The 121,896-nt window shown below is 37.8% G+C and overlaps 4 protein-coding genes and 2 long non-coding RNA genes across 15 annotated transcripts; 4 read left to right on the top strand and 2 right to left on the bottom strand.

Annotated features, from left to right (window-relative positions):
* Positions 1–48,297: 48,297 nt before the first annotated feature.
* LOC122042520 lies at positions 48,298–54,424 on the top strand. Its single transcript, XM_042602666.1, has 6 exons — positions 48,298–48,797; positions 49,422–49,514; positions 51,606–51,839; positions 51,963–52,065; positions 52,568–52,797; positions 53,907–54,424. The coding sequence occupies exons 1-6, from the start codon at positions 48,316–48,318 to the stop codon at positions 54,133–54,135; spliced, it is 1,371 nt and encodes a 456-aa protein (XP_042458600.1). The 5' UTR covers positions 48,298–48,315; the 3' UTR covers positions 54,136–54,424.
* Positions 54,425–55,013: 589 nt separating this feature from the next.
* LOC122042521 (protein FAR1-RELATED SEQUENCE 5-like) lies at positions 55,014–59,439 on the top strand. The gene is made up of 5 exons (XM_042602667.1): positions 55,014–55,266; positions 56,035–58,230; positions 58,330–58,394; positions 58,471–58,542; positions 59,402–59,439. The coding sequence occupies exons 2-4, from the start codon at positions 56,069–56,071 to the stop codon at positions 58,497–58,499; spliced, it is 2,256 nt and encodes a 751-aa protein (XP_042458601.1). The 5' UTR covers positions 55,014–55,266; positions 56,035–56,068; the 3' UTR covers positions 58,500–58,542; positions 59,402–59,439.
* A 2,359-nt stretch (positions 59,440–61,798) lies between these two features.
* On the bottom strand, positions 61,799–72,158 carry LOC122042522 (transcription factor TGA2.3-like). Of its 9 annotated transcripts, none has more exons than XM_042602670.1 (11): positions 71,587–72,158; positions 70,394–70,470; positions 67,899–67,972; positions 67,621–67,800; positions 65,146–65,223; positions 65,000–65,059; positions 64,593–64,670; positions 64,457–64,508; positions 63,262–63,533; positions 62,806–63,051; positions 61,799–62,260 (listed from the first exon to the last, which is right to left on the bottom strand). In XM_042602670.1, exons 1-11 carry the CDS (start codon positions 71,622–71,624, stop codon positions 62,114–62,116), a joined length of 1,302 nt encoding a protein of 433 aa, XP_042458604.1. In that variant the 5' UTR covers positions 71,625–72,158; the 3' UTR covers positions 61,799–62,113. The 9 variants fall into 9 exon arrangements, with proteins under 9 accessions (XP_042458604.1, XP_042458606.1, XP_042458603.1 ...); XM_042602672.1 differs by having other exon boundaries at positions 67,621–67,797; positions 67,941–67,972; positions 70,394–70,473; XM_042602669.1 differs by having other exon boundaries at positions 67,621–67,797; positions 70,394–70,473.
* A 4,754-nt stretch (positions 72,159–76,912) lies between these two features.
* LOC122040117 lies at positions 76,913–77,427 on the top strand. The gene is made up of 3 exons (XR_006128512.1): positions 76,913–77,015; positions 77,135–77,276; positions 77,355–77,427. It is a non-coding gene; the product is annotated as an uncharacterized LOC122040117 (long non-coding RNA).
* A 6,959-nt stretch (positions 77,428–84,386) lies between these two features.
* LOC122040118 lies at positions 84,387–85,278 on the top strand. Of its 2 annotated transcripts, none has more exons than XR_006128513.1 (4): positions 84,387–84,489; positions 84,609–84,750; positions 84,824–84,916; positions 85,185–85,278. It is a non-coding gene; the product is annotated as an uncharacterized LOC122040118 (long non-coding RNA). The 2 variants fall into 2 exon arrangements; XR_006128514.1 differs by having other exon boundaries at positions 84,408–84,540.
* A 32,043-nt stretch (positions 85,279–117,321) lies between these two features.
* Positions 117,322–121,502, bottom strand: LOC122042524 (RNA polymerase II transcriptional coactivator KIWI-like). The gene is made up of 4 exons (XM_042602678.1): positions 121,310–121,502; positions 121,102–121,207; positions 117,730–117,752; positions 117,322–117,623 (listed from the first exon to the last, which is right to left on the bottom strand). Exons 1-4 carry the CDS (start codon positions 121,439–121,441, stop codon positions 117,564–117,566), a joined length of 321 nt encoding a protein of 106 aa, XP_042458612.1. The 5' UTR covers positions 121,442–121,502; the 3' UTR covers positions 117,322–117,563.
* Between the last annotated feature and the right edge of the window lie 394 nt (positions 121,503–121,896).

A 121,896-nucleotide genomic window follows, 5' to 3' on the forward strand; every position in this document is an offset into this window, starting at 1 on the left:
AGGCAAGGCGTGAAAGATGGGGAGATATCCGAGGGGTGCAAGTCTGATGGAGGAGGCTAGAAGGCTAGTTCGAGGATGGTTGGGAGTAGCCAAATGCTAGGCGTGCAAACCCAATAGGTCACGATTGACCGAGAGTTGGGTTTGGGAAGCTGAACTTGAGTTTGAGTCAAGTCCAGGGTATTCAATCGATCGGGCGATCGATTGAACATGCTCCAATCGATCAGCCGCTCCAATCGATCAGCCGATCGATTGGAGTGTGCTATGATTGTTGGAAATCACGAGCACAGAAGCTCTCCCAATCGATCGGGCGATCAATTGGGAGCTGCTAATCGATCGGTCGATCGATTGGGCAGCAGAAGCTCTCGCGCGGACGCGAGAGCACAGAAAGGCTCTGAATCGATCGGCTGATCGATTCATGCAGTCTCAATCGATCGGTCGATCGATTGGGAAGTGACTGTTGCGCAGGTTGCAGGTGATGGACGGCTGGAATTGTCTGGATGTGATGTGGCAATCGATTGGGGATGAATTCGATTGATTGGAGCTACTGTATAAAGCCCAAGTGGAGCTTTTTCTCAACAGATCTCTTACGATCTTTTGCGTCGTTCTTCAGCGATTCACAGCGAGCTTCTCCGATCTACTCACGCCAGTTCTTGAAGGAACTTGGGGAGTTTCTCCAAAGTTCAAGAGGCGACGACAAGCACAAGTAAGCAAGAAGAAGGGTGTATTACATTGTATTTTTGTTTCTTCTTCTTGTGTTCGTGTTTGTGTTTGTGTGTGAGTACTGTACGAGGCTTCTCCGCCTCCGGCTGCGACCGAGAAGGAGGTTTTCATTAGTGGAGTGGGCATGTCGTGTGGATCCTTGGATTAGTCACCTCTTTTTGATGTGGATGCCAAGTAAATCCTTAGTGTTAGCGTTGTGTGTGTCTTGTGTTTATTTCCGTTGCATATTATCAAGACGAAGCAACGGACAAGCGCAACGAAACGCTATTCACCCCCCCCCCCTCTAGTGGACATATCGGTCCTAACAAGATTGTTGGAACCCCAAGGTTGTTTTTGGTGCGATCAACCAAGTTAGGTTAGGTCATGTTATGTTCTGATCCCTGTGTTCAAGTGTGCAGAAGCTTAGGAGCACAAGAAGTCGAACGGAAGACGCGGCTAACGAGAAGGACGATACAAGAGAGAGCCGACGGACTCGGTGCATCTGAGGGATGAGATGATGCGGAAGAATACACCGATGGACGATAAGGACGTGCGTAACGTTCGAGGGACGAGAAGCCGGAGCGGAAGCCTGCTCAAGGAGAAGGCCGAAATTAGGCTTAGGTGAGCCTTATTTCGGTTGGCCGAAATCATCCAGGCGACCGGAGCAGCGGAAGATCTAGAATGGAGCTATGGAGCTGCTAGAGACGCCTTCAACAAGAGTTGAAGACGCCTCCGCGACCTTCAGGCAAAAGGCGCCTTTAACAGATGAAGGCGCCTTTAACAGATGAAGGCGCCTTCAACAGATGAAAGCGCCTTCATCCAGCCATGGAAGGCGTCTTCGGCCAGGCAATCTAGCCGTTCGTGGAAAGGATAAAGTTTTATCCTTTGCAATGCTGGAGGCGCCTTCTAGCCCTATGGAAGCCGCCTTCTGCCTGAGGATAAGTTTTTCCATGGGCTATAAAGAGACCCCTGGACTTAGGAAAGACACTATAACTTTAGTATTCAGTTTACTAGTCTTTCTGAGCTATTAACGAGTGTAAAAAGTTTCTCCACCTTCAGTGAAGGAGATTCTTAGTGAGCGTTCATTGGCCTTGGATTAACGACCATCTAAGTTGTAATCAAGTAAACTCTGGTGCCTTTTACTGTTTTTCTTTAAGTTATTATTTCTGTTATAATTGCATTACTAATCCGAGTCGGAAGATCGAGAAGGTGTTTTATTTTTTTGTTTCAGGCAACTCGACCCTCTCCAGTCGGCCTGCCCGGACCAACAGTTTCCTCACACCCCCGGCCCCCTTGCCACTGCCATTGGCTTCGGTAATCGGTCGGCCGACGGTGAAAATATTAATGGAGGAGGACTAACATCGGCCGGCGGATTGAGTTCGGCGTTCGGCATGAGGCAGAGGCCCGCGTGAGTGGGGTGACGGCATCCAGAAGAGAAGTTCTTGGGTTTGATACTCTGATGGAGCGTTTTTAGAGGGAGCCTTAGGCTTCGCTCTCTTCCGGTATCCAACGGTCTAGATCATTTCAGATTTAGATGGAGGGTTGGATGGCTAGATTTGAGTGAAGAGTCTTGATTATTCCATTTTACATCAACGGAAATGCTAGATATGAGTGAATAGTTGTCATTCCAGATTAATAAATATCCTAATAGAGTATCTATAATTACATTTTAAAATAAGTATCATTAAAAAAATATATCATTAGGCCAATGAAAAATTAGAAAAATAATAATGACAGGATAAAAAACCTATCGTTGAATGTCTTGCAATAACGACGGAAGGAAATCCCTTCATTAAAAGGCGCCTTCAACCTAAAAATATGGTCGTTGATGATAAAATATCAATGAAGAAACAAAATATCATTGTTAATATGTATACATCAACGATGAACATTAAATTTCATTATTGTTGAACTACTAATAACAATAGTACCATTTATCATCGTTAATATTTATCGTTAAAAATAATTTCTCTAGTAGTGCTATTAACAAAAATAATCGATGGATGAATGGATTTCAAATTCATCCGTTGCCTTTTTCTTATCCTATGTTTTTTTTTTCTATTCGAAATTAGACGAATAAGTTTTCATCTTCCCTCCTCTTTGACTATAAAGAATTATCCCAAATAAAAACTAGTGGCAACAGGATTTCACCACGAGCGTAGGGGCCATCGCGAGAGGTGAGGCTGCAATCAACCTCTCAGTGTCGCGAAAGGTGAGGCTATGATTGGCCTCTCTGTGGCTGTCGTGAGAGGTGAGGTCATGAATGATCTCTTTGTCGTTATTCCGATTAAATTTCACCACGGCGATAGAAATCCTCCTAACAATAAATAGTGATAAACAATGGTGATGTCAAAATCTTCTCCTTACATTTTTCTTGTGACGTAGCTAAGGTCAATTCATATGGCGAATAACACGTGTTAGAGGACTCATCGGAAGTTACCTCGCCGAGATTTCTCTAATTCCTAAGTCATCGGGAGCCAGAACAATTATAATAGAAAAGAGAAAATGCTAAAGAATAGAATAAAAAATAAAACAAAAGATGAGATAGTAAGTATATAAGGTAATAGTTCGGATCCTCTGTCCCAAAATTTCTCTGTCCCCATGTCCCACTGCCGATCGGACGGTCCAGATCACATCTTAAGACATCATGGCATCTTTAAGATGTGTACAGTATCTTTGTGATGTGTCATGATGCCTTGAGATGTGATCTGGACCATCCGATCGGCAGTGGGATATGAGGACAGAGAGGTTTCGGGACAGAGGATCCGAACTGTATAAAGTAATCACCTCGTTAGAGCATCCCCTCCGCTCCCCTCCCCTTGCATTACATATGGAGAGAAGAGAAAGGGTTGCACATTTATATAGAAAAGTCCAAAGGATACACCCCCTTAAAGCGCAGCATTGTAATCACCATGTCCCTTCATATTGGTAGCTGCTGTGTACCTTCGCAAGTCAGGAGGTCGGGTAGTCGGTAACTCAAGAGGTCAGGAAATCGGCAATTCAAGATGTTGGATTGGCTTGACAAGTTTGATCTACTCGGCAAGTCGAATCGATCGACTCGGGCAGTTGGAGACCGATGATATTTGTGTTGACCAAATCATAGAGCATGCTCTTAGTAATGGAAACTTGCAAACTTAGGAATGCCCATGATACACACGTTATCCCCTTGCAATAAAAGAGATTACCATTATACTCCTAAAAGATACTGTTATAATGTGGCCAAGTCATTCATCATAAGGTGTCGTGTGAAAAAGAGGTAGAGAGATAAGAAGAATGTCCGAACGATTATATGATTTGATTCGTGTATTCATGAAAAAGCTTTTTGATTTTGTGATTGTTCTTCAGACAATAAAAAAAAAAAACATAAAATTTATTCTTCGTCTTTTAGAGACCGTTTTACTTCGGGAGATCATCATAAATTTTTACAATTTATAGATTTCAGTTTTATGATTTATGCATTAGAATTGCTATATTGAGTTTTAAAAGCATTAAACTCCGAAATATATTTCTACTGTGAAATTTGCGGTTCGATGGAGCTGGCTGTCATGTTTTCTGTCGCGCCATGCCAGGTGAGATAGTGGCAGTGTCTGCCACAGTCGTCAAGTGAAAACCCTACCTTGTTGTGATCCGTCACATTGCCAATGTGGTCGGGAACATTGGCGATCAGCAGCTGATGCCGGCCCCGAATTAGTCCTCCATTTTTATGGGTTCTGCCGAAGGAGGCGGCGGAGAAACGAAAACGGCGTTGGCTGAAAAAAAAAAGGAAAAAAAAAAGAGAGGCGAATTTCACGGGGTTCGTGGTTCAGCGAATAAAAAAAACTAGTATTTTTTTATTGGTAGGATAAGTGTTTTGATTTGCAAAAAATCAAAATTTTAAAAAAAAAACATGATGAGTTCACGTGTAAAAAAAAAAGATAATTTGCTCACGTGATGAAAAATAGAAAATAAAACAGGAATGAAAAAAACTAACAAAAAGTTTTTTTTCTTTCGTTTTCTTCTCTGAATGGGTCAGGTTCAAGCCAAATGGACTTGAACCAGATTAATTCAATCATATTTAAATTTAATTTCAAAAATTGATTGATTTAATTAAATTATTTTTGTTTAATTAGATTTCAGTTTGGTTTAAATCATAATTAGTTGATTTAACTAAATTGGTTTGATCTAAATCAAAGTCAATTTAGGTTAATTTGATTAAATGAGTTTAGACAAGAATAACATAGGTTAGACATCCTATCCAATTAGATTAGTTCTAATGAGACCAATGGACTAAGATCAAAATCAGGATTCTTAATCAATTGGTCCAGTATGTCAATCCACTGGAGCTTATAGATTATTCATATTTTATATACATATGTGTGAATTGAAATGAATCAGTTTTATTACTGGTTTGTCGATTTTATACTGACATTATTATTTTTCAATTTCAGATGCCACGAATGATATGCACGATAGCTCGTCATAATGTGCAATGGAATGAGCTATGAGAATAGATTCAGGAGATTATATTGAGTATGACTCATGTCATAGAGTCAAATGACATATTGAATGACTTGATTGATTGTTCTGAAAACTCGAAAAAGAAGAGTTTTCTATCCCCAATAATTACAAAATCTAGGCTTTGATTCGTTCATTGCGAGGGAATCCGAAGGTGGGTAGCACACCATATATGGGAGCACTCCGAAGGACGAATCTCATATGCACAATTGTGTGTGGAACTACTTCACCATGAGTTCCCATAGGAGGATCCAGAAAAAGATTCTGAAGGATCTGAAAAAAAAAATCCAGAGGAAAATCCTAAAGAATTTGAGAAGGATTCAAAGGAGGATCATGAAGAATCTGAGCATGATTTTGAAGAAGGCTTGATGATAGACCATGATGTCATCCAAAAGCTGAGTCAAATGGGGATATCGGCAACGATGGTGAGAGCGTTGACGAAGAGAGGGATTCGGGGCATGGGGGAGAGAATCATTACAATACCCACGACTCTAGAAGCACCACAAATCAATCATCCAGAAGCGTTAGAGAGAGAACTAGGGAAGAGGTCCCTAGCACCGGTCCTCTGACTCTCAACTCAGAAGAGAGGTCAAGCAAAAAAATATGAAGAATAGTAAATGTGTTTACGTAAGTATGACTACTGTCTAACGCATACCTAGCCAACAGAGAGGACCTCCATTTTTATACTACGTTTTGTAACCTCCGCAACCATAAATCATTAGAGAATCTCACATGGCAGGGGATGTCAGGTGAAAGAAGATGTACGACGGACTTCCATTGGATGGAGGAAAGTTCTGTGGTTTGTATGTGATCGAGTATTGAAATATTCTCTGACGAATATCTGTTATTCTCTGACAAGTTGTTGCGATTCCCTGACAGCATTGTCCCCTTGGAGAGTTCGACCAGTGAAGAGGCTAATCGGGAGTAAGATTGGGACGGTTCCCAGAAAAAGTGAGGCGACTGAGCCCTGGGGTCCAACCAACTAAGATACTGCTTGGAGGTAAGACTGGGCTAGTGCCCAAGAGAAGTGAGGGGACCAAGTACTAGGCGTCCGACCGGCTAAAATGCTAATCAAGGGTAAGATTGGGATGGTGTCTAGAAGAAGTGAGGAGACTGTGTCCTGAGAGTCCAACCGACGTAAAGCCAACCGGGATTAGAGAAGTAAACTGTTTGGACACGTAGTCTTTAACCATGACCACCACCTCCTCCTAACTTTTTACTGTCACGTTATCTTGACCATCGCTCCCGTCCTAGCAGTGGGATCATCCACTATTTTCCGTATCACAAACCTTCCCTTCAAATCTAGTCGAAGGAGGCTCATGTCCGATTGACTAGACTATAGTCTATTCACTATCTTGCTATTTAGCTAGGCGGGAGATGCTCGTATGTAGCTGGCCGGACTGGATAGATTGCAGACATCTTAAAAGCAAGAAAAGAACCTTATAATGGTGCACCTCTTCGCCTTTTGTTGTCACAATAATTATCACTCCTTTCCAATACCACCCCATACAATATAGTCAACATGCAACTTTCTAAAACAATCCTCCTACCCTTTGATCCAATGGTTTTGGGAGTTAGCTTTTCTCCCGATGAGATTATATGGTTTGTCTTATGATCATTCTTTGGAAAATGGACCCTTCTCCCCCAGCTCCTAACACCTACCTCTCCTCCTTGTCATGCTTCTTTCTTGTCTTTAGGCGACCTTGCTGTGCTTCTCTATTTTTCAGTGAACCCCTCAAGGTAATGGAGTCAGAATCTCATTTCGGGACCTTGATTGAAGAGATCCAACAGCTATAGCTAGAGATGCAACAATGAACTCAGCTACTTGCCAAGGAGGAATCCTTAGTGGAGGCATTGCAAGCCTTGAATCTTCAGCACTCGAACCAGAAGGAACTCAAGGCGCATCTGTTTGCTGCTTAGTCCAAAGTCCAAGCCGAACTTGCCATGAAGAAACAAAGCCTCTATGGATTTAGCATAAAGGACTATAGAATTATATGACCTAAAAATGACGCATTCCTCCACGATCTCTCACATGACTAGGGAGGCAAAGGCTAAGGATCCAATAATACTACAACAATAGTAGGACTTGGAACTGTGAGCAATCGAGTTGAGATCCCTATAAGCCAAATTAGATCGAACCAAATTTGAGCTAGCATCTTCCTTGCAAGTCTACAAGGGTGAGTCAAACAAACGTTTGAAGATGGGCCAAGCATCTTATTTCTACTTTGGCTGTAGTTTAGCTACTCGTTCATATCTAGGGTGGGAGGAGCAATCCGACACCCCCATGAGGAAGGATGCCTACTGACAAATCCACTCGATAAATGTTTTAGACCATGAAAGAATTGTAGGAGAGAGACCATAAACTACTTTTTCTATGTTTTATTTAATCAGACTATCTTTGTATTGTGTACTTGTTGATGACATATTGACCTCTATGTTGGCTTTCTTATCTTTTAATCGTTATTTGGTTTACTCTTTTCTTCTCTCATAGAAGAATGATTAACTCTTGTGCTCAAGCATTGATCAAATCATCAGGTTGCAGTTGCGGTGTTAAAGAGTTATAATATGCGTGTATTTGTCGAGTGTCACTATGATTATGTTAAGCATCGGACAGAGTGACTATTGAGATAAGAACCAGACAGAACGACTGTAGGGATAAGAGTCAGACATGTGATTATAGACATAAGAGTCGGGCAGGACAGCTGTAGAAATAAGAGACTGGCAGGGAGGCTATAGAGATAAGAGTCGAGCAAAGCGGCTGTAGAGATAAGGACAAAGCAGAGCGACTGTAGAGATTAAGGTCATCTAGGGTGGCTGTAGAGATAAGGGTTGGGCCGGGCAGCTGTAGAGATAAGAGCGAGAACATGGCGGCTATAGAGATAAGAGTTGGGCAAGACGGCTATAGAGATGAGAGCCGGACAAAGTGACTATAGAGATAAGAGTATAACAGAGCAACTATAAAGATAAGAGTCGGGCAGAGCAGTTGTAGAGATAAGGGCCAACAGGGATGCTATAAATATAAGAGTCGAGCAAGGTGACTATAGAGATAAGAGTCGGGCAAGATAGCTGTAAAGATAAGAACCAGGTAGAGCGGCTGTAGAGATAATGGTCGGGAAGGATGGCTGCAAAGATAAGAGCCAGGCAGAGTGACTGTAGAGATAAGGGTCAGATAGGGCGGCTGTAAAGATAAGAACCGAGCAGCTTGAGCTTCCTCTACATTAATGTATTTAGTTGCTTTTCCTAGGAAATCATCGAAGTCCTTTGTAAGTTTCCGGATGAGGGCTCGGAAGAAGTCTCCCTCTGACAAACCTTGAAAGAAGGTGCTTATTAATGTCTCAAAGGTGGTGGATGGGACATCTAGTACCATTTGATTGAAACGCTTAATGTACGTTGTTAAGGACTCTGTAGCCCCTTATTTGAGCACAAACAAACTATAGTTAGTCTTTTGATATCTCCGGCTACTAGCGAGATGGTGTATAAACGCATTTCTAAATTCCTTGAAACAAGTAATAGATCCGACTGGAAGCTTGTCGAACCATCTTTGTGCTAAGCCAAAGAGAGTGTTCAGAAATACCCAGCATTTTATTGTGTCACTATATTGATGTCATAGAGCAACATTTTGGAATTTTAGGAGATGATCCTCCGGATTATTATTACCTCCATACTCTCCGGTAGACAGGGGTTTCTAACCCCTAGGAAATTTCTCATCTAGCACTTCTTGGGAGAAAGGAACGGTGAGTTGTTCAGGCGTCTCCTGAATGAATGGGGTTTCCCCTCTTTGTGTCCCTTTAGGGCAAGTTCCCAGCCAAGGAGGCTTGAGATTGCTCTATTCTGTTGCCACCTTCTCCAGGGGCTTGATATAACACCCAGGGGAACTCGCATTGTTGCATCCTCTTGGACCTTTCGTCTAAGGCGGAGGGCCCATTCTTCGAGGCTATATGTGCGCGACACGGATGAGAATTCACTGTTTGTTTTTTTAGATATGTTGTTTCTTGGCATCCTTGAATAACTCATATTCCTCGGCATCATAGTGACATTGATTTTACCAGTGCCCTCCATTTCATGTTCCAGAGTAGGTTTTTCCACAGATGATGCCAAATTTGATCATATCCGGAAGATAAGTCAGATGGGAGTACCAATGATGATGGAGAGAACATTAACGAAGAGTGGATCCGGGCCCCGGGCCCGGGGAGAGGATCACTAACAATACTCATGACCATGCAAGCACTATAAACTAATCATCCGGAAGCGTTAGAGAGATAACCAAGAAAGAAGTTCCTGGCACAGGCCCTCTGACGCTCAAGTCAAAAGAGAGGCTGAGCATAAAAGGATGAAGAACAATAAATATTTAGGCGTAAGTAAGACTCCTGTATAGTACGTACCTGGCCAACAAAGAGGACCTCCCTTTTCATATTGCCTTTTGTAACCTCCGCAATCATAAGATTGCAGGGAATTTCGCCTGTCAAAGGGTGTTGGGTGAAAGAAGATGTACGACGAACTTCCATTGGGTGGAGGAAAGTTCGATGGTTTGTTTATGGCAGAGTATTAGAATATTCCCTGATGAATATTTGTTATTCTCTAACAAGTTATTGTGATTCCCTGACAGCATTGCCCCCTTAGGGGTTCGACCAGCGAAGAAGCCGGTCGAGAGTAAGACTAAGATGGTTCTCAAAAGAAGTGAGGAGACTGAGCCCTGGGGATCCAACCAGCTAAGAGGCCTGCCGGGAGTTAGACTGGGTTGGTACCCAGAAGAATTGAGGGGACTAAGCCCTGGGTCCGATCAGCTAAGAGGCCAGCTGGGGGTAAGGATGGGATGGTGCCTAGAAAAAGTGAGGAGACTGAGCCTGACCGACATAAAGTCGACCAGGATTAGATTAGGAGCTCTGCCCATGAGAAGTGAGGGAATTGAGCCCTAGGATCCGACCAACTAAGAGTCTGGCTGGGAGTAAGATTAGGATGGTACCAGGAGAAGTGAGGGTACTGAGCTCTGGGGGTCCGACTAGCATAAAGCTGGTCGAGATTAGATTGGGAACCCTGCCCATGAGAAGTGAGGGGGATGAGCCCTGAATGTCCGACTAACATAAAGCCAGCTGAGAGTAAGACTGGGATAGTACCCAAGAGAAGTGAGAGGACTGAGCCTTGATGGTCCAATCGGCGTAAAGCCGACCGGGATTAGAGAAGTGAATTGCCTGGACACGTAGTCTTTAACCATGACTGCCACCTCCTTCTGACTTTTGATTGCCACATTATCTTGACCATTGCCCTCGTTCTAGCAGTATGATCATCCACTATTTCCTGTATCAGACCAAATTGAAAATCTTGAAGTTGGTCTACCTGAAATTCCTTAAATGAGTCCAGGTTGAAAGTGATTGAGTTGACCACTGCATTGATGTTTATCCTTATGGGAGTGGTGTTGGCTTATCTAGTTTATTAGAGTTTTATTATTGTTACTGTCGTTATTGAGTTGACCACTACATTGGTGTTTACTCCCACTCCTTGTAGGAGTGGAAGTGACCAACAGACAAGAATGATGGTACAAGAATCGAGTTGATGGGCTTGGTACATCTGAGGGACTTAAAGCTACAAAAGAGTACACTGGTGGAACGAGAATGACTCACACAACACTTCTAAGGGACGAGACGCCATAGTAGAAGACTGCTCGAAGAAAAGGCTGGAGTTGGGTTTGGGTAAGCTCAACTCTGGAAGGCCAGAGGATCACCCAAGCAACCGAAGATAAACTTCTCCGTTGGATCGTCAACATGTGCCTGACTGATCTGAGCATCTGAACCAGCTAGTTCGAGCGCCCGGACCACAAAGATACTGAACATGCACCTCATCACAGAACCGTTGCTGTGGATCACTTTCGGGTCCACATCAGCACTCTGACATGAAAAAACTCTATCGTCCAATCTTTGCATGAAGATAGAGTTTGCCATACTAGAGGCACCCAGATCACCATCCAGGTGCAAGAGATAGACTTGACTAGAGCACTATAAATAGTGCTCTGGTTCACCTAGTTTTAAATACAACACGAGTTAATGAACTCTGAGCTTTCATTTATAATTATGTAGTTTTTTTCTATACTTCAACTTCTGTAAGAGGATTCTCCTCCTATATTGAAGGAGATTCTTAGTGAGTTTCCACTGCATTAGATTAGCAACCTCCCTAGTTACAAATCAAGTAAAACATTCTTGCCTCTTCTCTAATTCATGTTCATTTTATTTGTTAACTTGTGTTTGTCTTTGCTAAACTTGAAAGCAAAAGAAAGTCTAAATTTGATTGCAAGACTATGCACTCCACCCCCTCTAACCAGTCGCACCTAGACCAACAATTGGTATAAGAGTCATGACACTTCAAAAGGACTAACCATCAACCGAAGTACACAAGAAATGATCGAACCAAGTATCTGATGGTACAACGAGGCCGACAAGAGGGGGATGAATTACCTACAAGAAAAATAAACCCCTTTCTTGATCCTTTAATTAGTAGCACAATAACAATAATAAAAAAATAATAACTTAAAAAGAGTAGATAAAAGGTTAGAGTTTTACTTGGTTATAATCTAGGTGGTTGTTAATCCAAGACGTTGAAAAGCTTACTAAAAGATCTCCTTCGTTGAAGGTAGAGAAGCCTTTTACACACGTTGATAACTCAGAAATGACTAGGAAAGTTAATATTGAAGTTGTTCTATATTTCCTAAGTTCAGGGGTCTTTTTATAGCTCCTAAAAAATCTTATCCGAGGTTGGAAGGTGCCTCCAACAAGGTGGAAGGCGCCTCCAGTAAGGCAAGTGAAGATAAGGTTTTATCTTCGCCAATGGTTAATTTTGCCCAGTTTAAGGCACCTTCAAAGGGTTGAAGGCGCCTTCCCACAGAAAGACGCGGAAGTACCTCCAACCAAATTGAGGGTGCCTCCAGTAGCTTCGAAGCTCCCTGTTGGCTCTTCCGCTGCTCCCATCGCCTGGGTGATTTCGTCCATCTGAAATTGGACTCACCCGGACCCATTTTCTAGCCTTCTCCTCGATGAGGCTTGCTCCCCAGCTTCTCATCCCTCGAACGCCATGCACGTCCTTCTCATCCACTGGTGTACTTTTCTGTAGCACCTCATCCCTCGGATATATCGAGCCCGTCGGCTAATTTTTCGTGTCATCCTTCTCGCTAGCTGCGTCTTTCGCTCGACTTCTTGTGTTCCTAAGCTCCTACACACTTAGACATAAGGATCAAACACATACAGAAACTAACTGAACTTGGTTGACCACATCAAAACTACCCTCGGGATTCTTACAATCTCCTCCTTTTTGTTGTGCATCAACCCAAGTTCAAGTTAGGGTTAAAAATACAATAAAATAACTTATGTAAATAAGTTGCAATTAGAATCAAATATTGTAATGAATTAAGCAATAAGCAATAAAATTCTTACTCCCCTTAACTTGTACTTACTTCTCCCCTTTTGATCACAGAAAATGAAATTTGGGAAAAATAAAATAAACTGTTAGAAAATTTGAAATATTTTTCTAGGGGTACTTAGTATGCTAACATGTTTTAGATATAATTTTCAAAAATATTCTATCTTTTCTAATTAATCTTCTCTTTAAAAAAAATAATTTAGAAATTTGTTATCTATTTCAAAAAATTCTGAAAATTTTTGTCAGACTTATAGAATAAGTTTATGAAATATTTTTTTTAAAAAATACTATTTTTCAAAAAAAAAAAACCAACTCAATGGAAGAAAATTTTAAGAATATTTTCATTTTGTACAGATAAAATTTTGAGTAAAAAAAATTATCCAGAATAAAAATGATTGATTTTATAGACAAGAATAAATCAGGTAAATTAAATTTTTAGCATGCATTACTTTGTCTAATAAGATAAAGATAATTTAGGTATGTAGACAAAAATATATTTAATTATCTAAACAAGATTTAGAAATCCAAAATAAATTATGTCTTACTGGGCTAACCAAATATTTTCTAGGTAATGCATGGTCTTTTCATTTTTATAATTTGACCCTTATGATATCTAAACTATAGTTAAGCTTTTGATGATATTTGTAATTTCTTTCTGGAGCATATAAAAAAATTTAAGCATAAGTTGTCATTTTATAGTCATTCTATTTTATCTTTTAATTTATCATTTTCAAATTTTAATTTATTAGACTCTTCTAGATGGCATGCATTTATTAAAGTCAATTTCAACTTTGCATTCTCTTTTTCTATATCCATCATATTTTTAGAAAGTATTTTAATGAATTCAAATAATTCATTAGGAGGTCGGGAACGTACTTTACTTACCGTTACGATTTCATTGTCTGATGCTCCCTCTTCGTTGCTTCTTTCTTTCGAAGACTTTCCCCATTTATCGATTCTTATTTCGGATGGCTATAAATGCTATTTCAGCAATTTCCTCAGTCTCGGGTTCTTCGGACGATGACTCGGTGTCTATTGAGGAGTTAGATTCGACTTCTTTTGGTTCTTCATTGAGTTTTAAGAACTTTTCTCAAAGTTCTTTTGCACTCTTGTAGTTGCCAATTTTGTCAAGTTCCTTAACTGGTAGTACGCTCATAAGGTAGAATTCAACCTTACCGTTTGCCATAAACTCGTCGCGCTACTTTTTGGTCCAAAGGTGCTCTTCGAGTTCTTCTCTGTTCTTGTTCTTTGGTGCTTTAAAACCATATTTCATTATTAATAAAATACTAAAATCTATATTAAAGAATACCTCTACTCGTCACTTCCAAAATGTGAACTCCCCTTCAAACACTGGTGGGTGGATGCTAGGTCCGACCATCGTCTTTGTACTTCAGTTGGTAGTTAGTCCATCTGAAGTGGTTGGGCTCTTATACCAATTGATGGTGTAGCGGGGTCGGCAAAAGGGGAGGTGAATTGCCTATAAGAAAAATAAACCCCTTTCTCGATCCTTTGATTAGTAGCACAATAATAATAATAAAAGAAATAATAACTTAAAAAGAGTAGGTAAAATGCCAGAGTTTTACTTGGTTATAACCTAGGTAGTTATTAATTCAAGGCGTAGAAAAGGTTATTAAAAGATCTCCTTCGTTGAAGGTGGAGAAGCCTTTTACACACGTTGATAACTCAGAAATAACTAGGAAAGTTAATACTGAAGTTGTTATGTATTTCCTAGGTCCAGGGGTCTTCTTATAGCCTCTGGAAAATCTTATCTGAGATAGGAAGGCGCCTCCAACAAGGTGGAAGGCGCCTCCAATGAGGCAAGCGGAGATAAGGTTTTATCTTCGCTAACGGTTAATTTTGCCTAGTCTATGGCACCTTCAAAGGGTTGAAGGCACCTTCCCATAGAAAGGTGCGGAAACGCCTCCAACCAAATTGAGGGCACCTCCAGCAGCTCCGAAGCTCCCTGTTGGCTCTTTCGCTGCTCTGATCACTTAGATGATTTTGTCCATCCGGAATTGGGCTCATCCAGACCCATCTTCCGGCCTTCTCCTCAAGCAGGCTTCCTCCCCAACTTCTCATCCCTTGAATGTCGTGCACATCCTTCTCATCCACTAGTGTACTCTTCCACAGCACCACGTCTCTCAGATGCACTGAGCCCATCAACTCCTTTCTCATGTCATCCTTCTCGCTAGCTGTATTTTCTGCTTGACTTCTTATGTTCCTAAGCTCATTCACACTTAGACATAAGGATCAAACACACACAGGACCTAACTGAACTTGGTTGACCACATCAAAACTACCCCTGGGTACTTACATCATCTACCCGAGAGGGAGTTCATGACATAGAAAAAAAATAGAGGTATTTTTTAAAATAGATTTTGATTTATTATTAATAATGAAATATGATTTTATAGCATCTAAAGATTAGGAAGGAATCGATAAAGAAGAATACTTGTGGACAAAGAAGGACCAAGCTGACTTCGCGGCAAATGGCAAAGTAAAATTCTATCTATTAAGCATTTTACTACCACAAGAAGTCAACCAGATCAGAGCCTATGAGTCAGCCAAAGAGCTCTGGGAGAAGTTCCTACAGCTGCACGAAGAGACCTCGGAGGTGAAACTCACAAGACAGAATTTGTTCCCAAACCAACTCAGCAACCTTTGAATGGAAGAAGCTGAAACAATGGCACATCTACACTCAAGGATAAAGGAGCTGATCATTGAACTCATAAATCTTGAAGAAATGGTAATAAACTAAGATTCATTAAGGTATACTTTAAATGTATTTCCGAGAACACCTAAGTGGACATCCATTGTTTGACTCATTTTACATCTCTAAGGACCTCGAGGTGAATATATTAGAAAATATGTTTTCTACTTTTGAACTTCATGAATCGAGATATTTAGACTTAAGAAATAAAGAAGAAAAGGTAGCTCAAAATCTAGCACTAAAAGGTAACCAGAAAGGTGAACCATATTTAGACACATCACTCAACAAAGATAAAGCTACTTTATGATAAGAAAGTTTGGTATATTCCTTAAGTCTAACAAGTTTAACAAGTCTTAGGCTAAGAAACTTTCACGAAGCAAATGAAAGGTTCGGTGCTATAACTGCTAAGAAGCAAGGTACATTAAGGACAATTGTCCAAAACTGATGGAGAAGGATAAGAACAAATGACCAACTCGGATGAGACACAAGAACCTAAAGGCGATGTGGGATGAATCGTTGTCATCAGAGTCAGAAATTGAAGCCTACGCCGGACTTGTACTAATGGTAAGTCACCACGCAAATGACGTAGCAAGCTCATCCGAAATAAGCATTGAGAGCATCGACGAAAGGAGAGCTACTTCAGAGGGAAGCAGCAATGAAAGGGGAGTGTCAGACAACGAGATCGACAAGATAAGTGAGATACAATCTCTATCTCCCAATAAATTATACAAATTTATTAAAATACTTTCTAAAAGTTTTTATCAATTAGAAACAGAAAATGATAAATTAAAAAAGGAAGATGTAGAATTAAAAGTGACTTTAGGAAAATCTTGTCAATTAGAATATTTCAACAAATTAAAAATTTAAAATTAAAAGAACAAATATAACTATTGAAAAAGAATGATATATGCTTAAATTCAAGGTCTTTACAAAATTCTAATTTTAGAAATCATGGTAGGCTTAATTGATATTTTAGATATCATAAAGTTCAAATTATAAAAGTATCATAAAAATTTATTCCTAGAAAATATCTTATTAATCCAGTCAGTAGGAACCTATATTAGGTTTCAAAATTATGCCTAATCTAAATTCCATTTAAAATTTAATTGATTTACTAGATTGGAATTGCATTACTTAGAAAAATATATTTTGTAAACTTTCTTTTAGAATTTTTTTGTTCAAATTTTTTCAGTGATAAGATAGTAAATTCTCTATTAGAATACTTTTTTTTAGAAATTTTATGACTATTAATGGATTTTCTATAATTGTTTTATCAAAATAATAATTTTTAATCTTAAAAATTCTAAAAAAGTCAATCTTTGAAAATTTAATTTGTTTTTGTAGATATACTTTTTGTGTTACATACTTAAAAAAAATTGAAAAAAAATTCAAGCTTAAAATCATTTTAAAATATTTTCCTTACAAATACATCTTTCTACGCGAATAATTAATTTTTACTAATATTAATATTATTTTTTTTGTGAAAACTATATCTCGGCATGGGATAAGTATGTTTAATAGTGATAAAAAGTTTTAGAATTTTTCAAAGATTAAAAATAATTTTAAAATTATTTTTTTCAAAAACGAGTTTTTAAATCATAAAAATTTATATTTTCAATAAAAAAATTTCCATATTTTTTTAAATGTTAGTCACTGTTTATGTAACCCTTAGAATTTTTTCTTAAATTTATTTTCAATGTTTACCCCTATTTTTAATGTAATCAAATGGGAGAGAAAAAAATTAAGTCTAGAAGGAGAAATACTTTTTTCTTATTTATTAATTGCATTGCACTTAATTTTGCATATTTATTACTTTTACTATTTTTTTATTAAATCTAGCATAACTTGGGTTGATCACATCAAAAAGGGAGAGATTGTAAGTACTTTGTGTTAATTTGATGTGATCAACTAAGTCAAGTTAGGTCATGTATATTTGATTCTTGTGTCTAATTGTGCAAGAGCTTAGGAACACAAGAAGTCGAGCGGAAGATGCAGCAGATAAGAAGGATGACACGAAAATCTTGTCGACAGACTCAATGCATCAGAGGGATGAGAAATTGCGGAAGAGTATACTAGTGGAGCGAGAAGGACGCTCGCGGTACTTCCGAGGGATGAAAAGTCAGAGCGAAAGACTTTGAGGAGAAGGCCGGAGTTGGGTTCAGGTGAGTTCAATTCTGAAAGGCCGGAGGATCACCCAAGCAACTAAAGACGAACCCAACAACTAGAGAAAGTGTCGGACAGCCAGCATATGGCTGACTAATCTAGGCGCCTAGACCACCTAGTCCGGGCGCCTGGACCACCATGACGCCAAACAGGAACGTCGTCGTAGAACCATTGTTGTGGATCACCTTTAGGTCCACGTCAACAACGGTTTGGGCGCCCGGACATGATCCAAGCGCCCAGACATGAAAAAACTCTATCATCCAATCGTTACGTAGAAGTAGAGTTTGCCACACCAGAGGCACCCTGATCATCATCCATGCGCCTAGAGTCTGCCACGTTAGCAATAGATAGACTTGACCAAAGGACTATAAATAGAGCCCTGGTTCACCTAGTTTTAAACACAACACGAGTTAATGAACTTTGAGCTTTCATTTTTAATTTTGTAGTTTCTTTTCTATACTTCAACTTTTGTAAGAGACTTCTCCACCCACATCGAAGGAGATTCTTAGTTAGCTTTCACTATCTTGGATTAGTAACCTCTCTGATTGCAAATCAAGTAAAACATTCTTGTCTCTTCTCTAATTCATGTTTATTTTATTTGTTTACTTAACTTGTGTTTGTCTTTACTAAACTTGAAATCAAAAGAAAGTCTAAATTTGATTGCAAGGCTATTCACCCCCTCCCCCTCTAATCGGCCACACCGGGACCAACAGAAGGATCATAGCAAACAAAGCCCTTGTGATGAGTACTATATCCCATAAATACACATCTAACAGATGGAGCAGAAAGCTTGTAATGAGATAAATGAACGAAACAAAAACAACCAAATGTATGTAAATGCCTATATTGAGGATGTTGTTGATGAAGTCGAAAATAAGGAGATTCAAAGTGCAATGTTTGAGAAGGTAGTATATTGATGAGATAAATTGTGGTAGATAAAGCTTCTACCCAACACTTAGGTGGAATGGAAGATTCAAGTAACAAAGTACGAGAAACTTCTAGAAGTATGATTCTTTTGCTCTGCCACATCATTTTATTGACGTGTGTGCAGGCAAGAGTGTTGCAAGAGAATACCTTTTTCTTTTAAAAAGTTATGAAATTCAATAGACATGTATACTCTCCCCTAGAATCAGATCGACATGTATACTCTCCCCTAGAATCAGATCGAAGAACAATAATAGTAGAAAATTGAGTTTCAACATAAGCAACAAAAGTTTTAAAAATTGAAAAGACCTCAAATTTGGAACAAAAATAATAAATCCAAGTAAATTGATTGTAGTCATCAATAAATGTCACAAAATATTTATAATGTTCATCAGATATAACAAGTGTAATCTCCTATACATCGCTATGAATAATATCAAAACATTTATTCACATGACTACTAATAAAAGGAAAAGGAAGAATTTTACTTTTTAATTTCCTAATTTGCAAGTTGAGCAATTAAAGGAAGGACTTGAAAATTGATTTTTATTGCCCAATAAACTAGAATTCAATAAATGAGATAATACGACAGAATTTGACATTTATGTGACATCTCACTTTTATTCTCTATAGTAGAACAAGCTAAAGAAGCCTAACTAGGAATAGAAATATGCAAAGGAAACAAACGTCCAACTTTAGGACCCTTCATGATCACCATCCCTAAGACTTGATCTTGCACATGTCAACTAACATTAGAAAAATTCACATAGTAGTTATTTTTAACCAATTGACCAATTGACCAATTGAAAGAAGATTATCAGAAAGGCCAGTCGAGAAAAAGCATTGTTCAAAACTGGAGTAATATCATCAATAACAATAATGGGAAAATTATTTCCATGAGCAACCTTAATATATTCCGAACCATGACATGAGTGAATATTTTTTAGCAAATTAATTGAACTAATCATATGATTTGATGTCACAGAATCAACAAGCCAAAACTTAGATAAGGGATTACCAATACCTTGAAACCCAAAAGCCTAGAGCATTGAAACTATCATTTGTTGCACCATTTCAGGAGTAAGAATATTAGTTTGAGTATTTTTATTGACAGTTGACGTTGTCAAGGAACTAATTTGAGTTGTAGTAGAAGAGTTACCAACATTTTCTTGAAAAGCAATAACTTGTCTATTCTAAAGACCAATTGAACACTCTTTGTGTGCCCTTGCTTTTTGCAATAATTGCAAAAAATTTTAGTGCAATTTGCAGCAATATACCTATAATTCCTACCTCTAAAACATTGAAGTTTACTCATATTTCTGCTGTTGTCTTTTTCTTGAGCCAAAAATGCTCTATGTATTGTAGCCATCTCTTGCATGAGAAGGTGTTGTTTTTCATGGAGCAATTCACTAAAGCATACGTCCAAGGTAGAAGGAGGATGATGATTCATCAAATTAGAATGTGCATTTTCAAAATATGATCAAAGCTTCATCAAAAATTGATCACACTTGCTAATCTCATCTATAACCAATACATTAGTTATAGAATCTTTGGACACATTAGTACAAATTATATCAGAAATTTTAATCCATAAATTTTGAAAATCATAATAGTATTCCTAAATAGATAGATCCTCCTGTGTATAATTTGCAATCTCACATTCTAATTGAAATCTTCTAGCCGAATTAGTTTGATTGTAAAGTTTTATTAATTATTCCCACATTGTTTGAGTAATTTTGTAAGAGTTAAATTAAGAATAATCTGAGGATTACATGATCCAATAACCCAAGACATCACCTCACATCTTTAATCTTCCATTGGACTAATTGAGTAGCATATGTAGGAGTTAGATTAGTGTCATAAATATGTCCCCACGGTTTTTTCCAATAACAAACCCCCACTAAATTTAACACAAAACTCAAAATTGCTACCTGCCATTTTAGCAGACAAGAAGAACACCACAAGTAGAGAGACAAACAACCCAATACGACTTCAAAAAATTTTTTTTACCAGAATAGCAAGCTATCTCCTTTCAAAATATCACTCAACCTCAACCAAAATACTGAAGAAACCATACTAAACTTCTAATCTACGGTATCCTGAAACTCCAAAAGAGTAAAACTTAAAACTCTTGAGACAAGGGCTCTAATACCATGATAACTTTTCTGGATTGAATGGCTTAATATATATATATATCATCACAAATCAAAAATTAAAATATAATAACAAATTTATGTGAAATTTTTTAATTAAATAAAATTTATTTGTAAAATTTGTATCCATGTAAAGTCTGCTAATCCCCTGTTGCAGCAAAGTTCACATTGCTTAGTCAAAAGTAGTGAAGAGTCAAACAATCACATTAATAAATCCTGTTCTTTCTTTAAATTTTATATCTCAAGTTTGCAGTCTATTAATTTATATTCCTATTTTTCAAATATAATTTACAAAAATATTCTCAGCCTTTAATTTTTCCACACATTCTATTTCTATCACCCTCAAGCAGCGGTCTGCTCCTTTCGCTACCGCATCGCCTTTGCCACCTCGTTCATCGTGGCATTGGTACGCTCTTCCTTGGTGTCGCAACTCATGAATACCTCCGAGATGTCGGCGAGCGTCATCTCCAACTCCGCTAGTAGCACCTCCACCTCCAGCATTCGCGGGTGTGCCTCCCCTTCTTCTAGGTAGTTCCCTATCAGGATTCGGAACACCGCCATCCTGCAATACAAGAGGTGGATCTTTTGGTCCATCCACCCTACCTATAGCAGTGCCTCGTCAAACTGCTTCAGGTGGTTTATGGTGAAGATCATGAGTCATTCCCCAATGCATGACGACCAGAGCCCATCCACGAAGTTGAGCACACCGGAGAGACTTAGTAATTTAGCCTTACACACTAATTAGGAAAATACAAAATGAATATTTTCTATATAGGGAAACACTTGCTTCGGGTCTCTGGTAAGCATCCGGTCACTCTTGACTTACTTCGGGTCTCTCCACAAGCATCTAATCACTTTTGACCTACTCTGGACCTCCCCTCAACTTCATTCAAGGTCACCCCATATGACATTCAATCTGGATCATGACTTTGATATCACTTGTTATGACCAAAAGAATTCACATATCTCCGTAATAGTATGATCTTATCCACTTTAGAACTAACCCCTCATAGATTTATTTTTGGGCTCTACACAAAATGTTTCATACTAACAGAGATATATTTCATCTTGTAAAATCATAATCTTTTTCATATATTTTTAATATGGAACTTTAATTGTATTACCAACAGTAGTTATTATAACGTAAATGATAGATGAACAGGGTTGAATCCATCTTGTAGTAACTATGAAATAGTAACTACTACAATGTGAATATTTTTGAACATATTAAGTATGTGTTGTAGCAGTTACTAAACTGTAGTTGCTACAACATGTATAGTAGTTGTAAAACCATTGCTACTATAATGCACTCCATTGACTTAGGATTTAGATGGAAAATTTACATGAAGATAATAATACAAACAGGACTAAATAATATTGAAGGTAGTTGGATAATTTTATACGATTGAACAATAGGTGGGGTCAGTGGCGTAGCTAGGATTTTCACTTAGGAGGGGCAAAGGGATGGAGTCGGCGAACGATGACGGTGATGCTGGCAGCAAATAACGGTGTCGACTAAGCGAAAGAAATCAAGTAAATTTCACCTCAATTAAAAGGTGGTTTTTTATGGAGCATCGGCGAAGCGATAACGTTAGTCAAGTAAAGATAATGACCATGCAACAAATGATAGTGATGATGGTAGCAATTAGTGTCCGACGTTAGCGACTTGGGCTATAAAGATAGCGACATGTCGCGAAAGATTTTGTGGATAAAATTAGAGTTAGAGAAAAGAATATGAAAGAAATTATAGGAAGAAAAGAAAATGAAAAGAGGAAAATAAAAGTTCGGGATTAGAGGAGAAAGAAGAAAAATGGATAAAGAAAAAAATTGACTTAGGAAAAGAAGAAAATGGATTAGGTTGAAAAGATTTTAATTGGAATTTTTTTGCTAAACAGATGAGAAAGTTTTAAAATTTATGACTATACATTTTTTTTTATTTTTTTCTCACCGTATTAATATTTTCCTTGAATTCCAGGGGGTGCGACCGCACCCCCTGAGCCTTATATAGCTACGCCCTGGGTGGGGTACTTTTTGATAAAAAAAAATTAAAGTTTTATGATTTGAAAAAAAAACATTCACTTTTGCCTAATAAATTTTGAAGAATTTCCATATAATTTTATATAAATTTGAAGTCTCTCACTTTTCAACAAAACTTATTAGAGTAAAAGGTGATAATACTTATCTTAGATGGTCCAGTATCACCAAACCTCCAGTTAGATAAAGGAAGATAAATCACAAGAGATATTTTATCTTAGTATGGTGATCCTTTGTATGAGGAAGGTCCAACATCTAACAAAATATTTTTCATCTATTGAAAACAAATTTCAAGACCTATTAAAGTAATCATCATATGGTTATTGACTATGCCAACTTGTGGGGCATCAACAATGGGGCATCAACAAAGTAACTTAAGTTCATACCAACAAGTGCTTTTAAGAGTAATTGATTGCTATTAAAGACTAATATATAGAAAAATAAATATGACCATAGTTAATAATTCTAAGAATGTTATAATAATATTATTTTAAAAATGATGACTATATGAAGTAGTCAATTTATATATTTTTTTAATTGATGATGAATTAAGGAAATTTGAAGATTAAAAAGATTTTTTTAAAAAAAAAATTGTAAGATCGTTGGCGGCCGGTTAGAAGGGGATGAATAGCCTTGATAAATAAAAAGAACCTTTTTTGAATTTACGACTTAATTAATCTAACACTTGCATAAATAAAATAAATAGCTGAAAGAAAAGAGGCACGAATGGGTTACTTATTACAACCGAGGAGGTTGTTAATCCAAGGAAGTTAGAGCTAAGTAAACAATCTCCTTGAAGCATAGAAGCCTCTTACAGCAGTTGAAGTACTCAATTACAGAACAAAACAAAACAAGAATGAATCACAAGTTTTGCTCTGAACCTCTTGGACCAGGGTTGTATTTATAGCCCTGGTCGGGGCGCTTGGAAGGGTTCCAAGCACTTGGAATGGGATAGAATTCTATCCCCGATGTAACGGTTAAATGTCATGTTGATTTGGGTAAAATTTGAATTTCGGGCGCCTCGAACTGGTTCCTAGCGCCCCGACTAGGTCCGAGCGCCCGAACCAGGAAAGTCAACATAGTTGACTTTTTTCTTCCGAGTCTTCCGCTCCTGTTTCTCTCACCTCGGTCTGGGTCTTTGGCTCCTGCTATGTTCGCTTGAGAGATTTCGGCCATCCGAAATAGGGCTCACTCAAACCCAACTTCCGGCCTTCTCGAGCAACCTTCCGCTCCATCTTCTCGTCCCTCAGAAACGTCGCGCGCCTCTTTCTCGTCCGCCCTCGTACTCTTCCGCAACACCTCGTCCCTCAGATGCACCGAGCCTGTCAGCTCTCTCTCGTACCGTCCTTCTCACTAGCTATGTCTTTTGCTCAACTTCTTGTGCTCCTAAGTTTCTGCACACTTAAACACAAGGTTAAACCCAATAGGACCTAACCTAACTTGTTTTATCACATCAAAACTACCTTGGTGTTGGGATGTATACTATAAGCCTAACTTTTGTATGAACATCTGTTTTGAAATATTTTGAAATGAGAATCACTTTGGTCAAATGTTTCCATTTTATATTTATATATATGTCAATGCAGTTGTCTATTTAATTTATATTATAGATAGCATAGTGTGTGGTGCCACACAGAAGATCATATTATCAGTTCCTTAGAAATTATAAATAGTAGCTCACAACCAAGATGGTTTGGGATAAATCATTAGAACAGTTGTATTGTAATTTGGTATTAGTCTGTCTTGACTATAAAATTACACTAGTACACTATGTGTGTATTGAGCAGGACCGTTTAAGGTTGTTTGATTTGTACTGACTACATAAAAGAACAGAACCTCTGTTATTATGGATATACGTCCTCTTAATCCCTATATAATAACAAGCACGTATACTTAGTATTTTTTTTCTTTAACTTATCAATGGGTGAGATTTATTCGTTAAATCAATAGGCCCGATGAGTTAGGAAATAGTACTGCGTATATGGTGTGTTGTTGATTATAGAAGAAATCTGTGTCCTAATTATTTAGGCTGATGATGTCCCCTTGAGTAGCTCATAAGGATTATCATGTAAACCTTACAGGTGGACTTAGTCTGGCATGATAATAAAGTTGAGTGGTACTACTCTTGGAATCAGATGTTAATTAATTGGGTTGTCAGTAACTCAATTAATTAACAGACATACGATAACTTAAACAAAGGGAGATTAACGCACTCATGATAAGAAAGAACCCATATTTTAATATGAAATTAGTGCGGTAGTTCAATAATAACCCTTTAGTGGTATGAGTTATTATTGATGGACTTGAGTTGAGTGTTCGGGCCGAACACAGGAAGCCCAAGCCCATCAGGAGGCCTAAACCAATTCCTCCTCTAGGTCCCTATTGTAGCCTCTATATAAATCCTCGCATCCATCCATCCACAAGTAGTTGTTGTGATTTTTTGTTAGCCTCCTCCTTCCTAGGGCTGGCGCCACCTCCCTCCTTTCCTAGGGTCGGCGCCACCTCCCTCCTTTCCTAGGGCCGGCGCCACCTCCATCCCTTGCTAGGGTTGGCGCCACCTCCACCTTGCTAGGGCCAGCGGTTCCTCCACCTTGCTAAGGCTAACGGCTCCTCCTCCTTGCTAGGGCCGATGACTCTTGCTTTCCTTGGTGGGCGGCGGCTTGGAAAAGAAGAAGAAGAGGAGAAGGTGCCTTATCCTAGAGCTTTTCTCGGTGGTTGGCGTTTTGGAAACAACGAAGGGAAGGGTGTTTTTTATCTTGGTAGATCATCGCCCACACGACGTCCAAGAAGAGGAGAGGAATACAACAGAAGATCAAGAGGTCTTTAGTTATAAAGGAAAAGATACAACTAGTTTTTTGATACCGCTACGTAATTAGTTTAGTTTTCTTTGTATTGATTTTGAATACCAACACAAGAGGCCTGCGATCTTGTACTTCGATCAAGGTGTGCTTTGATCCATCAAGAACTTGCTTGATTGATCAAACACATGTTTGATCGAATATGCGGGTTGCTAGGAAAAGTTCTATACTTGTACAATTTTTATACAGGGAAATTGAAATAGAACGGAATTCCAGCGTCTTCAAGTGGTATCAAAGCGAGTTTTCTGACTCTGTGTGATTGGTTTTCGGTTAAATTATGCACTGTTCATATATAAATTTAGGCAAGATAATAGTAGGATGTGCAAGAAAGATTAACTCTGTAGTTGCAGACGTCCTAAGTCCAACTATTATGGCTTTGTGTGTTTGTGTATGATTTGAACCCTCGGGCATGTCGAGGTTGTTTTGTGTTGTGCATGATTGTAATAATTAAATACGGTCGGTTGTTGTATTATTTTTTTACATTCTGTTCGATCTAGATTACATGTAAATTCCTTTGTAGAATATAGGATCGATAAATGTAATTTTTTTTTTTTTTTTGCGGCTTATATCCTTGCTATGCATGGTGTTATTTTGAAGACCGGAGGTGCGGTGAAGAAGGAAGCGAGATAGACGCGACGGCTTGATCCATTGGCGGCATATTGGAGGATAGCGATGGATAAGGCCATAATAGTTGGAAATTTTATTTTCATATTTATTGTCTTTATATGCTGTTTTTATGTACTGTGATATTGTTTTTATGTGCTGTGATGTGTGTGCATGTTAAAATTCCTCGATTTAAATAACTAACTAGGAGAGAAATTATTTAAATAAATTCCACGGTCTTCATTACTGGTTTGTAAGTGATGCATTCAAACTTACGCGTTGACTTTAAGTGTCTTCCTCCATATTGGATGAGTTTATTTACGAATCACTTGATCAAACTTCCTCTATGGATGATTATAGGAAATTATTTAGGTATGTGTGATCTTCTCCATCTGAAGGGGCACAATCCTAATTAATGGACTAAGTATTAAGTAATGGTATATACTTAGGCACATTTAATAGTATCCTCCCCATCGGAGTCACTGCTATTATTTGTGTGGCCGAAGATGAACCAACAATTAATTTTATTTATCATAAAGTTAGGTTGACAAGATAATAAAATTAATTGGTAAAACCTTCTCTTACAAATATTTGAATTAGCATTCGTCGACACTATCATGACATACACAATTCACGGTGTTTTGAGGTGTTGCTGAATTTAAATTATATTGTTTGAGGAATCAATATTATTTTAAATTCTAAAGTTTTGACCAAATATTTTATTTTGTGATTCTCAGGATTTTAAAATAGTTTTCGATCCTCTTGCTATTATTTTAAAAGAAAATAAATTTACTGGTCCAAATTATATTGATTGGAAATGGTACTTAGACATTGTCTTAACTGTTGAAGAATACAAGTTCATACTTCTTGAGGTCTGTCCTAGCGTGCCTGATAACGTTTCTAGTGAAGAGGAGATAGAGAGACATAGGAAATGGGTCAAGGCAGATGAGATGGCGCGGTGTTACATTTTGACTTCTATGTCAAATGTGCTGCAACATCAGCATCAGGCCATACCCACTGCCTATGACATGATGCTCAATCTCAAGGAACTCTTCGGATACCAGAATCGGGTTGCCAGGCAGGAGACCATGAGAAACTTAATGACGACCACCATGGCTAAGGGGATACCCATGAGGGATCATATTCTCAAGATGATGGCTCATTTGAATGAGTTGGAAGTCCTTGGGGTTGAAATCGATGGGGAAACCTAGGTCGATATCATTCTCCAAACACTGCCCAAGAGTTTTGAGCAGTTCCACCTGAACTACAACATGAACAAAAGGGTTTATTCGTTGGCGGAACTTCTGACGGAACTCCAAGCGGCAGAAGGGCTATTTTGTCAAAGTTCTCAAGTTCACATTGCTGAAAACGTTTCTGCCTCTAAGCTAAAAGGCGGAAAGAAGAAGAAGTAAGTTGGTTCGACAAAGAAAGTGATTCGACCTCAAGGGACTGGGTCGCAGGCAGGTGTGAAGAAGCTGAAGGGCAACTGCTTCACATGCAAGCTGTCTGAACATTGGAAGGTGGGTTGTTTTCACAGAAAGGAGAACAATAAAGGTATATCTTATTCATTAGTTGTTGAAACATGTTTAGCGGTGTTATCTACTGGTACCTGGTGTATAGATACGGGAGCCACTGATCATGTCTGTAATTCATTGCAGGGGTTCCAGGAAACCAGACGACTACATGAAGGGGAGATCACCGTCTGCATAGGCAATGCTACGAGAGTGGTGACTGTTGCAGCGGGAGATGTTTACTTATCTTTTGATAGGAATAAAACTTTGATTTTGATAAATTATCTTTACATACCATGTTTTATAAAGAAATTGATTTCAGTTTCTAAATTATTTATGGTTGGATATTCTATTTCTTTTGATGATAAAGTAGTTGTCAAGAAAAATAGGGTGGTTATCTGTTCTGGTGTGTTGGTTGGTAATTTGTATACTCTTAATCCAATAACTCCCACAATGTAACAAATAGAAATTAATAATATATCTTCTAATTCTAATAAGAGAAAGCAACCTTCAAAAATAAACCAAACATATCTTTGGCATCTAAGGTTGGATCATATTAACATGAGTATGATTCAAAGGTTAATAGCTAATGGACCTTTGGGTTCATTGGTAGTGGAAAACTTTTCGACCTGCGAATCTTGTTTGGAAGGAAAAATGACCAAGAGACCTTTTAAGGCAAAGGGGTATAGATCCAAAGAAGTGTTGGAATTGATTCATTCTGATTTGTGTGGGCCTATGACTATCCAGGCAAGAGGTGGTTTCAAATATTTTGTCTCTTTTATAGACGACTATTCGAGATATGAGTACATTTACTTGATGCGCCGTAAGTCTGAGTGTTTTGATAAGTTCAAAGAGTACAAGCCTGATGTAGAGAAATGTCATGGTAAAAGTATCAAGACACTACTATCTGATCGTGGTGGAGAGTACCTCTTAGGAGAGTTTAGGAGTTACTTATCAGATGTCAGGATTCAATCCCAATTGTCTGCACCTGGTACACCCCAACAGAATGGTGTGGCGGAACGAAGGGATAGAACTCTTATGGAAATAGTTAGATCAATGATGAGTTATTAAGAATTACCAAATTCATTTTGGGGATATACTCTGGAAACAGTGGTGTACATTCTGAACTTGGTACCTTCTAAGTCAGTATCCTCTACTCCCACAAAATTGTGGAATGGGCGTAAGCCTAGTTTGAAACACATTCGGATTTGGGGTGGTCTAGCACATGTGCTGAAGGGAGACGCTGATAAGTTGGAATCACGTACAGAAGTTCACTTATTCGTGGGATATCCTAGAGGAACGAAAGGTGGTTTGTTTTATAGTCCTAAAGATCAGAAGGTCATTATTAGCACCAATGCCCGATTTTTAGAAGAGGACTATGTAACGAACCATAAGCCCATGAGTAAAATTGTTCTTGAGAAAATAAGAGAGGACACTTCTACTTTAGTACCAACTGTACAATATGAGATACCATAAGTAGCTGCAACACGTGTCACAAATAATGCACAATTATAGGTAGTGTCTCGTCATAGTGGGAGGGTTGTTAGACAACCTGAAAGATTCATGTTTTTGGGAGAGTCCTCAGACTTGATCCTTGGTGAACATGAAGTTGATCCCTGGACAAATGACGAAGCATTCCAAGATAACGATGCAGTTGATAGGATCGAGTAGCGCGATAGAGGGGGGGGGGGTGAATATCGCGTTCTTTTAAAACTAATCGTTTCTTTGAAATCAAAGTCATGCACAGCAGAAAGTAAATAGAGACAGTTTGTTTACTTTGTTCGGAGCCTAGCTCGACTCCTACTCGAAGGCCCGCGGTCCTTGACCGCACCGATGGACAAAACACTAAAACTCTTCTCTCCGAAGTCCTCGGAGAGAAGCAGATCGTACAGGTACAATAGAATAAGATAGTAACAAGCCTACTATCTTATTTGCAATTAAGTGAAAAACAAAATATATATACCGACAAATGAATCGAAGATTTAGTGTAGGCCGGTGCTTTCGAATGACACAGCTTACTGTACTGATGAAGATGAGTCGCTTGCAGAGCAGTAACTTGTGATCAGAAAAGTTATTCCTGGCCTCTGACCTCGAGCCTTAATTTATAGGTGCACTGAGGTTCGGTCGACCGATCCCTCTGTTCGGTCGACCGAACTAGCTCCAATCACCCACAGCTGGATTCTGACGCTGGCTCGTAAATTCTGCATTAACTGGCCTTCAATGGTTCGGTCGATTGAACAAGGTTTTTTCTTGTTTGCTGAAATATGCCAAGATCACCCTTTAATGCTGATTAAATGCTGATTGGATCGGTCGACCGATCCCCAGGTTCGGTCGATCGATCAGCTTCTATTTCCTTTGCTGCTGATCGGTGCTGATGATCTGTCCTGTGCTGAGTCACTATGGTTCGGTCGACCGATCTTCTGGTTCGGTCGACCGATCAAGCTTTTGACCGGACTGAACTCTGCTTTGCCTGATCTGATCTCTGGTCTGAGTCAAGCTGGTACGGTCGACCAATCCTCCTATTCGGTCGACCGATCAAGCCGAATATGCAAAACAGAGTTTAAACAATATTCCTGCAAAACAAGTGTTAGCACAGTAATATAATGCATGTGTAATATAGACAGTAGAGCTGTCTTGATCTCAACTTGGAAACCTTCCCGGTTTCTTCAGTTGGATCAGCGACCTAAGGTTGTTCCTTCTGGGAACCCGACCTCACTGTCGCTCCTCCAGTTTGCTTACCTCAACCTACCTGCCAAACTTTGATCCTCCAGATCCAGTTTGGACTTTTCACTCAGCCTTGATCGGCTCCCCAGGACTTTTCTCTTGATCTTCAGTCCTCCAGACTTCTCGATCATACCGCCAAGCATTGGGTCCCCTTGACCTGCTTGGACTTGCACCTAGGTTCCACGATCTGCTAAGACTTTTCTGCCGAGCCTCCAGGTAGGACTTTCCCGGTTGAGTAAACATCCTCCACACTCAGTCAACTTGTTAGATCATAACAAGATTTAACTTGAACCTTTGACAACATCAAAACTCAGGTTTGATTCTGGTGCAGTTTGCACCAACAATCTCCCCCTTTTTGATGTTTGACAACCAAGGTTCAAAGTTAAGTTTAAAAATATGCAACAGGTAAATAAATAAGCATAAAAATATGCAACAAGTAAAAAAGCAAGCAATTTAACTTTTAACTCGCCCTTTGAATTAACTAACTCTCCCCCTGAATTCACTATCTCTCCCCCTTTGACACACATCAAAAATAGGGGCAGAACCAAAAACCAAGTAAATTTAAAATAGACTAATCAAAGAATAGACTTATATTTTGAAAAACATTACGAAAAATATACTAAGTCAAGAAAAAATTCAAAAATTATATGTTGAAAAGTATTTTTAAGTAAAAAATTTAACAACCTTTTAAAAGAATATATTTTGAATTTTGAAAAATATTCTAACTCAAGAAATTTTTGAAAAATTCTAAAATTATATGTTGAAAAGAATGAATAAAAACATTTGAAATTTTATTTTATTTTTTAAAGAATAACAGTTTAACAACATTTTAAAAAGTTATATTTTGAATTTTGAAAAAAAAACTAAAGTAAGAAATATTTTGAAAAATTCTAAAATTATATGTTAAAAAAATGAAATATTAAGTAAATTAAAGCATTTGAAGTTTTATTTCTTTTGAAAATGAATAAAATAAATTTTTAGGAGAATGAATTTCTGAAAAATAATATTTTGAAAAAATTTGATCAAAATAGTATAAGCCTAAAAATCTTGTTTTGAGGCTCCCCCTAAAATTGACAAATTCCTAAAGTCCAAGCATGGATATAGAAAAACTAAGGAAAATTTGTCCTTATGATGAAATGTTCAACCCTTGTCTAAGACCAGCTATCATAAGATAGTAGCAATTTGACTCAGGTTGGTCAATTTGAGCATTGTATAACTAGCAAGGTTTTACTTACTAGTCAACTCAAATTGATCAATGTTTGTTATTTAAAGCCCAGATTTATAGCGATGCACTGACATAAGCATCTGAAATCTAGGGCTAGGACCTAAGCATCTCACTCATTCTAAGTTATCAAACAAGGGATCTTATTGTGCTTGTGAGATGTTGGCTCCTAGAACTATAGGATCATGCAATTCTAGGGTAAGACCTAGGCTATTCCATAAAATGAAAAATAGTTTCAAAGTATTTTTGAAAAAAATTTGAAATGGGAATTTTTACAAAAATAATTTTGAAAAATAAACTACGTAGTAATTTTCAAAAACAAAGAACCTATTCTACAAAATTTAACAAGGACTACTAAAGACTGAAAAACACTGAAGATTAAGCATAGTCATAACCCAAGTTAAGTAATAGATACAATAAGTCATAAAAGATAAATCCTGAAATCACTCATCCTCGTCCTCATCATCTCTCAGATAATCAAAAATCCTCTACTGCTCCTTCTGTAAGGCATCAGTACGATCCATCATGTCCTGTCGAAAGTCTGTAATCTGACCCTGAAGAGAGCTGTACTGATCATCCATTTTTGTTTCCAAGGAGTTAAAGCGATTAAAAATATCATCTCACAGAGGGGTAAAGAAGTCACTAGTTAGAGGAGGAGGAGGAGCATATGAACTACTTTGAGGAACATTAAAGAAGGGTGTCATGGCAAATCCAGGATCAATAAACACAGGAGGAGGTGCAATAACCAGAATCTGATCATCCTCATCAATAGGATTGTCGACAGCTGGTGGGATATAGTGTGGATGAGTTCGTTTGTACATAAGCCCGTCAGTGCTCGTCTTAATTCCAGCCAAGGATAATTGTCTAACCCCGACAAGATCAAAGTCAGACAACTCAATCAACTCGCCTCGATGAACCCCTACTCCGAGATTGGCAATATAAGCAGTGAGGACATGACACTGAATCATATGAACCTTAAATGAAGTGTTGTAGTCCCCAGGGCGTAGCACAGATGGGGAGTGCATGGTTCTGTGGCTGAAAGGTCCAGGGGTCGATCCCCGGGGTGTCACTGCCTGGGGTTAACGTCTCCGCTATGCACTTTCTACCTGTGTACCTGCATTTACCTCCCTCCATATCCGTGGGACCGGCTCTAGGGGGGCCGCTGATGTGGCGGTTCCACATTTTCTTAAATGAAGTGTTGTACCCTGAATAGTAAATGATAGATCTGAATACCCAGTAGCCTAAGTCAAAGTCTAGTCTATGTCGAAGAGCGTACATCAGAAAAAGATGAAATGGTCGCAAAACGCCCTGATCTTCAGATGATAAAGGATAAATGCAAGACACGATCATCTTATAAAAAGCATTGTCTCTTGGACTAAGGGGTACAGTTGATATCTTTTTAGGACGAGGTCCTTCAAAGAAGTCAGCATACATGAGATCTAGAGTCAGATGAGAGAAAGGAGCAGGTAACGGATCAGGAAAAGACTTACTAAAAAAGATACGGTTAACTGACGGTCGGATCCGTAGAAATCGAAGAAACATGTCACGATCAAACAACATGTCTCGAGTAGCAACTCTAGTCCTAAAATGATGGGGATCAAGTTCGCACAAGGTGTGGTAAAATTCAGAACAGAGAATAGGATTGTATGCATGTCTACAAAAGATGATGCTATCAAGTTGATAGTGTTGATTGATCTCTATGACCTCAGGACAAAAGGTTTGATAGAATTGGAGATCCAAATAACGAGTACCGATAACCTTAAATTTTTTATTAGGAAAAGATAGATGCAATTCTTCGGTAGAGAACCTAGGATCTTGGCTAGGATTAAGAGAGCTACCCTCTCTTTGTGCAATAGCTCTACTTTTCTCACTATAAAAAATAAATAAAATGCAATAAGTAACTTGTGCAAAAATATTAAAAGGAATAGAATAAAAGGAAGTTACCGAGGCATTTTCGGATGGGAAGAGGCTGGAATCGGCGAATAGTATAGGAGATAGTAGAAGAATGGATTTGGATGAGTTGTGACGGTTGCTCGCTTCTGCTTATATAGAAGTTGATCGGTCGACCGATCAAGGGTTCGGTCGACTGATCCCTTAAATCTCTCGTCCTTTTGACCGGTGAGCAGACGTTCGGTCGACCGGATCTTTAATTTTGGCGCGGATACAGGGAAGGTGAATGGTAGTTGAACAGATGAGAGTTATGTTTTCGGTCGACCGATAAAATGGTCCGGTCGACCGAATAATTGAACCAGTCGGCATGTGGCATAATAAAAGTGGCATATTAAAAGAGTTCAGTTCGGTCGACGGATCTTTAATTTTTTTTAAAATAAATTTAAAATAATTTTTAATAAGTTAAAATAATTTTTTAAAATAATTTTTAATAAGTTTAAAATAATTAGTTAAAATAGTTTTAATTAAGTTTAAAATTGTTTAATTAAGTTTAAAATAATTTTGATAAGTTTAAAATAATTTTAATTAAGTTTAAAATAATTTTAATTAATTTTAAAATAATTTTAATTAAGTTTAAAATAATTTTAATTAAGTTTAAAATAATTTTAATTAATTTTAAAATAATTTTGATTAAGTTTAAAATAATTTTAATTAAATAATTTTAATTAATTTTAAAATAATTTTGATTAAGTTTAATAAATTTTAATTAAATAATTTTAATTAATTTTAAAATAATTTTGATTAAGTTTAAAACTTGTTTAATTAAGTTTGGAGTAATTTTAATTAAGTTTAAAATGATTTTAACTAAGTTTAAAGTAATTTTAATTAAGTTTAAAATAATTTAATTAAGTTTCAATTAAGTTTAAAATAATAAAAATAATTTTGATTAAGTTTAAAACTTGTTTAATTAAGTTGGGAGTAATTTTAATTAAGTTTAAAATGATTTTAACTAAGTTTAAATTAATTTTAATTAAGTTTAAAAAAAATTAATTAAGTTTAGAATAATTTTAATAATTTTAATTAAGTTTAAAATAATTTTGATTAAGTTTAAAATAATTTTTAAAATAGTTTTTAATATAGTTAAATTAGTTTTTAATAATTTTAAAATAGTTTTTAATAAGTTTAAAATAATTTTTAATATTTTTAAAATAATTTTTAATAAGTTTAAAATAGTTTTTAATATTTTTAAAATAGTTTTTAATAAGTTTAAAATAATTTTTAATAAGTTTAAAATGGTTTTTTAATAATTTTAAAATAATTTTTAATAAGTTTAAAATAGTTTTTTAATATTTTTAAAATAATTTTTAATAATTTTAAAATATTTTTTAATAATTTTAAAATAATTTTTAATAGTTTTTAATAAGTTTAAAATAATTTTTAATAAGTTTAAGATAATTTTTTAATAATTTTAAAATGGTTTTTAAAATAATTTTAGTTTGAATTAAAATTAAATTTTGTTTGAATTAATTTAATTAGAATTAATTTTAGTTTGAATTAGAATTAAATTTTGTTTGAAAGAGGTTATTGAACCCATGCTAGATTCAAACTTAGCTTTGGGTTAATTAAGCAGACGTCCTAAGGATAAGTTTCAGTTCAGTGGCGAGGCATATGGCCTACTTAAATAAAATTAGACCACTTGCTGAAGACTTTCCAAACTGTTCCTGCCCAAAAAACTTAATACTAAATTTTGGTCTAACTAGCCCATGTTTGACTGGGGTAGCTTCGGTCAGATCCACTAAGTCTAGTGCACCAGGTAGAATTCCATATTCAACCTAGACATGCCTTCGACAGAGTTTCCTTGGCGTACTATCATCCCAATCCATTCCGGTGCTATGTTATAGGGTTTGGTAAATCTTTTTCATCTAACCGTTCTAATAATCCTAATCCTAAGTATTGAGTTTGGTTTAATTAAGTTGGTTGGATTATTTTTCTAGTTGCTCCCCCTGAGTCATAGCTTAGATAAGGTCTATCTAAGTAATGGATTTGACTCTTAGGGACCAAGTAGTGGTTTGGTTTGATTGGTTTGGTTAAGTGTTTTGTTTGAACCCATGCTTGGACTTGACTTCTAACATTTTGACTAATTAGAGACATGTATGATTTGTTTGTTTTGTTTGGTTTATAGCCAAGCCCCGATTTGTTGTACACGGCTCGTTGCGATCCAAGTACCATATTTAGACACTTGGATCCCATTTCGAACCTTTCAAAAGTTTTCTTGAGTCGCTCGACTTGACCTTTCAAATCGGAATATTCTTCCTCGAGTTTTTCAACTTGAGTCGAAGTTTCGACTTGAAATTGGTTAGTCGAGTCACTCAAGCTAACTTGTTGCTTAAGGTGGTCTATTTCCTTAAGTAACAAGTTATTTTGTTTTTCTGATTTTGCTAATTTTTTAAACAAGCATTTAACTACTTTAAGTAAATTTGACTTTGAATAAATCGTTACTATATTCGGATCTTCTGATCCGGTGCTTCTCTCGGAATCATACTCGTCCTCGGACTCGGAGTCAGAATCTTCATTTCTTGCCATAAATGCAAGATGGCTTGAGTGCTTTGTTTGTTCTGTGTCGGATTCGTCGGAAGAGGTTTCGTCCCAAGTCGCTTGAAGTGCCTTCTTCCGTCTTGTCGATTTGGGTCGTTCTTCTTTCCGATTTGGGCATTCGTTTTTGAAATGCCCCTTTTTGTTGCATCCATAACAAATCATTTCTGATTTGTTTTGGATCTGGTTCGGTGGAGTCTTTTTGATATTTCTTCTGAACTTTTTCTTAGTCAACAATCTTCAGACCATGTTGACTAGTTCTTCTTCGTTTGTTGAGTCTGAGTCTGACTCGCTTTCAGACTCGATCTTCGTTTTTGATTTTGTCTCTTTGCTTGAACCTGCATACAAAGCAACTCCTTTCTCGACATGGCTCATGTTAGATTGCTCGTGTAATTCCAACTTGCAAAACAATTCATCTAATTTAAGAATTGAAAGATCTTTGGAAACTTTGTACGCATCTACAATTGATGCCCACAAAGCATTCCTCGGAAAAGAGTTTAGAGCGTACCTTATCGTATCACGATTTTCGAGTTCGTGTCCGATCAGGTGAAGACGGTTGAGGATGTCCTTTAGTCGGGCATGTAGTTGCGAGGTCGTCTCTCCAGGAAACATTTTTATATTAAGTAAATTATTTAAAAGAAGATCTCGTTTGTTTACCTTCGAGTCGTTGGTTCCTTCGTGTAATTTGACTAGTGAGTCCCACAAGTCTTTGGCATTGTCGAGGGACCAACTCGGTTCAACTCCTCCATCGTAAGTTCGCACTGTATGGTGTTGATCGCCTTGTAGTTCAGTTGTGCCTTCTTGATCATTTGGGGAGTCCATTCTTCTGGTTCTATTGTTGTTCCATCCTTCGTTGGGGGAGTATATCCTTTCAAAATTGTGAACCAGAGCTCGATGTCGGACTTCAAGTAACACTCCATTCTATTCTTCCAGTAACTAAAATTCTCTCCCTTAAATAGTGGAGGTCGAACCGTGCTATAGCCTTCTTGATATGAGTTCGACATCCTTGCAAAATAGAGATCAAAAAGAAAAAGTATTTCCAAGACTTTTGTCTTGGGATTAGTAGTGCTTGAAAAAAAAATAAAAAATAATGAAAAGAAAAGATTTTAAAAGTTGCTTTGAAAATCGATAAGAAATTTCAGAGCTAACCCGCTCTGATACCAATTGATAGGATCGAGTAGCGCGATAGAGGGGGGGTGCATATCGCGTTCTTTTAAAACTAATCGTTTCTTTGAAATCAAAGTCATGCACAGCGGAAAGTAAATAGAGACAGTTTGTTTACTTCGTTCGGAGCCTAACTCAACTCCTACTCAAAGGCCCGCGGTCCTTGACCGCACTGATGGGCAAAACACTAAAACTCTTCTCTCCGAAGTCCTCGGAGAGAAGCAGATCGTACAGGTACAATAGAATAAGATAATAACAAGCCTACTATCTTATTTGCAATTAAGTGAAAACCCAAATATATATACCGACAAATGAATCGAAGATTTAGCGTAGGTCGGTGCTTTCGAATGACGCAACTTGCTGTACTGATGAAGATGAGTCGCTTGCAGAGCAGTAACTTGTGATCAGAAAAGTTATTCCTGGCCTCTGACCTCGAGCCTTAATTTATAGGTGCACTGAGGTTCGGTCGACCGATCCCTCTGTTCGGTCGACCGAACTAGCTCCAATCACCCACAGCTGAATTCTGACGCTGGCTCGTAAATTCTGCATTAACTGGCCTTCAATGGTTCGGTCGACCGAACCCTTTTATCAGTCGACCGAACAAGGTTTTTCCTTGTTCGCTGAAATCTGCCGAGATCACCCTTTAATGCTGATTAAATGCTGATTGGATCGGTCGACCGATCCCCAGGTTCGGTCGACCGATCAGCTTCTATTTCCTTTGCTGCTGATCGGTGCTGATGATCTGTCCTGTGCTGAGTCACTATGGTTCGATCGACCGATCTTCTGGTTCGGTCGACCGATCAAGCTTTTGACCGGACTAAACTCTGCTTTACCTGATCTGATCTCTGGTCTGAGTCAAGCTGGTTCGGTCGACCAATCCTCCTGTTCGGTCGACCGATCAAGCCGATTCTGCAAAACAGAGTTTAAATGATATTCCTGCAAAACAAGTGTTAGCACAGTAATATAATGCATGGGTAATATAGACAGTAGAGTTGTCTTGATCTCAACTTGGAAACCTTCCCGGTTTCTTCAGTTGGATCAGCGACCAAAGGTTGTTCCCTCAGGGAACCCGACCTCACTGTCGCTCCTCCAGTTTGCTTACCTCAACCTACCTGCCAAACTTTGATCCTCCAGATCCAGTTTGAACTTTTCACTCAGCCTTGATCAGCTCCCCAGGACTTTTCTCTTGATCTTCAGTCCTCCAGACTTCTCGATCATACCGCCAAGCATTGGGTCCCCTTGACCTGCTTGGACTTGCACCTAGGTTCCACGATCTGCTAAGACTTTTCTGTCTAGCCTCCAGCTAGGACTTTCCCGGTTGAGTAAACATCCTGCACACTCAGTCAACTTGTTAGATCATAACAAGACTTAACTTGAACCTTTGACAACATCAAAACTCAGGTTTGATTCTGGTGCAGTTTGCACCAATAGCAGTATCTTGGCAAAGCGCAATGAACGCTGAAATAGAATCTATGCATTCTAATCAGGTCTGGGAGCTTGTAGAACCACCAAATGATGTAAAAGTCATTGGATGTAAATAAGTCTGCAAAAGGAAAAGAGGAACAGACGGGAAGGTGGAAACCTTTAAAGCGAGGCTTGTTGCGAAGGGGTATACTCAGAAAAAGAGGAAATCGATTATGAGGAAACTTTTTCGTCGGAAGCCATGCTTAAGTCTATCCGGATTCTTTTATCTATTGTTGTTCATATGGATTATGAGGTTTGGCAAATGGATGTCAAGACAGTTTTCCTTAACGGAAGTCTTGAAGAAAACATCTACATGAAACAACCAGAGGGATTCATTGCGAAGGCCAAAGAGGATCTTGTATGTAAGTTTAATCGGTCCATTTATGGACTGAAGCAAGCTTCGAGATCTTGGAACATCCAGTTTGATGAAGTGATCCAGTCTCATAAATTCATTCAGTGTTCCGATGAGTCTTGTGTATATAAGAAAAGTGACGGAAACGTGGTGGTATTTCTTGTACTATACGTAGATGACATTCTGTTCATTGGCAATAATGTCAAAGTGTTGTCAGACGTAAGGGTATGATTGTCCAAGGAGTTTGATATGAAGGACTTGGGAGAATGTGAGCATATTCTTGGGATCAAAGTAATAAGGGATCACAAGAAAAAGATGTTGTGCTTATCCCAATCTTCGTACATCGATACTATCCTATCTCGTTTTAGCATGCAAAACTCCAAGAAAAGTTTTCTACCTTTTCGGTATGGAGTACCTTTTCGTGTTGATCTAAAGAGATGTCTCCTAAGACACTAAAAGAGATAGAGGAGATGAAGGCAGTTCCTTATGCTTCGGCTGTAGGAAGCCTAATGTATATGATGCTATGTACAAGACCGGATATCTGTTTTGCCATGGGCATGGTTAGCAGATATCAAAGTAACCCAGGATCGGGACATTGGACTGCCATAAAGCATATATTAAAGTACCTGAGAAGGACTAGAGATTATATGCTGGTTTACCAGGCAGATGATTTGCTCCTTGTGGGTTACACGAATTCAGACTTGCAATCAGATAGGGACAGTAGTAAGTCAACCTCAGGGTATGTGCTTACTTTAGGAGGTGGAGCCATAACATGGAGGAGTGTTAAGCAGAAATGTGTTTCGGACTCCACCATGGAAGCTGAGTATGTGGCAGCCTCTGAGGCAGCCAAAGAAGCTGTATGGCTCAGAAACTTCTTGATGGACTTAGATGTGATTTCTAGTTTGCCCAAAGTTATCACAATTTATTGTGACAATAGTGGTGCAGTAGCAAATTTGAAGGAACCACGAGCCCATAAGGCAAGTAAACACATTGAGCGCAAGTATCACCTGTTACGAGACATTGTAAAACGAGGGGAGGTTGTTATCGCCAAGATTACATTACCAGATAACCTGGTAGATCCTTTCACTAAGGCTCTTCCGACGAGAGCTTTTGATAGGCATGTTGAGGGGATGAAAATCATATGTATGACAGCATTTATTGCAGCATGGTCTTTTAGTATAAGTGGGAGATTGTTGGGATATATACTATAAGTCTAACTTTTGTATGAACATCTATTTTGAAATATTTTGAAATGAGAATCACTTTGGTCAAATGTTTGCATTTTATATTTATATATATGTCAATGCAGTTGTCCATTTAATTTATATTGTAGATAACATGGTGTGTGGTGCCACACATAAGATCATGTTATTAGTTTCTTATAAATTATAAATAGTAGCTCACAACCAAGATAGATTGGGGCAAACCATTGGAACGGTTGTAGTGTAATTTGGTATTAGTCTGTCTTGACTATAAAATTACACTAGTACACTATGTGTGTATTGAGCAGGACCGTTTAAGGTTGTTTGATTTGTACTGACTACATAAAAGAACAGAACCTCTGTTATTATGGATGTACGTCCTCTTAATCCCTATATAATAACAAGCACATATACTTAGTATCTATTTCTTTAACTTATCAATGAATGAAATTTATTCGTTAAATCAACAGGTCCGATGAGTTGAGAAATAGTATTGTGTATATGGTGTGTTGTTGATTATAGAAGAAATCTGTGTCCTAATTATTTAGGCTGATGATGTCCCCTTGAGGAGCTCATAAGGATTATCATGTAAACCCTGCAGGTGGACTTAGTCCAGCATGATAATAAAGTTGAGTGGTACTACTCTTGGAATCAGATGTTAATTAATTGGGTTGTCAGTAACTCAATTAATTAACGGACATACGATATCTTAAACAAAGGGAGATTAACGCACTCATGATAAGAAAGAGCTTATATTGTAATATGGGATTGATGCGGTAGTTCAATAATAACCCTTTAGTGGTATGAGTTGAGTTGAGTTGAGTGTTCGGGCCGAACACAGGAAGCCCAAGACCATCAGGAGGCCTAAACTAATTCCTCCTCTAGGTCCCTGTTGTTGCCTCTATATAAAGTCTCGCATACACCTATCCACAAGTAATTGTTGTGGTTTTTGGTTAGCCTCCTCCTTCCTAGGGCCTGCACCACCTCCCTCCTTTCCTAGGGTTGGCACCACCTCCCTCCTTTCCTAGGGTCGGCACCACCTCCATCCCTTGCTAGGGCCGACGCCACCTCCACCTTGCTAGGGCCAACGGTTCCTCCACCTTGCTAAGGCCGGCAGCTCCCCCTCCTTGCTAGGGCTAGCAGCTCTTGCTTTCCTTGGTGGGTGACAACTTGGGAAATTGAAGAAGAAGAGGAGAAGGTGCCTTATCCTAGAGCTTCTCTTGGTGGTCAACGGTTTGGAAACAAAGAAGGGAAGGGTGCTTGTTATCTTGGTAGATCGTCGCCCACACGACATTCAAGAAGAGGAAAGGAATACAACAGAAGATCAAGAGGTCTTTAGTTACAAAGGAAAAGGTACAACTAGTTTTTTGATTCCGCTGCGTAATTAGTTTAGTTTTCTTTGTATCGATTTTGAATACCAACACAAGAGGCCACCGATCTTGTACTTCGATCAAGGTGTGCTTTGATCCGTCAAGAACTTGCTTGATTGATCAAACACATGTCTGATCGAACATGCGGGTTGCTAGGAAAAGTTCTGTACTTGCACAATTTTTATATAGGGAAATTGAAATAGAACAGAATTCCAGCGCCTTCACTTGGGGTTCCGACAATCTCCCCCTTTTTGATGTGAGCAACCCAAGTTAAGTTAGGGTAAACCAACATAAGGTAAAAGTAATAAATTTGTTATTAAGTGCAAAAAGTAAAAGAAAAAAAAATTAAGCTACCTCCCCTAGACTTAATTTTTCTTTCTCCCCCTTTGATCACATAAAAAATCGAGTACCTCAAAAGTCTAAGGGGAAAAAAATTTGAGTTGATAAAGTTTAAAAACTTTGTGATAGATAACTTTTTAAAACTTTAAGTTTTGTAAAAAAAAATTCTACGTAAAAAAAATGCAAGAAAAGAATGTTAAGTAATTTTGACAACTATTTAAAGCATTATTAATTACAAGTAAATATTTTATCAGTTAGTCAATTAAACATTTTATTTTATTAATTAGCTTCCAAGTTGTGGTGAGGCACTAGGCATTTTTGGTTATTGGAGTAACAACCACTTTCTAGACAAAGTCTATTAAAGAAATCAAACATTTAGTCTACTATCTTAACGCCCTAAATTTAAATATCTAATTTAAATATGATTTTGGAACCCAATATAGGTTCCTTCCAACTGGTTAATCAAAAATTTCTTAAGTACATATTTTCTTGATAGTTTTCTGATTTGGCCCCTATGAAATCTAAGGTGCCAATTTAAATCATTATATTTTTTAATATGTGTGCATGTGCGATTTTTCAACTCTTCTATTTTTGTTTTCAATTTTTTATTTTCCAATTTCACTTTTTCAAAATCTTTTAATCGACAAGAATTAGCTAATGTTGATTTTAACTCCTTATTTTCAATTTCTAATTTATGAGATGTTTTAGTCAGAAACTTTATAAATTTAAATAGCTTATCAGGCGGTAAGGATCGTACCTGACTTACCTTGTCGATTTCATCATCTGAGACCCCTCCCTGTAGAGCTTCTCTCTTCTGATGTTGCTCCCCCTTCATCAATGCTCTCGATGCTCATTGTGGAAGAGCCTGCTTCGTCCTCTTTGTCTTGATGACTTGCCATTAGTGCGATTCTGGCGTAGGCCTCGATTTTTTATTCTGATAAGGTTTTGTCCCACATTGCTTTTAGGTTATTGTGCCTTTTCTGGGTTGGTCTCATGTTTGTGCTTGTGTCCTTATGCTTGTCCTTGCTTTTCAGTTTTAGGCAGTTGTCTTTTACATGCCCTTCTTCATTACAGTGGTAGCATTTTACCTTTCTTTTTCGTCTCTTACCCTGCACTTGATTAAACTTATTTGATTTAAATAATTTTTTAAATCTCCTTACCATTTAAGTTGTTTCATCATCGTCAAGTGATGTCTTGGAATCTGGTTTGTCTACTTTTGCTTTTAAAGCAACATTTTACCTTGATTCTTTCGTTATACCTGCACATCTTGACTCATGAATTTCAAAAGTTGAAAAGCATTCTTCTAAGGTGCTTACCTCTAAATCCTTAGAGATGAAATACGCATCTATTAAGGTTGATCATTCTGGAGTCCTAGAAAATGCGTTAAGCGCGTACCTTTGTGAATCTCGATTGGATACCTTTTCTCTGAGATTTGTGAGTTCGGTGATTAGCTCCTTGATTCTTGAGTGGAGGTGTGGCGGTTTCGCCTTCTTCTAACTGAAGGTTGCTGATCTGGTTTCAGAGCAGGTCTCTTTGTATAGTTCCAAGAATTTTTCCTAGAGCTCTTTGGTTGACTTGTAGGCTCCGATACAGTTGATTTCTTGAGGTGGTAAAACACTAAGTAGATGAAATTCTGCTTTGTCATTTGCCACGAAGTCGGCTTGCTCCTTCTTTATTCACTGATATTCTTCGTTGTCTTCCGGGGCTACGAAACCATATTTCATAATGATTAATAATTCAAAATCTGTTTTAAAAAAATACCTTCATCTTCTTTTTCCAGTTCGCGAATTCTCCTCGAACTTCGATGGATGGATGCTCGATCCAGCCATCTCGTGTGCTTCATTCGGCGGTTAGTTCTCCTGAAGCAAACTCGTTCTGATACCACTTGTAAGACTGTTGGCAGCCGGCTAGAGGGAGGTGAATAACCCTAACAAATAAAAAGAAACTTTCTCGAATTTACGGCTTAATAAATCTAACACTTGCATAAATAAAATAAATAACTAAAAGAAAAGAGACATGAAAGGGTTACTTGGTTACAACCGGGGAGGTTGTTAATCTAAGGAAGTTAGAGCTTAGTAAACAATCTCCTTCAGGCAGAGAAGCCTCTTACAGCAGTTGAAGTACTCAATTACAGAACAAAATAAAACAAGAATGAATCACAAGTGTTGTTCTGAATCTCTTGAACTAGGGCTATATTTATAGCCTTGGTTGGGGCGCCTAAAAGGGTTTTAAGTGTCTGGAATGAGATAGAATTTTATCCCCGACACAACGGTTAAACGTCACTTCGATTTGGGTGAAATTTGGATTCCGGGCGCCCCGACCAGGTCCAAGCGCCCGAACCAGGAAAGTCAACATAGTTAACTTTTTTCGTCCGGGTCTTCCGCTTCAATTCCGCTTGCCTCGGTCTGGGTCTTCCACTACGGCTCCGCTCGCTTGGGTGATTTCAGCCATCCGAAATAGGACTCACCCGAACCCAACTTCCGGCCTTCTCGAGTAACCTTCCGCTCCGGCTTCTTGTCCCTCGAAAACGCTGCACGCCTCCTTCTAGTTCGCTCGCGTACTCTTCTACAACACCTCGTCCCTCGGAAACGTCGCACGCCTTCTTCTCATTCGCTCACGTACTCTTCCGTAGCACCTCGTCTCTCAGACGCACCGAGCCCGTCGACTCTCTCCCGTGCCGTCCTTCTCACTAGTTGCGTCTTTTGCTCGACTTCTTGTGCTCCTAAGTTCCTGTACACTTAGACACAAGGTTAAACCCAACAGGACATAACCTAACTTGTTTGATTACATCAAAACTATCTTGGGGTTCCAACAAAAACTACTAACAAAATTATGTTCTTTCATATATATATATATATATATATATATATATATATATATATATATATATATATATATATATATATATATATATATATATATATAACGTATACAATCGTTCGATGCACATTCTTGAATAATCCTCATAGGTCTGGGTGCACTCGAGTGCCTGGACCTGTGAGGGTCACATAGGAGTGTGCACTGAACGGATATGCAAGGTATATATATTGCTATGCTACAAATGAAACACCACGAGCCTGTGCGGACCCAATGCGCTTGGATTCAAGCAGAAAGTTTTTGTTTTTGTTTTTGTTTTTGTTTTTGTTTTTGTTTTTATTTTTATTTTTTGGGGGTATATTATATGTATTTAGTGTTTAAAATTTTAGAACTTAGGAGTTGAGTTATCATCAGTTTAAGTCAATATGATTTTTCCTTTAGAGTTCAGGTTTCTTTCTTAGGTTATAGTATCCAAAATTAAAAATTTAAATGTTTACGAGATATATTATATGTATTTAGTGTTTAAGATTTTAGGATTTAGAAGTTAAGTTATACTAGATTTAAGTCAATAAAAATTTTTCTCTAGGGTTCAAGTTTTCCTTTTAAGTTATAATGTTCAAGATAAAAAAAAATTACAGGATATATAATAGTATTTTGAGGAGTAATATTATTTATATATATATATATATATATATATATATATATATATATATATATATATATATATATATATATATATATATATATATGATTAATTTCAAATTTTATTAGAGTAAATATTTATATTGTAGGTATTAACTATGTCAATTTGAGGGCATGAAACTTCTTCTTATTGAAATAAAAGATGAATTTGTCCATCTTAGCGATCCTGGTGATCTCACACTCTCTAAAATACGGAGAGAAAATCAAGATGAAATATATATATATATATATATGATTAATTTCAAACTTTATTAGAGTAAATATTTATATTGTAGGTATTAACTATGTCAATTTGAGGGCATGAAACTTCTTCTTATTGAAATAAAAGATGAATTTGTCCATCTTAGCGATCCTGGTGATCTCACACTCTCTAAAATACGGAGAGAAAATCAAGATGAAATATTTTATCCTCGAAAAAATTGGACCTGAAATAACTGTCCATGTAGATGTGTCAATCTAGGGCATGAAATTTATTATTATCTAGTAAAATTAAGATAAATATTTTTTTTTATGTGTTACTCACTATTTTAAAAATTAATAATCATCTTTTTATCATAATGAAATTTATTATTATTGTACCAAGAAACAAAGAGGGGAGCCAACGGTATTAGAATTTATTAGGAAGTCAAATTAAAGAGATACGCTTGGGGTCAGATCACGGTGTTTGGCCTTTGCCGTCATCTCACGTGGCAAAAGGTGAAATCGCTCGCCTCCAGCGTACCCGACTCAAGGCCATCATGAGGGAGGTAAATCATAACATCTTGAGTGAACATGTGGCAGGTGGAGTAAGTTACACAGGGACCAGGGATTTACACCCCGACTATCCCGAGTTTCGACCCCGCGACCTCATGTGACAAGCATCCCACCACATATCAACTCGGATGACGTATGGGGTCCTTTGCCGCCACCCCACGCTGCTTCATGCAACGAATTATTATTATTATTATTATTATTATAAAAATATTTCATATAACTTTTTATATAAGTAAAAATCAAAAGGTTAATATAACTAAAGAAAACTATTTTCTATTTTTTAATAAATATTTCATATAATATTTATACTTTCAATCATATTATAAATTACCTAATTAATCGATTGTTTGTTACTTCTATTTGCGTGATCTCCTCTAACTATAGTTTTCCGGGATGACTTTCATCTCATTTCAAGCGATTATTTTTATACTCTATAGGAGCATCTTCAAGCAAAATATTTGAAAAAATATTTCTTTAAATATCTTCCTTCTCATATATTCTTTATTACAGGAGATATATAAGGAATGATTGAAAATCATCGGACATAAATTTATGCCCATGATTTCCTTCTTGTGAGGTCCACCAAAATAATGGGTGTTATTGTTTTTGATTTTTTTTTTATTTTTTTAAAATTTAATTAAATCTTGTGGGTCATCAAAATGGTGGATACCATATTATTTTTATGTTTGTTTTTTAAATTTAATTAAATTGAAAAAATAAAAAATGATCACAAATACTTGGTCTATCTTTGTATTGCAATTTTAAATTTATAAAATATTTATATTTATATGAACTTAAATTTATATGTCTTCCATTATATTTTTTAAAAATTAAATGTAAATTAATTGGTCGTGGACCCTATAAATATTTAGTTGATGAGATATTTGATTATGAAATTAAGAATATTTGAGAGTGAATATTTAATGGATGAAACATATAAATATTTGATTGATGGAGTATTTCATTATGAAAATTGAGATATTTAAATAGTAGGATATTTTAAGAATGATATGAAAATAAAGGCCACCAATACTTGAAAAAAAAAATATCTCTAATTATTATGGATGTTTAATTAGATGTTCTAAATAAGTGAAATCAAATCTATGATAACTAACTCGGCTAATACTGTAATATTACATTTTGCCGATCAAATAAATTCAGAAAATATGATTCTGTTAACGTCCATGCACGCTAAAAAATCGATATTGCAAGTGCTCTGGTAAAGAATCGAATTCTCACTAGGAGAATTACCTCACCGCTTGCCAGCACGCCCCACCCTAGGGGAGACTTCTCCTTATCCTGTAAACCTTAGGCTTGGAGGTTTAGATTAAGTCGCCTTGCCATCGTTATATTTCTTACACTCTTCTATTAAACCCTAATCTTAGACTTATATGTCCAACACTAATTTTTTACCTTAAAGTAAAGTCATTGATAAATCCATCAATAGCTTTGTAAAAAACAAAAAACAAAAAAAAAGTCAATCACGGAGTTGGAAGTCTCGCGTTTACTCTGAGTATTTTAAATTGAGTGATTAAATTATAAGAATAAAAGTCTTAGGGGATGTTTGGTTAAATGATGAAATTTATTATGGATATAGGTTTTATAGTAAGGTAAAATAAGAATAAGAATGGAAATAGAACCCATCAAACTATATGAGTTTGGTTGATTCCCATAAATCTAGTAATAATTCCTAAAATGTCATTCCCAAACTCACAATCAAAACACTATCTTTTACTATCATTCCATTCCCTCATTCCCAAATCCATTAATCAAACACCCCATTAAAAAGAGTTTGTGGAAAATCTTTTTGATAACAAAAATAATTACATATTTTTAAAAAAGATAAAAGATTACTCTCTCATTTTTATCTGACTTTTACAAAAAAACAATTCATATTTTTGTTATTCAATCTAGATCAATCTTTCCCAATCATCCAATTTCGCAATTTAGTCAATTTCAATTTTTATTTTATTTTTAAAATCAGTTTAAACTAAAAACAAAATGCAAATGTTTTTCGAGACTGATATATGAAAAAAAATTGCACTAATTTCACATTAATAAAGTAATTTTTTACTGGTAATTCTCTGAATTTTTAGCTTCAGAAAACGAATAAGAATAATTATAAACGAATAAAATTAATTATTAACGCTAGTTTTTCAAAAATATTGGAGATGCGGGGTATCGATCCCCCGTACCTCTCGCATGCTAAGCGAGCGCTCTATCATCTGAGCTACATCCCCTTTGTTTATGATGGAAGGTTTATTAAAGATAACATAATCATAGATGGAACGAGATCCTTATTTTCCTCTCTTGAATCTAATGGATGGCCACTGCGCCCTCCCACCGCCATGGCGATCCTTCGGCTCCAAAGGAACAAGGAGAAGGCGAGATCCCTCGTCGTACAACTATTCCTCGCCTCTGCCGCTGCTCTCGTGCTGCTCTGGGTTGCCTTCTCCACTTCGATCCCGGCTTCCCTGCTCTCCTCGGCCTCCGCGTCGTCGAGGGCATCCGCCAAGGCGGCGACGGACATCAAGTATTTGTATTGGGGCAACCGCGTTGATTGCCCCGGAAAGCACTGCGATACTTGCGCCGGATTAGGCCACCAAGAGTCCAGCCTCCGATGCGCCCTCGACGAAGCCCTCTTCCTCGGAAGGTCCGTAGAATGCCTCATCGTTATTTGGTGGTATTGGAATTAGAAACATTAGGGGCTTCTGGGATTATGTATTTTTGGGCAATTGCTCTGGATGTTAATGTTCACTCCTTCCTGGTTTCCTCATGTTCTTGATGCGTATAAAATACTAATATTGCAATAATTTTCAACGGCGTCGTTTTCTTTTTTCCTTTTGAGATTTCTTGATAGATGTTCCTCTGATGATTATATTCTTGTGTAAATGAGCTCAACAGTTGTTTACTTTGTAGTTCAGCCATTGATATTCTTGTGGACAATCCTCCGGATTATGGGGAAGTTTCTTCTTCTGGTTCTTGCGTAGAACATGGAGGGTTCCTTCCGTCAAATTAATATCAATGGCTGAACTGTTACGAATTTATGAGAAGTTGGAAGGGTACATACAACACCTAGTATTACGATGAAGGGGGAAATCTGTTAGCATAGTTTAAGCAGAAAAGAAGTGTGGTAAAAATGGAACTTTATGGTAAAAGTCTGTGCATTGACCCTTCTCAAACCTCACGTTATTAGAAGACTTCTAGACTATGAAGTGGAATTTTATGGACTAATAATAATTTTTTTGTACTGACATTATTTTGGTTTATCTTGCAGAGTATTTGTGATGCCATCTGGAATGTGCATCAATCCAACACATAACAAAAAGGGGATCCTGCACCAAACCAGAAATCCAAATACAGATGAAATGTACCACTTTTTAGTTCCCTTTACATTTTTTTTGAAGTTAGTAGAAACTAATTTCTTCATGGTCTAAAGTTATAGTAGCTTTAGTCCTGAATGATTGAATCTTTAACACATTTTTACTGGTGCTCAGTTCCTTTACTTTATTTTGAAGTTAATAGAAACTAATTTCTTCATGCTCTGAAGTCATAGTAGTTGTAACCCTGAATTGTTGAATCTTAAACACATTTTTGCTAGTACTCATTCTCTTGGGGCCTCATTCTACATATATGCCATTGTTTGTTATGGATTATGTAAATTTTGATGTTCTTTGTGGATCCATGTTGATAAAGTTCATGGAGACAACCAGGGGCGGATCCAAGAATTAGAGATAGACTGAGCTATCCCAAAGTGAGTGAGTCCACCAAGAACACCATAGAAGAGGTCCGAGTTTACTTCGTGTGATCAAGTTACCATCTCGTTTTTTCCTATATTTCACTGAATTTTAAATTTTATTAAATGTTTTTTTTATTATTTATGAAATTGTTAAGTTAATTTACCGATAATAATATCTAATTCGTAGATATTGAAAATTTGGGGGTCATCATAGAAGGTTTGATCGCTAACGTTGGTGTTAGAGAGTGTGATGCCGACGATGAGGTAGAGGTAGTCTGTCCATGAGCGCAGTGCAAGACCATGCTCGAGCGTCTCACGTGGGGCCTCAATCTACATCTGCTTGTGTCCGATGTCGATATAAGGGTATGTTTGCCGACGTGGAGGACATGTCAATCCGATCATGGCAGCCGCGATTGAGAGTGATCATGTTGACGACTATGTCTGAGGAGGGAGGCGATATCGTCAAAGGAGGACAAACGAAGGACGACGACGGGAGGAGTGGGGCGAATGAGGCGAAGAATTGAATCGTGGTCTCGGAGTCAAAGATGAGGAGGGTAGAAACAAGGGCTACCATCCATGGCTGGAGTCGGCTAGTAGCTAAAGAAATAGCAAGCATGCATGTTGCAAGTTTATCTGAGAATGCAGAGATACAATAAATTTGTGAACCATGTATCCAACTTATGTGTAAATTAAAAAATTTGAATTTATAAAATAAATTGAAAAGAAAGTAACATATGCGTTTTTTCCCTTCTTTTGACTTGGTATTTACTTGATGGTTGTGAATTATTGTTTTTTTTTCCTGTTTACCTGATACAGGGACGGAGCCACTCAGCCCAGGATAGCCCCTGAGTGGCTTTGTCTCTGGAGACAACTCTTGCGATATTCAACTTCTTGAATGAAGCAGCACAAAATCCAAGAATCTTTTGAAGTAATTTAATTAAAATTATATTATACTGCACCACTCAATTGTTTGGCGACTTTTTTGACAAGTCGCACATTATTGGTTTTCTCTTCTGTAACTTTAATGAAACAACGTTTATATTTATTCCCCTTCTTTTTATTTAGTAAATAGTGGGCAAGCTTATGCTGATATACTCTTGTAATTGAATTTTTGTATCTTTTCTTTTTCAGTAACTAACCAGATCTGATAGGTTGAACAGTGGGTTCCACTCAACGTTGCTCTTTTTTTTGAAAAAAATATCTTTTTTGGCTTCAGCAATTAGATTGTCACCTTGATACTAAATCTACTCGTAAATTGAATGATGCACATTTCTCCTCTATATTGTTGTATGTAAATTAAATAGCAATTTTTCTTGTTTTTAGTTGACTGAGACTGGAAATAGTCAGTTCTTTTTTTGCAAGCTATTTTAACAATTTTAAGTGTACCATGAATTTATGAATGTTAGAAATGTCACTTCAATGACTTATATGGAATCTCGTATAGCTTTTTGTTTGAAGTATCTGTGGTGCATTTGTTTATCACACTCCTGTGGTGCATTTGTCACTTTGATGACTTAAATAGAATCTCGTATAGCTTCAAATGCACAATCCAGATTAATTATCATTTTTCTCCTTTTATCTTTCAATCAGTCTCTCGGGGAGAATTCTTTTCCTGATTGTCCTTTATGTATTTACTTGTCTTTAAATGTTTACATTTACATCAGTTCAATTAATGCAGTTGGTTTATCTCTAAGATCCTGTCATGGTAACTCGATTTTTTAGGTGGGCTACAAGGTCATGTCCTCTGGGTTCTTTATATGATCTGGATCTCATTTCAAGTAAGGTACCTGTGATTTTGGACAACTCAAAGGCGTGGTTACATATATTGTCAACAAGTTTGAAATTAGGAAGAAAAGGAGTGGTACATGTAAATGGAGTTAGCAGGAGTGATCTCAAGGAAAAGAATCAGTACTCAAATGTGCTACTGATTAACCGTACTGCAAGCCCTCTTGCATGGTAATAATCCACAGATGTAATTTTCTTTATTTCCCAAAATGCCATCATGGTTAAATGGTCAATTACTTTGCTAGGTGATCTTTGAATCTTCAAGCTCTAGTCTTGACCATGATGAACATCCAGGTTTATGGAGTGCAAGGACCGCACTGATCACAACTCTGTTTTGCTACCACATGATTTTCTTCCTATGATGGCTTCCAGAAGACTAAGAAATGTGGCAGATAAGGTATTGGTTCGCCAATGTGTTATTTGACTTGCAAACTAGATGACTCATAATTTGTATCTCATAATACAGGTACTCTTCAAATCAAATTCACTTTTTTTTTTTTTAAGCATGATGTTTTATGACATCCAATAAACAACTGGTGTTGGACTTGTGGTCTAGTTCCCTGAAAAGAGTTGTAAACATATGACCTGAGGATATGTGATGACTTTTTATGGCCAATAAAGAATGCATATCAATGTACTATTAGAGGATACAAAACATATGAAAAACTTTCCATGTTTGCTATTAGTATAGAAGCGATAAGATTTAGTTGATCCATAGACTGACAAATATGAAGTTGTTGGATCACACACTTTGTAGGTTGTTTGCCTAGCAGACTAATGATCTTGATGTTTCTATGGAGTCTTTTTTTGGAGGGTGGGGGTGGGGTGTGTATGCTTCTTGGTTTAATCCATAAAGTTTCTTAATTTTGATATCAGATTTGAATAAAATTGTTTTTCAGATCAAACATTTACTTGGTGATTATGATGCTATTCATGTGCGACGAGGGGATATATTAAAGACTAGAAAAGACCGATTTGGGATTGAGAGGAGTCTTCATCCTCATCTTGATAGAGACACACGACCTGAGTTCATCCAGCATAGAATTGTCAAGTGGATCCCACCCGGAAGAACACTGTTTATTGCTTCAAATGAAAGGTCACCTGGTTTTTTTTCACCACTCTCATCTAGGTATGCATGCAACCTTGGCTTGTTTTGGGGTTACTTATACTCTTCTTGATACATGTGCGAAAAATTAACTGTATATATGCAGTATAGACCTAGTTTCATAATCATAGTTGTTTCTATGCTGACAAATTTCATATAGACTTGCAAAACTTCAAAGGACAAAAAACTAAAGAAATCAATTCTTGAGAACTTAGTTTAGCTGCTCTATACTTCAACGAAGCTATCACTTACATGATAAGTTCCTGTTTGAATATGACATGGGGAGTCCATGATGTCACTGATCGCTGAACTTGTTTCTGGTTGTATTTGATGTAATGATATTGAGATTCTGAACTTCTGTTTGTTAATACTTCATTCTTTTGGAAAATATCCTATTCAAACTGTAGATAGTATATGAAGTATGAAGTTGCTATGTGCATGATGCTTGTACTCATGGATATGGGTCCTGCATGCGGGACTTAGCTTGAAATAGGGAATTTGATCGAAGTCAGAAAATAATGATTTAGCCAATCATGTCGCTTCGAAGATGATTCTTAATGATCCGTACTTGGCAAATGTTGATTGAAAAGAAATGCAGGTGTAGAAAAGAAGAATATGCAATCTGTAATTACACTCTTGCAATTGACAGAATTGCTATCCTAAAAACAGTATGCTAATTTTCTTTTGTATCAATCTCATTAAAAATGTAAATCCGCGAGTACCACATGGTATGCCACAAATGTTGGATTGGAGTGGGTATTTCTTACAATCCTGTTAGTTCTCGTGGTATGCATCTCCGGTTGACTGCCCCACTTTGCTTTGTTTTCATTGCTTGTTCCACTGTATTATTGTTTGACTGCTGGACGTGTGTTCTGGATTTGATTATAGCACTCCTACACCCGTCTACCGATCAATCTCCTAATCTGTTCTAACTGGGTTGTTTTAAGAGTTCTCTGACATCTATCCATAGCAGCCCTGCTGTTGTTTAAAATCATAGTCTGTAGACTTAACGAGTCTGTTGACACTCCTTTGCTTTATGTATTAATTTGGCAACCACTTCTACGTTGGCGAGTAACTATTCAATTGGATGTTGAATCTATTAATTCTTATATATGAATTGAAACTTGTAACAGGTACAAATTGGCATATTCGTCGAACTTTACCGACATATTGGACCCGGTGGTCGAGAACAACTATCAGCTTTTTATGGTAGAAAGATTGATTCTGGCAGGTGCAAGAACATATGTGAAAACATACAAAGAAGATGAGAACGATCTGAGTCTTACAGATGACCCAAAGAAGAACACCAAGAACTGGCAAATTCCTGTTTACACCATGGACAATGAGGGAACTGATCGATAGACTGAGATATCGATGAATTCTTACTTCTCGACCTGGCAAATATTCAGACTTGGGATATGTTGGAACTGTTTCAAACATCTAACAGATTGAATTTACGTGTCTTCCTTACTGATTTCACACTTAATAGAGATGTAATTTCTATTTGTGGATACAATGAGCTTAGAGATCATTACTAGTTATTTTCTTGAAATATTTGTTGTTTTTCTTCTTTCAAGTTGTAAAAAACCCAAACAATTGAGACAATATTCAACTATTCTCAGTAATTCAGTATAATTATTCATAAGGTCTATCATTGAATGCATATAATTGATAAATTTGCTTTTCCAAGTCAAACTTTAATTATATTTTATGTGATGTTATTTGTTTTTTTTATATGATGTTATCATACTGTATAATCCTAGTTGTCTATTATATATTATGGAACTGAAAATATTAAAATAATCATAACAATAATATACAAAAACAATGTAACAGTGAATAGTAATAATAACAATAATAATGATAATAAATATTACTTAATAATAAAAAATCTAATTTATATAAACTTGTCTCTTTTTTTTTTGAAAATAGAGACAATTTTAGAATATTACTTATTATATTATGTAACTTTCACCTTTTTCATATTTTAGAAATCTTATTTCAAAGAAATTATCTCAATAAACAAGTTTGTTTAAAAAAAAAACTTTTATTTTATTTTTAAGAGAAAGAAAAAATGAAATCGAGTAGATTTTGATTTTAAAGTCTAGGTTTTTTAAGGTGCTCACGGGATGTGACTTTTTTGTCGCACTCGAAATTGTTCAGTGGACCTTTTATTTATATAAACGACTGTGCGCACCTGCCACCGTGGCAGGTACCAAGTCAGGTTTTTTTTTTTTTTTTTTCTTTTTTATCTTCGTTCGTTGCTTTATTTTCCTCTCACGATCTAGTGCTTCTCCGAGATTAGGTTACCCCTCGAGAGACGCCGTCGCCGTCCCTCGCCGCGAGACGCTGTTCCTCGTCGCGCGCCGCCAGCCTCCGTCGTTCGCCACCATCCTGTGGGCACCGCCGCTGGACGCCGTACCTCGCCACCAGTCTGTGGGCACCGCCGCAAAACGCCGTCCGGTGATTGAACTGTGATCTGAGATCGGTCTGGTGAGTTTTCTCTTGAATGTATTTTGTTTTGCATCTTTTTAGTCATTTGGGATGTTTGTGCCTTATTTCAACCTAGAACCTAGGATGATTCAAGTCCATCCTTCCTACAATTATTTTTCTGTTAACATAATTTATTGGATCCCATCTTAATGGTGATGCTAAGTTGTTACTTTACAAGTGCAATATGAGAGTTCCCAAAGGCATTTTGAAATTCATTAGGATTACTGTTGTACCTTAGCGATCTGATATCTTGGAAGAGCATGGAGTAGACTGTAGTGGCTAGATTTAAGTGCAGAGGTAAACTACGGGATTGTGGCTCTACCCATAACTGAGTTCATTTGGCCTAGGTAAATAAGAGATGTTTCCATTATGCCCATTGTCTCCTACTCATTATTTCCCTAAATGAACAAGCATATAGACATCTGATTGTTAAATTGTTAGAGAAAGGATAAGGGACACAGAGAGCGAAAGCTGAAAGGGATTAGAGTTCGAGTGTTGGACGAAAGGGATCTTGTTTATAGATTGTGATTTAATAGTCTTTCTTTCTCGTCAATTATGAGAATTCAAAGCTCAAATATCATTTTAGTTCACTTTTATTTTTCTTGAGCCTGGGTTTGTGAAATTTGGATTTGAGCGTCTTTTACTTCAAAATATAATGCTTGTTTTCTTAGATGCATATGTGTCAATCTATGGTTTATACAAGATTGATTTATCTCTTTTATGTCTATTTGATTTAGAATGTTTTTGTGGTTATATGGTGATATGCAGAGCTTCGCTTCACTGAATCCGACATTCCCCAGCAATGGAAGAAAATGGCGGTGATGATCAGCTATACATTCCCCAAGTTACAGATAATCAAAAGCCAAAAATTGGGATGAAATTCTCATCACTAGAGGAGGCATATTCGTTCTATAACCAATATGCACGAGAAGCTGGATTTAGTGTAAGGATAAACAATAGCAAGAAAAATAAGATGACAAATGAAGTTGTTTGGAAAAAATTTGTATGCTTTAAAGAAGGACATACAGATCAAATGCGGTGGAATAAACATGCAAAAGGTGATCAACGAATAAGGGAAAGAGCACGTGGTGAAGTTAGAACTGGTTGTAAGTCAAATATTTCACTTGTCAAGGAACAAACTGGATCTATTTGGGTTGTCACTAACTTCATAGAAGACTATAATCATCCACTCTCGACTCCTTCAAAGGTGCATTTGCTACGCTCACATCGTAACATTTCGACGACAAAGAAAGAATTGATTCAACAGTTTTCAGAGGCTAATATGTCAACTTGTCAACCAATGCAATTATTGGAGATAGAGTATGACGGACCTGAGCGGGTAGGTTGCACAGAAAATGATATTGAAAACTTTGAGAAAGAACTAAGGGATGAACAAAAGGATATCGATGTTGAAACACTGATTGAGTTTTTTGCATCTGAGAAAGAGAAGAATTCAACTTTTTTCTTTGATTACGAGATGGATTCAGATAACAGATTTAGTAAATGTTTTTGGGCGGATCATGTGTCAAGGAGGGCGTATAGTGTATTTGGTGATGTAGTTGTATTTGATACAACATATAACACCAACAAATATGGATTGATTTTTGCACTATTTGTAGGAGTTAATCATCATCATCAAACAACTGTTTTTGGTTGTGGATTCTTAAGTGATGAGAAAACTGAGTCTTTTGTTTGGTTGTTTAAAAAGTTCATAGAAGCCTTGCCTAAAGGTCCACCAAACATGATCATCACTGATCACGATCCTGCTATGACGAAAGTCATTGCACAAGTTTTTCCTCAAACAGTGCATCGATATTATTTGTGGCATATATTGAACAAATTCTCAGATAAATTACACCCAATGACTTTTCAAAACTACTATCAAAGTATGATGAATGTCATTATAAATTCTACAACAGTTGATGAATTTGAGAAGTCATGGGAAGAGGTTATCAAGTGTGCTAACTTGGAAAAAAATGATTGGTTGTTGTTGATGTATGAATTGCGACACAAGTGGGTGCCAGTATATTTTGGACATGTATTTTGTGCTGGAATGTCAAGTAGTCAAAGATTTGAAAGCTCACATTCATTTTTCAAGAGGTATGTCTCAAATAAGAACTCATTAATAGATTTTATTACCCGTTTCAATAGGGCACTGAGGCACCAAAGACATAGTGAGTTAGTTGCTGATCATATTGATATGAATGAGCATCCTGAGATTAAGACAAACTGGCCAATGGAAACTCAAATGGTTAAGCTGTATACAAAAAAGAAATGGATGGAGTTTCAAAGTGAAATGAGTGAAAGTCATGGCTATTATGTACAACAAGCATCTATAGGAGTTGAGTTAATGGTTTATCATGTGATGAATTTTCAAAGTTGTTCTTCCTCCAAACCAAGAGTGCTCACTCATGACAAAGAGAAAGATTACATATCCTGTAGCTGTAAGAAATTTGAGTTCGAGGGTATTCCATGTAGGCATATGTTAGCTTATTTTCGTATCAATCAAGTATTTCATTTGCCTGATAAGTATATACTCAAACGATGGACACGAAATGCAAAGGCTGGAGCAATGTATGCTTTGTGGAAGCAAAATTTCATTGATGATCCAGAAAGGTTTTTGACGTCAAGACACTCGAAGTTATCTTATAAAGTTTCAGTATTAATTGATGATGCATCTTTGACTGATGAGGGAACAAACTTCTTGAATGAACAATTCGATTGTATCTACAACAAAATTCAAGAGATGAACATTAGTAGAACATGCGGCAATGGAAGTCAAAGGAAGAATTCCATGGATGAGGCTCCTAATATTATCGATCCTTCTTCAGTAAGAACAAAAGGATGTGGAAAAAGATTGAAATCATCAAAGGGGAAGTCAATCTCAAAGTCCAGGTTATGTCGTGGATGCGGACATCGAGGCATGTCACATGACAAGCGTAACTGTCCAATCTTGCAGCAAGGGTATGTGTTGATTTATTCTACATTTGTATAATAATTTTATTTGCAAATCAATGTGTATCTTTTTAAATTTTGTAAATATGATGATGTGTTGATTGCCAGATCAATTATAAATCATCATAACAGTGATGGCGACACATCTAAAGAAGATTTGGCATCTATAGCTGGTATTATCAAAGTTTCATTTTATTAAATTATAGTGGTTGATTGATTGAGAGTTAATAATTGTCTTTATTGATACAGGTTCTAACAACATGTGTGAGGATGAATGAAGGTTTAGCCAACAACCAAGATTAGTAAACAACAAATTACACGGTAAGAAATTTATCCTACAAGCCTAGTTGTTTTTTGTTAAACTGCTCGTGCTTCGGTTGATAAATAGAAAAAGACAAGTCCTCTGTGCCATTTGGTCGCTATGATATTTGTAGTTATTCTTGATTTTCATAAATCAAGTTGGGGTCAGGTCAGTGGAGTATTTGCACACTGTACCGGCAACTGTTTAATCTAACGACTTTTTGGTGTGGGATCTATTCTATTTGCATAATTAGCCTGCCATGGTTTTGTTTTGCTCATGGGAATTATTTATATTTAGTTATCCTTTGTATTGTGATTAAAAATGACCTTGGCAATCCCAATGGTATGAACAGAGTACACAGCTCCATGATGAAAGAAGATATATAGAAACACTCTTGATTGATAACATGCAGCTTGATGTCGAGGTAGTATTGTGAAGTAGGCAATTCTCATATAGTTCTTCTATTTGATGCAATGCGCTCTTTTTTGCTACAGAAAACGATTGGTTTATAGAATGTGGCACATGAACTCATGAATTATGTTGTTTTCTTCTTTCATTTCAGAGTGCTAGAAATATACTTGTAGTGGCTTTTTCGCAGTGTAGTTGCTGCTGAGGCATTTGACAATCTTTTGTAAACAAATGTCTCAGAGATACAACATCAAAAGTCAATGAAATTAAATTGTTTTCAGTTCAAAATGATACTTTATGATTCGTTTCATCCCTTTTATAACGATGTCCAATTTAGGGATGTTTTGTATCTTATGAATATTTTCCATCGTATTGCTTTTGAACTTGAATGAGATTGTCTCTCTCATTTTCTTATGGTTTCATCTAGTTTGGTGTACTTTACTTGCTAACACATTTATGCTATCTTTGCAGATCTCCAAATCAGATGACAAAAGTTTGACTCAAAAGATGAACAAGGATCGGAAGCTAGCTCATGTGCATTGCACCTTTGAACAAAGGCTGGGTCTGATGAGTAATAGATACTATAACAAGAAGCCACAGGCTCCAACCTAATTGGGAAGGTTTATTGTTTGCAATTTATGTAATTTGTACTGAGACTTTTTGCAGCTTGGTCTCTGCTTCCTCGATAGTTTGGTTCCTTTGGCCTTTTGTTATCTAAAGCTATCATGGAACAATTCTGGTAGTTTGTTTTTTTTTGCAGAATTATAATCACCTATATATATTTTTTTCAATTAATTTTCTTTATGTAATTCTGAATCATCACGAGCAACGACGTAAAGAAACTAAAGGTGAGCACATGCCATGGGTCAAATTATTATCCTGGGCTACTTGCGTGGGTGTTTCACTGCATGGGAAAGACTATTAAATCACAATCAATATTTACATTCTATTACTATTCATAAGTAAATAATTCATCTCATTTGGATACCATATCATGCATTTAACCAAACTTGATTAAACACCTAATTTTGTATGAACATTTTTTTTGTGTGGTTGTACTACCAGATTGGTCTATTGATTTGGAGAGAGTAAATGTATAATAATAGGATGGAGCAATGCGGTCTTAGGATTTTATCAGTTGACCAAGTATAAGTAATTTGGATTATTTGTTATTGTTTGCATGACAACTAGAGGTTTGCCCTGGTACCATCTAAGCCTCTAAAGTTAATCCAGGAGCCAAAAGGTTTGACTATATTGCTTATTTTGTTTTACAAAATTGTATGGGACATTTAATTTTATTTGTTACAACTTTCAAGATTTCTTTTGTGCCCATTACTGGTACTAGGTTTCATCCTATCTTTATTAGAATTTAAAATTTACATTCGAAGGAAGATGATCTCCTATAAAATTTTGACATCAGATAAAACCACTAAGTTCTCAATAAAATAATTAGTAATGAATTTATGATAAATTATCACCGACACACGGTTACTAAGTTAATATCAATTATTTAGAATAAGTATACTTATTTATATCAACCTAGCCCCTTCACACTACATTGAATATATTGTTACCATTTTACATTACAACCTCGTGTTTCGCATGTTTAGAGCTACGCCCTTCTCTATTTATAATTAGGTTCCTTACAAGTTAGTTCAAAATAATTGTAATACTCTAGCTTGTTACAAAGGTATTTAATTTTAGAACTTCTCAGAACTTAGTCGGCAAATTTGCTTGCTAGCTTGGCATTGCAGCTAACAAATGAAATTCTTATCTGCATGAATAACAATCAGATGTCTATATGCTTGTTCGTTTAGCGAAATAATGAGTAGGAGCCAATGGGCATGATGGAAGCATCTCTTATTTACCTAGGCCAAATGAACTCAGTTATGGGTAGAGAGCCACAATCCCATATTTCATCTCTGCACTTAAATCTAGCCACTACAGTCTACTTCATGTTCTTCCAAGATATCAGATTGCTAAAGGTACAACACTAATCCTAATATACTTCAATGTGCCTTCTGGAACTCTCATATTACACTTGTAAAGTATCAACTTACCATCACCGTTAAGATGGGTTCCAATAAATTGTGTTAACACAAAAATAATTGGAGAAAGGATGGACTTGAATCATCCTAGGTTGAAATAAGGTACAAACATCCCAAATGACAAAAGATGCAGAACAAAAATATTAAGGAGAAAGTTCACCAGACCCATCTCAGATCACAGTTCAATCACTTGACGACATTTCGTGATAGTGCCCACAGGCTGGCGGCAGTGCCCATAAGACTGGCGGCAAAGGACAGAGGCCGGCGGTGCAAGACAAAAAACGATATCTCGCGGTGAGGCGCGATGAGAACCCTTTGTGCAAAGGATGGTGTCACAATTAGGAATGACATCTCCACGAGAAATGTTGGCTCCCTACAAAGTACAATGTCTCTCAGCTCACGAGGGCGAGGGAAAACCTAATCTCGGACAAGCACAAGATCACTAGAGGAAGAGAAAGCAACAACAAAGATAAAAAAAATTACAAAAAAAACCTATTTTGGCACCTGCCACGGTGGCAATCGCACATCCAAAGATGAACGGCATATCAAAACTATATATATTTGGCTCAGAACTAACAAACACAACTAAAATTTGAGAGCTCATGATGCAAAAGGTGACAAAATTTGATAGCGCATGAACAGCCAAATCATGGTCAAAGAGAGTTGCATGGCTTTAGCAATTTCTCAGGTGAAAAAAAAAAATCAAAATATCCCCCAAGATCGAACCATCCGATATATTGGGAACATTAATTTACTGTAATATACAAAGAACACCTCAATAGCAACCCCAAATAGTCAGTAAGAAAGCAGCACCACAAGGTTAATCACATACACAAATAACGTGCATTTCTCACCTGAACATTACAAGATGAGTGAATGTATTATTGCAACCAATCGATTCTGAGCATCACAAGCATACAGAATAATTAAAACACTGGTAGGGTTTCTTACATGGAAATGGTACATCGTGCATGACTGACGTCGACTTTCTCGTCGCTAGTATACACTATCTTTGCCTCCGACAAGCTAATAAGCAACAACTAATCCAACCATGAGAGGACCAAGCTACTCTACTGATGAGACGGTTCAATTCTACAGTCATAAGTAATCAGAATGAGCAATCAAATTTAGCACCTCACTCGCGGGGCCGAGCAAGCCAAAGCGAGCTCAGTGCACGAAGGCGCGAGAGGTAGTCATGTATTGCAAGAAGAGCACGTGCCGACTGACGTGTAGTTAGAATCCGATGCATTTGTTGCAGGGTTTGCTGCCGTAGGTTGTCGGCCTGAAAAGTGAACATGATCAGCAACCTTTAGAACATAACAAAATGTCAATGAAAACAGTTCTCAAGATATTTTCTAAACCTTTTGCAGTTTAGCGGCGACAAGAACACATTGCATAATTAATTTTTTTCGATAAACTAGAAAAATATCTTGAACTTGAAAAGAGGAAGCCATCTAAACCAATAAGCATCATTCTCCACTAATATTTTTGAATAAAAACTAGAACTGCAACATTTGATGCTTTAATTTGGTTCGACCAGTAAGATCACTGTTAGCCAATGATAGTATCATAAAAATAAAAAAGCATATATGCAAATATACATAAATGTAGGGAATTACATTTGGAAAGTATTCTCGAACTCCATCTCATTTATCATCACGAAAAGCAAGTTTCTTGAAACATTTCATTTTAAAATATTATTTTCTGAAGGTGTTTTGCACTGAACAAATGGGCACAAAGCAAGAAGTAGACTCTTTGCTCAAATAGTTGACTAGTTTATAGAGGCATCCTTCATGGGAATAATAACTTTGAGAATGATTGATTTACCTGACGAAGAAAATTCTCAAGAGTCCCAAGTTTCCCCATTGCCATGGCCATCTGACCCATGTAGTTTGCAACATTCCCCGAAGATCCAGACGGGCCAAGAGACCCGGCTAATGTTTCGGCCAAAGATTGCTGCAATGCCTCCATCCCTTGAGAGAGAGCATCTTCAGCCTGCTGTGATGACTGCTGGAGGTTGCATATGCCCATTAGTTGCTGCTCTGTAAGAGGCTCCAGCTGATTTGCAAGTAGCTGCAAAGTTAAGCACACAGCGAGACAGAATTAGTGAATCAACAATATTAAGATTTAGAAAGGCTCCATTAATGTCTGATGTAGATATTTATAAACTCAAAAATCACAGGTCAGGATTATCACTAACATACAAAAAGGCAACACATTGGGCAAGTTTCCGGTAAGACGAAAATGAAAGCAATAGAGTTTTCAAACTATGAAGATCATCACCTTCAGAAGCTCAGATGAACGAAACCCCCCTAGCCATAGGAAACACCTTTCGGCTGGTGTCTTCCACATGCCTGATAGTATATGAAAGACATCTGCTTTGGCAGCAATGCCCTTTAGCCGAAATATCTCCTCATAATGTGACAAGACACCATCTACTATAGAACGAAGATCGTTTTCACTGGCATGAGCATTCACTGCAGCTCTTAATTCATTGACCTGCCGATTATGTTCTTCAAGCCATCGTGCATACTCTACATCAAAAGCTAAGGCCCCTGCAAGGACGATTAAAACAGTGAACAAGGAAGGGATGCAATTCATTAGATAGAAAATGAATTAGCATGAGGTAAAAGGTAAATATTATCCTTCGATGCAATTTTGTAGTTCTGTACTGAAAAGGAATTTAGTTGAAACCAGTCTTGAACATATTCGTTTGAGCACAAGTGAATCAGATAACACAGCAAATCCAGAATTGTTTACGATATCTATCCGACTTGAGAAGAAAGACCTTGTCAACTAGGATGGCTGCTTGAATATCCTAAGGCTAAAGACATGAGTCAGAAATATTTTACAAGTCAGGCTGTTGATTGATTAACACCATATGAAAAGTTAGTATAATAGAAAAAATTGAACCAAAAATAGTGGCATCTATAAGCTATCATATGTGACTCCAATTAATATTAAAATGTTAAATATTAAAAAGAGAACAGAAAGACGGCAATCACATGTTCAGAGAAGAAACAGACACAACTAGATGAAGAGATGTGAGGTAGAAAGAAACCAAAGTAAACACTGCTAGATTACATGTGATTGAATGACCTAGGTATTATCAAATACTTGATGATGTAAACTAACACAACACTTGGGATAAGATCCATGTAGCCAACCCAAATAATTGGAAGGCATTGCTGATATCCATTCAATATGACAACAAAGAAGAATGAACATGAAATATTATATGTTGCATTGACAGGACATGATGGGGTAAAAAACAAGTTGAGACTACATAGGCATAACTCAGAAGGTTAAACTCACATATATTTACTTGGCAAAACAAATGGTGTAACATAGCATGAAAGTTTTGAAATTAATGCTAACAACACATCAAAACTAAAACATGCCTTATTGTTATCTTTTGCAAACAAGACTATTTTGAAATACTTAATGTATGGATTATAAACCATAATGGGCAAATTACCATTTCCACCCACAGCATGTGATTGATCTGCTGAGCCAGAGATAAAAATCCCCTGCAGAAATAAATATTTCAACCTGATTACGCATTCCGCAATGCTATAGGATAGACTAATGTTAAAAAAAAAAAAAAAGCATACCTGTTGGCGTGCTCTTTGGAGCTCTTGCTCAAGCTGAGTAAGCTTCAATCTGCTACTCTCAAGTTGTTGTACATAGGCCTTATAATTTTGAAGACGTGTATATATAAGTAATTGAAATTAAATCTTACATCAGCAAATCATACTTTCATGAAAAGGAGAATAATAATAGAAATTCTATAATGCCTTCCTAGGATGTGCTACAACATAAGTATTTTCTCCATGCAGAAACAATTAACGACTGTTGCAATAAGCACTAGTTTAAGAATGTTTAAGAATAACTAGATGGAGACTTCATATTTGCATAAGTGACCTGATATTGATTAATTTCTACAAGAAATAAGGACATCTCATGCAAGCTTGAACAAGTTGAGCAGCACTAAACTTGTAATTGAAATCTAGATGGGTACCTTTTTCCTTAACCGACTTTTTCTGGCAGCTTCACGATTTTGAGCAAGTCGGCGAAGTGTCTGTACATACATAATATCCATACAAACCCACTGTTAAGTTTAAAATATAAATGAAAACACAGTGGAAAAAACAGTAAATGAATCACCTTTTGGTCCAATCTTTTATCCTTTGATCTGTCACTAGAATCAGATGCTCCAGTTACAGCAAGTTGTCCTTGCTCTAACTGCAAGAGAATATTGCAATTAAAGAAAAAAACATGCATTGAGAAAAGTTGCAATAAGTCAAGTCAATTGTTAAGATAAGGAGATATATACACAATATCGTCAGCAAACAAAATATTAGCATCGGCGAGTGATGACCACAAATCCTCCAAGCTATTAAATGCCATGGAAATATACACATGAGCTAAACCATTGATCATGGTCATTCCATGTTTGTTTTTATATAAGCATTTATTTAAACTTTTTGTTCCCTCTGTAAGATAATAGGTTTCTTTACAATTGGCTCAGGCTCAGCTTTCAATATAACAAATCAACAACACCCTGTTAGTCCCAGCAATTTGGAGACACAACTCTCAAATGTTCCCTTAAAATTCACGTTCAATTATCTCATTCAAGATACATCCCAATTCATATGATAAATTTATCCAATTTGTAACAACATTGAGCAAAGACAAACCAAGAAATTCCAGAGGAAAAGAATCCACCTTCTGTAGGCAAATTTAGATTTGGTTTATATTAATGCATGTTTGCACAAAGAAGGAATGGTTTAAGATATTCAATATATTATAGCAAATACCTCGAATTGGAGAGATGACTTATAAGTGAAGCTTTAGCTTATCATCTTAAGTGTCTTTTATCCAAAAGATAAAGAAGAAATTGATTTGATTTAACATAGCCAATTAGATTCATAGAGGTACCATAATAGGATAGTAGTCAAATTTTAAGAGTGTCTTGTGACTGCATCAACATAGCAAAAAGTTGCAAAAAATATGTCATCCCGAAACATCAATAAGACACATCTGGTGGGAAGTACAAGCAATGAGCTTAGTGGCAAATGTAAATAAGACAGCATACAAGCAAAAGAGTAAATTTGTTAATTATCGATGGATAGACGGGTCCACGGGATCTTTCTTAAAATTGAGTAATCTCCAACAGCTATATCAAGCACACACAAGCTGGTCAGATCAGAGATTGAGACAAATTTGCAAGTCAGTAACAGAGGTTGAGGTACATTTGTTAGTTAGAGATGGAGCAAACAGAAAAGAATAGAACTGCTCGAAAGCATCAGGAATCAACTATATCAAGCACACACAAGCTCATCAGATCAGAGGTCGAGGCAAATTTGCATGTCGGTGATAGACATTTAGGTACATTTGCTAGTTAGCGATGGAGCAAACGGATAAGAACTGCTTGAGAGCATCATTTTGAAATTTCAGATAGAATAATAGAGCGAGAGATGGGCAAGATGGAGATTGGTTGGATGGCTTACTTTTACTCTTGGGCTAAGTCCACCCAGACTGCGGCCTAACCATAATAATAATTAGTAATATGTTTTTTCCAAAATACTAAAATAGTTTTCAATATGGATGGGTTTTCCCCCTTGACAAGTGTATCAAAACCATGCAATGACTGTTGAAGACTAAAAGTTTTACAGAAACAAAGGCTTTCTACTCAGCAAGAACATGGTTTTCTGGTGGCCATGAAGGTGAGGTTTTGTTTATTTTCTCCATTAATATTGAGAGGGGTGTCCAAGGAGGATTGAGATAGCTTCTATATTATTGTGAGCAGCACCTTGTTAGTTTAGGTTTTTCTTACTTTCTCTGGAATATCATAAAGTCTTGAATTCTCTAATTAGAGTAAGCTTAGGTCATTGAACCATGTTTGGTCATTTCTTTGTGTGTTTTCAGTTGTTATCTACTTGTACAGGAGAAGCTTGTCCTCAATCGTATGGAAGCTGATCAGTGCAGTGCTTCTCCCATGATAGATGAAGACCCAATGGGATGGCCTTGCAGTGAGGGTGATTTACACATTCAAGAGTATCAATTTTGATTTGTCGAGGATGATTTCAGATAGCATATTCAAGCAACTGCCACATCAGACTTGATCCTACTAGTGGCTTCTTGATACTGGTCGACATTAAAATATTATTAAAATAGGATCATAAACATAAAGATAATAAAAGAGTTGAATAGATTCAAAACAATGGGATAAAAAATGCAAGCTGCTTAAGAGAATAAGATAAAAAAAAATGTGGTAAAAAAGATGGAAGAACAAGATAGAGGTATTTTGTTGTGAGGAGGGCGTTGTAGGGAATACTGGTAAACAGAGAGGGCCATAGGTACAAGGATAGGTGAAAATATTATAGGGCTATACAGATAGTGAATCAGATCAAGTTGTGCTCCATGGCCAGACCAAATTTAATCTTTGTAAATTGTAAGATGAAGAATATGCTTACAGAAGATGCAAAATAATAAAAGACGAAAAACATTGTCAAACAGATATACTTAGAAACAGGACAAGAGAGCAGTAAAATTATCTGATGTTTGAACGATGAAGAATATAACTAAATGGCTGTGATTATTTATAATTTTCAAAACAAACAGAGTAATCTGAATCACCATCTGATTCTTTTCATCAATGTCCAAGTCTGTGGAGGTATCTGTCCTAGGACTAGCATCTGCCATTGTCGAATCTCCCCAATTCTCAAATTGACTGCTCAAAAATAATAAGTGAGGTTGTTGTCCCAAAGATTCAACCTTAGAAGCTGAAGCTGTAACACCAACGGAAGCTAGAGGCTGCTGTGAGGAAATAGAAAAATACGAAATTTGCTCTATTAAACAGTACTTGTGACTGTATAAACTTGCAAAGAGATATGCAGCAATAAGAGAAATGATACTTGAGTGAAATGACCAAATTGAGAAGGATATGAAACAATTACTTGTCCGCTTTGTTTAGTTGTAGCTTCAAGATCTGCACAGAAAGTAATGCTATAGCAATTAGAAAGTATATATCTCATAAATGTAGCTAATCTCGGCCGGCCAGCAAATGAAAGATATTTTAGCATTCAACAAATCTTCTTTTAGACCAAATTTAAATATACTGAGCATGGATTCAACAGTCTCATAGTGCTTTGATCAAATAATGAATATTTTAAAATATGATATTAGTAACATCATGAACAAAAGAGACCTCAATTATTCCTATAAAGGAATTCAAATATTTAGCAAAATTGCAAAAGTAAGCTTGCTAATGATTCAGAATGCACATCATTGACTTTGTGCACACTAGGCTAATTCAATGTAAAACAGTACTAGATTGTATTGGAAGAGATAACGATTATATATGAGAACTCATTTGATAACTAATGTAGCTATGATGTTACAGAAGAAAGAAAGAAACCTACCTGGATGTAATGAAAGTATCAACTACACCCAATTTGGAGAAGGTGAAGCACGAATGCAATGCTTTAGTGTAACAATTGAAGGGTTTAGGAAGCACTATGTGATGTAATTCAGAATTTTAGAAGCTTTTTAAGAGTTTATTTTAGTAGCTCCTTTTGTTTGTGGGAATAAGTTGATTAAACAATTTTAGATTTAGCAGTTGTCTTGTTTAGATAATATGGGATTTCTCTCATCTACAATGCAGGGTTTCCCATCTTGGGATTTGTCCAAAAACAAACAAACCCAAGTTGTAAAAGAGAATATCTCTTGAGGTGGCACCAAAATTAGCACTCAAGAACGCAACATCTATGCCACTACTTCATCCAAAGAACCTTTTAAGTGAATCTCAAAACTTGATCCACCTAGGAAACCTCTTCATTTGCTCCTCAAGAGAGACTACAAGAAATAGTGGATACAAAAGGAGATTGAGAAAATAAAAAAGTGGACATCTATCCTAGAAAGAGAAAATGTTGCAAGAGAAAGATAAAGAGGGATGAAAGAGGATAAAGATACTTCAACAAGATGCAATGAGAGAGAGCCAAGACAACTTCAATGCATGAATGGACTGATACATGAATAACAGAAACCACTAAAAGCAACAAACATGATAACAACAGCACTGAGACGGGATCTTGCACGAGGGAGAAATGCCTTGCTGACCAATGAGCAGGGAGAAAGTGTGACATGGGAGATACATTTACCAGTCTTTCACTTTCTTTGTGAAGCCTACTTTTTCTCTTTATCATCATGATCCTTTTTATAATGAACATTTGCTAGTTTCTCTTGAGCATTGCCTTTCCACTCTCTCTCTCTCTCACTCTACATGAAACCTAGGTAATGTTTATTTGGTTTGGCTCTACTTGGGCCTATGCTATCTGCAATTAGGCTCAAGAATTAAGCAGCAAGCATGTCACTAGAATGTTGGGGTTGGCACATGTCTAGAATTGAGCAAGGGTCAACTTGATCGGAGCATTAAACATAGACAACTTGAGGGAGGGAGTGGTATTGGAGCAAAAGGATGGTGGCAAATGAAAGAAGATGACAACATTGCCAGGCTAGGGTTAATCCTATATTCCTATGATGCTTGAGGTGATTTCCATGCATAGTTGCCTAACTGGACTGTGTTGCATACAAGCATGAATGAACATAAAATATAAGTGCTCAGTTGCTTACTTGGAACTCTGGTGAAGAAAAGCGGATTTAAATTATGATATAAATTGACAAATGATGAAGGCCATGAGGGCTACAAAGAAGGTAGGAGCACTCTTCTTCACTCATAGGATCTGTAAGACATTGTATAAGAGGGTGGCTGTTATCAATGTGCTGAAAAGAGTTGAACTTTTGAAATTATGATGGTCAACTATAGTGAATGAAGAATTTCAGTGATGATGATTGATGATTGCTTGCAAAGTATGAAAAGGGAGATGGGGTAGAGAAGGTGAATCAAGAAAAGAAAGAATTTTGCTTAGGAGGTGTCGAGGGGAGAAGTCACACTAACTACATCAAAACTATGATATTCCTTAGCTTGCTTTGATACCGAGAACAATTACACTGCTGTAGTCATAGATTTAAGGATATAACATTATAACAGAGTTAAACAAGTCACATGGTCTTTAAACTATCTATTCAAGCGAAGCCCAAAATTTCCTCTACCAAACAAGCTAGTTCAGAAACTAAAAGACATTAATATGAAGCTATCCACTTCACTTATGAGATGTGGCAAATGTAGTAATTTTATTAGATAAAATTTGAAATTGAAAGAGATAAAATTCTGTATGTGACAAGAAAAACTTTCTGATAAGCCTGATGACTCGCAGTTAATAAAGTCATAAGAAGAAAGTGCCTTATATATACATATAAAACTCTGCAGAAATTGCTGGTAGTTGTGTTGCTTATATAACCAGTCAAAAAATAAGCGAGAAATCACTCCTGCTGAGGTCAGAAGCAGTACCGTTATGAACTGCAATAGACTGCTTGAGCAGCCCAAAGCATGATTCTCTGGATGGATTTGTTGTGTTTCCCTCTGTACTGCTGTGTGAGAAATTAGACATTAGATGAACAACAAAGAAATTTTAAATTGAGTGGATTTTAAAGGTTTAAATGTGAGGGGTGGATCTTCAAATAAAAAAGTGGCAATCTAAGAACCTTCAAAAGTTAAAGCAAATTGTGGCGTTTCTCAAAAGGGATACCCTTCTCTTCATCTACATAAATTGGTTGTGGTTCCTTCTGAGACATCTATGGTATTATGGTCTGTGGTATAGAATCTTATGATTAAGTAACCTTTCGGGGTTAAAATGCAACAAGTGGAAGACTTACTCATCTTCAAGGCCAACATAATAATTTTGTTGTGCAATGTGGAACATTTACTAATCTCCAAGAACATAAACAATAACATCGTATAGGATAGAACATTTTTTTAGAATTTGATATTTCAAGTCGAAACCAAATGTGTGACTAGTTGTCTTCATTTTTGAAATAAAAAATTAGCTTATTTTAAATCTGAACCCGCAGAAGGTAGTTGGAATTATCATAGTAATCTGTATAAGATAGTCTTTGCAATCAACAAAAACCATTAACTGTGATCGGAACAATCATCTACTTCAAACTAAAAGCAATAGATGAAACTCAAGTAGCATCTAGCAACATTGTACTTGAGAAAAATTGTTACCAACTCATAGATAGAAGTTGATAAGGGATACATGGATGATAGAGCTACCTTCTGGATATGTGTTTTACCAAAGAAGATTACCAACAACGATTCTGCAATCATCTTTATTTTCTATTCTTGAAATCAAACTGAACATGAGAGCAATACGAGAGAATGAAAGAACCTCTACTACATCCATGGCCTAGAGAAAGCTATATGGTACACGATTCCATGCACCTTTAGGCCAATGATACTTAATTCATTAATTTATATTCCATCACACAGAAGACACTTCAGAACAACGATAATCGAAGGTAAAACCACAGTTTCCAAGTTCAAACCCTAGAAAAAGTGGAGGCTGATATCAACAAAAACGAGAAGGGGTAGCGATCAAACTAGTCCAAGCAAATTAGAATAAGTAAAGTAATGGAAGAAAAAAAAAATACAAAATTTATCATCAAACAAAGTAGATATGATCGGGAGAGTTAAGCGCATACTTGTTCTGAATCCCCGCCGACGAAGCAAAGCTCGGCATCCGGGAACTCGGGAAGCACTAGCTCACCATCTCCTTCTCCAAACCCACCAATCCTACTCATCAATCGTCACCATCACAGAGAGTGTTCTTAAAAGACCGCCAAAAATGTCAACTTTCCAATCCCAGAATACAACTGGCTAATCCCGGAGGCAAAACAGGGAGAAACAACTTAACGCCCAACAAATCCAACCCAAAAAGGGAAATACCACGTTGCTACAGCCTCCAAAACCCTAGCTTTCGAGGGGCAAACATGCCCTCGCGGCTCGGAGGATGGCCCCTCCTTCCAACTACAACTTTGACTCAACTCTTCGATCTCTTGTGCGCTCGTCTGGTCACTTCCGTAGCTGATCGACCAAATAAAAGAAAACTGGAGAATATTTTGAATTTTGGAAGAGGGGAGAGAGAGAGATAAGATTGAATCGAACGAACGATCTTGAGGAAGGGGTCAGGCTGGACTGGAGGAGCGCGATCAAATCTCCTCGCGCTGTCGTTTTCTTGAAAGGACCTATTTTTTTCCCACTGTTTTTTTGTCATGTTACTCATTAGCTCTAAGGTTGGGAATCTATAACTCATCGCACGTATTTTTTCATTTATAGGATTAGATCGGTTGCCCAGGACTAATCAACAAAGTTATCTGGTCCCTTCCAATGAGTCTAATAGTTAGTACATGAGCTATTACTATAATAAGATCTGGAATTCAAATCTTGATAAAGCCGAGGTAAATATTTCCCTTATGTGCTAATCACTATTTCAAAGGCTAATAGCCGCTCATGATTTATCTCTTTCGTGTTGACCCTGAGACAGGTTGACGGGGGCACTGGAAATAAGCGTATTCGCCTTTCACAACAAAACTATCTGAGATTTTTAAAATGATAAAAATTGAGCATTTTGTTCAAAAATAATCAAGATTCGAAAATTTAAAATAACATACTTACTTTTAGATATATTATTTGATATTATTATTTCCTATCTTGTATATTAAATCATAAATCCTCCTAGTCTGAATATAATAATAATGATTTTATAATATTTTTTAAGTTATAATAATTATAATTTCATTAGTTGCTATAATATAAATATTATTGAATAAGATAAGTTTGATTGTATCAGTTACTTATGAAACTATAATTATTATAACTTTAATTGAACAAATGAATTATCAAAAACAACATGCTTCATATATTTTTTTAAATATTCATGGTTAAAAGTTTAATGTAGGATATTTTCCTTTAATAGGATAAAAAATATGAGACTTTAATTGTTGGACGGTAAGGACGGTGATAAAATAAAATATGATCATATAATTCATTTAGTTACTTGATCATTAATTTTAATGTTTGTCTTCCTCAAGTATTAAACCATATTTCCCTCAAAGAGATAGTAAACTAAATAAAAGAAATTATAAACTAAACGACAAATAACATGAAGAGAAAATGACATAAGAGAATTATTCTTTGAGTTTTTTAAAAGATATATAAATAAAGATGTATGTTTATTTTTATTTTTATTTTTGTTGCAATTTTACGTGGATAAATTATACAAGAACAACTTCCTAAATTTATCTAAATCAACATCAAACAATATATTATTTCACAACTTCTCCACTACACAACCCTAACTTTTTTTTATGAATTGAAAATAAAATTTATTCTTTATAAGTTCAAAAAAAATCAATTAAAAATAATAATAGTTATTATTTTTTTTTAAAAAAAAATATAGCTAGATTTAATTATTATCCAAGAAACTTGTAAAACAAGTTAAAAGGAAATGGTTTGAGGCTCAAGTCAAACCGCCAATCTTGACCACTAGTTTGACCAACACTCACACTTTAACATCTTCAAATTAGTAATTAATCTTATAATTTCTGAATTCATTTTGCAGATTACCAAGATTTTTTCTCCTTTTTTCTATTTGGCCCTCAGTTAATTGACATCACCCAACTTTAGGGAGTCAAATACAAAAGCAATATATATATGGAAACCTTCAAGGGGTAAAATGAAATGTCAGCTATGATATTGCATGTGGCTTAAAATGAAATTTATTTATTTATACTTAAAATATGGAGAAGAAATCAGATTGATTTGCTGGAATTTGCATTGACTAATGATGAAATTTACTAATCTGAAAAGAGTTTATATTTTATTTAAAAATTAAAATAAATAATTTTGGTATTATATTCTCTATTTTTATGTCCATCTGGATGACGTCAGTACGTGCGTCACCTCCCGGGGCTTTCTGCCCGAAGCCACCTGGCGCGATTGTCTGTCGTTTATTGGCTGCGTTCGATTGCTTCTGGATGCTATTTTTGTGCCACGTAGGGTTCCGATTGCCGTTTATATGGCCAGATAGGATTAATTGACATAAATTGAATATATAATGTCAATTAAAAAACATAGCGAAAGTAGCCTGGGCTTTCCTAAAGGACCCACGTTCTTCTCCGTTTCATTGAATCATTTTCAAGCTTATTTTCGAGGAAATTAACCAATAGTACGCTATAAATAAATGTTCATCATCATTCAACAAATTTACTTCATCCTCAATAGTAAATCTCCGCCGCCACGGCCGCTGCCGCCGTTGCCGAGCTGGGCTTCTGCAACTCTTAGCTATACCATGAAGGCCAAGACTATGAAGAACAGGAGAGGGATCAAAGTGGTGTACATCTCCAACCCCATGCGGGTCACCACCAGCGCCGCCAGTTTCCGCGCTCTCGTGCAGCAGCTCACCGGGCCCGACTCCACTGTCGCCGCCGACATGGCCAACTTATCCTCCTCCTTCGTCGACGACAACAGCGCCGTGCATGACCGCCTGCCGCCTCCGCTGCCGGAGTCGGAATCCCAGTCCGTCGTCGGGCAGCCGATGTTATTAAGCGATCAGCTGTGGAGCGGAACGGCGCCGAAGCCGGCGGTGGAGGAGGAGACTCCGTGGGAGGTGTCCTATGAGTCGCTGAGTAGGTGGATTTTAGATAATTAAATAAATAAATAAATTTTGTGAGAATTTATGGATAGGTAAGAGTATATATATCGTGTTGATATATGTGCGAATTTTCTAAGAGCAAATACGTTCTTTTAGAATCAATTATAATTTTTTGTAAGGTGATTGACTAAAAGGCTTATTGTACTGTAAAAATAAACAGTTGTATCGATACAAAATTTTCGTCCTAATTCTAATAATATAAGGGTTTAATGACAGAATTATAATAAAAAATATTTTATCAAAGATAATTCATAAGAAAATACTGTACCGAGAGAAAATAAACTCGATGTTTCCGACGAAATCATATATTCCATCGGTATATTTATAAAAGACATATCGACGAAACAACTTGTCCCGTCGGTATCATTAAGGGATTACCGATGGAATATAATATTCCGTCGGTAACCATCGACAAAATACTATATTTCGTCGATAATTCCCAGCGGTGTGCCAGCCGCCAGGGGCCCGCCGGCCGCGGTGTCGGCCGCCAACGACCCGTTGGCCGCTATGTCGGCCGCCAGCGGCCCAGTGACCGCTGTGTCGGCCGCCAACAACCCGCTAGCCGCTGTACCGATCGCCAGCAGCCCACTGGCCGTCGCCAACAACCTGCCACCAACGACCCATAGCCCGTTGTGCCGCCCGCCAGCGGTGTGCCGGCCGCTAGGGGCCCGTTGGTCGTTGGCCGCTGTGTCGGATGCTGGTGAGATATGTTATTTTTTTGTACTAGTTATTTTTTTGAAAAAAATTGTACTAAATTGTTTTTATTTTGTAAACATGTAGCATTTGCTGCTCTTCTCCGGTTGACCTATACATCTTCAGGTATAATTTAGTAAATTGTATTTTATATTATTTAGCATGGTTTAATTTAGATATATGTTATGTTCGTATATTAATCTGTAACATAATATAGTTCTTTTGTTTGTTTTGTGTTTGTACGTTAATATTTGTTGATTTCTAATTCTTAATTTATTAGTTTAAGGTGAAAATGTCTATGAACAAAACTTGGATATACAGTCGATTAGAAAATAGATTTATTAGAGATGATTTTATTGCTGAAGTTGAAGAATTTGTGAACTTTGCTAAGAGTCATCCAGAATGTATGAATGATGCTAAGTTACGGTGTCCGTGTAATCTTAAGAAATGTAGGAATAGAGCATTTCGTGATGAGAATACCGTGAAAGTACACATATGCAGAAATGGTTTTGTACCAAATTACTATAATTGGTATTGTCACAGAGAGCCTTATGTGTATGAATCAATTGGACCTTTTGGCGGGACGTCATCTGCCACAACTTTTACTGCTCCTGAAATATCAACTAATGATATTGCAATGTAATCAATGGTTCATGATACGATGAATACTGCAATTAATTATTCCAATATAGATGAAACACCAACACCTGAATATCAGCAACTATATAAAATGTTAAAGGCTAGTGAAAAAGAAGTGTGGGAAGACATTCCCTCTGGTCATTCTCAGTTATCAACTACTGTTAGGTTATTGAATATGAAAGCAGAACATCATTTTTCAGAAAGATGTTATGATGACATATGTTAATTGATGTCAGAATTGCTTCCTACTGATAACATAATGACAGATTGTTTTTTATAATACAAAGAAATTGGTCAGAGGTTTAGGTTTGTCTGTAGAGAAGATTGATTGTTGTATAAACAACTGCATGATATTTTGGAATGAAGATTGTAAAATACTAAAAAATAGCGAATAATTATAAGGGAATTTTTCGGAATTTTTGGAAATTTTTCGGGAATTTTTCGGAGCTCGTATGAACGAGTTAACGGGGACAAAAATGGGGTCCGGAAAAAAACCTGTTTAGGCGACCCTGTTTAAATGAGGAAAAGTTTTAATTTATATTTCCTTTTCCATTTTTCTTTTTTCTTTCTTTTTCTTTTTTCCCATATTCTTTTCCTCCTGCGTGCCGACCCTTGCCCAAAACCTTGCGGCGATTTCTCCCGAGCCCTAACCGGCGCCGAACTCCCTCTCCCTCTTCGCGTACAAAATCTCTCGGCCAAGGGCTTTCCCTTCTTTCGGTCTCCACCCTCTCGGCGCGAAGTTCCCGTGCCCTAGCCAGCCCCGGCCGACCGGCGACTTCCCCTCCTTTCCTTTGGTCCGACGAGACATCACCGGCACTGGAGCCCTAGGTTTTCCCTTCTCCTTCACCACCTCGCGGCGACTCCTTGCATTGCCTTGCCTCTTCGTTTGCAGTCGCCGAAGGTGTGCCCTTGCCGGATCCCTCTGCCGAAGTGTCGCCGCCGCACGTGACAGCGCTGGTAACACTCGAGCCAACACAACCGCTGACCCCTCTTCTAGCCTCTGCCCCGACTCCAGTGGTGCTATCCCTGTGCCTTAATTCATGACCGCCGCCCCTCTGCTGCAATTTGGCAGCACAACCACCACTGGTGAGCCTTGTTTGCCGACCTCAACAGCCCTTTCGGTGACTGCTGTTTGGGGTAAGATGTATATAAATATTGAATTAAATCCATTGTTTGTTTGGTTGCATTGGATTGATTTCGTTCAGGTGAGGTGTTAATGGTGGATGGAGGATAGATTCATCATGGGTTTGGTTTCGGACCGGAGAAAATAGTGCCAAATCCTTTATTGTGTTTCTGCTCGACAGTGCCGAAGACGACACAGAGCTATGCCGTAGTCGGATCTTGGAGGTAAGCTTCGGTTGTTGATTAGGATTTATGCTTGATTGGTTATCGATCTTGATTCTTCATATGATCCGGATAGTAAAGAATTTTCAGCAGCCAACGTCCCTTAATGGCAGCAAGTTCCAGCCAGCAACTCTTTGGTTTCAGTACAAACTAGTGGTTGTGAATTAAGGTAAGGAACATGATTATGATACATGTTGATTTAAGTAGGAATTGGTACATACATAATTGCTTATGTGTTTGAATTAGATGATTGATTATGTAGATGTGTAATCACGTGTAAATGGAATTAAGTTTAGATTCTTGATTTAATGGTGGATTGTGGATTAGGTTTATGTTATTAAGTTAATTAGGGTTTGCCCCTAATTTGGTGTAAGAGATTTTTATTTAGCTATTTATAGGAATTAGCTAAATAAAATGTATATGTATTGGTGAAACAGGACTTTGACACAAGACGAGCATCTCGATGTTGGATTTGATTGGATTGAACCTGCTTTTGGAGGCGGGTACCTCTTGACTTATCTTTTATGATATTGTCATTGGATATGTATAGTATTTTATAACTACATGCAATGAACATGTTTGCCTTTGGTATGTCACTGTTTGATATCCATAGCATGTTAGGTTGTCACCGTGATTATATCTCGTGATTTGTTGCCATGATTATCTTGTTACCATGAGTATCTTAGTTTCTAGAGTGACATACCATGCTTACTGAGGTTAGGACTAGGATTTGGATTGTTGTTTCTGGCCTGTGTATCTAGATTATCTGATACTTAGGTTTTTGTGCCATATCAGATTTGTGTACCTCTATTTGTATATCATATATGATTCGGGTGTTTAGACCCTGATTCTTTGATCTGTGTATATTGTTGGTACATATGCTATGGAAGAGGGATATGATTTGGGTCTAGGTTGTTATACCTTAGAGGACTTGTATACCCTAGATCCGTGGATTTGACTTACCGATACTGTGGTGCCCATATTATGTATATATGGATTTTCTATGCCGATCGTGATATTCCATACTTATTATGTTCGTGACATAGGGTTATTGATATTCTATCCGTGCGTACTCTAGATCTTGGTATGTGACCATCGCTTTTACAAGCACCCATTTTGTATGTATGGATATGGTTATGTTGATCGCTTTTGCCATGCTTAGTGTCATGCATCATGATTGCATGTTGTGCGACTCCATTGTCGCTGAGCACATCGCCACTACATGGATTCGCACACACCACCACTCATGGGTTAGTGGTCGATTCAGCAGAGTGTGTTGCAGCAGGGACTTTGTTTGGCAACGTTAGTCCGCTCATGGGTAGTGTGACACAACGTGTTAGCCGGCAGGATTCCTCCCCGTCATCGGTACCGGAGTTGAGAGCATCGAGCTCCCCTATTTATGATTTGGGGTCACAGGACATGAGTACTCCGACAGATCCCGTCCACTCGGTCACCATCGAGAGCGATGGTAGAGTGCACGGTTGTCACAGCTAACCCACTCGGTCTCGCCATTTGTGTGTGAGATGGCTGATCCGGGGTGACCAGGACGCATCATTGACATCATATGCATTGATGCATTTATTTCTTGTGATTGTGTTTGCTGCATTTATTTGTTGCATTTGGTTGGATGCATATGTTTGACATGCATACAGGATTTAGGGCACTTTCGGTTTGACGACCCTTTTGTTTGGATAGGAGTTCCTGGTGAGTACAGCTTCCTTAGTTACCTTTCAGTTTTGCATCTTTCCTAGATATATGATTAGGAAGCTGTATTCCATGTTTATTGCTGTTAGATATATCTTACTAGGCATGTCTATTGGTATTCGCTGAGTTGTTGAACTCACCCCCGTGGACTCTATATTTTTCAGGTACCAGGTTATTTATGGTGTCGCTTGGAGCATCCTGTCTGCTGGTCCCCACGTCACATCAGAGGACTTATCGGTTTCACGTATGTTTTGCTTGTTTTTATGTATCAGTTTGTTTAGCTCGGTACTCTGGTTTTATTTTTGGAGAGTTGATGTTGTTATGTGATGTTTTGTATTTGTTATTGGTTGTGTAAGCCTAGCCGGCTAGCAGTTTTGTGTTTTGGTTTTTGGTACAGCCGAGTGGGCTGCTTTATTATTAACTGCGTGGTGTTTGTTTTCTTTTATTGTATTATACCAGCCGCATGTGGCTGAGGTATATAGTGCTTGTAGAAAAGTTTTAGATTGTCCGCCGTACAGGGGAGATGCTGCCGAAATTTCTTCGGACAGAGACTCCTCCGGGGCGTGACAATTTAGTGGTATCAGAGCAGGTATACGATACTTGCTATGTGTTCTGGATTTTCGAGATTTTTCTGATATCAATTTATTTGGTATCAGAGATCGGCTTACGAGTTTTATTTCTCGTGTTTCGGATTTCATGTTTTAGTCTTCTCGATGTGACTTTTTGGATTTTGGGACTTGGCAGAAGTAGGACATCTCCAAGCTATAGGAGGTATGTTGGTATATGTTATCCTACCTTTTGATTAGTTTATGCCCTGTTCATTATTACAGTCTATGACATGTATTAGCACTCTTTACTAGTACCTGTCTGGTTGTTGTAGCATATATTATATGTGATGGGTTAGCCACTGATCTTAATTGACCTTAATAGAGATTAAGGATTATAGGCTTTGGTGATTTTACATATCATACCACTAGTAGTTTTTAGCTTATGTTATTACTAGTTGGTTAGCAGATTGAGGCACATACCAGCCTCTGCTTTTAATAGCTGGGTAGTGGATAGTATTTATATCTTTATGTTGACCAGCCAGTGGTATACCATGTTATCTTAGTTAATTTCATTAGTAGATAATTGATCTACTCTTGTGAGATCGGACAGTAGAAGTTTGATTTACCATAGTTGCTTGAAGGGGATTAATGTAATCTTGATCAGTTGGTAGATGGCCGATTTAGTTTTGTTGGACCGATCAGTAGAGGACCATCATACCCTATTTTTATGGAGATGCTGATCTTTGGGTTGTTTGTGCTTAGTTTGGTATCTAGAGCACATTTGAGTACATGTTTTGTACTGACGTGGAAAAGACTGAGTTGATCGTATATCATTGTCGATTTTGGTCAGTCTTTAGAGGATTGATTTATCCTATTCCGTGGGTACCTTAAATTTAGACTGTTTGTATCTTGTAGGATAACTTAGAAGGTGGCGTAGGGTTTGTGTGGTAGATTGGATTTAAAATATGTTGATATATGCACACGGGTTCGGTATACATTGTTGGAGGTATCACGGTGATTTATACCTATGATGTGAGTATTTTTTTTGGTGTGTACTAATTGGAGGATTATGTCGATCATACATATGTTGTGTGTGCACGTGTGTCAGATGTATGGTTGGTAGCGTCATGATGATTCTACCTATGTTAAATGTAGAATGTTAAATGTCTACATTATGATATTGGTTGTTTTACCCTGTCAACTAATTCTCCCATTAGTGGCTGACCGACCCACTAGGAGGATGATAGAGTTGACTATGGATTAGATTTGCTTACTGGGTGGTTATACCCTAGGCTACCCACAGTGATCTGTGGTAGAGAGATCTCGTGCAATCTCTAGTTAGATAGTTAGGTGCTTTGGGCACTTATGTATTGTTGTGGTAGAGCGTAGCTTCCACATGTTATGGATCGTTTGTGGTAGAGCGTAGCTTCCACATATTCTGGATTTCCACATATTTAGGGATTGTTTTGTAGTGGAGCATTACTCCTACATATTGCGGATTGTTTGTAGCGGAGCATTGCCCCCATATTTATTGTGGATACATATTTTGGATTATTTGTGGTGGAGCGTTGCTCCCACATATGGAGGATTTCTTGTGGTAGAGCGTTGCTCCCACATATGTGGTATTTCGTGTGATAGAGCATTGCTCTCACACTGGAGGTTCTATTCTTTAGTGATTATATATCGTTGGTGATTAGATCTGTTTATTGTTGAGGATCTTATTGTTAGGAATGTCTGTGATACGGACATGATGTGTCTTGGTTTTACCATTAGAGCTTACGGAGCCCTAGATGTTATCATGGACTCGATGATTTTAGTATTCCCAGGATGTTTGGATCGAATTCCATTGTCTTTGTTGACGATGATGTGATCTATTTCGGATCCGAGGTGAACGTACACTACCTTTGCATAGATCTAGAGATGATTCGATGAGAACATCTATATGTGATTATCAGTAGTGCTGAATTGGATTGTCTTTTGTGATGATGTTTGGGACACACGGTCACCAGTAGGAGTGTACCATGGTTCCATAGGAAATAGAGGTTGTTACCGTTGGGAGCAGTCGAAATCAGTGTAGGAAATCCGCAGTCTTTTGTGACTCGCAGGATATTACAGACCTTTCGTCGAGGGTTTCTTCTGCATAGCTATGCTACTTTCACGCGTGACCATGAAAGGCGTGAAGTTCACTTGGACTGAGGATTGCAAGACCAGCTTCTAGGAGCTGAAGTGGAGACCAGTGTCGGCTCCGATTTTTGGTTTTTCCTTTTTGAGAGGACGGATTCGTGCTTTATACCGACGCATCTCTACAGGATTTGGCGATGTTCTGATGCAGCACGACACGATAGTCTTCTATGTTTCTCGGTGATTGAAGGAGTATGAGAAGAACTACCCTGTACATGATCTGGAGCTAGTCGCCATTATTTTTTGCCATGAAGATTTGGCGACATTATTTATATGGCGTTACATTTGAGATTCTCATTGACCATAAGAGTCTCAAATATCTGTTTACTTAGAAGGAACTTAATCTCCGACAGAGGGGATGGATGGAGTTCTTGAAGGATTATGATTGTACCATTAGCTATCACCCGGGGAGAGCTAATGGGGTTGCAGATGCACTTAGCCGGAAGTCTAGAGGGACTTTAGCTTGCCACCGAGTTGTGGTTACAGACAGAGCAGGGTATTCTTGTTACCATGGCTGCTTAGTCGTCGATCAGGACGAGGATCCGAGAGCCCTAGGCTGCTGATCAGTATTTGCAGTTTATTTGCAGCTAGATAGCTTTCGGGCAGCAGACCGAGATCACACGAGACGAGGAGGGTGTTATACACTTTCGAGACAGATTTTGCGTATTTCAGTCTCATCCGGTCTTATAGAAGTTACTTCTGGAGGCTCATCGCTCATGATTTGCTGTCCACCCTGGCGGTACCGTATGTACCTAGAATTTGAGGTGTTTCTATTGGTGGAACGACATAAAGGGAGACATCGTGGATTTTGTAGCTAGATGTCTTGTCTGTCAGCAAGTGAAGGCAGAGCACCAGAGACCTGTCGGTTTATTTCAGCGGATTCCTATTCCCGAGTGGAAATGAGAACATATTACTTTGGACTTTGTAGTGAGTTTGCGGAGGACATGACGAGGTCATGACGCGATTTGGGTAATCGTTGACCAATTAACCAAATCCGAGTATTTCTTAGTGATCTGAAAGACTGATTCCCTGGATCGATTGACAGATCTATATTGCCGGGAGATCATCAGATTATATGGTGTCCCTTTGACTATCATTTCGGATAGAGACCCTCGGTTTACGTCTCGATTCTAGCAGAGTCTGCAGCAGGCCTTGGACATTCAGTACTGTTTCAATATAACTTTCCATCCGCAGACCGATGGACAGTTAGAGCGGACCATTCAAACTCTAGAGGACTTGCTGAAGTCTTGTGTATTGGATTTTTGAGACAGTTTGGAGGACCATTTGCCATTGGTAGAGTGTTTGCCTATAACAACGGGTTGCATTTGACTATTCAGATGGCACCGTTTGAAGCGTTGTATGGTAGGCTTTGTCGGACACCCACCCTCTGGGAGGAGGTTGGGGAGGCCCAGTTATTGGGACCTCATAGAGCTCAGCTTGAGGCAGAGTTTGTCCGTACTATCGACAGAGGATGTTAGAGGCGCAGGATCGCCAGAAGTGTTATGCTGATCAGAGACGCAGACCCCTAGCGTTCTCTATTGGCGACCATGTTTTTCTGCGAGTCTCACCCACGAAAGGGGTGAAGGGATTGACCTTGGAGGTAAGCCAGCTCCGCGATACATTGGGCCTTTTCAGATCTTGGAGAGGATTGGAGCGGTAGCTTACTGGTTAGCACTATCACCATCCTTGGTAGGCGTGTACGATGTGTTATACGTGTCTATGTTAAGCAGATACCTACTCGACCCGACACATGCACTGACAGATATCTCGGTTCTGTTCAGCTCGACATCACTTATGAGGAGATTCCGGTACGGATACTGGACCGGAAAAAGCGTCAGTTGAGGAACAAGACTATCCGGCTGGTTAAAGTCGGAAGACAGCATTATACAGACGAGGATGTTACTTGGAGCTTGAGGATATCGTCCAAGCTCGATACCCCCCATCTTTTCACTTGAGTTATGTGATTTAATTTATCGGTAAGCATTTATACTCTTTACCTGTTATTAGTACTTGCTGATGGTAGATCACAAAATTTGGGGACCAAATTTTTATTAGTGGGGGAGAATGTAAAATACTGAAAAATAGCGAATAATTATAAGGGAATTTTTCGGAATTTTTGGAAATTTTTCGGGAATTTTTCGGAGCTCGTATGAACGAGTTAACGGGGACAAAAATGGGGTCCGGAAAAAAACCTGTTTAGGCGACCCTGTTTAAATGAGGAAAAGTTTTAATTTATATTTCCTTTTCCATTTTTCTTTTTTCTTTCTTTTTCTTTTTTCCCATATTCTTTTCCTCCTGCGTGCCGACCCTTGCCCAAAACCTTGCGGCGATTTCTCCCGAGCCCTAACCGGCGCCGAACTCCCTCTCCCTCTTCGCGTACAAAATCTCTCGGCCAAGGGCTTTCCCTTCTTTCGGTCTCCACCCTCTCGGCGCGAAGTTCCCGTGCCCTAGCCAGCCCCGGCCGACCGGCGACTTCCCCTCCTTTCCTTTGGTCCGACGAGACATCACCGGCACTGGAGCCCTAGGTTTTCCCTTCTCCTTCACCACCTCGCGGCGACTCCTTGCATTGCCTTGCCTCTTCGTTTGCTGTCGCCGAAGGTGTGCCCTTGCCGGATCCCTCTGCCGAAGTGTCGCCGCCGCACGTGACAGCGCTGGTAACACTCGAGCCAACACAGCCGCTGACCCCTCTTCTAGCCTCTGCCCCGACTCCAGTGGTGCTATCCCTGTGCCTTAATTCATGACCGCCGCCCCTCTGCTGCAATTTGGCAGCACAACCACCACTGGTGAGCCTTGTTTGCCGACCTCAACAGCCCTTTCGGTGACTGCTGTTTGGGGTAAGATGTATATAAATATTGAATTAAATCCATTGTTTGTTTGGTTGCATTGGATTGATTTCGTTCAGGTGAGGTGTTAATGGTGGATGGAGGATAGATTCATCATGGGTTTGGTTTCGGACCGGAGAAAATAGTGCCAAATCCTTTATTGTGTTTCTGCTCGACAGTGCCGAAGACGACACAGAGCTATGCCGTAGTCGGATCTTGGAGGTAAGCTTCGGTTGTTGATTAGGATTTATGCTTGATTGGTTATCGATCTTGATTCTTCATATGATCCGGATAGTGAAGAATTTTCAGCAGCCAACGTCCCTTAATGGCAGCAAGTTCCAGCCAGCAACTCTTTGGTTTCAGTACAAACTAGTGGCTGTGAATTAAGGTAAGGAACATGATTATGATACATGTTGATTTAAGTAGGAATTGGTACATACATAATTGCTTATGTGTTTGAATTAGATGATTGATTATGTAGATGTGTAATCACGTGTAAATGGAATTAAGTTTAGATTCTTGATTTAATGGTGGATTGTGGATTAGGTTTATGTTATTAAGTTAATTAGGGTTTGCCCCTAATTTGGTGTAAGAGATTTTTATTTAGCTATTTATAGGAATTAGCTAAATAAAATGTATATGTATTGGTGAAACAGGACTTTGACACAAGACGAGCATCTCGATGTTGGATTTGATTGGATTGAACCTGCTTTTGGAGGCGGGTACCTCTTGACTTATCTTTTATGATATCGTCATTGGATATGTATAGTATTTTATAACTACATGCAATGAACATGTTTGCCTTTGGTATGTCACTGTTTGATATCCATAGCATGTTAGGTTTGTCACCTGTGATTATATCTCGTGATTTGTTGCCATGATTATCTTGTTACCATGAGTATCTTAGTTTCTAGAGTGACATACCATGCTTACTGAGGTTAGGACTAGGATTTGGATTGTTGTTTCTGGCCTGTGTATCTAGATTATCTGATACTTAGGTTTTTGTGTCATATCAGATTTGTGTACCTCTATTTGTATATCATATATGATTCGGGTGTTTAGACCCTGATTCTTTGATCTGTGTATATTGTTGGTACATATGCTATGGAAGAGGGATATGATTTGGGTCTAGGTTGTTATACCTTAGAGGACTTGTATACCCTAGATCCGTGGATTTGACTTACTGATACTGTGGTACCCATATTATGTATATATGGATTTTTCTATGCTGATCAGGATATTCCATACTTATTATGTTCAGGACATAGGGTTATTGATATTCTATCTGACCTGTGTACTCTAGATCTTGGTATGTGACCATCGCTTTTACAGTACCCATTTTGTATGTATGGATATGGTTATGTTGATCAGTTTTTGCCATGCTTAGTGTCATGCATCATGATTGCATGCTGTGCGATAGTCGACTCCATTGTCGTTGAGCACATCACCAGTTACATGGATCTGCACACACCACCACTCATGGGTTAGTGGTCGATTCAGGCAGTGTGTGTTGCAGCAGGGACTTTGTTTGGCTACGTTAGTCCGCTCATGGGTAGTGTGACACAACGTGTTAGCCGGCAGGGATTCCTCCCCGTCATCGTGTACCGGGAGTTGAGAGCATTAAGCTCCCCTATTTATGATTTGGGGTCACAGGACAGGAGTACTCCGACAGCATCCCATCCACTCGGTCACTCATCAGGAGCAGTGACGACAGAGTGCACGGTTGTCACAGCCCTACCCACTCGGTCTCGCCATTTGTGTGTGAGATGGCTGGCTGGCGTCAGTGACCCATCATCGACATCATATGCATTGATGCATTTATTTCTTGTGATTGTGTTTCCTGCATTTTGCTGCATTTGGTTGGATGCATATGTTTGACATGCATACAGATTTTAGAGCACTCTCGGTTTGATGACCCTTTTGTTTATACCGTGAGACTGCTTAGTTACCTTTCGCTTTGCATCTTTCCTAGATATATGATTAGGAAGTATTCCATGTTTATTGCTATTAGATATATCTTACTAGGCATGTCTATTGGTATTCATGAGTTGTTGAACTCACCCCGTGGACTCTATATTTTCAGTACATGTTATTTATGGTGTCGCTTGGAGCATCCTGTCTGCTGGTCCCCACGTCACATCAAAGGACTTATCGGTTTCACGTATGTTTTGCTTGTTTTTATGTATCAGTTTGTTTAGCTCGGTACTCTGGTTTTATTTTTGGAGAGTTGATGTTGTTATGTGATGTTTTGTATTTGTTATTGGTTGTGTAAGCCTAGCCGGCTAGCAGTTTTGTGTTTTGGTTTTTGGTACAGCCGAGTGGGCTGCTTTATTATTAACTGCGTGGTGTTTGTTTTCTTTTATTGTATTATACCAGCCGCATGTGGCTGAGGTATATAGTGCTTGTAGAAAAGTTTCAGATTGTCCGCCGTACAGGGGAGATGCTGCCGAAATTTCTTCGGACAGAGACTCCTCCTGGGCGTGACAAAGATAATGATCTACGTGAATGCAAAATCTGTATACACCCTCGTTATAAGCATGGTACTCGTATACCAGGGCAGAAGAAGAAAAAAATTCCTTGGAAATTGATGTATTATTTTCTGTTAACCGCTAGACTTCAACGTTTGTATGCATCTGCTGCTACAGCTTGCCATATGATGTGGCATCATGAACATGAGCACGATGGAACGGTGATGTGTCATCCTTGTGATTCCCCTGCATGGAAACATCTTAATGTTTTATTTCCCTCGTTTGCAATGGAACCACGTAATGTGAGATTAAGACTTTCCGCAGATGGATTTCAGCCACTTGGTCAGTCAGGGCAACAATATCATCGTGGCCAGTTATATTAACACCGTACAATTTACTGTCATAGATGTGTATGAAGGATGAATTTATGTTCCTTACAGTACTTATTCCTGGTCCAACAAATCCAAAAGAGAAGATAGATGTTTTCTTGCAATATCTGATTGCCGAGTTGAATGAATTATGGAATGTAGGGTCAGTGACTTATGATGTTGCAAGTAAAATTAATTTTAGATTGCATACTATATTATTATGGACGATCAGTGATTTTCTAGCAATCTCAATGTTGTCGGGACGGAGCACGACTGGTAAATTAGCTTGTCCACACTGTATGATAGATTCTGATGCATTTTCATTACCTTGCAATGGAAAAGTATCTTGGTTTGATAATCACCGTAAATTTTTACCACTTGATCACTCTTTTAGGTGAAATAAGAAATTCTTTTTAAAAAATATTGTAGTCAGAAAAGCTTCTCCAGTCCATGTTTCAGGTGAAGAAATCATTGAGCAAATAGATAGTTATGGATTTCTACCAGTATCTCAACCTGGTTCCGATGAGTTAAATAAATACATTGTTAGGATGTGCAAGTGTGGTTGGAAGAAAAAGAGTATTTTTTGGGAGTTATTGTATTGGAAATATCTACTTATTCGACATAATTTGGATGTCATGCATATTGAGAAAAATTTCTTCAATAATATTTTCAACACTGTGATGAACGTGCCTGGAAGAACTAAAGACACTGTAAAATTACATGAAGAATTAAAGGAACTAGTTAATAGACTAGAGTTGTATCTGGATGAAACAACCAATAGATTTCCAAAAGCTTGTTATACATTAGACAAAGATGGTAAGCAAGCTTTATGCAATTGGTTGAAAGAAATCAAATTTCCAGATGAGTATGCCTCAAATATGGCTCGATGCATGGATATGAATAGATTAAAGATGTTCGGAATGAAAAGTCATGATTGTCATGTATTTATGTAAAGACTTATTCCAGTAGCTTTCCATGACTTATTTCCTCAACATGTTTGGCAAACACTCACTGAATTAAGTCTATTTTTTAGAGATTTGATAGCGAGATGTATTATGATGAATGATATGCTTCGGCTAGAAACAGACATTCCTCTTATATTATGTAAGTTGGAGCGCATATTTCCACCTGATTTTTTTTATTCAATAGAGCATCTACCAATGCATTTACCATACGAGACACAAATAGTAGGTCATGTGCAGTACAGATGGATGTATCCATTCGAACAGTTTTTGAGGAAATTAAAAAATAATGTTCGTAACAAAGCAAGAGTTGAGGGGTCAATATGTAATGCTTATCTGGTTGAAGAAGCATCTTCTTTCTGCTCATATTATGGTAAACTTGAAGAAATCATAGAGATTGAATATCCTGTATTACTAATAAAGAGGTGTGTGGGTTGTTCAAGTGTTCATGGTATGATCCGACCCCAAGAATAGGTACTAGAATACATCTAAATTATAATTTAGTTGAGGTTAATACAAAAGATTCAACAAGTTTGAGCCTTTTATTTTTGGGATACAAGTGGGTCAAGTTTTCTATCTTGAATACCCTACAAAGAAAACTTGACCCGCTTATACCCTGAAAATGAAAAGTTCAAATTTATTGAATCTTTTATTTGATTAACCTTAACTAAATTATAATTTGAATGTATTCTAGTACCTATTCTTGGGGTAGGAGCATGCCATGAATATTTGAATAACACACACCTCTTTATAGGTAATGTAGGATATTCGCTCTCTATGATTTCGTCAAGTCTGCCATAGTAATCAAACTCAATGTTATTGTTGTTCATAGATCCTTTGATGCAAATACCAAAATTATAGATTAATCTTCATAAATCTCGTTGTGACACATAGAATTTAAGGCCATTAATATAGTAACAAGAGTAAACCTTTATTTTACGGAGGGGTCTTGATGCAATATTCATTATCCTATCATCTTGCACATTTGATATTCTACGGTCTTTCACATATAAAAATAGTTACGATATAAATTAGGACACTTCTTAATAGACATGAACTAAAAAATTTCACAAATTCTCTAATTTACATATATTTGAAATCATAATGCAAATTCAGTCTCTAACTTTGCAGATACCTCACTTACACTAATTGATGAATTTTGTAGATATAGTTGTAGTTCGTACAAACTGAAAAAGAAGGTAATTATATAAAAATTGGGATATTAAGCAAAATAATTAAATGGAGGATAAATGTTTGATTAGAGAAGTTAACTTACTTTATCTATGATTTGACATCTTCACAGTTTAAGAGTATGTATTTTTTTACAGCATGGTTTTCTTCTTCGGTTAACTATCTATAAAGCGATACACCCATTGACTTATCAGGAAACTTAAAAATAAAAAGCATCGATAGGTCTATCGGCTGAGGAGCATCATCAGAATTTCTATGACACTTGCAATGTCTTGTTTGCACACTATCAGCAAAATAATAGGAGCAGAAAGAAGATGTTTCTTCAACCAGATAAGCATTACATATTGACCTCTCAACTCTTACTTTGTTACGAATATTATTCTTTAATTTTATCAAAAACTATTTGAATGGATACATCCATTTATACTGCATAGGACTTGTTATTTATACCTCATATGGTAAATATATTGGTAGATGTTCCATTGAATAAAAAATCTAGGTGAAAATATACGCTCTAGCTTACATAATATGAGAGAAATGTCTGTTTCTAGCTGAAGCATATCATCCATCATAATACACCTCGCTGTCAAATCTCTAAAAATAGACTCAATTCAATGAGTGTTTGTCAAATATTTTGAAGAAATAAGTCATAGAAAGCTACTGGAATAAGTCTTTACATGACTACATGACAGTCATGGCTTTTCATTCCAAACATCTTTAATTTATTCATATCCATGCATCGAGCCATATATGAGGTATACCCATCTGAAAATTTGATTTCTTTCAACCAATTACATAAAGCTTACTTACCATCTTTGTCCAATGTATAACGAGCCTTTAGAAATCTATTGGTTGTTTTATCCTGATGCAACTCTGGTCTATTGACTAGTTCTTTTAATCCTCACATGATTTTGCAGTATTTTTAGTTCTTCTAGGCATGTTCATCACAATATTAAAGATATTATTGAAGATTTTTTTTCCAACATGCATGATATCTAAATTATGTCGAATAAATATATATTTCCAATATGATAACTCCCAAAAAATACTCCTTTTCTTCCAACCACACTTGCACATCCTAACAATATATGTATTTATCTCATCAGAACCAGATTGAGATACTGGTAGAAATCCATAACTGTCTATTTGTTCAATTATTTGTTCACTTGAATCATGTACTGGAGGAGGTTTTCTGACTATAATATTTTTTAGAAAATTTTTCTTATTTCGCCTGAAAGGGTGATCATCAGACTCTATCATGTAGTGTGGGCATGCTAATTTACCAACCATGCTCTATCCCAACAACATTGAGTATGCTGAAAAATCACTGATCATCTATAATAATATATTATGCAATCTAAAATTAGTTTTACTTGCAATATCATAAGTCACCGACCCTACATTCCATAATTCATTCAACTCGGTAATCAGATGTTGCAAGAAAATATCTGTCTTCTCTTTGGGATTGGTTGGACCAGGAATAAGCACTATAAGGAATATAAATTCATCTTTCATGCACATCCACAGCAGTAAATTATACAGTGTTAATATAATTGACCAAGATGAATATTGCTGACCTGACTGACCAAATGGCTGAACTCCATCTGTGGAAAGTCCTAATCTCACATTATGTGGTTCCATTACAAAAGAGGGAAATACAACATTAAGATGTTTTCATGTAGTAAAATCACAAGGATGACGCATTATACCTCCTTTATGCTCATGCTCATTATGTCACATCATGTGGCAAGCTATAGTAACAGATGCATACAAGCGTTGAAGTCTATCAGCTAATGGAAAATAATACATCACTTTCCAAGCAATTTTTTTCTTCTTTTTCCTTGGTATGCGAGTATCATGCTTATAACGAGGGTGTGTACAGATTTTACATTTACTCAGATCACTGTCTTCATTCTAAACTATCATGCAGTTGTTTATACAATAATCAATCTTTCCTATAGACAAACTTAAACCTTTAACCAATTTCTTTGTACTGTAAAAATTATCAGTCATTATGTTATCAACAGGAAGCAACTCTGACATCAATTAACATATGTCATTGTAACATCTTTTTAAAAAATGATGTTCTACTTTCATATTCAATAACCTTACAGTATCTGATAATTGGGAATGATTAGAGGAAATGTCTTCCCACACTTCTCTTTCACTAGCCTTTAATATTTTATTTAGTTGTTGATATTCGGATGTTGGTATTTCATCTATATTGGAATAATCAACTACAACATTCATTACATCGTGAATCATTGATTGTATTACAATATCATTAGTTGATGATTCAGGCGAAGTAACAGTTGTGCCAGATAACGAACCACTAAAAGACTCAATTAGTTCATACAAATAAGGTTATCCGTGACAGTATCAATTGTAGTAATTTTGCACAAAACCATTTCTATATATATGTACTTTCACGGTATCCTTATCACAGAATGCTCTATTTCTACATTTTGAATTATTATACGAACATTGTAACTTGACACAATTCATACATTCTGGATGACTTTTAGCAAAATTCATAAACTCTTCAACTTCAGCAATAAAATCATCTATAATAAATCCATTTTCTAGTCAATTGAGCATCCAAGCTTTGTCCATATACATTGTTACCTAATGAGAATATAATTTGAAACACTATTAAACTTGTAAAATTTAATTTAAGCATAAATAAAACAATCAAACATAAAATAGGAATTAAGGAAACTTTAGTTCTTTCAATTGATACTAAATATTCTTATCAATTTGAAACAATAGAACACTTGCCCTAGGGTGCTCGCACTTAGTTACATCCCTTACACAAGCATGTGCATCACCAAATTGGTTAATATGCCGAGAACTATGTAACTTAATAACTTAATATGTTAATACTTGCATTATTAGAATCAAGATGTTAACTGTCTAAAGTATAAATTTACATAAGTATAACAAACACCATAAAGCATAACAATCACCATAAAATATATATGTCCTATTAACTTACAAATCACCATCAAGATGTCAACTATTTAATATAGTATATATCTACTATTTAAGAAAGTATACCTAAAGATAGTAGTCTAATCGAAAAAAGCAGCAAATATAGTATATTGTAAAATAAAAAATAAAAATAGCTAAAATTAAACAAAAACAATCACAACAAAAAATTTAACCTAAATTAGTTACAAATTTAGCCAAAGCTTGAGGTTCGTACAAGTTCTCAGCCGCGAGCTAGCAACCGGGCATACGACCAGCTGCTAGCCAACATGTGGTGATTGGTGATCGGCCACGCTGCCAACAGGTGGCAGCCAATAGCTGGCACAACCACCAGTAGTGTGCTAGCAGTCGGCACAGCCACAAACTAAGCGTTGGCAGCCTGCACAACAACCATCAGCTCGTGGCGACCGACACAGTCAATAACCCTGTGTTGGTGGTCGGCATAGTCGTCGGTCGCATGCTGGTGGCTTACACAACCACCAGCCAGCCGCGTGCTAGCGGCCAAAAAAGGAAGAGGGAGAGGGAAGCTTGCTAGCGGCTGGAAAAAAGGGAAGAGGGAGAGGGAGCGATCGTACCGATGGGGAGGAGGAGGAGCAAATTGAAGCCTCACGTGAAAAAAAGGGTCAGCATGCCATTAGCCCTAATTTAGCGAATTTACCGATGGAAATCCATTTCTATCGGTAATCAATTCCATTTTACCGACAAAATTACATTTCCATCGGTAGGTTCCATAAAAAATTTTCTGGCCGACGGAAATAAGTATTTCTGACGGTAATCTTCACATTTACCGATAGAACAAATTTTGTTGGTAAATTTCATCAGTAAAGCTATTTATTTTTATAGTGTTGCTAATTTTTTTTTAAAAAAAAAACCCACATTTAAATTTCTTAACACGTTTATTTTTAATTTTATCTCTCTCATCTATCATTATAGTGTTGTATTCAAATAACAACACCTCATTATTTTTTATTTTACCTCTCTCATCAATCATGGTACTACATTTAAAGAACAAGGTATACATTTCAAAATTAGGATGCCACATAAATCTATAAATAAATATCATTATGATACTATATTTTAAAAATTAATACTATAATTATGTTGTTCTTTGACATGATATAGGCATATACATTGATGCCTCCTACGCGATCATGAGCGAAATTCGATGTGGGCTATCTAACACATCTAAAACTCATTTTTTTAATCCCTCTCTCATTTGTATGTAACAATTTATCTCTCTTTCTTCTTAAATTAAAATAAATAACTTTTCTCTTTTTCTTATTAAATTAAAATAAAATTCTCATTTCTCTCTCCTAGGATTACATGCAACAATCACTATAGTACTGATTTTTAAAGATAATGTAGCTGCTACAATATTGTAACAACTACTACACAATAACTGCTACACATTGTAGCAACTACTATAGCTGTTGCAATGTGTAGTAGTTATTGTGTAGCTATTGCATTGTGACAGTTACTGCACCATTGTAGTAGCTACTGCACCGTTGTAGTAGATACTATATCGCTGTAGCAGTTATTGTACAGTTGTAGCAGTTACTGCATCATTGTAGTGTTGGTGCAATTGTCCCTAGGTTAAAGTTGACTAGTTTGACTCAAGCTTGAGTTTTGATGTTTGACAATATATGGAGATTGTAGGTACAATTGTCCATTGGTAGATTATTGGTGCAATTCACCATTGGTCCAAGGTTGACCAATTTGATATGAGAGAGTAGTCAAATAGGTCAATATTGACTGGATACTTGACTATAAAAGTCCTAATTGGAGTTTAGGCAAGGGCAAGACCAAGATCAGCAGGATGGTTGGCAAAAGAAGAAAAACCAAGTGGGTCAATGTTGATCGAACACTTGGTGTGAGAAGTCTCGATGAGTGAAGTCTGATAGTGAGGAAAGTTTTAGTGAGTGAAGTCAGACAGATGAAAAGTCCTGGTGAGTAAAACCAAGCAATTAAAAAGTCTGGGTGAGTGAAGTCAGACAGTTGGATAATCTTAGTGAGTGAAGTCAGACAGCTGGAAAGTCTTAGTAAGTGAAGCTAGATAGTGAGGAAATCCTAGTGAGTGAAGGTAGGTGGTAAAATGCCCTAGTGAGTGAAGCCATACATTGAAAAATTCAGATGGGTTAAAAGTTGATCAGATACTTGGTGTTTAGAAGTCCAAGTGGGTCATGGAGAATCGGACACATGGCATGAGAAGAAAAGTCTAGGTGGGCCAAAGGTTGACAGAATACCTGGTGTTTGGAAGTCCAAGTTAGTCATGATTGACTATGTTGGTGCAATTTTCCCTAAGTCAAGGTTGACTAAGCTTGAGTTGACTTAAGCTTGAGTTGATTCAAGATTGAGTCTTAATGTTTGAGTTTTAATGTTTGACAATGTATGAAGATTACAAGTGCAAATTATCCATATAGAATATTGACGGTCAAAGGTTGACTAGAAGAGTCAAGTAAGTCAAGGTTGACCGGATACTTGACTGAGAAATCCTAACTAGAGGTTAGGTAAGGGCAAGATCGATAGAAAAGTTAGAAGAAGAAAATCCAAGTGGATCAATATTGATCGAACACTTGGTGTGGAAGTTCTGGTGAGTGAAGCCATGTAGATTGGAAAGTCCTGATAAGTGAAAACAAGTGGCTAGAAAGTCTTGGTGAGTAAAACCAAGCAGTAAGAAAGTCCTAGTGAGTGAAACTAGACAATGAGAAACATCCTAGTGAGTGAAGCCAGATGGTAAAAAAACCTTGGTGCGTGAAGCCAAGTATGTGCAAATCCAAATAGGGTAAGGCTAACTAGACATCTGGTGTTTGAAAGTTCAAGTGGGTCATGGAGGACCAGACACATGATACAAGATGGTGAGTCCAAGTGGGTCAAGGTTGACCAGACACTTGGCACGGGGAGAAAAGTTTAAGTAGGCTAAAAGATTGACCAGACACTTGGTCATGAAGTCCCGGCAGGTCAATGTTGACTAGATGCTAGACATGAGAGAGTCCCAACAGGTGACGGTTGACTAGATATTGGGATTGGGAACCCTGGACTTGAGTTAAGTAAGTTAGGGTGGAGAGTCATCGTGAAGAGGCATGGTGAATCGATTAGTTGATTGATTCAGCCAGAATCCAATCGATCAGTTAATCGATTGGGAGCATTGTGATTTCTCACAGAGCACTACCCAATTGATCAGCTGATCGATTGGACTACTCTAATTGATCAGTTGATCGATTAGCATTAGGTTTTGGCTAAGCACAGTATGTGTTGTGTTGGATCGATTGGAAGGGAGTCCAATCGATTCCGGGGGTTTCCACGAGAGCATAGTGACATTTTGGACTAATCAGCTGATCGATCCAGTTGCTTCAATCGATCAGGTGATCGATTAGAATATAACTGTTGCAGAATGCGGGATAAAAAGTGATAAAAGATTCAAATGAAGAAGCTCTTCTTCTCACCGATTCTCATAGATTTCTCTCCAACACTCACCATCAGAGTTCTTGAAGACTTAGAGGGAAGTGTTGTTGCATTTCCAAGTTGATCAAGAGGTGGACAAGCAAAAAGAAGCAACCTAGGATTTCATTGGTATAAATCTTGTAAGATTTCATTTGTATTAGCTTCTCTTTTTTTCTTGTTGTATTGGAGTCTTGTACGAGATTTCTCCACCTCTGGAGTATTTTTAAGGAGTGTATTTGATAGGTCATGTGTGAGAGAGGGTTGGATCCTTGGATTAGTCACCTCGTTGAGATGGATATCAAGTAAATCCCAGGTGTTAGCATTGGTGGAGCTTCGCTTTGTGTTTTTCGCTGCAAATCATCATCAACGAAGGGAGACAAGCTATTCATCACCTCTCCCCCTATAGCTCTCGGAGTCTCCCAATAGACCGGACACTTGGCACGAGGAAAAAATTTAAGTGGATCAAAGGATTGACCAGACACTTGATAGAGAAATTTTAACAGGTCACAGTTAACCTAATGTTGGGCAAGGGAATCCTAGACTTGGATTAAACAAGTTAGGATTGGACAATCGATTAGGACAATCAATTGACCCTAAGCTAATCAATTAGGAGGTTCTTGCGAAAATACAGAAATGGCCTGAATTAATTGGTCAATCAATTGGGCAGAGACTAATCAATTGAACCAATTGATTAGGGCTAGAGACTTGCGAAGAGGAATTCATAAAAAACAAGGTTGAATCGATTGACCCAATTAATTCAACCATTGCTAATCGATTGGGTCAATCGATTAGGAAGTGTTTTTGTCGCAAGGAGAGGGAATCAATTAAGGCCTTTTTGTGAGTGAACAGAGAGTTATGGAATCGATTGGTAATCAATTAAGGCTCTCTGAATCGATTGGGATGACTCGCCAATCGATTAGGGTTCAAAAAAGGAGTCATTCTACAGGTGTTGGGCAGTTGGATGATGTGGTAGTTGATTAAGGAAAAGCTGAATCGATTGTGAGATGTCGAAGAACCCTAGAAAAGAGTTTTCGTGGACTTTTTCGAAGCAACTCTCGCTCATAGTCTCTCAACCACACATGATAAATTTTTGGAGACTTAGAGTGAAGTGCTAGTGCATTTCCAAGTTGATCAAGAGGTGGTTTCAAGCAAGAAGAGAGCAAACTAGGGTTTCATTATTGTAATCTTGTAAGATTTCATTTATATTAGCTTCTCATCCTCTTTTTCTTGTATTTCTTCATGTGTGAGCTTGTACGAGACTTCTCCAACTTCGGATTATTTCCAAGAAGGAGCTCTTTCATATTGTACATGTGAGCAGATCCTTGGATTAGTCACCTTAAGGGGGTGAATACCAAGTAAATCCCTGTATTAGTATTGGAGAGTTCTTCGCTTCAAGTATTCTGCAAATCATCTTCGTCGAAGAGAGAGAAACTATTCACCCCCTCTAGCTTTCCTTGGTCCCAACAAGGGTATTAGAGTGAGGTCTCTCTTCACTGGACTCACCACCGGAAAGGGCAACAAGCTAGAGGAAGAAGAAGAAATTGAAGCCAATAAGTCAAAGATTATCATTAAGGGAGCTCAACTTTAAGATGAATTTTTGAGATGGACTTAGATATGATACTAGAGTACCTCCATCATTCGTGTCAACAAGCTTCGGTCTTTAGAAATCAAGGATAAAAAATTTCATGATGATGGAGATAGAGCAATGGTTTGCTCTAATGGAGGGGTTTCAAACTCCAACAGATAACAAAGGAAAGATTCTCAAGAAGAACAAATGGAGCGAGAAACAAATCTAAAGATGCGAGGTCAATGATAAAGTGACCAAATTATTAGTCAATTTATTGCCAAACAAGATTTTGAGCCAAATTGAAGATTATAAAGATGTCAAGGAGCTATAGAGAAAATTGGTGAATCTCCATGAAGATCCATCCTCAATTGAGAGCAACGACAAAAGTAAAGAGAGAACCTCTTTGTTTCATCTACACGAGGATTAGGATGTTGAGAGATGCTCCATCCGAGGATGAAGATGAAGAGACATCCACCTCAAGGATTGAGGGGGAGTGTAGATCATCAATGTCTGATCAAGAAGAAGCCTCTACATCCTGATCGAATGAAGAAAGTATCATCCCTACATGTGAAGGTATAAAATTTTCAAATTGTAATAATAAATGATCTGGTGGTAAGGTGGGGCCCGCCTGGCCGGAGGTCAAAGTGGTCAACGTCCTGGGCAGGCGTCCGATCTAGCGAACTACCTTCCCGATCAGCAGGGAGAGTAGTCGGCCCGACACTCCGACAACTCGGTAAGGCACCGAGCTTCCAACGCTCATGAAGCTTAAAGCAGGAAAGGATGAAGGCCGAGCGGTCGTCCCGCTCGGCTAAGCAATGGACGCAACCTCGACCCGGCAGGTGGGGCTCCCTCGCTCGATAGGGTGGAGCCGGACAACAGCTCATGGGTCGAGTGGACGCTCGGCTCGGTCGTTGCATCACCCGGACGACAAACTGGCTGAGCGGCTCTCCCGCTCGGCCCAATAATAGACAAAGGGAGCAGTTGACAATATCTTCCTAGGGACCAGTGTCGTCGACAGGCAGCATGATCGGCAACATGGCTAGGCAGAGGATCATACAATGGAATCTTCCACTGTCACATCAGGAATATACCCGTGCTGTTAAGGTATGGCGTCAGGCACGCTTTTCTGACACGTCTTTTCTAGGTATGCTTTGAGAAGCGTGCGCGTCTTGGAAAGCATGCACGCGCCCCCCGGTAGCTCTATATAAGGAGCTATAGAGCTTCATCAGAGGTATGTTTTTACTACTGTTGCTACAGTTACGCTGCTCCTTTCTTCTCTACTTCATTTACTCGTCGCTGGTAGCTGACTTGAGCGTCGGAGGGTCATCGTCGGGGAACCCCTCCCCGGCCCAGCACTAACGACTCTGTGGTTGTAGGCTTAGCTCATCGGGGGTCCACGCCATCTTCAGTCGACATCCAGTCAACGTGAGCACCATCTTCCCAGCGCCAGTCTACTCACACTCGGACAGGATCAAATTTGGCGACATCTATGGGAACGCACCTGAATCCGAGTTGAGGAGATGGAAGAAGCTGGACGTCTCCACACCGTGACGCTCACTCCAGAGGAGCTCGATGCGCTCATTCAAGTGCGAGCGGCAAAGATAGTTGAACAGCAGGAGCAAAAGGCACTAGCCGATCGACTGGCGTAGCAAGCGACGTCGGCCTCAGGAGGCCGAGTGGCGCATGAGAACCGGCCGGAGCAACTCTCCATATGGGGACAGAATAAAATGCCGACCAAAACTCCAGGAGAGGTTCCACCAGCGCCCATTCCATTTCACCGGGTGTTATTTCAGACAACCTCAAAGATTGCTCAGGCCAATCAAGACAAGGGCTCTTCTTCAGACGAGACTCCCATGAGGGACGCAAGAAAAGGTAAAGCACCCCGAGCTGATTCGTCGCCCGAGCGGATCAACCAATAGTTCTTTGAAGCCATTCTGCAGGATCTGCTGCCGAGGCACTACGCACCCTTGGCGATCGGGGAGTATAACGGGTCGACCGACCTAGACGACCACCTCGGTAAATTTGATAACGCCGCTGTAGGATCGAAAAGAATTTAGATATCTCCACAATTTCATGATATTGTCCACTTTGGGCCTAAGCCCTCATAGTTTTGCTCTTGGGCTCTCCCCAAAAGGCATCATGCCAATGGAGATATCTTTTCTCTTATAAACCCATGATCTTTCCCATGTGTTTCCAATATGGGACTATGTTTGTAACCTTGCAACCCCAACAATCCCCCCTCCCCTCAAACAAAGGACCATAGGCTTCTCATGTCCGATCCTCGACCTACCAGGTCTTCCTACCCCTCGGTCCACCCGACCTACTAAGACTTCCTTGCCTAGTCGCAATTAGGACTTCCTGCCTGGTGTCTGGTCCTCTTGATCCAAACATAGGAGCCCCCACTTTCTTTGTTCGAGGTTAATATTGTACCAACATGGCTCAATCAGACCATAGCTCTTGTGCACAGTCGACGGTTAAACCTTATGGCAATCCGGGCTCTGATACCAATTGTAGGATCGAAAAGAATTTAGATATCTCCACAATTGCATGATATTGTCCACTTTGGGCCTAAGCCCTCATGGTTTTGCTCTTGGGCTCTCCCCAAAAGGCCTTATGCCAATGGAGATATCTTTTCTCTTATAAACCCATGATCTTTCCCATGTGTTCCAATATGGGACTATGTTTGCAACCTTGCAACCCCAACAGCCGCTACTCTTCATCAATACACAGATGGATTCAAGTGACGAGTGTTCCTCACCACTCTTTCCAGCTCGGCGCAACGGTGATTTTGAAGACTGTCGGACAGGTCAATCATAAGCTTTAAAGACTTCCGAACGATATTTCTTCATCGCTTCACGAGCAACAGACGTTATCAGAAAACAAGCGTTAGCCTATTCTCCATGAAACAGGGCTAAAGGGAGACCCTCCGAGCCTACATCCAGTGCTTCAACCAGGTGGCAATGGATATCCCCTCGGTCTCGTCTGAGACCATGATGAATGCGTTCACGCAAGGACTCGTGGACGGAGACTTCTTCCGATTGCTCATCCGAAAGCCGCCCCGCGACTACGACCACATGTTGAAGAAGGTCAATGAATACATAAACGTGGAGGAAGCCCAGACAACCAGGAGGAAGGTGTAACACCCACGAATTTCTTAAGCTAAGTAGGTGAAGATTTCTTTTAGAATAAAAGAAAATAAGATAGAAAATATATATATATATATATATATATATATATATATATATATATATATATATATATATATATATATATATATATATATATATATATATATATATATATATATAAAGAATTAGTCAAGGATTGAACCTTGAACCTTCTTAAGCTAAGAATTATAGAATTACCACTAGACCATCATGAGTTATTGTTAAATAGAGAATGGATATTGTAGATAAAAGTAAGACCATGATTAAGAGAAGAAAGCAAGAAAAAGATAAATTGTCTTCTTCTTCTTCTTTTCATTTTCGTGGATAACAAGAGAGAAGGAGAGGAGAGGAAGTAGGGGGATGAATGAAGACATTTCTTCATCATTAAGAGACTAAAAGATGAGTTAAGAAGAGGGGAAAGCAAAGCCTCTTTTTGCTTCTTACTTCCACCTAGCATAAAGGGAAAAATCAAGAAGAGACTTCATTTTTTCTTCCCTTCCCTCACCTTGCCGTGACCTAGAGCCCCCTCTTTTCTTTCCCAAAAATCTAACTAAGGTTTTCTCCCTAAGAAAACCAAACTACAAGGAGGAACCCTCAAGATCTACCTCTCACAAGCAAGAAAAACACAAAGGAGCACTAGGAGGAGGAGCTCTCTTCTTTCTTTTCACAAAGGGTACCTTCTCTTAGGAAAAGACCAAGCAAGAGGATGTGAGTATCCCCTCACCTGTGGTACAAGTGGTTCTATGGTTTTTGTTTGAGTTTATATGAAATTTTAACCTAGAGTTCTCCTTTAGAAATTTCGGTTATGATGCTTGTGAAGTTATGGAAGCTTAAAAACCAAAATTCATAAGTTTAAGTTTTCCTCATGATATGTTATGAATATAACCTTGATATTTCATGCTTGTATAAGACTTAGGGTTAGGTAATACCCTACCTTAGGGTTCGGCCATGAAGAGGTTTTAAAACCTAGGAAAGCTCAAGTTAAAAACTAACATGTCTATGATCTATTCTATGATGTTATATGAATGTTTTTCTTGCTGTTGTACTTGTATGTTGCTTAGAACTAGTAGACCCCTACTTTAAGGTTTCGGCCATGAAGGGATTTAATACCTTAAGGAGGTTAAACCTCAAATCTAACTTGCTTATGTTTCTCTTTATGGAAAGATATGAAAAATGACATAAAGCACTTGGGATTCATGTTGTTTAGGGTTAGGTTTTTACTTGATAAACTTTCGGTCAACATGAAATGTAAGGCTTAAACAAGCCTAAATTCAACCCTAACATGTTTATGTTCCTCCCCATGATATGCTATGAAATTCATAAGGTACTCACATGCTTGTAAATTCTAGAAGAGGTATTAAGTATGAAGTTTTCCACCATATGTTGTTAATGTTCTCTTGATGTTTATAACTTGTATGTTACTTAGAACTAGGAGGATCCTATCACAAGGTTTCGGCCATGTAGGGATTTAAATACCTTAGTGAGGCTCAACCTCAAATCTAGCTTGCTTATGTTTTACCTTATGAAAAGATATGAAGATAACATTATGCACTTGAGTTTTCAAGTTGCTTAGGGTTATGTTTTTCACATGTTAAACATTCGGCCACCATGAAATGTAGGGCTTAGGCAAGCCTAAATTTAACCCTAACATGTTTATGTTCCTCTCCATGTATGCTATGAAATTTATGAGTACCCACATGTCTAGAATCCATGCTTTGGTGGCATTCGGCCACTTACATTTGGTGAACTTAGGAAGCTTGAACTTTAACCTAATATGCTCATGTGAATGCCTATGATAAATGCATGGAAAATTTTATTTAGATTCACATGCTTACATGCTATATGTAACCTAGTTGGGACCTTGTATGTTTCGGCCAAGGTGGGTTTAAAACCCTAGGAAGCATAGAACCTAAAATCACATATGCTTATGATGTTCCCTATGTTAAATGTTATGGAAAGGAATGTGGGTTCATTTGCTTGTATGATTTCATGAAACCTAAGTGAGCCTATGCATGTTTCGGCCACCCTTAGTGGGTTGAGAATTTAGACTAAGTTATGACTCAATATGTACTTCCCTTGCCATGACATTAATTAGAAGAAGTTAACTTGTGAACCATGCATGATTATGTTTTCTTTGGTGTCATATTGCTCATTTAAATATGCTTATGAACCATGCATGAGAATGATATCTAAAAATGGCTATGTGCCCAAATATGATGGCTATGTGCCCAAGACAAGTATGATGGCTGTGTGCCCAAGTATGCATGGCTATGTGCCCATTTATGCATACCCTATGAATGACATGAATATGATATGTTACGAATGACAACGATATGTTATGAAGGACATGAACATGATATGCTATGAATGACATGATTATGATATGCTATGAATGACATGAATATGATATGTTATGAATGACATGAATAAGATATATTATGAACGACATAATTATGTTATAAAATGATAGAGATATGATATGGTATGTATTTTACTTTGAATGGCTTGTACCAAAAGGGTGGGCTCCTCATGCGCCCCTAGGTCGAATTACGGGCCTAGTAAAGGGTGGGCTCCTTACGTGCCCCTAGGTCGAGCTACGGGCCTAGTTTCCTAGTAGGTTCAAGACTAGCTACCTTGGGTCTACTTAGGATGCGCGCATTATGTATGTATGTGGTACTAAGCCGGGCCCCTTTCATGTTGAGATTATTTTCAAGTACTATATAATATTGTTTTAAGACATCCCACCCATGACATAAATCATGTTTTGAAATGCATATTGTACATGACATTTCTCATGTTTTAAAGGACATCTTGCATCCATGCTCATGATATGATGATTTACTCATGCTATGATGTACACTTATGTTATGATATGATCTATACCATGATATGATGATTTACTCACGCTATGATGTACACTTATGTTATGATATGATCTATACCATGATATGATGATTTACTCATGCTATGATGTACACTTATGTTATGATATGATCTATACCATGATACGATGATTTACTCATGCTATGATGTACACTTATGTTATGATATGATCTATACCATGATATGATGATTTTCTTATGTTATGTTAGTACCTCCATGCTATGATATGAACTATACCATGATATGATGATTTCTTATGTTATGATGTGATTCATGCTAGGATATGATGTTACATGTATTATGATAAGATTTATGCTATAATATGTTGTCTACCTTACGTTATGCTATTATTGAGATTCATGCCATGATATGATATGTTTTAATTTCATGATGAGATGAGCATCAATTACTCTAATGTATGATTTGATGATGTTGCATGATTACGTTGATTTTTGTGAGTAGGAAAGGATCTCACTAAGCCTTGAGTGCTTATAGATACTTTTCCTTGTACCACAGATAAAGGTAAAGAATGGAGAAACTAGAGGAGCAGCGGGAAGGGGCAAGAGATGTGTGATGGTGACTTGGCTAAAGAAATAAAATGACCTACTGAAACGAACTTAGAATAATATGTTATGTTATGTGATGTCTATTATGATTTCTTATGCACGTGCTAGAAATGGATACTATGACTATTTAAGTTAAACCATGTTATTTCATATTCATATGCTTGGTATGTTTTCCGCTGTATGTATGTATGAATGTTTAAATTTACTAAGTCTAAGGGTAAGAAAGTAACCCCGCCCTCACTAGGCAGGAGTGGTAGTAAAGGGGCGGGCGTTACAGAAGGAGGCTCCATCTGAACCATCGGCACCAATTGAGCGACGATCGTCATCCAACCATCAACCTCCAAGGGCGCCGAGTCGAAGGAGTACGCCCACACTAAGAAGCAAGATCGCATGTTGTCCAGCATGTTGCCGCAAAACGGCCGAGACCCAAGGGGAAGGTATGGACCCTTTTGTTCTGCTCATTCCATCAGTCTGCATCTCACAACACCCGCGACTGCCGTGGGTTCAATCCGGTCACCCAACCGATGCCTAGGAGTTATCGGCGTCGACCCCCCTCTCCGGACCGGTGACACGAGTATCACCGTTTCGATCGGCGAGAAGAAGCAAGGTGATCCCTAAGACAGCCTCATCGGAGGAGCGCAGAACCGGCGAGAGCCGGGCATGATCGAAGTAGGTTGTCCGCTCGGGAGGAGGAAAACAGGAGCAATGCTGCTCGGGGCGAGATCAACATCATAGCTGGCGGGCCGACCAGCGGGGATTCCAACCGAGCCCGGAAATCACACGCTCGGCAGTTAGAAATCCATGCGGTGGGTTGCAATCGGGAGCATGCCAGCGGACCCGAGATCATCTTCGATCCCCGTGATCTCGAGGGAGTTGAAGTGTCGTACGACAACACACTCATTATTCGAGAGGTAATCACCAATTATACTATTCATCGTATATTCGTTGACACAGGCAGCTCGGCCAATATCATTTTCAAGAAGGCGTTCGACTAGCTCCAAATTGACAAGGGTGAACTATTGCCAATGACGACCCCTCTATACAAGTTCACCGACAATGAAGTCTTGCCGATCAGCCAGATCAAGATGGCCATCTCGCTCGGGGAGGAACCACTCCAGAGGACAAGGGCCACCAACTTCATCGTAGTAGATGCCCCCTCAGCCTACAATGTCATTTTGGGTCGTCCAGCCTCAATGAATTCTGAGTAGTCGTCTCAACCTTCTGCCAGAAGATTAAGTTCCCGGTAGAAGATTGAGTTGCAGAAGTAAAGGGGGATCAGCTGGCTGCTCGGAGATGCTATGTCGAGGTGGTCAAGACTAAGGCCAAGACCGCCCGGAAGATACCCCGGATGGAGGTAAACACCATAACCGAGAAGCCCCCTACTTTAATTTATGAAGAAAAGGAAAAAGTACAGATACATCTGAGCCGAGCAGAGGCGACAACTTTCATAGCGTCTGACTTAGAGGTCGGACAAAAGGCCGAGCTGATCAGATGCCTTCAGCAGAATCATGATGTCGACTGTAAAAGAAGAATAGAATCAGTTAGATTCAAAGGAAGAAGGTTAAGAAATGTCATACCTAGGCTGCTCGGGAGTTTCACTCGGATCGGACTCAGCTCGAACATGTACATCACGCCCTCTAGCAATAACTTGTGAATGACGAACTTCAGCCCGACCAACATCTTAGCAGCATGGAGGTAATCAGGTTGAGTCTTGTACTTCTTCATATCAGGTTGAGTAGGGAGCCCGACCTATCATTTGGTCCGGAAGCTTGGCCGCTCGGGGAGTCTCAAATAGAAGAAGTACTCCTTCTCGTGCTTGTTGGAGGTGGGCATTTTGTCAAAAAGACTAAATCAATCCGGGATTGGAAAAGGTACGTGCTCAGCTCGGACTATTTGAGGTAGTAAAAATAGTGAAAGACCCGAGCAGTTAGTGGGATGTTGTGCACTCGAAACAACACCACCACGCCACACAGCATGCGGAAGGAATTGGGGATGAGCTAGGTGAGTGGGACACGAAAGTAGTTGCAAACCTCAATTATGAAGGGGTGGATGGGAAACCGAAGGTCAACCACAAATTAGTCTCGGTAGAAACAAACTGTGCCGACCGGTGGGTCGTTGGGCTGGTCGGACGGGGAGGCTAAAAATATTTCATGGTCGGACTGGATGTCGTAGACGTTTATGAGACTCGCGGCGTCACACGCGTCGAACTGAGTCTCCATGGTAGTGTACCAGAGACCGGGAGTGGGGTCGGACGGCTACGAGGAGCTCGCCATTGCCGGGAAATGAAAAGGCAGGAGGTTTGACGGAGAAGATGATCGAGAAGAACCAGGCGAACACGGGAAACAGGAAAGCTATGAAAACTACGCACAAATGGAGAGATTAGGAAGGGTCGAAAGGCTTACAAAGAGAAAGGTCGCTGAAGGAGGAAGCCGAGAGTCGCTGGAACACTGGAAGCAAGCAAAATCGTCGAAGCAAACTGTCAAAGAGCATAAAGAGAATACAGAGAAAGAAATAGCGACGCTAAGGCTTTATAAAGATGGGTGTGGTCGACCGTGGTCGTCCGATCTAGGGCACGAGACTCGAAGCGCACATCCGACCGTTAAATTCGAACAGCCAAAAGTCACATCAGCAGCTGTCACTTCGGACGTGCAGTGCCTGCGCCGGCAACGCGTGGCATCCTCCCACAGGGTGGTATTTAATGGGTGTGGGTGCGTGCTCGGCCTTAATGAAGGTGATTTGCACGTACTTCGAGGAGATTTGGGCGATGTCAGCATTGACCGCCCGGCTCGCGCCCCCCCGGGGGCGATGAGGAAAATATCCAAGTACAAAGGCTTGAGGCGCCAACCGGAAGAGGAAGATCAGTCCTACAGAGGCCGATCGGGATCCAACTCACCTATTCGCCGATCGGTCGATCGGTCATCAGACTACTAGTCCAGTCAGTCAGACTTGTAGACTTCTTCGACTAGACTTGAGGGCGAGGCACGTGATCCGGTGGTAAGGTGGGACCCGCCCGGTCGGAGGTCAAAGTGGTCAACGTCCTGGGCAGGCGTCCGATCGGGCGAACAACCTTCCCGATCAGCAGGAAGAGTAGCCGGCTCGACACTCCGACAGCTCGATCAGGCACCGAGCTTCCGATGCTCATGAAGCTCAAAGCAGGAAAGGACAAAGGTCGAGCGGCCATCCCACTTGGCTAAGCAATGGACGCAACCTCGACCCAGCAGGCAGGGCTCCCTTGCTCGACAGGGTGGAGTCGGACAGCAGCTCATGGGCTGAGTGGACACTCGGCTCGGTCGTTGCATCACCGGGACGGCAGACTGGCCGAGCGGCTCTCCCGCTCGGGCCAATAACAGACAAAGGGAGCAGTTGACAATATCTTCCTAGGGACCAGTGTCATCGACAGGCGGCATGATCGGCGGCATGGTCAGGCAAAGGATCGTATGGTGGAACCTTCCACTATCACATCAGGGATATGCCCTGGCTGTTAAGGTATGGCGTCAGGCACGCTTTGCTGACACGTCTTTTCCAGGTATGCTTTGAGAAGCGTGTGCACATTGGGAAGCATGCACGCACCCCCGGTAGCTCTATATAAGGAGCCCTAGAGCTTCATCAGAGGTATGTTTTTACTACTGTTGCTACAGTTACGCTGCTCCATTCTTCTCTACTTCATTTACTCATCGTCGATAGTTGACTTGAGCGTCGGAGGGCCATCGCCGGGGAACCCCTCCCCGGTCCAGCACTAACGACTCTGTGGTTGCAGGCTTAGCTCATCGGGGTTCCACACCATCTTCAGTCGACATCCAGTCAACGTGAGCACCATCTTCCCAACGTTCGTCTACTCACACTTGGACAAGATCAATAAAAATCACATTATTTGCTTTGAGTGTAGGGAAAAAAGATATTACAAGAGTAAGTGTCCTAAATTGGACAAGAAGAAGGCTTAAGTGGCACCTAAGGCAAAGGAGAAGTTAAAGAAGACACAAGCCTTGGTGCGTAAAGGCAAGGATCATATTAGATGTTTCTCTTGCAATCAAAAGGGTCACTACCAGAATCAACATCCAAGGGGGAGGACTCTAATCAAGAGCCAAGGAGGAAGCTCAATTCAAGGGGGGCTCTTAAGAGCAAACCCAAGGTATCATTTATTATACAATTCCTTTAAGAAATTATAAAAAAGCATACTAGAAATAATTTATATCATTCTAATGCTATTTATCATGAAAATAGGAAGCATGATAGGATTAAGAAAAAATATGTAGCATATCATGCTAGAACTACCTTACCTAAAGATGGGAAGGTAGAAAATGATTTAGGCATGAAATCTAAGAAATATAGATATATGCCTAAAAAGAAAAATTCTCAAAAGATAAATAAAAAATCTAAGTTTAAGGATTTATAGAAGGAAAATCAAGTCTTGAAGTCAAAACTTGGAAAATTAGAGAGAACCCTTAGAAAAATGACAAATGGCGAAAAAGGGTCGAAGAACAAAAATCTAGGTCAAAATAGGCAAGAACCATCCAATGGTAGGAGGGGTTTGGGATACAAACCTAAAGCCAAGAAGGATGTGCCTTCATACCATAGAGTTTCATATAGTTATGAAACTAGGCCTATGTGTAGAAGTCAAGTCAAAGTTACTAGGAAAACAATCCCTAAAGTTGACTTTGAGGAGACTAGTGTGACTAAGGCTTCAAAGAAGCCTAGGAAAGTCATTAGGAAAGTTTCTAGAGAAGTTATCCTTAGTGAGTATCTAGCACACCCAAGAAGCACCAATAGATTTTGAGTTTCTAAGAGTGTGTTCTCTACATCCTAGACGAGTTTAGAGAGTGTCAACTCTAATTGAAAGGATAGTTAACCTAACCATGGTAAAGTTTACACTTTAGGGCATTTTCAAGGTGTTGGGGCACTTTAAAAATGAAAACTTAATTTTTACTCTTAAAGAGTAAATGTGTCAATTAAAATATATGAGGAATTGAGTATAATTAAATTGACATAACTAGGATAGAACGCAAAATGTACTAAGTTGGAATTTTAGCACATTTATAGAAAAAGGGGCTTTTAGGTTAAATTAGGCGTAACGTAGCAAAAATAGATTAAGGACAAAACTTAGATGAAAATCTAGGTATTTTTATTCATGCAAAATTATCATGTTTTGTTTGCCCTATCACATGCCATGCTATCATTAAATCATATTTCATATTCATATTTCATTATGAAAAATGTCATGATATTTTTTATACATCTCATACATGCATCATTTCATTTATGATGTATTTAGAGTGCATTTTTGGAAAGTATGTATGTGATGTATGTTATGATCATTTTCATACATTATTTTAATTCCTTGTGATTAAGGACAAAGACATTAATTATTAAATGACATTTTAGGTGGATGATCAAAATTTAAAATACCTAGTTAGAAATGCATGATCTCTTAGATTAGGGAAACCCACTATCTACCTCTCACAAGGACAATAACTTTGCTTGTATGTGTTTTTGATGCATATAGGTACAAGTGAGATGTTAGGAGGATGAATACAACTTAAGATGTTGATTTAATGCATCTATTTACGTTTTAGTTTCATCAAAACATATAAATTATGTGTTATCCAATCACGGGGAAAGCAAGTATACAAGTCATGTGCATTTAGTTTAAAGATCTTGGTTGGAAATTGGTTTTGAAAAATGATTTCAAAAATATTTTTAAAAACATTGGTGAAGACTATTTATTAATAACAATCATTATTGAATAGTTAGACACATACTTGAGAGAAAGATTGAAGTTTTCAATGGTTTCCAATTACATGTCAATCCTTGAAAATAGGAGTTATTTTCATAGAAAATTATTTTTCCCTAACAGTATATGACATAAATAATGTCTATCCAAAGTTTAATAATTTTTAGAATTTTATAGAATTATTTATACATTTCTAAAATTTGATCTAAAATTAAAATCAGAAATTTAGTTATGGTAATCGATTGAATCAATCGATTACTACACCCTAATCGATTAGGGCAATCGATTGGAATGAATTTCCGCGAGCATAGAGGCTCGCAGAATCAATCAAGTGATCGATTAAGATGTACTAATCGATTAGATCAATCAATTAGCACTACAAAAATTGATTGAAACTCAACTTCAATCAATTCAGATAGACTGTAATCGATTGGTAGCTGAAACTAATCAATTAAGAATGTTGATTTTGGCTGAAATAGTTTAATTTCAGTCCATTAAGCCACGTTCAGTCAAGTTAACAATCTCTAACCCTCTGAAATGTATTTAAAAGTATTTAAGGGAAGTTTTCTTGATAAAAACAAGAATGTAATGGTTAAAGGAGACTAACTTGGAGTTTAGGATGAGGTTTAGTTTCAAAGTTAAATTTTGAATCTCAAAACTTCAATTTTGAATTTTCTAAAAGTTTAGGAATTTTAAATCATTATTGATGTTGAAGCATGTTTTGAGGGGGATTTTCTCCTTAAAATGATGATTTAGATGTTTTTTAATGGAAGATTGGAAATCTTCATTGAAATGAATGAATGCTCTAGGGTGAGCATACAATATATGCTCAAGAGTGAGTATGAGATAAAATGAAGGGTATAAGACTTTCATTGAGTTATTTTAACAAAAGTAACTCTTAAGAGAAAGAGTTTTTGATGTTTGTTATAGGGGGAGAAAATATAAAGTTTAAGTTAGAAACTCACATTCATGCTTCGAGCATGGGATGGAGTTAGAGTTGGGCTAATATGGGTTAGTCTAACTTAAACGTATTGTTAAACATAAAAAAAAAAAGAGATTGTTGGTGCAATTGTCCCTGAGTCAAAGTTGACCGGTTTGACTCAAGCTTGAGTTTTGATGTTTGACAATATATGGAGATTGCAGGTGCAATTATCCATTTAGAAGATTGTTGTGCAATTCTCCACTAGTCAAAGGTTGGTAAGTTTGATATGAGAGAGTAGTCAAGTAGCTTAAGGTTGACTGGATACTTGACTGTGAAAGTCCTAACTGGAGGTTAGGTAAGGGCAAGACCAACAGGATGATTGGTAGAAGAAGAAAAATCAAGTGGGTCAATGTTGACCGGACACTTAGTGTGAGAAGTTCCAATGAGTGAAGTCGAGCAGTGAGGAAAGTCCTGGTGAGTGAAGCTAGACAGATGGAAAGTTCTGGTGAGTGAAGCTAGCTAGTTGGAAAATCCTAGTGAGTGAAGTTAGATAGTGAGGAAATGCTAGTGAGTGAAGCTAGCTAGTTGGAAAATCCTAGTGAGTGAAATTAGATAGTGAGAAAATACTAGTGAGTGAAGCTAGCTAGTTGGAAAATCCTAGTGAGTGAAGTTAGACAGTGAGGAAATGTTAGTGAGTGAAGTTAGATGGTGAAATGTCCTGGTGAGTGAAACCATGAATTGGAAAATCCAGGTGAGTCAAAGGTTGACCGGACACCTGGTATTTAGAAGTCCAAGTGGATCATGAAGGACTAGACACTTGACATGAGAAGAAAAGTCTAGGTGGATCAAAAGTTGGCCGACCACCTAGTGTTTGGAAGTCCAAGTGGGTCATAGAGAACCAAATACTTGGCATGAGGAGAAAAGTCTAAGTGGGTTAAAGGATTGACCAGACACTTGATGAAGAAATTCCAACAAGTCACGGTTGACCTAATATTGGGCAAGGGAATCCTAGACTTGGATTAAGCAAGTTAGGGTTAAGCAATTGATTAGGACAATCGATTGACCCTAGGCTAATTGATTAAGTAATCAATTAGGAGTTCTTGCGATAACACAGAAAGTGCCCGAATCGATTGGTTAATCGATTGAGCACAGACTAATCAATTAGACCAATCAATTAGGGCTAGGAGATTCGCGAAGAAGAATTCACAAAAAATAAGGTTGAATCAATTGACCCAATCGATTCAACCACTGCTAATCGATTGGATCAATCAATTAGGAAGTGTTTTTGTCATGAGGAGAGGGAATCGATTAAGGTCTTTTGTGAGTGAACAGAGAGTTGTGAAATCAATTGAGTAATCAATTAAAGTTTTCTGAATCAATTGGGATGACTCACCAATTGAGTAGGGTTCAAAAAAAAAAGAATCGTTTTATAGGTGTTGGATGGTCGGATGACGTGACAGTCGATTAGAGAAAAGATGAATTGATTGAGAGATGTCGAAGAATCCTAGAAAAGGAGTTTCGTAGACTTTTTCGAAGCAACTCTCACATAACTCTCACTCACAGTTTCTCAACCACACACGATAAGTTCTTGGAGACTTAAAGTGAAGTGCTGATACATTTCCAAGTTGATCAAGAGGTGGTTTCAAGCAAGAAGAGAGCAAGCTAGGGTTTCATTGTTGTAATTTTATAAGATTTCATTTGTATTAGCTTCTCGTCCTCTTCTTCTTGTATTTCTTCGTGTGTGAGCTTGTACGAGGATTCTCCGCCTCCTGATTGTTTCCGAGAAGGAGATCTTTCATAGTGTATGCAATGTTCTAAATTTCGCCCTAGGCGGCCGCCTAGGCGTTGTGCGGCGGCAGGCCGCGCCGGAAACTAGCCAGGCGGAAGACCTAGGCGGCCCTCGGCGGGCTTCGGCGGCCAACGCGGGCTTCGGCGGGCTTTGGTATTTTAGGTACGTTTTTAATCACTAAATCAGATTTGCGGAGAGGCTGGCGCTTCGTCTTCTTTCTTTCATCGCCGACTTGTGTCTTCTCTCATCGCGGCCTGCAACTTCCGGTGAGTTTTTATTGTTTTCTTGTTTTGTTAATTGTTTTTTTTTTTGTTTTTTCGTCGTCGTGGCAACTCTCCGGCAACACCGGACGAGTCGCAGGGCATCAGACGCCACCGGAAGCGTCGCCGGACGCGTCCGGCGAAGTCTGCCGTTGCTTCCAGCAGCGCCGGTAGCATCGCGATGCGCCAAAAGCTTTCCGCAACGCTACCGGCGCTGCTGGAAGCAACGCCGGACTTCGCCGGACCACCGGACTCGTCCAGCGACGCTTCCGACGGCGCCGGAGGCCTCCCGCGAGGCGCCGGTGGCGTCCGGTGGCGGCCGGTGGCTTTCAACGTCGCGGCATCGCGGCATTTTTTTCTTCGATATTTTGTATTTATTTTATTTAATAATTAATAAATTAAAATAATTCCTAACGGGGATAATTTCAATAATAGGGTAGGGTTTAGGGTTCGGTTCATAAAGCCTAATAGGAATATAGGATTCAATAATAATACTAATAGATTTAAATTTTTTAATAAATATTAATTTATATAACAGATTTTAAAAAAATAAAAAACATTATAAATATTTTCAATTATCATTTATCAGATTTAAAAATATAAAAATAAATAAAATTTAAAAAATCATAATACATATTATTAATTTATATAAATCGTATTTATAAATTTTATATATTATTAATTTATATTAATCAGATTTATAAATATTAAAATTTTAAAAATTCCAATAAATATTATTAATTTATATAAATCAGTTTTAAAAATATGAAAATTAAATTAAACTTTTAAAAATTCCAATAAATATTATTAATTTATATATAAAAGTATAAAACAGATTTAAAAATATATAAATAAATAAAAATAATAATACATATTAATATATTATTAATTTATATAAATCATATTTATAAATTTTATATATTATTAATTTATATTAATCAGATTTATAAATATTAAAATTATATTAAAATTTTAAAAATTCTAATAAATATTATTAATTTATATAAATCAGTTTTAAAAATATGAAAATTAAATTAAATTTTTAAAAATTCCAATAAATATTATTAATTTATATATAAAAGTATAAAACAGATTTAAAAATATAAAAAATATATTTTAAATTTAATTTTTTTTAACAAATATCTATTATCTAATAAATTTTATTAGTTAGATACTTAGATTAAGATATAATGATATATTAAAAATATTCTTAGACTTGTTAATGTTATACTTCATTATTTTGTATCGTTTGGTATAGTAAAAATGTATAATTAAATTTTATTATCATGTTATGTTGTTAACTTGTTAAGTTGTTATATATAATTTTTTCAGGTTATCTGTTAACATAATGGCAAGCAATCCATCTTCGACATCATCTGTCACTCAACCCGAATCTGGAATGCTTAGAAGAAAGTCAAACGATATCGGATGGGAGTTTGGGATATTGATTGATCCTAAAAATCTCGACAAAATTAAATGCAAGCTATGTGGAAAAATCATGTTAGGAGGAGTGTATAGGATAAAGGAGCACATTGAAAATATACCTGGAAATGTATCTGGTTATCGAAAAGTATCTCAAGAAGATAAAAATAAGTGCAAACAGACTATTTTAGAAGGGAGGAACAGAAAGAAGAACAAAATAATGGAAGAACAAAGTTGTAGAGCAGAGGTGGCTATTTCTCTAGATGAAGAAGAAGGTCTTGAAATTGAAGGGATGGATGGAATTAAGAAACCTCTTCCACTTGGCCCCATGGATAGATATATATCGGCAATTGCTCCAGAAAATGCAGGCTCCAGTGGAAGTAAAGTGCTTCGCCAAAAAAATATAAATGAGACACTTTTCAAAGAGAGAACTCAACAAGTTCAACAATATGTTGGGAGATGGGTTTATGAAAATGGAATCTCATTCAATGCTGTTGATAATGATAGTTTCAAACAACTAATGGAGGCAGTGGGTCAATTTGGATCAGGATTCAAGCCTCTAACTCAATATTAACTTAGGGAGCCACTATTGAAAGCCGAAGTTGAAAGAACAAAACAATTGTTGAAGAAACATGAAGAAGAATGGGCAAAGAATGAGTGCTCAATTATAACAGATGCATGGAGTGATAGAAAAAGAAGAAGCACTTAAATTTGTGTGTTAATTGCAAGGAGGGTACTACATTTTTAGAGTCTAAGGAGTCTTCAGAGGAGGCGCATACAGCTGAACTTATTTTTGAGTATGTTGACAAGTGTGTTGAACAAGTAGGAGCTCAGAATATTGTTCAGATTGTAACAAACAATGCCACCAACAATATAGCTGCAGTTAAATTGATGAGAGAAAAACAACCCGGGATCTTTTGGAGTTCATGTGCAACTCACACTATTAATCTCATGCTTGAAAGTATTGGCAAACTTCCACGATATAAAAAGGTGATTGAGCAATCCAAGGCTTTTACCATTTTCATCTATGCTCACCATAAGACTTTATCATTGATGAGAAGTTTCACGAAGAAGAGAGACATAGTCCGACCAGGAGTTACCAGGTTTGCATCAAATTTCCTCACATTGCAAAGTTTGATTGAAAAAAAAAGCTAGTTTAAGGGTCATGTTTACAAGTGATATGTGGGAGAAATGTAAATGGTCAAAAACAAACAAAGGAAAATTGGCTTACTCTACAGTGATGAGCATGAGTTTTTGGAATGGTGTGACACTTTGTTTGAAAATATTTGCTCCTTTGGTAAGAGTTCTTCGATTGGTAGATGGAGATAGAAAGCCATCAATGGGGTTTCTATATGGGGAGCTTCTTCAAGCTAAAGAAGATATCAAGGTGGCTCTGAATAACGTGGAATCAAATTATCAGCCTATCATAGTCATTATTGAGTCAAAAATGAAGGATAGACTTGATACATAATTGCATACCACTGTATTTTTGTTGAATCCTTATTTTTACTACAAAGATAGTTCTATTGCTCTTTATGAGGAGGTCGCGATGGGGATTTTTGAATGCATGGAAACTTTGCATGTCAATGAGTTAGATCTACAAGATACAATTATTAACAAGGAATTTCCAAAATATAGAAATAAGACTGGGTTATTTGGAAAAACATTGGCAGCAAAAGTATGTCAAAAAAATGAAGATACATTTGATCCATGTGCATGATGGAGTACATATGGTGCTCACACACCTAACTTGCTAAGGGTGGCATTGAGGATACTTTCATTAACTACAAGTTCATCTGGGTGTGAAAGAAATTGGAGTACATTTGAAGGAGTAAGTTTTAAACTTTCAGTCTACTTTTTAATTAAATTAGTTATAATTTTTAACGTCTATACTCTATATTCAGGTACTAACTGTAGTATTTACTTTCTCTGTTTTTTTTAGATTCATACAAAGAAAAGAAATAGGTTGGATGCCAACAGGTTGAACAATCTAGTATTTGTCCAATTTAATGCTAGATTGTTGAACAAACAAAAAAGAGAAAAAGAAAGAAATGTTGATGTCCTTCTTGCAAAAGATGCTTCAAATGCACAAGGTTGGATTGTGGATGGTGGGGAAGATGATGAAGTTGAACTAGGTTCCGGGCTCACTTGGCAAATGGTTGATGAAGCAAGTGGAGCAGATGAAAATCTACAACCCCGAAGAAGCTCTAGAGTGAGAGAACTTCATGAAGATGATTTTGAATCCGAAGAAGAAGACGAGGATCACAATAATGATATTGAGTTTGTGTCCGATGAAGAACAAGTTATTGAAAATTATGGAGAAGAAGAAGCAGAATAAATACGAGTCTATTAGTTGTGTAATTTTGAACTCATTTTGTTAAGACATGATTTATGTTATTTAACAATTATATTTTGCTTAGTGGTTACTAGTTCACAATGCATTGTAATCTTGAATTGAACTATTGCTACTATTTTCCAATGTTCTACTGTTTACTATATGATTATGATAACTTACTGCATGTTCTATTGTTTAACTATTTCTTTTATAGTTTTTCATTTTTTGGTATTGGAAAGTATGTATTTATTTTACCATACATAGTTAGATCTTCATTGCTATGAAATTGTTTAAGAAAATATTTAGATTTGCATATGACATTGTCCACAGTCCACATGAAACAAGGGATACCGAGGAATCCACCTAGCGGCGCCTAGTCCCCGCCTAGGCGCTAGTCTGCCGCCCGACTAGCGCCTAGCGAATTTTAGAACCTTTAGTGTATGTGTGAGAGAGAGTCGGATCCTTAAATTAGTCACTTTAAGGAGGTGGATATCAAATAAATCCTTGTGTTAGTATTGGAGAATTTTTCGTTTCAAGTATTCCGCTGCAAATGTACCATTATTATTTGCTATCCATTATTATTTGTCAAGACATAATTATCGGTTAAAACAGATTCAGATTCAAAAATTTTAACACATGTAGTTAGCAACATATCAAATACATATTCCACTATTTTTCATGTTTATTTTGGTACTTCATTTATTTCTCAGTAATCCTAACAAAAATTTAAAAAATATTTTTAATCAGGAATATGCTAATGAAATATATCAGTTCTCTTTCTAAATAGAAAGTAGCATTCCATTGTTTCCAAGTTTATATAAGACTAGTTACACCATTAGTGTTCTTCACATTATCAAAATAACACGTCGCAGTAAGGTAAATAGGATCAACATGCCTACAGAAGTCCTTCCAAGATCCTCATCATTAAAGCTTTTAACTCCAAAACACCAATTTAAAGTCCTCCCAATATCTTGTAAGCTACGAGTTTTCCCTCACTGCTTCGTCGATTTCCTCAACATGTTCAAGCAGAACTTTCCACTGCACATAAAAATGATGATGGGCAAGTAAAGAACACAAACACAAACTCAAACACAAATTAGAATTGACTGTGTTGTTCATTGAGATCCATTGGGTTGGTGTTCACCTGATCCATCGGCAGTGATATACCTGAAGAAAATAAGCACAAGCAATGATCAGTGGGACACAACAGAACAAATAGATACAATTCAATAGGTCTACAAGTATAGTAATGCTCTATAAACCAAGTGTATCAGGCATTTGGAGTTGACAGCTTCCAAATATCTACTGGAGATGTTTAGCAAAGTTGTGTATCAATGTTAATCCTTCTAAAATTTGGAATGTAATGCAAATGAAGAATTTTATCTTCAAAAATTTTAGACTTTGTAAAAAAAGTACTTCTGTGGATTTATTTAGAAGAATAAATTAATTGTTCTTTTAGAGGGAGGATTAACTTTTGTCTTGATGGTCTAAATTTATTTTTGGTCTTATTTCGGTTGAAGTTTTTAAAAGGGACCATCAATCCCCTTAAGATAGTTGTCTTCTTGTGATAATATTGTGTTTTTGGTGGAGTGTTGGTGTTGAGTCAGGCAGTATCAAAGAAGCTTCATGATGCATCAATTAGAAGTTGGTTTGGTCATTGTACTCAAACTCCTCTTGGTGCTCACCTCTCCCCATGACCCACTCAATTCGTTGCTCATCCCTCTCATCACATCACCTGCGACCTCCCCACCCTTTCACTGCAATCCACCTTACTGTCTTCTATCTTGTGGCCTAGCCATTCGCTAGCTTTGCGAGCCCACTCGAAACTTTCCCCTATGACGATCATCAATTCCTTTCTTGTTTCCTTCTCTTTCACCTAGCCCAAATCCCCCTTTCCCTTCCCCTACGCTGCCGCCTCCCATAAAACAAGATGCTTGTGCTCAAAGATTTGTTTAAGCAGATCTAAAACGAACTTGTGGTCATCCAAGCTGTCCTAGTACTCCCCATCTCTTTCCTCTGCTTCTAGCATCAGAGAAAGATCTCATCTTCCCCTCTTGCACTCGTCATGGCAGACCAAACATGTTCCCTCCCTCGACTTTGTCATCTCGTCAGAGGACCTCTATACATCTATTGTATGTGCATGGCTCCAACATTGAGTTCCCCAACCAATCAACCATGACTCAGTCCCATTGCACCCTGTGACCTTCTATGAATTACTATTCCTGATATCTATGAGTTGATCGAGATTCTCTTTTACTCAAGTTGCCTTCTTTTAAAGCTAACACCATCTTTACTAGGTCATTCTCCCACCGGTAACCTCATGACCATGCCACTCTACCTCCTGTTTGCACCTTGATTTCACCATTTACTTATTGTAGAAAGATCAAAGGGACCGATCTGCTTTGCGGAACCCATAACCCCAATATAAGCTTCTTCTCCATTAGTGACCATGCTCATGCTATCCTCATCGCCCTCTCCACTCCACTGGATATCTTATCAAAACTTAGTCACATCCTCTTCTCACTGCTGCTTGCACAAAATCATTGTAGTCCCACCATTGTGAACAGGGGTTGTTAGGTTATTGTCGATCCTCTACCATAACCCAACTTGACAGAATTTAAACTAGAAAAACATGATAAACAAATAGGAGGATGAGTAAATGATTGTGCTTTTAGTAGGGCAGAAGTAAGGGTGTGAATGTGAGATTAGGTAAATGGAAAAAAAAAATTGACATCAATTAAACAAAATTAATTTTCAAAGGGGAGGTACAAATATACCAAGGTGGTAGGGATGTAATCTATTGTTGAAATTGCCATGGAAAGTCTTCAATCAGGTAATGTGATCTTTGAAGAAGAGGATAACACGGTCGGCCTGCCTATTGTCGCAGTGGGGTTTTCTAACAGGACTTACTATAGCTAAAGTAACTTCTTTTAAATCGGTGCAAGGGCTGACATAGGACTTGATCTCAAGCGGAGGGGATTCATATGGTCAGGAGTTGCATGAGGAGACTATTGTCATGGTCACCCAAGATGAGGCAGGAAACAAGAGTGGTCAGTAAGTGTTGAGTTAAAGTAGAAGTGCACGTTTTGCGTGGGTGTCGATGTGCGATGTCACATAGGCATTGGTGCGCTGGGCTTCCACAGTGCATAAAACAACGATGTATTGATCTCACGTGGTAGAAATGCAGTAGTGTAGCAATGTGAGTCTTCTGCAAGGTGTTGATGGCATCGTGCATAGGAAGCGAATGTCTGGATAGAGGTGATGAAGAAAATAGTTGGCTCTTATAAGAATCACTACGAGATTAACTAAACTGAGGCAAGCTCCAATGCTTATAGGTGGTGGTTCTGTGTGGGTGTGACAGTGCTACGAGCAGATAGGTTGGTCCAGGTGGACATGGAGCAGCAGGAAAAGAGCTGAGGTGTGGGTTAAGTAAGTGAGAATAGGGAATACAATTGATTCTCCTGCCCAAAACAGAAAAAGGATGTGGCGGTGGTAGTCTGCAATCAGGGAGGTGAAAGGGGGAATCTATGTATCAACTCCTAGTTACACAGAGGAAATTTTATTAAAATTGCATATTAATTCACAAGAAGAGTTGAGAGCCCCTTTTATAAAACAACTAGTTTGCCTAAAACTAGGTCAAATTTATCAGATGTATATACCAAGTAAGGATATAATGAGTTTCTGAAAAACTTTTAAAATTTAAAAATAGTTTTTACAACAAAATTATCTACTATAAATTTATCTATTGCATTTACTTACACCTAAAATTAAAGGCACAACACCCATTCAACCTCTCCTACACAAAACTCATCCATTGACACACAACAACAAAGTTACAAGTAATACAAAGAAATAGATGATAGTTGATTCAAAATGAACCAGGAACAAAGTCCTAATGCAAGTTGTGGTTGACCAAGATGCATTAAATGTCATTCCTTAATGTAATCCTACAAGTAGTAACACTTATAATGTATTATGCTCTTTGTCAAAAAAGCCTCTTCACGCAAACCATCTCTTCCATAGACTAACAACAACACTAACTTATTTGGAAAAGATTCTTAGAGGATATCATTTAAATAAAATAAACAATAAATTGAGTTCAAATTGACTATAATATTTCTGTGTTAAGAGAAACTTCTTTAACATTAAGGTTAAAAGAGTAAAATCCATGCTTTTGACTCGATTCTCTTCACTCTCCTTATTCCCCAACTTGGAGGGGCAAGAAATTACATAGGAGGAAGGAAGAGGAAGGGAGCTGGATCACCTTTTTCATTGGCAATTTCTCCCAAACATGGGATACATATCCTTTCCCCCTTCCTTCACCCTTCGCTCTATCTTTACAACCCTACAGTTTGTATTATTTATCAATTAAATTAAGTAATTCAATAAAATTAAAGACTTGGGATTCCAACTCCTTTATTAAGAAGAGGAAGGGAACAAATCCAGTATGCATTTCCTAATCCCTAGCCACTACTTAGAACCTACTGTAAAAATCAATATTGTAAAAACAGTGGACCTTTCTTCCCAGGCATTTCCTTGCCGTCCTTCACATAGAACTCTCTGATGTCAACGACGACGTTCCCCTGCCACTGCCGCACCGAAACCTTCCGATTCTTTGAAATCTACAATTCAAACCCACCATATATCAGATGAAGAAATTCAGGACCTCACTTGTTTCAGAACAAGAAAAGGCAGTTAGGGTTGCAAACAGCGAAGAACCGTACCTCACAGACGGTGATGTCATCCTCTCCCCCGCCGTCTTCAGAATCCCTCTTAGGGAACTTCCTGGAGCGGGAAGCTTCAGCGTTGCCAGCAGAGTCTCCTTCGGCCTTCCTCTTCCAGCCTTTCCTCCACATATCTACTACACTCCCGCTGCTCTGCCTCTTCTTACCAGGAATTCGATATGTATATAGATATATAACCTTACTTTCTAAATTCTAAAGTAAAATCTTAAGTGACACATACATATAGATGATACCTCACATCTTACCTCGCACATTTTATACACACCTAAAATTTATTTTATGTTTTAAAATTTTTATATGTAATACTGTAACTCAATTCCTAAATTCGAAAGACAAAACCTTAAAATAACATAATCGCAAGCTCAAAAAACTAAACTAAAAAAATAAAAAAAAAACCTCAAATGCACAAGCATGCAACATTTGTGTGTGTGTGCGTGCACATACGTGCTTGTACACTCACGGTGTAGACTCATGGTGCATACCCACCATGGATAACTGAGATGAGTTTGGACGTCTGAATCATTTTTCGGTGCCCGACTCACTTCCAGATGCTCGCATCACTTCCG

The sequence above is a fragment of the Zingiber officinale genome, chromosome 2A, assembly GCF_018446385.1.
Source record: "Zingiber officinale cultivar Zhangliang chromosome 2A, Zo_v1.1, whole genome shotgun sequence".
Lineage (NCBI taxonomy): Eukaryota > Viridiplantae > Streptophyta > Magnoliopsida > Zingiberales > Zingiberaceae > Zingiber > Zingiber officinale.

What these genes read in the sequence shown, in the direction of transcription:
- LOC122042520 (XM_042602666.1), top strand. Translation starts at nt 48,316, where the DNA reads ATGCGGGGTATCGATCCCCCGTACCTCTCGCATGCTAAGCGAGCGCTC. An exon ending in GAAGCCCTCTTCCTCGGAAG is followed by an intron (nt 48,798 to 49,421) that starts GTCCGTAGAATG and finishes TTTATCTTGCAG; the next exon opens with AGTATTTGTGATGCCATCTG. An exon ending in ACTGCAAGCCCTCTTGCATG is followed by an intron (nt 51,840 to 51,962) that starts GTAATAATCCAC and finishes ATGAACATCCAG; the next exon opens with GTTTATGGAGTGCAAGGACC.
- LOC122042521 (XM_042602667.1), top strand. Translation starts at nt 56,069, where the DNA reads ATGGAAGAAAATGGCGGTGATGATCAGCTATACATTCCCCAAGTTACA. An exon ending in TGTCCAATCTTGCAGCAAGG is followed by an intron (nt 58,231 to 58,329) that starts GTATGTGTTGAT and finishes GTTGATTGCCAG; the next exon opens with ATCAATTATAAATCATCATA. An exon ending in AGATTTGGCATCTATAGCTG is followed by an intron (nt 58,395 to 58,470) that starts GTATTATCAAAG and finishes TTATTGATACAG; the next exon opens with GTTCTAACAACATGTGTGAG.
- LOC122042522 (XM_042602668.1), bottom strand. Translation starts at nt 71,624, where the DNA reads ATGCCGAGCTTTGCTTCGTCGGCGGGGATTCAGAACAA. An exon ending in AATTTGGTCATTTCACTCAA is followed by an intron (nt 67,801 to 67,898) that starts GTATCATTTCTC and finishes ATTTCCTCACAG; the next exon opens with CAGCCTCTAGCTTCCGTTGG. An exon ending in ATAAAAGATTGGACCAAAAG is followed by an intron (nt 65,060 to 65,145) that starts GTGATTCATTTA and finishes ATGTATGTACAG; the next exon opens with ACACTTCGCCGACTTGCTCA.
- LOC122042524 (XM_042602678.1), bottom strand. Translation starts at nt 121,441, where the DNA reads ATGTGGAGGAAAGGCTGGAAGAGGAAGGCCGAAGGAGACTCTGCTGGC. An exon ending in ATGACATCACCGTCTGTGAG is followed by an intron (nt 121,208 to 121,309) that starts GTACGGTTCTTC and finishes TTTGAATTGTAG; the next exon opens with ATTTCAAAGAATCGGAAGGT. An exon ending in GGAAATGCCTGGGAAGAAAG is followed by an intron (nt 117,753 to 121,101) that starts GTCCACTGTTTT and finishes TATTTTCTTCAG; the next exon opens with GTATATCACTGCCGATGGAT.